General features: G+C 56.3%; 11 protein-coding genes and 1 non-coding gene across 12 annotated transcripts; 7 read left to right on the top strand and 5 right to left on the bottom strand.

The window, feature by feature from the left end:
- Window positions 1–946: 946 nt before the first annotated feature.
- On the bottom strand, window positions 947–10,385 carry NCLIV_048230 (Aminopeptidase N, related; the record flags this gene model as incomplete). The annotated part of the gene is made up of 13 exons (XM_003884374.1): window positions 947–1,299; window positions 2,733–2,923; window positions 3,424–3,626; window positions 3,968–4,330; window positions 4,918–5,263; window positions 5,663–5,854; window positions 6,315–6,393; window positions 6,546–6,618; window positions 6,817–7,056; window positions 7,378–7,560; window positions 7,932–8,120; window positions 9,095–9,248; window positions 10,231–10,385. 13 exons carry the CDS (start codon window positions 10,383–10,385, stop codon window positions 947–949), a joined length of 2,721 nt encoding a protein of 906 aa, XP_003884423.1.
- A 944-nt stretch (window positions 10,386–11,329) lies between these two features.
- NCLIV_048220 (conserved hypothetical protein) lies at window positions 11,330–13,054 on the top strand (the record flags this gene model as incomplete). The annotated part of the gene is made up of 2 exons (XM_003884373.1): window positions 11,330–12,451; window positions 13,001–13,054. The coding sequence occupies 2 exons, from the start codon at window positions 11,330–11,332 to the stop codon at window positions 13,052–13,054; spliced, it is 1,176 nt and encodes a 391-aa protein (XP_003884422.1).
- Window positions 13,055–16,782: 3,728 nt separating this feature from the next.
- Window positions 16,783–25,989, top strand: NCLIV_048210 (hypothetical protein; the record flags this gene model as incomplete). The annotated part of the gene is made up of 9 exons (XM_003884372.1): window positions 16,783–18,259; window positions 18,750–20,729; window positions 21,226–22,271; window positions 23,015–23,341; window positions 23,910–23,963; window positions 24,520–24,670; window positions 24,971–25,086; window positions 25,347–25,619; window positions 25,858–25,989. 9 exons carry the CDS (start codon window positions 16,783–16,785, stop codon window positions 25,987–25,989), a joined length of 5,556 nt encoding a protein of 1,851 aa, XP_003884421.1.
- Window positions 25,990–28,349: 2,360 nt separating this feature from the next.
- Window positions 28,350–34,236, bottom strand: NCLIV_048200 (hypothetical protein; the record flags this gene model as incomplete). The annotated part of the gene is made up of 11 exons (XM_003884371.1): window positions 28,350–28,431; window positions 28,780–28,934; window positions 29,341–29,439; window positions 29,802–29,884; window positions 30,210–30,520; window positions 31,017–31,455; window positions 31,556–31,673; window positions 32,251–32,467; window positions 33,286–33,323; window positions 33,841–33,950; window positions 34,227–34,236. The coding sequence occupies 11 exons, from the start codon at window positions 34,234–34,236 to the stop codon at window positions 28,350–28,352; spliced, it is 1,662 nt and encodes a 553-aa protein (XP_003884420.1).
- A 307-nt stretch (window positions 34,237–34,543) lies between these two features.
- NCLIV_t120002 lies at window positions 34,544–34,615 on the top strand. The gene has a single exon. It is a non-coding gene; the product is annotated as a tRNA-Pro (tRNA).
- A 3,816-nt stretch (window positions 34,616–38,431) lies between these two features.
- Window positions 38,432–49,674, top strand: NCLIV_048190 (conserved hypothetical protein; the record flags this gene model as incomplete). Its single annotated transcript, XM_003884370.1, has 11 exons — window positions 38,432–40,300; window positions 41,106–43,469; window positions 43,720–44,011; window positions 44,784–44,856; window positions 45,262–45,441; window positions 46,130–46,342; window positions 46,647–47,154; window positions 47,457–47,893; window positions 48,163–48,401; window positions 48,712–48,970; window positions 49,587–49,674. 11 exons carry the CDS (start codon window positions 38,432–38,434, stop codon window positions 49,672–49,674), a joined length of 6,522 nt encoding a protein of 2,173 aa, XP_003884419.1.
- A 1,695-nt stretch (window positions 49,675–51,369) lies between these two features.
- NCLIV_048180 (conserved hypothetical protein) lies at window positions 51,370–53,329 on the bottom strand (the record flags this gene model as incomplete). The annotated part of the gene is made up of 4 exons (XM_003884369.1): window positions 51,370–51,477; window positions 51,819–51,959; window positions 52,622–52,831; window positions 53,180–53,329. 4 exons carry the CDS (start codon window positions 53,327–53,329, stop codon window positions 51,370–51,372), a joined length of 609 nt encoding a protein of 202 aa, XP_003884418.1.
- A 2,742-nt stretch (window positions 53,330–56,071) lies between these two features.
- NCLIV_048170 (Articulin family protein, related) lies at window positions 56,072–59,223 on the top strand (the record flags this gene model as incomplete). Its single annotated transcript, XM_003884368.1, has 4 exons — window positions 56,072–57,109; window positions 57,379–57,528; window positions 58,240–58,454; window positions 58,929–59,223. The coding sequence occupies 4 exons, from the start codon at window positions 56,072–56,074 to the stop codon at window positions 59,221–59,223; spliced, it is 1,698 nt and encodes a 565-aa protein (XP_003884417.1).
- Window positions 59,224–62,141: 2,918 nt separating this feature from the next.
- Window positions 62,142–79,787, top strand: NCLIV_048160 (Proteophosphoglycan ppg4, related; the record flags this gene model as incomplete). Its single annotated transcript, XM_003884367.1, has 14 exons — window positions 62,142–62,784; window positions 63,226–70,203; window positions 70,727–70,833; window positions 71,287–71,503; window positions 72,131–72,303; window positions 72,692–72,940; window positions 73,272–73,341; window positions 73,523–73,590; window positions 73,708–73,900; window positions 74,678–74,886; window positions 75,128–75,278; window positions 75,752–75,803; window positions 76,105–79,121; window positions 79,363–79,787. 14 exons carry the CDS (start codon window positions 62,142–62,144, stop codon window positions 79,785–79,787), a joined length of 12,552 nt encoding a protein of 4,183 aa, XP_003884416.1.
- A 2,224-nt stretch (window positions 79,788–82,011) lies between these two features.
- Window positions 82,012–85,092, bottom strand: NCLIV_048150 (conserved hypothetical protein; the record flags this gene model as incomplete). The annotated part of the gene is made up of 4 exons (XM_003884366.1): window positions 82,012–82,127; window positions 82,503–82,743; window positions 83,324–83,738; window positions 84,158–85,092. The coding sequence occupies 4 exons, from the start codon at window positions 85,090–85,092 to the stop codon at window positions 82,012–82,014; spliced, it is 1,707 nt and encodes a 568-aa protein (XP_003884415.1).
- A 4,011-nt stretch (window positions 85,093–89,103) lies between these two features.
- NCLIV_048140 (putative splicing factor) lies at window positions 89,104–93,527 on the top strand (the record flags this gene model as incomplete). The annotated part of the gene is made up of 7 exons (XM_003884365.1): window positions 89,104–89,314; window positions 89,947–90,074; window positions 90,499–90,597; window positions 90,698–90,854; window positions 91,200–91,337; window positions 92,115–92,429; window positions 92,923–93,527. The coding sequence occupies 7 exons, from the start codon at window positions 89,104–89,106 to the stop codon at window positions 93,525–93,527; spliced, it is 1,653 nt and encodes a 550-aa protein (XP_003884414.1).
- Window positions 93,528–95,152: 1,625 nt separating this feature from the next.
- On the bottom strand, window positions 95,153–102,840 carry NCLIV_048130 (conserved hypothetical protein; the record flags this gene model as incomplete). The annotated part of the gene is made up of 11 exons (XM_003884364.1): window positions 95,153–95,273; window positions 95,472–95,641; window positions 95,907–95,996; window positions 96,774–96,882; window positions 97,055–97,124; window positions 97,907–98,059; window positions 98,620–98,812; window positions 99,474–99,742; window positions 100,440–100,536; window positions 101,019–101,356; window positions 101,949–102,840. 11 exons carry the CDS (start codon window positions 102,838–102,840, stop codon window positions 95,153–95,155), a joined length of 2,502 nt encoding a protein of 833 aa, XP_003884413.1.
- Window positions 102,841–105,011: the final 2,171 nt, after the last annotated feature.

Raw genomic sequence — 105,011 nt, 5'->3', positions numbered from 1 at the left:
ATACGGGCGGAGCTGCGCTGCCTTGTAGGCGACACTCGAAATCGTCCGCCTCTCTTTCCATCTGCTCTCGCCATCCGTTCACATAGACATATCCCTCTCACTGTGGCAGACCAGTGTGCCCTTCTATCGCCTCTACATACATCTCCGGGCGTTCTAGCTCTCCGCCACATCCGTCTTTGTGTCTCCCCCATCCATGTAGACTTCCCTTCCACCTATCCGTATCTGTGTCAATCCACCCTGTGTTTTTGATTTGAGAATGCGATTTCCTCTTACACGCAGCCACGACTCCCTCTCTCTCTCTCTCTCTATATATATATATATGTATACAGAGAGAGATTGGGAACGAGTGTTTCGTTGTTTCTCCAGTCATCACGTGGCTACATCTTGTGGGCGATATAAGCAACCGAGGCCTTTGCCTCTTCGGTTCCATGCTTGCACACTGTTAAGCAAACACGCCCTCGACAACGTGACGATACCCACTTCGTTTTCTCACTGCTCAGCAAAGTTTCAATAAAAGCACTCTCTGGTTCTCCAGGTGGCATCGGACGGGGTGCGCGAGTGCATGTGGTATATCTAGTGTACAGACACTCCCCAAATCGGGTTTGCGGTTCCCGCTACTCCCTCTTTCTCTGCTTGTCCACCGCGTGGTTAACTCCGCGTGCAGCGGAATGTCCAACGGCCCCACAAGTGCCAGGAGAGGAGACCAACTCTGGGAACGGCATCGCCTTTTCCTATGCAAAGTGTCCTGGGAAGATTGAGTGCTCTGACAGCGCCGCCAGCCCTCTACCTCTCGTGCGGGCGGGGGAACAGACACACTCTCTCTCCAAGCAGTGTGTCTCACTTTCGCTAGGCAGCCCCCTGGGGAAAGACAACTCCACCGGAAGGATTGCGGGAAACGGGGCTCGGGCGCCGCGAGGCACCCGCATCTCTCGTTTGTTTTTCGCGTTCACGCGTCGTCTTCGCCCGCGAGCGCTTTGTCGACGACTTCTTTCAGGCCCAGAGACAGTCCCGGCTTCTCGCGGAGCTTTTGCAGCACACCCTTCAGCATCTCCCTGCGGGGAGGAGTGAAGCGTTTCCAGTTCGAGAACGCCGGACCCGCAATCCGCGCGGAAACCAGCGAGTTGTGCTCGTCGATCATCAACAGAAAATCGGTGACCATCGCATACCCGGTTCCTGTCTTGCTGTGGAACTGAGGGCTCGTCGAGCTGAAGGCGCGGAAGAGGGAATACGCCGGTCCAGGGACGAACGGTTGGAAAGCCTCGTGGCGACTCAGAGCCGCGACGCGCTCCAACGTGGCTCCTGAATGTAACGGTACAAGCTGTAAACAAAGGACTCCTTAACTTAAACTGAGGAGTCAAGTAGGTACAAACCGTACAAGGATTAATTATGTCCATCTGTGCATCTAAGTTGATACTCGGTTATATATTTTAGACGCTAACTTGCGGTAGTATCCTCCAAGTAGCCAAGGTACCAAATATGGTATTGGAGAAAGGAGGTTTGTAATCACTGTAGCACCCCAGAAACTCATTTGTCCCCATCCATATATTACGCCTAGAACATAACCGATGTGGAATAACCTTAATGTAGTAGGATATTGAAATCCAACACTTTTAGCTGTCTTAAGCAGTCCAGTGGGGTGGTGGTACCGCTTGGATGTCTGGTTTAGTTTTATATCTACTTACTATAGCCACTGCCTTCCTTGGATATGTACTACCATGGGGACAAATGAGTTTCTGGGGTCCTGATTATCTTTGTTATATTAATACATGGTCTCCACATCCTTTAAAATTTTCGTTATATTCTTATCTTAGTTAATGGTCTGGGGCATCTAAGTTGATACTCGGTTATATATTTTAGACGCGAGCTATAAATACTCTGATTAAAGAATCCCAACGGAGGATATGGTAACTTCTTTGTACCAATCTATATTGGGGGTCCGGATCCAAGTTCTATTGTGTTAGCATGGTTCTCCCAGTACGATGGTACTGATCATACTAGCCTCGGTTATATATTTTAGACGCTAACTTCCCGGCTAAACATCCCTTTTTTTTGAAACACACTTCCCTTCTCGCACTGGTTAGGTACCTATATGGCTAGTCATATAAGTACACGAACAGTGGACCTATGGGCGCTCAGGGTCTAACCGTCGGGCCATCTCGATCCTCATATTCAAAGATAATTCATCGAATGAAACAATGTGCTCCAACGCTAGTCTAAGTCTGTCCCGATAAACTACAGTTCTGCTTAAACTGAGGAGTCAAGTAGGTACAAACCGTGTCGGGCGCCGACGACGTCGTTTGCAGGCTCATCCACTTCTCCGTCAACACAGCGTTGCCTGAAAAACATCCGAGGAAACGGTAAAAGTGAATGAAGGAAACAGAGAAGAATCGAGACGGGGGAGGGCAGGAACAGAGTCAGAAAGAGAGAAGGAAAGCCCGCCAGAGAGACGAGGCAGTACGGAACGAGGGTGGGAGAGCTCTGAGAAGAGGGAAGCGGAGAAAAAAGAACGAGAAAGAACCAGGAGGCGACCTGAACGACACGGGGCACGGTGTGACGGAACACAGAAACGACGTGGACTGATCCATGTATTAGGGCGAAGACGTCTAGAACCTGCTGATTTTCCACCCTCGAAACACATGCTATTCCATACAGAGATGTATCTCCATATAGACTCATATATATATATATATATATATATATATAGGGTTGTGCACATCTTCATGAGAACTGACCGGCGACTTCCTGGTAAAAGTGCTCGAAGGCTTCGTCTCTCTCTCTTCCTGGGATCTCGGTGAGCACGGTAAGAGCGGCAACTTTGTCGGACATGACCATCGCGCGGTGGTAGTGCCTGGAAGCGAGCAGCGCCGATTTCTCGTCCAGCGTGGCAGTCAAGAAGCGGAGAAGTTCGTTGCGGAGGGCGCGTCTGACCACCGGGGCAAAACACGAGACACCAAAAGTCGAAGCCACCCTCAAACTAAACGTCCACGCGTTGAATTCCCAAACATGGAAGGCACTCGCGAAAGAGAAAGGAATGCAGCCACCCCACAAATAAAAGCAGTGGCAGCGTCAGTCGACTGTTGGGGGCACTGTTTATCTCGAAGGGTTCTGCCTCGCCTCTCGAGACCATTCTGTTGTTTGCCTCTTCTGGAGCATCTGCTGCAGCCGCTGCGCCTCGCATCGCAGAACTTGAGTCGCCAACAGAGAGGAAAGACAGTGACATGCCTTAATAAAACAGATTATGATTACGAAGTGGAACAAAGAGAGCCTATGCTGTACCCCAACACTGATACTGTTAATACCACTGTAGAGGTAGAGCATATCATCCCTGCCCGGTGTCTCTCTCCACTCGATTGTCCCTGTGTAAAACTTTCTATCCAACGGTTCCAGTCGCAGCCTTCTCGCGTTTTCGTTTTCCCTTTTTACCTGCCCCAGTGAGGGATGTCGGCGCCAGACTCTTCAGTGCCTTCGGGGAGTGTGAGCTCTCGGTATAGGCGCAGCATCTCTTCACCCAGTTGCTCGGCCACGTCTCTCCTGACGGAAGTCACCGCGGCGTGGATAGTGTCGGGATCGATGCTGTCGACCGCCAGTTCCAGCTGGGCTTTCGACGGCAGAGTCAACAACACGGCCTGAAAACGCAGGCGCGCACCACCCCCTTATACGCCATCATTCGGTCAATACCCAAATCACACATACACATCGTATATATGCATACATATATGGATATATATGAATGTATGTATTTCTATGTATAAATATACATATATATACACATATACATATATATACACATATATATTTGTATGTAGCCATATGTCTTTGTGTATCTGTTTTCGGTGTAATGAAAGACTTCGCGCTGGCCACGATGGTCTTCCGTTTGAGACCGCCACCCGTAGATCTGCGTGTTCTGCTGAGTGTAACGCTTTCCTGGGAAACGTTCCAAAAGTCCGACAATGGGCTGTTCCTTCACCTTGATATCCTTCTTCATGCAGGACTCGGGAGCTGTCACAATTGTGCGCATTGTCTCCACGTAGTCGTCGGGAAGCGGTGAAAAGACGTCGTGTTCTGCCACATCTCCATTCTCGATTTCTTCCGCTCTCGCGTGGTACTCAGAAATGCGCGTGAGGAGCACCCCGCGCGAGAGCGTTTGAGACGCTTGCCACCGGTTGACCTTGTCCGAGTCGTGGGCCACCAAGAACGCCAGCTGCTCGACCGTCTGAGCGGGGTAAAGCAATTTGACTGGCGCCGAGAAGTCTCGCAGAACAGAGAGCACGCAGTCTTCCGTGACAGAATCCAGAACGAACGACTGCTCCTCTTCCGTCAGCTCCCGAATCTGAAAACAGCCCAGCCACATTCTCGGTATGCACCAGATCACATCGACACAGAGTTGGCTAAACAGAAAAGACACAAGAAACAGGCGCATGCACAAACACACACTACGGGGATTCGAGGTGCAACAGCTGGACAGAAATACACTCACGGGTCCAAGGACGCTAGCAACTCGTATGTGCCAGGGGAGGCGTGCGTGTGTTTTGCAGTTACAGCTCGAGAGACGCACTCCAAACTGCATGTGGATGCACCTTGCAGAATGTCTATATACCGAAAAGGGAAACAGGTGGAGAAAAAGAAGCGTGCCAAGCAACTGCATCAAAATATATATATATATACATTCACATACAGTGACAGGGAGAGTGAGACGTAGTTATGATATGCATCTCAGAATGTCGTCTCTTCTTTGGTGCGCAGGCTGCGCAGTTTCAAATGGGATGGCCCATCAGCTTTCTGTTCACCTTCCAAGGCACGCCCCGAAACGGTATTTATACCTGGATATGCGCACCGATAAAAATATGCATATCGCAATATATACGCATTACGCGCAAATCTTCATTCACATATAAACACACAAACTGGATAACGTACCTGAGTCGCGGGAGTGAGAACATCGCGTTTGCTGTCTTTGCCAATGCAACCGACAGCGACAGGAATATGCAGAGGGAGTTTTTCCTCCTGTCCCGGCGTCGGCGGTGTATATTGGCTGAGGGTCACATGCATCTTTTCCTGCGCGGCGTTGTACGAAGAATGGACGAGCGTGACCTGCGGCGTCCCTGCCTGGGTGTACCACCTTTCAAACTGGGTCAAATCTTTGTTGTTCGCGTCTGCCATGGCGGCGCGAAGGTCGTCGCATGTCACCGCCTGGCCGTCGTGCCGGGAAAAGTACAAATCCATGCCTTTGCGGAATCCTTCCGGTCCCAACAAAGTTCGGTACCTACGCAACACAAGACCACGAGGAATCCAAAGCATATCTCATCAAGTGTATATATGTATATTTTGGTTCATTAGTAATGTATGGAGATGAGGCACATGTGCATCATTCTGACCTATATGTGAACAAATAAATATACATATATATATATATATATATATAAACAAAAAGGGAGGTTAGAAATCGTGCATGTCAACAGGTCCATACGTTTGATGCTTCAGAGTGGGTGATTGCATTTAGTATATAGGCCTGCCCAAATGTCTTATGTACGACTTGCACGGGGTAGACAGCGGTTGAAACGATTGCGGTTCTATATAGCATGCGCGGAAGGGCTTCGTTCCTTCTGGATTCACTTAGATGCGATTAACCTCGGCACCTTTCAGGTAAACCGTTCGGGTGTACAGGTTCTCAATCGACTTGTATCGTTCGGGACGAATCGGATGAGCGAATGGGCCACTGTCTTCGCGGAACTGGATGCTAAGAATGTGGGAGACATCATCAATTCTCTTCATCGCACGAGAAGTCGTTTCCTCCGTGAAGCTGTTATTGCGGAACATCGTCAAGCCTTCTTTCAGAGTCAGCTGGAACCAGTCGCTGCATACCAGACGACACGCAAAGAAACACACAAGCTAGTGGCAAGCTCTTGCCACGAAGGGACGCGCAGGCAAGCGACCGAGAAACAGAGGAATCGAAGCCGCCAAACAGAGTAAAAAGACAGAGACGTTCCACTAAAGATTATCTGGTGAACTACCCGCAATTCACCAGCCTAACAAGAGGGACCGAGAGAGGGGCGTGTGCAGGCCGAAAAAAAGAGAAGGCGGCGTCGTACGGGGCGAGGAGACTACCAGAAAGACTGAAGGGATGAGCTATGTCATGGAGATCCACGGCGCGGACCCTGGGCGGGACGAGAACCGGAGACAGCAGAGGAGAGACTGGAAAGACGCACAACGAGAGAATCGACGGAAGGATGCGACTAAGTGATGAGAGAAAAGGACGAAGAGACAAATACACGACGAAGAAAGGAAACAAACAGAAAAGTGTGTCTCAGTCTCACCGGCAAGTGACGCGGTTTCCGGTCCAGTTGTGGAAGTACTCATGGGCGACGACATCGACGACCAGCCGGTAGTCAGCATCTGTTGATCCCCAGCACCCCACAGCGCGAAAAAGATGTATCATTCCCGTCCCTGTTGCATCGTTATTGATATCTCACTGGCATGCTGCTGACAGACATGCAGATGTTCTTCTTCTCGAACCGCGTGTCTCCGGTTCCACAGACTATGCTCACTCGGATACACAGGGAAGGCGTCAACGAGGTATGTTCTACATTTTTCAGAACCTTTAACAGACTGCGCTACAATCTGCAGGGGGATAACGCTGACAGCTTCGATACCACTACAGCCTCGTGCCTTGCCCCCGGTCCCAAACCCATGATCTTGAAGTGTACCAGAAGACATGTGATCTCTATAGTTTACCGCGACATTACACCGAGCATGCAATAGAATTTTTTCGCCTGGGGACTGCACAGTTTGTGTTCTCGGGTTTTCGCCCGCGCCTACCAGTCGTGAGCTTGGGATCGGCAAGCAGGAGGCTGCACTGAAGATGTTGAGCGACGTGTTTTCCATCGCTCCAGGGTTGAAGACTTCGACGCATAGCACCCGGAACTCCGTGTACTGGTACTCTCTGCCGTATGTCCGTTCGTCCCAGCGCATTGCCTTGAGCAGAGTGCGAAGTGCCCATTGGAGCTGGTGCTGCTGGTGGAGCTGTGCGTAGATCGACACCTTCACGCGGCGTCCAGACTGAAGAAAAGAATGCGTGGAGGCACGTATACTGCAGAGTCATTGAAATTAAAACACGGCGAGGGACGCGAAGACCTCACAGGCTTTTTCTGGACGACAAAGGGATAGACAGTCGTGTAGCAGTGGTCGTGGGAGACGCGCACGAGCAGAAATGCATTTAGACTAAACGACACGGATACAGACGCAAAAATTAAGCAGCACAACAGAAAGGGGATATCGAGACTGAGAGAAAAAGGGAGGAGATGCATAGGGAGCGAAGGGTTAAAAGTTGGCTCCGCTAGTTCTTCGAATGCTACTTTTGCTCTCTTGCTTTCTTCCTACCATGGTGATAAAGTCGTCACTGACGGACGCGAAATTGCCAGCAACGAGCGCAAAAATGTAGGACGGCTTCGGGTACGGGTATACGAACTCCGCGAAGTGACGGTTGCCCGGCGCAGGTCCAGAGAGAACTTTGTCGCCATTGCTCAGGAGAACCGGGAGGTCGGTGGGTGCTGACACGCGGACCTATGAGAAAGGAAAAGAAATCACGCAGTTAGTCAGTTTTTCTCGTGCAATGACCCCTGCACTCCGCATAATGAGTCGCGACTCGAACGGGCAAGGTCACACGCGATTCTCTCCGGCAAAGCACGCGCCTCCCATAGAAAGACCGTGGAATTGAGTCTGGGGAAAGAGCCAAAAAAACATGGCTTCAAGAAGGAGTAGTACATAGCCGGAGAATACAGAATATCCTATCCCCGTTACGCAACATACTCGCCCACAACCAGGTGCGAGGACGGGGTAGGCTAAGGAGGTGTAATGCTCCTCGAAAATTCTAAGTGGAATTCGCCCCTCTTTTTCTGACGAGTTCTTCGTGTTTCGTCTCCTCGCTTCCTCACCTTGTAGGTGGCCAGAACATCGGGTCGATCGATGGAGTAGGTGATTCTTCGGAATCCTGAGGGTTCGTTGAGGGTGACGAAGATGTCACCTGCCTTGTAGAGACCGAAGAGCGCCAGGTTGGCCTTGGGGTTTATGGACACCACAGTCCTGATGTAGAAGCCGTCTTCTGCTCTCGAGGGCAGAAGGTGCTTGGCAACCGTCAGTTTGCCAGAGTAATGCGGTACTGGAACTGGGTGTTCTCGGCCACATGCGCCTCCAGTTCGGTGAAGTGCATATGAGCTTGAGAACGCAGAGAGGGCGACGCGGGAGTCGCCCGAGTAGACAAAGCGATGCTCTTCAAGATCACACTCGCGTCTCCATCGAGAACCAGGTCCATGTGCTCTGTGCCGGAGCGACGGTACAGGGTCAGGAGGGAAGTGACCTGCGGGAAAAGAAAAAATTGATAGAAAACGCAAAGGAGAGGAAAGGAGACGGGGGATCAGTGAACACAACAGCAGAATAGAGCAGAGGAACACGGAGAGATGAGACGACGACGAGATAGCGGATGGGGATACGGAGCGAAAAAAGGAACACACGGCAGACAGACTCCAGCACAGGCCGAAGAAACGTCAGCAGGTGAGAAAGAAAACACACACGAACGGAAAGGAAGTGAGGCAGACGGTTGGCAGAAATGAAGGCTCAAGGGGACAGAGGAGACACAAGGGACGAAAACTGTAGAGGTGGAACGCGACACCCCAATATGTGATTTCCCAATAGGGAAACATTTTCCTAGTTCTTAAATAAAAAGTGTTTTACTTGAGGACCTGAATCACCCTAGTACTCGAAGAAAAAGAAAAGATCAGTCATTCCCTTAATAGTGGCGAACAAGTAGGGATAAACATGTTAGATGCTTAGATTAAATAATGCAAATTGGGTTTGAGTTAGTAGTCGGGAGATTCATAAGCAAGAACGCAAGGAGAGACCAAATTTCGAAAACTCTCGACACAGGTACACAGCGCCGCAGCCCCGTACAAGAAGACCCCCTCCCGCGCCCAAAGATCAGACTCTGCGTTCTGCTCAGGTTGATAGTCCGAGCTTCCGGTTCCACGAGCGGTGACCACCAGAGATTCACAGCATACGTGCACATGTGCACGGGGCAGACGGAAAACAGAGACACACTCACAGTCGTGTCTTCGTCGTCCAACTCGAAGTTCATTACGATGTCTTCAAGGTAGAGGTTCGGAGGCGCGTACGCCAGCCTCTCCACGGCCTTGCATTCTCCATCTGCCTCTCGCGCTCCTGCGACTTCCGCCTTTATAAAGCAGGCGAGCAGAACGCTGAGGCCAACCCAACCGAACAGCCCACTGGAAACGCCTCTTAAGAGACGCAGTGGTGACGGCGTGGCCTTGATGGTTGCGAACGACTGGACGGGACGCCGAGGGAAAAACGCTTCGGAACGAAGGGAAGAAAACGCGATCCCGCACACTGAGGAAACAAATACAACCCTGATAACGGCCGCTTTGGGGAATCATAAAACATAGCGGCGCGGCTGAACCTTGAAACGCCGAACGCGTCACGCCACGGGCCCCGCCATCCTGGGACTTGGGGCGACGAAACGGGAGCAGTTCCAGTGGCATCAGCCCCGGATGGTTCTGCATCTGGAAACACGGCTTCGTGTGGCTGAGAGAACAGTGCGGCTGAGAGAACACGCTTCGGACGAAGCGGTAAGAGGTGGAACGGCGTCAGAGATTACACAAATTGGGAATGGACTCAACTGCAAACAGATCCTAACTACTGAGCAGGCGTACTACTTCCGGAAGCAGAGAGTATCGCGTGCGGTGAGCCTGCCGCTCGGTTGGAACGTGTGGGAAAAAACACGCCCTGACGGCGCAAGTCAGGAAAGACACGGACAAAGCACAAAGGGTCGCAAGAGAGGCCAGTGTGAACCACCTCTTCGACAAAAACAAGCGTTCCTGCTTCCAAGTGTAACATGTGGCATCTCTTGGACGGCGACCGAAAACGCCCACCGATGTGCAACGGCGGTTGCAGGATCACGGCCGCTCGTGTCTCGGGCAACGGCCGAGGCGACGCCGTTGCATCCCGAAATGCCATATGCGGTCGCCAGAGTCGGCGGTGCCCGGCGTCACGGTGCTGTCCAAGTTCTTCGGAGAACACGAATCTGAGCAGTCGAAAGCACACATGGGGATGGTCCGCCTTGAGAACCAGACTGGAGCTTCTGCGGCAACCAGGTCGGACGAGACGATTGGCGGACATTCCGGGTCCGTCCCCATCCCGTGTCTCGCGCGGGCGACCGCCTACCAGGGAGAATTTTGCTCCTGTGACGCTGGCCAAGATCCTTGCAAAATCTTAGATGATGCTGGATTGGTTCTTCCATCTTCCAGCGAGTTGCGATTCGGGCACTCCACTACAACCGGGAAAACCTTGGAGAGAACGGGGCTGGTGGCAAACGGCATCGACGACGCACGTACCGCCGGCAGTAGTGTTGAGTGAAGTAGCTTGCCTTAAGGGGTTGTGCACGAGATTCGGTTTTGCCACGGAAGCTTTGCAGATTTCGCTGTGCAGAAGCCATGTAGCTTGTCTGTTCAACGTTTGCTCTGCCCGAAAAATGGGTTCTTCAATGGGACGACAGCATTCGGCGGGGTGTCTTCCGGTCAAGCACTGGTTGACTCGCATCAGGGATCACGAGCGCCACGGTCACTCCCCGCTTCAGATTGAGAAGCAGGAGAGACCGATTCCCCGTACGGACGCAGACTACTGTACAAGAGAACCGCTCAATTTCTTCTTGCGCATGGACCCTGATTTCTTTTACGCCGTCACATCCTGTCTCTTTCTCGACGAACTGCCCCGTCTCTGTGAGGTGTCGCGCCGCTTTCGGGCACTCGTGTGCGATGGCAACTGCGCAGAACGTTCACTAGGTCTAAGATTAAGTGACGGACTTCTTAGATACCTCTTTGAAGTGGACCGGGAAAGGCAATTTCTTCTTCGGAACTCACAGTCTGGGGAAATTGACGAGGCCTACCCAGAACTCGGTGGTCACACAGCTGCGCTGATACCGCACGGGCCACCCGATGGAGCGACTATTTCTGGCACACCAGGGCCACACACTGCCAACTCATCTTCTCGCAATTCACGCGCTGTTGTAAGAGGTAAGACCCGCCAATCAGAGCGTTCACTCGGAGACGGGCTTTCGGGAGGGGCTGCAGATTTAATTCCCGACGGCGGGGGGGCTCCAAGACAGACAAAGTCTGACGTTGTGCCGAATCCGCACAAAACTGCAGGGAGTGCCGGTGAAAGAAGCACTGGGGTGCAGTCTTCGTGGATTCAGGAGCGATGGAGTCCCGTTCCGGCCATCGCTTCTCCTGGACTGATTATTCCCCGGGAAGAACGCAAACCCATCATGGAGGGGCTTCTCCAGCAGATGCTTGCAACAACGCCTCACATGCGGGTGCTTGTTGTCAACTGCAAAGAAAGCATCCCTCTAACAGACTTGTTGGTTCAGACGCTAATGAGTCAGTTTCGGGCCATTGAGGTTTGCCACCTCGTCAACAGTGAGGGTGATGTCCATACTATACTTGCCGAGCTTATTCCTAAAGCAACACAGCTGAAGGAGCTGTATATTGGCAGTATGCTCGGGTGGACGGACCATGAAATGTCTCTGGTTCTTGCCTCCTTGTTTAGTAGTTCTCCAAGTCGATTGTCCTCTATTGCCATATCTAGTGGCGCGGCCCTTCTTCTGAAGGGAGCAGAGATCGCGAAAACGACACGGGAGGCCGGCACACTGCGAAGCTCCGATCGCACAGCGTTTTATTCGGTTCGACGTATTCATTTCGTTCCAGATGGTCTTTTCTTCCGAGGCCGGCTGTCGGTTATCGTCAGTGAGTTAAATAAGCTTTGCTCCTTCTTCCCAAACTGCGATTTGTCTCTCGATGGGATGATTGTGCTACAAATACCCACGCGTCGCCCTAGAGACGGTGACGTGGACGAGGCTGGCTCCAACGATGATGAACTCCTGTTTGATGCTCTGTTCAAACCTGGAAAAGTATTCAGGAGTTTGGGCGATGAGTCTTCGTCAATTTTCCACATTAGCAGGTTAGCCGCTTGCGACTTCATTGCAAATGGCGTATCCGAGGAGGCCTGCTTCCAATTTTCAGCGGCTCAAAGATTTATCGTGCAGCACTACGAAGGCCTCTTGAAGCTTCAGAATCCCGTGCTCCCTTCTCTGGGCGTTTTGGCTCCTCCGAACTGGTTGGCAAGCTACGCAGGGGCCGTGTTCCGCAATCGATTTCAAATACTTTTCGATCGCCTTGAAGCCTGTGTTTTTGTTCTTCCTGCCGATTACTCGGGAAGCCTGGAGGCGCTCTACGAAGAAAGTCTCGGCATTCTTCGTGAACGCCGCCACAAAATAAGGGGCGTCGAAATAAGGCGGACGCCGACGACTCTCCCAGAACGTGCCACGCCGGCTATGATGGACCTAATGATCTCGAACATGTTCCAGGACAGTCCCATGGCGTTACGTATTGTACGTATCACATGCCGTACACGACTTGAGGTTCATCGAAATTTTATCGCGGAAATTATGGGCCTGGTTAAACAAACGCCATCACTCGATGTGGTGGAGGTGTCTATTGGGCGGTCGAACTCTGAGGCAGAAACATTTCAATACCAGCGGGATTTCTGCACCGCGCGCCATGACCTGCGAGAGACGTTCTCAAAAGCAGGTTTCTATGATCGTGAAGTAACTACCGACCGGTGCGACGTGCTACTGTTTTTTCGGCAAACGAGAATACCAACAGGTGCACATAAGTGGAAGTTTCCGAGAAAGGGATACGGTCTCACGCGTTCTTCCCAGGTGAGAGGTTCTTCCCCACCAAGCGGTGAACTGATACATCCGGACAGGAAACGTCTACTGCACACCAGTGACTGCAAAAGAAATGTCAGTTCACCCTTTAGTGGACGCAGTTTAAAACCGGACGCTAAGTACAGTGAGTCTTCTGGAGGGCACGATTAAAACTCGTCACTGATTCGCGTTTTGAACTTGGCATATGCCAGGAATGATGCTTCTGTTCAGCACCCTTCGTTTTTGGCGAACTTTGACCTCTCCTTTTCCGTTCAAATGAACTGAGTGCTCTACCTCAGTGTGACGGTCATTTGCGACAGCAGTTTCGAGAATGGTACAGTCCACGTAGCTCGGCGTTTCCGCAGCGCTGCCTTGCCAATTTCGGATTCTCGCTCCACACAGTTGACTATCATTTCCTCTCCAACATCCGTAATGCGATATCAAACCCGGTCTGGTATCAGAAACTTATGTTCACGCACGCCCGTACGTTCAAAACTCCCTCGTCCGGGAAAACATGAAGGTATAAGGGATTGGTGTGTTGTGCGAGGGCACCGGGCCCAGGGCACCTCATTATCTTTCCTTTCTGAAGTTTAAACCGTCTCCGCTACCAAACTGTGGCTTCACGGCATATTGGTCCAGCTTCCACACTGGAGCAGCGTGGGGTAGGGAATGGGCCGACGCTGCTCCATCAAAAGTCATTGGGATTCCTGAACCCCTACGCTGTACAGGGCGGGACGCTCATCTCGTATGTAGGCAATAGAGACGTCTGTAGACTAAAGCGGAGACGTATGTGGGTAGAATTTACGCAGAGGTATCTCCGTGATGCACGTTGATGACCGGTCTATCACGAGCTTTGCTGCGCCCGTGGGTCCTCTTTCCGATAATGAGGACGGTATAGCCATCGACAGAAGCTATTAAACAACGTACGGGAGAGTGTTGCTGCGAAGAAAACGATTAACTGGTTCCAGTTTCATTTTTTGCTCAACTGCTGCGTTATTCCGAAGCATAGTCTCACAACGCCAGCGGGGGTTGGCTGCGGTCGCCGGCAGCCACTCCTACTTCTAGCTGAGCGGACCTTTTCCTCTGGTCGTGTAGTGTACAGGCGTAAGCAAGAACATGGTGCCACGGTATGACAGCTTCAAGCCGATACGTGTTTTTGTCTAAAAGCTCACAGCCTAGGAAACAGCCCTGGATGAGTATGCGAGGTGAAGTGGTCCACGGCGTCGTGCATGTGTGAACCTCATGTTCCCATCAACAATTTTTTGCTTCGTGTGTTGAGAGACTAGAAGTAACCACAGCGTTGTGTGGAAAGCCTTGACAGGAGCCCGGGCGGTAGGCAGGGCGGGATGTAAGACTTCGGGATGCAGTGGAGCTCGGGGGACCGAGAGCCGTCAGCAAACCACGGGAAAAGCGTCGTTTCTGCGTTATCGTTGGCTGCTGTGTTTACTCGTCTGCTGGTGCACGCCTTCATCCGCCTTCTGGGATTGCCCCCACCAAGTTCCTGTATGATCTTTTTCTCATTCAATCTTTTTCAGACACGACGTGCCTCTGCGCGGGACGGTCACGACATGCGATGGGACAGGGACACAGTAAAAAGCAAGTCCAGTATAATGGATTTGTGTAGCCACTTCCAGGCCCAGTGTGCGTTCCACTCTGGTATGATATCTGCTTTTGGAGCCGAAAAGCGTATGTGGCCGGAGAAGCACCGTTTGATGTGCACGGCTCCTGAAGGAGTTGCCTCCTCACCCTTTTACGAATGACTCGCCGGACAAACATCTCGTCTATACGGCCGAGACACGCAGAACGCGTTGCTATTCGCAGTAGCGAGAAGCCGAGGAAAACATGTTTCCTGCCCCGTTTTTCAGGCGTTTGTATATAATATTAGGCCGCCTTATCGGGGAGACAAGGGATGAGACGGACTTGACGATGCCTATGAAAATCACGAAAAAGAAGTGTCTACGCGCGCGAGAAAAACCGATCAGCGCATCGGGGCGAGAGAGGCGTGCCCGGGTTGTCACCCTAACTGTAGCTTATTTCCTCGGCCTTTGTGGCGTTTGGCGGCGGATTTCGTTGTGTTGCATGTCGTACTTTTCTGTAGATTGCTCTCTGAAGCAAAGTAAGCTCTCCTAGGTTGGCTTCATGGCCTCTTTTCGTGCTTTTCTGTCGCTCTTTCGCGACCGGCTTTTCGTCATGCAGCAGGGATCTCCGGGGGCGGGACTTCCTCCCGTCGTCATCCCTCCTCCCGCGTAGTGCATGTATTGCTGAAAAAACACGATGGAACTTCTGTGCCGTTCGCCTTCTTCAAGCTGTGAAAACCGTCGCAGCAGCCCCCTCTTTGCCGAGCGCTCTCTGTGATTTTCCCCTCTCCTCGACTTGTCTTGTCGCGCGCTGCGTACCCGGCCCGTGGAACGTGGTATATCGGCTCTCGGAGGACACCTTCTCCTCTCCCACTGGGCGGACATTTATTTCATCTTTTCTTCCCCTATTTCTTTTGCACATCACCCTACATCCTCGCTCGTTTCTCGAAACGCTACGTATCGTACCCCGAGTCTCGCCTTCCCTCTCGCTCTCATGTCATCTGCCGCGACGACGCCACGTGCTGCTCGGGACGTCTCCTTTTACTGGACTTAAAAGTAGAAAATTAGCCCAAAGTCTGTTTTTTCACAACACCCGTCCGGCCTTTCCTCTTCCGTTTCTTACTCGCCGCGCATGTCTGCCGAGGGTGCCGTGATGAAGACCCGCTTTTTTCCAACCCCAGTGCCGTCCTCACCATCGGAAAACGGGTTCCACTTGTGAGCTCAGGCAGCGGGGTTCTGTGAGCTCCCGTCTGCGCTTCCTTTTTGCACTTCATTGTCGCTTCCTCTTCGCGTCTTTTTTTCTCTGCACACAAGAGGATCCCGACGTTTGGAGCCGTTTTCCACAGCCGTTGACGCACAGTGCAGCGGGCCCGAGGCCACGCATTTCTGTTGCCCGTTTCGTCCTTGAGCTCCCCATCTCGTAGTTCTCTGCCTCCCAGAGTCTGCTGGAAAACAGAAGAAGAACCACCAAAGTGCGCATGTGAAGTACAGGCCAAGGAGTGTCTCTACACGCGCCGTTCCCAGGGAAGACGCTGGATTTCACAGACAAAACAGATGCGCCGCAGGGACGGGGGACCCTCCGGTGACTTTTGCTTGTACGTCAGCAGGTAAAAGGCTTCCAGGTTTCGTGCCGGACAGCCATATTCTTTCGAGACTACCTTTTCCTGTCGTGTTTTCGGGTCTTTTCCGCAGTACAAGACATTGCCGTTTCAGTCTGGTCGATTGCTTGTCCACGCTCGACCTCCGTCGCATCGCCTGTTCGCGCTGTCTCCTCCAGTTTTGCTCTTTCCCGTAGCAGCCTCCGCTCAAAGGTTTGCGGTCTTCCATCTCTTCTCTCCCACTGCCTCTCTCACCATCCCGTCTTCCCTTCACTCTCTTTTCTGCTTCCTCGGCGGCAATCCCCGCTTCTCCGTCACTGCATCCGCAACTGGTGCGCATGCACTTCCAGGCTTTTTCCACGCTGTCTTCCCTCGCCGTTCTCTCCCTTTCCTTTCCTGCGCTCTTGTTCTCCTTCCGCACCTCTCCTCTCTCCGAGGCTTCGCATCTCCACTTCCTCTCCGTTGTTTCATGTTCTCTTGATTCCTGTCACTGCGAACTGGATGCTTTTGCCGGCTCTCTTGACGTGGTTCCCACCACCTGTCTCTTCTTCGTCTCCCTTGAAAGATTCTCTCTGTCGTTCGATAGCTGCTGACGGGTTGTCGCCTCATACATCCGCGACCAAACGTCGAGCGTCTCGTCTTTTCAGACAAAGCTGGATGTTTTCCCTTCAGTTTGCAGCCTCGTTCGTCCTCGTGTCTCGCCATCTTTCTCTTCTCCAAAACGCGTCACTTCGGTCCCCCATGCCTCTGCGCCTGGCCCGCCTGTTCGCCTTGGTTTACGAGAATGCCTGAGAGCCTTCCGGTGTCTTGAGCGTGTGCGCCGTCGCGTGAGAGCAGCATGTCGTGGGACTCTCAGGCCTCGCTTTGTCATCCGGAGAAAGTCCCCTTTTTGGTTCCGTCTTCCAGAGAGCAGCGGTCTGTAGGTTGGGAAAGTGGCGTTCTCCAACCTTCTCTGTCTTTTTCGTCGAATCCTGCCGGCAACAGGAGCCTGTCGGGAGACTGCGCGTCTTCGCTCCCGGAAGCGTCTCAGCCAAGTCGGGCGAAGGCCCCCTGTCGCCTGCCAGCCTCGCCTGCACCCTACCCGCAAGACGCGTTCTCGCCGTCTTCCGTCTCTCTCGCGCCTTCTGAGTTCTCGCGAGAGGGAGAGGGTCGGCCTTTCGTCGAGTCGCACTTGCCTCTGTCTCCGCCCTCGCCCTCGCCACACGCCGTCTTCAGCCCGCTGCTACCCTTCTCGTCTTCTCTCGTCTCCTCGCTGACCTCTCCCGTGGACGCTCCGCCGCTGTACGAAGCGAGGGAAGACAGAGAACCGAGCAGGTGTACGTCCAGCCGAGAGCGCGGGGACGAGGCGGAGTGTCGGGCGAAGTCGCTGCTCCGAACATTCAGCGACGACCGAGGCGACGCAGCCTCCTCGTCCGCGTTTTTCCTGCCCCGAAGACGGCCCGAGGCCTCCCGCGACTCTGGGCATGGGATCGCGCACCGCGTAGAGAGGAACGGCGAGCATTTCCACTCTCTCTCGCCTGGCGTCTCGCCCTCGGGCGCCGAACGCGAGCCTGTTCGGTACGTGCACGCGTTATTTTCCGGGTGTCCTACGGCCGACGGCAGAGCACAAGACAAGGCCACAGAGGCCCGCGACCGCCTGCTCTCGGCGCTTCCGAGCTCTGGAGCGGCGTCTCCCTCTAGAGGCGAAGAAGTTGCAAAGGTCTCTCGCCGAGGCCATCCGAATCGACACCACCATAGGACAACAGACCACCTGAGTGCAGAGCTGCTCTACGACGCCCCACACGCGTACGCGATCTCTTCTTTTCCGTCCCTTGGCGCCGAGCGCCTCAGAGAACCCGCCAGGGGCCGCAAACGCCGAGACAGAGAGACCACGCTGGACTTCGCGGCTTCTCGAGAAGGCGGCGCGTGTTTGGACTTCTACTCGCCCGGGGGCTTCAGGGAAGAGGCAGACGCCACCCCGCGAGAGCGAGGCAGGAAGATCGCCGCTTCCGTCCCGCTTCGCGAGGCCCCCGGAAGCGCTCGAGAAGACAAAGTTTTGCCTGCAGGAACTGGGAGAGTGGTGGCTTCGAAGGAGACCAAGACAGGAAGAGGGCGCCGCAGACGGCGAGCGAGAGCCCGGCGACGCGCGGCGCGGCTTCGTCAGGCGTCTGGACACCTCACCCAGGAAGAGTGCCCGGAGGCGCAGCCGACAGACCGTTCGCCCGCTCCGGAAGAGCCAGGAGCAAAGGCTTCGCCGGGAGGAGACCCAGGCAGGAAAAAAAGAGTGAAAACTCGCGCAGAAGAGAACGGACAACCACGACCTGGCATCGAAGGAGGTAAGTACGGAGAGAGGGGAGGACGCGTCTCGGTGTTTTCTACCTGAGCAAGTTGAGTTTCGTGTTTTTTGCTCGCCTTCCCAGGAATGGAGGCACAGAGGGCGAAGTCTCTCCGTCGAGAGTTTGTGGGTGTATCTTTCTTGCGATTCTTGTGGCGGAGTGCACCTGGTTTGACCTGGTGCAAGTGCCCTTCGCGATGCGAAGGCGGCGATCGGAGCAGTTGCCTGGACATCGAGTTTGCATTCTTGGGTGTCCATACACAGTGTTGTGTGTATGTGGATCCTCGACGGACCTGTACATGTATACACACATGTGCACGCGTCGGGGCGCTGGTTTCATCTGTGTGACAACTCGACCTACACACACACGCAGGAGCAAGTCGAGGGACTCTGTGACGGTGTCTCGCCCGATCGAGCCGTCCCTGTTTCTTCTCTTTCTCATCTGTGCTGCCTTCTGTGCGCCTCTCCCCGTGTCTGGGCTGCCTCCACAGGTCCCGGCAGTTCGGCCGCCGCGCGCGGAGGGGCCCTCGAGAAGTCCCGGTTATCGTCAAAGCTCGCACAGGGTGGTCAGGCGAGCGATTGTGAAAGCGAGTCACGCGTCCTCTCTTCGTTTTATCCGGTGTATGCGCCTCCTGTTTCGTCTCCGCTGCCGTCGTACGTGTCCTCGTCTTCCGGTCTGTACTCTTCGTCACGCGGTGTCTCTTGGGCTCCACGGGCCCCCGAGGGTTTGGACCCTTCGCACGTGGAGCCGATCCCGCCTCGCTACTTTTCCTGTTCGTCTCGTCTGCCGTCTTCGGTGTACGGGGATCTCCCGTCCTCAGTTCTCTCCGCTGACCTGCCTTCTGTCCCGCCAGGTCCGTATTTCGCTTCCTTCTCTGCGGCCCCGCCTTCTCTGTCTCCTAGCTCCCTTCCTTTCCTCTGTCCCTCGGCGCACGCCCCGCCGCTTCCCTTCAGCGCCTTCGGAGTGCCGCCGGCCCACTGCTGCGGCGCGAGGTGTATCTCTTCTCCGCACTCTCTCTGTTCTGCCTCGTTGCCCAAGGGAGGCGTCGACGGCCCCGCTCTTCTCGGCTTCCCTCCCTGCTCGTTCTCGCACCCGTTCGGACCGGCTGTCTCCGCGACCGGGGCTGCGGCGAGTCAAGACCCCGCGGGCCTCCCCCCTGTCCACGGCCGCCTCCCGTCTGGGATTTTTGTGCGCCCAGAGGACCGCTTCCGCCTGTGGAGGTACTGTCTGTGGCAGCTGCAGCGGCAAGCAGCGAGACGACGCGAGAAGCGAAGCGGATCTGGCCGCAGACGCCGGGTGCGTTCGCGAGGGCGAAGCGACTCTTCGTGCTCCTCGCCTGGGTTGTTTTCCTCAAAGAAACGCCGCGCGCGAGAGAGAGGCCGCGACGGGGCGCGCGACCGGAAAAGGCACCGGGTGCGGGAGGCCTCGCGACACGAAACGGCGCCGGATGCTTCCCAGAGACACGGCTCCCCGCCTGTAAAGGAGCGTCGTCGCTCGGCGCCTAGTCGCAACAGCCAACAGACACCAAAAGAAAGGGTTGGAGCCGAGACAGAGCGGCACGGGTGCTTGCGGCGGAGTGCGTCGGTGTCTTCTCGGACGAGAAGCGCGGGAGACACAGGGGAGAGACAGGAGAGAGACCGTCTCCATCCCGGTGTCTTGACGCCGACTCCCGGCGCGCTAGGTGCGTTTTCGCCCTCTGCGCTCCCGGCAAGCGCCTGGGCGCCCTTGGGCCGTGTCTCCGAGGCCAGGTCAGGTGAGGAAGGCGAGATGGGGGACACGTCGTCTTCGCGTTCTCGGCGCTCTCACAGGCGGAGACACGACTGGGGCGGAGAAGGAAGAAGGGAGCGGACAGGAGGCAGCCGAAGAAGTCGGACGCGGTACAAGGTGCGAGAGCAAGGGCGGTCGGCGAGTTTTCGGCCGCTCTCCGTGTCGGGGGGGACGGAGGAGGGCAAGAGAAAAAGTGGAGAGGAACGGACCAAGAGAAAGGCTGAACATACACTCGGTTCAGGGGTTTCGTCGATGTACCGCGTCGGCGTGTCCGACCGCGAAGAACCGTCCAACTCTCTGCCGAGCTCGCAGCGAGACGGCCAGGGACTCTCTTCCGTGCGCTCCACCGCGTGCGAGCGGGGAAGCGGCGCCTGCGCGACTTCGGGGAAAAGCGCGGGTCCGCGAGAGGGGAGCTGGAACGGAACCGCGTCTGTGCACAGACACCACAAACGGCGAGACGGACGCGGAGAGAGCGAAGGCGGGGAAGGCGACGAGCGGAGGGGCCGAGCGGACGAGAAGCCAGAGAAAGAGGGAAACCGCGGGAATTTTGCGAAACGGAGCAAAGGGTCGTTCGCCTCTCAGAAGGATCTCGGAAGAGATCGGAAGCGTGGAGGCTCCCCGAAGAGGTTGCACAGAGACAGCGAAGCGCGCGACGAAAACGGAGACAGAGAGAACAGAATCCGGGCCCAACGCCTCGTGCGAGGTGAGAAACGCACACAGAGGAAAGAAGAGACAAGAGGACAAGAGGAAAAAAGGGAGAACACGAGACAAGAGAGACAGAGACAGGGACAGAGAGAACAAGAGAAAACAAGGAGATAGCAGAGGTCGAGGGGAGAAGGAGGGCCTCCGGCGCTTGAGCCGTCGGCCTGAGTGCCGCTTGGAGAGGAAAAAACGTGAAAGAAGCTCGCAGGGGCAGGACGAAGAAACGACGACGGTGGGGGGAGCCACCCTTCCATCTCGGTCTTTTTTTGAGAAACGCTGGGGTTTGTTGTCCCGGCAAGTCGCTTTTCGTGGTTGCTCCTCGTTGCTTTGTAACGGTTCAGGCCTGCCGGCTTTCTGATTCGTGTGCATCCTTTTCGTTTCGTCGCCTGTTCCGCCCGTCACACCGGCATCCCTTTGTGTTCTCCTTTTCACTCCTCTCACCTATCTGGCGTTTCGAGGTGTTCTCCCCCGCCGCTGTGTCTCTCTCCACGTTTCAGGGGACGGAGCGTCTTCACGATCCCAGGAGGCTGATGCCAGCGACGGCCGGCGGGCCGTCCGCGACTCGCGGAGGAAGACTCGGCGCGGGCGTTCTCTCCGTTCAGATTCGAGTTTCGCTCACGCTTCTCGGCAGGGCCAAGCAGCTTCGGGTCGATCTTCGTCTTCACGGCGCGCGTCGAGGGACCGCGCGAAGCGCCGAAAAGACGAACGACGCGGACGAAGCGACGGGGACTCGTACCATTCGCGGAAGCGGCGACGCGACGGGCGGTCGTCCCAGTCTGACCTGCGAGAGAGAAGCCCGAAGAGGGGCGAAGAGAGAGCGCGCGACGCGCGAGAGAGCCCGTTTCCCGGCGGCGCGAGAAGTCGCGGGGACCGCAGAGAGCGAGAGAAACACGATGAGAAGCGAGGCCACGAACGCAGGAAGATGTCGTGCTCGTCGAGGTCACCGCACAGGAGTCGCAGAGAGCGTTCGGCGTCTCACGGCGCGAGGCGAGAGAGACGTGAGAGGAAGGAGCGAGAGCGAAGGCGCGGCGAGAGCAGTTCCTCAGGGCGCAGTCGGAGGTACGAGAGAAGAAAGCGGCGGTACGGCGAGGACTCCTGCACGAGGTACGAGTCGTATTCTCAGCGTGCCTTCTTTCCGCCGTCGCCGTTCTTCTACCCGAGTCGGAGGCCCTCGCAGTTTCCCTCGCTGCTCATGAAGCATCATCGACCGCCCGTCGAGCGCTACAAAAAGCACTTTCGGTTCAGCGAGATCTCGTGGCGTGAGAAACGCCAGAAAGACCGAGAGAAGAAGCAAGACCGCGACGAGAGAGGCGAGCGAAAGCGGGCGGGAACGCGCCGCCGAGACGCCGCCGAGAGGAGGCGCGCCAAGAAGAAAGAAAAGAAGGAAGACGCCGGCTCCAAAGACGACATTGTCCACTTCGACTGGCGACCCGGAATGTGGCTCAGCGACCGATACCGCGTCCTCGACAAAATGGGCGAAGGAACTTTCGGCCGCGTCCTGCGGTGCGCCGACGTTCACACCCAGCGAGACGTCGCAATCAAGGTGAGGAGCAACTCGGCGCAAAAAAGAGACCAGAGAGAGGAGAGGAAGAGAATGCGAAAGAAAAGAGAGACAAAGAAAGAGGGAGAAGGGAGAGCCAAAGGAGACGCAGAGAGAGTCAAAGAGGGAGATGAAGAGAGACAAAGAGACGAAAAGGGAGATGAAGAGAGAGACAAAGAAGGAGATGCAGAGAGTCAAAGAGGGAGATGAAGAGAGACAAAGAGACGGAAAGGGAGAAGAAGAGAGAGACAAAGAAGGAGATGCAGAGAGTCAAAGAGGGAGATGAAGAGAGACAAAGAGACGGAAAGGGAGAAGAAGAGAGAGACAAAGAAGGAGATGCAGAGAGTCAAAGAGGGAGATGAAGAGAGACAAAGAGACGGAAAGGGAGAAGAAGAGAGAGACAAAGAAGGAGATGCAGAGAGTCAAAGAGGGAGAAGAAGGGAGAGACAAAGCGACGAAAAGGCAGAAGAAGGGAGAGAGAAAGAAGGAGGGAGAGAAGGAGAAAAAGAGGGAGAAGAAGCCGCGGTGTCTGGCGAGGCAGACGGGGCAGTCGAATCAACGCATGGCAAAGAGGCCGCCGTCGGGGAGAGAAGCGAGCGGAGCGAAGGAAACTGGGGAAAGCAAGACCGAGGCGGGTTAAGAGGAGAGCAGAACGAAGACGACTGAACTCCGCGTGTCTTGCTTTCCGGGAGGTTTTCGGGCGCTGTCACCGCCTTCTCTTTTTCTGCGCGTACACAACTGCGCAGGTCGTGCGAGATGTCTCTCGGTACACTTCGGCGGCAAAGATCGAGGTGGACATTCTTCGCGAGATCAACGAGCGAGACGCAGGCTCTGTTTCTTCCTTGTCCCCGGCGTACTCTTCTTCCCACTGCGTGCGCCTCCACGACGCTTTCCTGTACAAGAGCAGGCACATGTGCCTCGTCTTCGAGAAGCTCGGGAAGAGTCTGTATGACCTTCTCACCGACAACCACTACCAGGGATTCTACCTGGAAGATATTCGCATCGTGGCGAAACAGTGCCTCATCGCTCTGGCGTTCCTCCGAGTCTGTCGCCTCACCCACACAGACCTCAAGGTACTCGGCAGTCCCACAGCTGCTTGCTTTTTCTACACATCCTGTTTGCTGGGCATATACACATATATACGCCCTTATATACGCGGATACAGACCCTAAACGTATAAATGCATATATATACATATATTTATGTGTTTATATGCATGTAGTTATGAATGTATATATACGTACATAGGTATTTGTATGTATGTATGTATGTGCCTTGCTGACTCGTTGCACTCTCGGGTGCGTGCGCATCGCCTACCGGCAAGACTCTGTAGAGAGCAGTGGAGGCTCGGCTTTCTTCCTGCCGGTTTGCTGCGTTTCTGCGAGTCAGCGGTGGGGCATGTGGCGATTGCGTTCGCAGCGCATTTCTTAAGACAAGTTTGCCTTTTACCTTCGAGTGCATACATGCAAGCTCTCTCGTCTCTAGCTGCATACAGGGTGTGGAACGTGTGAGATGAGAGCACGCAGGTTTGGAGACGTGGGGACGGAAAATGGGGGAGTTGGTCCAGTTTTCTAGAAATGACGAGGGCGAGAGGTGCTGTGTACACCGGGGCGATGCGGATTTTTTTCGGTCTGTTTGCAGCCCGAAAACATCCTTCTGCTGGACGACGTCCTCATTCCAGTTCCTGCGCCGCGCGTAAGTTCGTCGAAAACAAAACCAAACAGACAGGTTGTGGAGGAAGGATGTCTGAGTGACGGAGCCAAAGGACAGGAACGAAAGAGACCACGAACGAGGCTTTCCTTAGTGCTTTTTCACCTGTTCCTTTTGTCATTTCCAGAAAGTGTCTCTAGCTTGTTCGCCTTCCACTTTGTTTAGTGCACCTAGCCTCAAGGGACAACTGCTCACTGACTTGCTGTATATACATGGTCGCCTCTTCATCCCTTCCTTTGTGTTTTTTCTCTCGCTGTCGTTGACACTTTCCTTAGTTTTTTCTCTCCTTCCATTTCCCATTGTGTGGATAGCCAGATTCGAATTTATCTGTGCGTGAATGTCCGCTCGCGTGTTTATATATGTATATATTTATAGGTATATATCTGTATTCTATTCATGTGCCGACACATGTATATCCTCCTTTCTACTCTCATGCCAAGATACACGTAGACGGAGATGCAGGCGTTTTCCTTTGCAGATAGACCGGGGCATCGCGGTGTACATACGCAGCTCGTTTTTCTTTGGGCCCGCGTGTTTTCAGCCGTCCAGCAGTTCCTCGTCGAAGGGCCGTTACCTGCGACCGGCGAAAGTCGGTGTGAAAGTCATCGACTTTGGAAGCGCAACTTTCGAGGACGACTACCACTCCTCGCTCATCAACACCAGACAGTACCGGGCTCCAGAAGTTATTCTGGGTACGGCAAATTTTTGAATCTTCGGCCTCTCAAGGACACCGATGCGCCCGTACAGGACGTGTCTTTGCATATGCCTGCTGGGCTTAGGCCCCCAGGCTACGCAAGGCGTGTAAAAGTTGACAGATCTCAGCTTTAAAACTCCACACGGAAAGATGTAATGCGTCTACGCGTGTGAATTCATATGTACGTGTGTATGTATGTATGTATGTATGTATGTATGTATGTATGTATGTATGTATGTATGTATGTATGTATGTATGTATGTATCAACTGATTTGTTTGTGTGGTGGTGTATTTTAGGTCTGGGCTGGGACATGTCGAGCGACGTGTGGTCCTTGGGGTGTATTTTGATGGAGCTCTACACGGGAAATCTTCTCTTCCGGACACATGAACATCTAGAGCATCTCGCGATGATGGTAAGGAAAAAGGCTCACAAGCGCGGAAAAAAGCAACTCACGGTGGGGGCTTGTCTCTGCTTCTCCCTGTGTCACTCCCGAGATCTCTGTCTCTACACCGCGGGGTGTGCGTCGGTGTCTCAGGGCCTTATCCATCTTGCGGCTGGTGCTCGGAGTGTCTGGTGTCTCTCGTTTTCTTTCGCCGCATTATTGCCGGTTCTCTCGCCGTCGAGAGGGCGAGTCTGTGTGGACAGTCTCCGCGGTTTCTTGTGTTTTTTTAGGAACGAATCATTGGGCCGATGCCGCCAAACATGCTGGAGGCTGCTGTATCGACAGACGGTCGCAGATACCTCTCTCCGTCTTCTCTCGCGTCCAACCCGTCTGAGACCTTGGCGTACCCGCCTTTCTTTGAGGCTGGGGAAGACCGCGACAGACGGGACAAAGACAGAAGAGACGAGAGAGAACAAACTACTTCGCGTCTGCGTCTCCACTGGCCCGAAGGCGCCTCCAGCACAAACAGCGAAGAACGCGTCAGGAATTGCGTTCCTCTCCATGTGAGACTCCGGAACTGCTTTACGTTTATGTCTCTTCCCTCTGTGCGTGAGCATGCGCATCTCGTCTCTCTCGCTCTTACGTCTTTTCAAGCAGTCTACACGTCCTGCATACTCTAATATATATATATATATATGTATATATATGTATCTGTATGTAAATATGTATATATGTATATGTGTATTTATACACCAAATACTTTTGTAAGGAGATTGTTTTTTGTTTCTTTTTTCTGGGCAGGCACTCGTGCTCCCGCATCACCGGGCCTTTGCGGATTTTGTGTCCTCCCTGCTGCAAATTGATCCGCAAGCGCGGCCGACTCCGGGAGACGCGCTCCTTCACCCTTTTTTCGCGGCGGATTTGACTGAGTAGGACGGAAAGAAGAATGTGGAGACGAAAAGGAAAGAGCCAGCGACATTTTCCGCTAGAGTTCCTGGGCTCTCTATCAGCATGCTGAGTGGAGGTACAGCGTGACTCGGCCACCCATGGGGAAGTGCAACGGTCGGCGCCCGTGTCCAAGTGATAGTTTTACAGAAAAAGAAGAGAGGCGTGCGTTTCGTGCCGCTGCGCGATGAAAACATGGACCCGATTCTGTGCATGCGTTGTGGGGGGAGACACGCGACGCAAACTCTGCCGAGCCGCGTAGGCTTGCCTTTGTTTCGAACCGCGAATGTCTGCGTGTGTGTGAAAAGGCAATGGGAAGAAGCAATGCGCAGAGAAAACATGTTCGTCGTGCGAAGCGGGCGAACGCAGTAGGCCTGCCCTTTGCCTCAGAAAAGAATGCGAGAGGCGAAAAACCGCAGAGGGGGCCTGCCCACCTTTCTCTCGCGGGTTCCTGTGCTTTTGGGGACGGAGAAATATGCGCACAGAGTATACCAAAGGAGAGAATGCAGTGTAGCCGTGTTCCCCGCCCACTGCTTTTTTGGCCTTCGCGTTTTCTCGGCCGTTTGTCCAGCACGGCAGGCACGCGCAAACGGAGCCCGGGAAAGAAAAACCTGCATTCAGGGCGGCGTGAAGGCAGAGCCAAAAAGCCGCTTGAAAGTTTAATCCAGCAAAGCATGATAGGCATTTTTGCACGGCAGAAGAACGCCCGGCGGGTAGGGAGCAAAGAAGCAGGGAAAACGGGCGGCGCAGCCCCGGGAAACTTTTTCCTTTCGCGAGCGCGCACGGGGCGTCTCGTCGCTCGCAGACTCGGCGAAGAACGGCTGACGAGACAGAGAAACGCCGAAAAAACCGAAAACGGCGAATGCTGCGAGAAAGAGAAGTGATGTGTGCCGGGGAGCGCGCGTATAGTGTTAGCGAGGGTGGGACGTGATGCCGCCAAAGAAGCCGAAAGCCTACTTGACTCCTCAGTTTAAGCAGAACTGTAGTTTATCGGGACGAACGTGAAAAGCTCCTTTGATTTCCGTGAACGGAGTTACATATTGGAGTGTCTTCGCTCCCACGGTCTGTAGTAAGTTACCATTGTGACGCGGAAGCACGGACACGGGACACGGGTTCAGAAGTCCAGAGAGCGCGTGAACGAATCGAGGAAACAAGACAAAAGTACGCGGTCGAGTTCTTGCTTGCTCTCACGTTCCAACCGATGGAGACACTGGTGAGATTATAGACAAGAAAAGAAACAGGCATCTCCAGGGGAATCTGACCAGAGCGAGAGCGTACTTCTTCCAGATGGATAACTCACAGGTTATTTAAAGGCGGGAGGGGCAAACTTCCTTTGCGTTTCGTTTCTCTTTCGTTTTTGTGAGGATCTCTCTCGGACGCGCGAGCGGGAGATCACTAGCGAGCGACAGCCGTCGCAAAAAAGTTCAACGTGTTTGGCAAGGGGCCGAGACTGGCCGAAGCCCGTAACGCAGAAAGCCCCAAATGCAAGGCCCACGAAAACGCCTCTTTGTTCTCTCGCGACGCCATCTCCCCTCTTCACAGAAAAACCGAGTGGATAAGCTACGGGTGTCGATAGAAACAGTGCCTGGTGGAAAAAATGGGAAACGAAGAAAGGAGAAACATTCGTCAGTTCGTTTCCGGATGGGCGGCAGGGCGGTGGGTCTTCTTTCTTCAGGAAAGTGAGAAAGCGTTTTACGTTTACGCACCTTGCGACGCCATTCGAGACACGTGCCTGCGACGTAGGTCTGGTCCGGTTCTCCACATGTGTCTACCCTCAGGGCGAACCTAGCAACGGAAACAGATGCAGGTTCTTGCCGCTAAAATCCGTGAAGACACTGCTTCTCAACCCCTTGCACGTCTCGTGTACTTCGTTCGTGCGCGGCGTGTCTCCCCAAGAGGGATTTGACGGTTTCGTCATTTTGCAGGTTTCCGTATGGAGCACGCCTCTCTTCGCTGCCGCTGCGTGTGCATTTTTGTCAGACTCGGAGTGAGTCGGGAAAAGTGGAGAGAAGTCCGTTACCAGAGAGAGCGAGAAAAGAATGCAGCCGCGGCGAGGGCGGGAGTGTTGTGCAAAAACCGCCTTCCGGGGATGCTTCGAGGAAATGGAGCGGCCGTCTCTTGTATATTTGGAACAGGGAGCGGTTCAGTCCCTTCGGTGTCTCGAATCGCCTTTCTCTCTGGAAAGACAACCGCAAGAGGCCAGCAGCGACGCAAAGCCACATGGCATGTTTCCCCTGCGTCTGGTTGCTTATTCTGGGACGAAGGAGACGGATTTGAAGAGTCGGCTGTGTCCATAAATCAGAGAGAACCGGAAACGGCAAATATGGAAAATACGGAAAGCGGACTTCCTATTTCTGGCGTCTGTGGAGCTTCCCCAGGACGAGGCCAAAGAACGCTCGCATGCCGTCATGAGGGAAGGCATAAACCATCCTGCGAAAAGAAAATCAAAGGCACACGCGAGTCCACATATCCTTTCACGTGGCGGATAAACGCGAAAGAACCAAATTCACTGGCATCTCATGACACACTCAGAGATACAAAGAGTTGCAAATCACAAAGACGCACATATCTGTTCCCTCTCCTTGTATTCATATATAAAGCGAGACACAGAAAAAAAAACAGACAGAAACGCGCCTATATGTGCGTGTACAAATAGATAGGAAGATACATAGATACAGGCGAAACGACAGTTAGAGGGAGGCCTGTATTTTGGTAAACGTGGTTCGACCTCGACTCGTTTCTGTTCCACGAAGAAAACAAATCCCGTCAGTGCCTTACCCTTTTAGCTTTGCTAGTGTTTCTTCCTCGTATTGGCAATACACCGATGATAAATCTAATCGGCGGTAGAGACCTTTCACCCAATCAACGTGTTCAGGCTTTCCATACACCTGAAGCAGCACTGCGAGATCCTCGCGGCGAGCTCGCCTCACTGCCTAAAACAGGAGACAAGTCAAACCGCTCGACATACGCAGATGTCGGAGATGGACAAGGACGACCTGTCTACAGTTGTCCACATACACATACGTATATATTTAGAGAGAAAGAGCGGGAGTTTGAAAGATACAGCTGCGTATGTATAAATATATGCACATATGCATGCTGTTACATTTGTAGAAATTTATATCCAACACAAAGACCTACGGGGCGCGTCTACACGCGCACGCGTTTGTCGTCCCCCGAGCGCCCGCCTGGACATCGGCAAGAGTGTTTTCGTGAATGAAAAAGCGTACACCTACACCTGCACACATGTGCACATAGATATCTACGCAGTCCATTCTCTATACACAGTTATATATATATATATATATATATATATCCTTTGGTGTTTACTTATCTCACCTGGACGAACAACCAGGAGCATTTTCTTTCTTGAATGTCACTCCCGACTTTGCCCGAGATTTTGGGATCACTAAAGCAGTCGAGGTAGTCATCTTGGACCTAAAACAGCAGCCCGCGAAGAGTGGATGCGTTTGTTCAGAACACGTACAGAGAAAGAGAGGACTTGTCAAGTGGCAAACTTCACGTTAAGTTCCGAATCGAACGCAAGAAGAAGGGACCAGTCTTTCCCCTGCTATCTTTGTCTTGCTTCCCGTAGCGACGCACACAAATAATATATACAAAAGCTTTCGCTTGCATGTGCATGTTCAGAAGGCGTGCAACGGTGAACTTGCGGTGCGGGCAGGGTGAAATGGCGAGGATCGGGAGAGAGAAAGAGAGAAAAAAAACGGGAAACAGACGCAGCGGCACAGAAGGTAAAAACTCATGAAAGACTTGCACAGAGAAGAGAAACAGAGCCGGACCTGAAAGTACTCTCCAATTGCAAAACAGATTTCCTTCGCATGGGCCATGAGCGCGGGGTCGGTCAAGCCGCCGTACGTCATTCCTGGAGGGGAAAGAGACACACAGCTTCTAAAAACTCCAGGTATGAATACAGCCAGGACGCGAATGCGAAACACCACTTTTAAACACCAAAAAGCGCAAGCAGTTTGGCCACATCTGCGAAATTACACCGCCCCGAGTTAGCCAGCAACGCATCTCTCGATCTCGAGGACACTGTCATCAGACAGGCGTCTTCTTCTCTCTCCATTTCTTCTCCGTTCGTTGTCGGAGACGCCGCAGGCGGTTCTTCTTCCAAATATCGCGCCGGAGGCTCTGTGAATCGGGAAAAGAGAAAGGCGATGATACAGCAGAAAGGACGTTCGTCTCACCCAGAGCAGTCGGCAAGTAGAAAGAGTAATGACTCGTTTTCAGTCGCGCCGCCGTTGCCTGTCGATCTGCGAGGCTCTGCGCGAGAACCTCCGCCGAGGGAGAGAGAGAAGAGCGAGACGCGCGAGAGGCGGAGCGCCGCTCACTGTTTTTGTCGCTCTGGAAATGGTCATTTTGAGAAGCCTCTGCGAGCGCTGCGAGCGCATCCTCAGAATCTAAGTGCTGACCAATGAGCGTGGTGAACGTGCTGCCCAGGAGGAGATCTTGGAACGACGCGTACGCCGGATGGTCCCCGAGGTACTCGCGAAGGATTCTGAGGAAGACAGACAGAGGGAAAAGGCGGGAGGAGGGCACGCCCAAATGATCTCGCCTCTCTCAGCTTCGTCATCGACAGAAGGCAAGGCGAAGCAGTTTTTCAGCCGCCAGAAGACAAGTGCGTGCCTAACCGCAGGCACACGTGTTCCACCAGTCAGCTCTGTGAAAGACGCGCCAAAGACGGGAAAAAAGACAAAAGCGCGACGACGAGAGACTCCCATTTACCACCGCATCGTTGTGAGGGGACACTGGGGCCACCTATCCCCGTCTCCCGCCTGTGTGTGAGCATCCTTTTCCCTCGCCGTGTCGCTCCGCGGAGCGAGAGAACCAAGAGCGAAAGAGAAATGACCAGATAGAAGTTCGACAGCCCGTGGCTGCGTCGACCTCGAGGCGGCTAATAGCCTTAGGTTCGCGGGTCTTTGAGTCTCTGCGAAACTGCGCCGAGCCTCTGGCCCTCGGTTCCGTTAAACGACAAGAGAGAAGAGACCACTCACCTGTACACCGCAGCTTCGAGAACGAGAGAGTCGTTCACTGCGTTGCTCACGCCAATGCCTTCACATTGGTACCAGCAAGGTTTGCCTCGGCGAGTGATAGAATGATCCATCACATCGTCCATCACCAAGAAACAGGACTGCAGGAGTTCGACGCACCAGCCGAGAGCGACGAGAGATCGAAAGGACGACGGCGGAAGAGCTGCTGACAGCGGAGGGAAAGTCGAATCCTCTGTGGGAGAGGAAGCGGGGGCAGAGGGAGAAGAAGAACAGGAAGAAGGGGGAGACGGGGAAGAACAAGAAGAAGGGGGAGAACAAGAAGGGGGAGAGCAGGAAGAAGGGGAAGAACACGACGAAGGCGAAGGAAAGGGAGGGATGAGAGGTGCGTGGGAGGCAGCGGCAGCAGCGTAGAGGACAAGGATGCCACGCGTTAATTTTCCACCTGCAAGAACGAAAGAGAAGGAGCAGATGCGATATTGAAAGGGACGCGAGAGACCCGGCCGCGCGTCTTTTTCCTTCCACGTTTTACTCGAAAGACTCACCGGTGCACGTGTAGTCCAGAAGCCGCGCGTAGTAGCTCAGAACTCGGGCAGAGAGGGAGGGAGGGAGACCGAGACCGGCGATGTGGCGCAAGACGGTCCTGCGAACTTCACCGAGTGCCTGCCAGGAACATCCACACAAGACACAGAGGAAGAGAGCAGAATGAAGCGGCGCGCAGAAGGCACAGCGGGGGGGAGAGGAGCGCGAGCGTTTTCCGCGCAGTTCTCACAGGAAAATGACCAAGCGACAAGAAGGAGGCCATGCATGCGGTGGCGGATCGGAGGGGAACGATCACGAGGAAAGGCAAATCGAGACTCAAGAGGGAAACACGGGGATCTGTCTACGCAGGTTTTGCTTAGAGGCTCGATCTCTCTTTGTTTCCCGCGGTCGACGCGGCGTACTGGAATGGAAGGCGCGCCACAAGGCCGGGCAAAAGGTGTCGCCTTGTTTCCTTGGCCTCGTCGCATAAAGAAAAGCGAGAGAGATCAGACATAACCCCCCAGCTACACCGAAAAGACCCCGCAGTTGCAAAGCGCCTGGATTTCTCCCTGTCGAGGTTTTTCCCTGCATTGTTCCCTTCTGGTCTTCTGTCTCGTCGCGGATTCTCTGTTTCGCCGCTTCTTTTGCCTCCTCTCTCGAGTCTTCGCTCTTTCTTCTCTCAGCCGCTTTTCTCTTCGAGCTCGGTCGTGGAGCCTACCTCTTTAAACCGCTCCTCGACTTGATGGGCAGAGGCTCGCCAGGCAGCCTCCAGAGCGGCTGCAGCGCCTGTCTCTGAGGGGCGGGTTCCGTCGGAGACAGCTGAGGCTCCATTTTCGGGGCGAGAAGGTGCGCCCGTTTCCTTTTCTCCGGAGGCGACAGTCGCCTCTCTCTTCGGCGGCAACGAAGAAAGCGATCGACGAAAAACCGAGGAAGGACTGCTCACGGAAGCAGAGTCGGGGGAGGTTGACGGGCACCCAGAGGGGGACCGGGAGGAAGTGGAACGACACGAAGAAAGATGGGAAGAAGTAGACAAGTGAGAAGAGAGAGAAAACGAGGACGGCCGGCGACCGCTATTTGGAAATCTGGAAGCCAGAGAAGGTGAGAGACCGCAGTGTCCCCGCAGACGGGCCGAGAGAGAGAGACACCGGGAGACAGGTGGGCGACATCGGAGGGAAGAAAAGAGAGGAGAATCAGAGAGAGAGAAAGCAGTGGTTTCCAAGGGAGGAAAGGAGGGAGAAGCGCATCGGAGGGAAGAAAAGAGAGGAGAATCAGACAGAGAGAAAGCAGTGGTTTCCAGGGGAGGAAAAGAGGGATAAGCGCGAAGGGACGAATGCTGAGAAAGAAGCGCGTGTCCTTGCCTAGCCCGGCAGGACAAGGCGGACACTGCTGCCATGGTCTCGAGCTACGCGTAGGCAGCCAGTTTTCGTTTTTGAGTTTCCCGCTTCTTTCTTCCGCTTGGAGAGAACGGCGAAAGGCGCGAGCAAACCGTGATAAGAAAAATGGTCAACTTTCTCCCGGTCTCAGTTGAAGGCAAGCGGCACGGAGGAAACGCGTGTGTGGCAACCGACTGACGAGACGGACTTTTCTGTACGTGTCTGGACAAAACGAGAAGCGGACACAGCAGCAAAAAAAGATGGCGTAGGTGTGCAGCACAAGACAACGGTTTTAAAAGTGGAAGACGAAAGAAATTGTCGTGCTCTGATTTTCGAACTCGCTGGTCGACTGCGGCCAACTGGGATAGATGCTCGGCGACCACGCACAGAGAAGACGGGGCTCCTTCGGAGCCTCTCTCTGCGAAAAATTGAGCAAGACAGGATCGAGGCAAGCAACAGGCAAGAATGCAATCGGAAGAGAAGGCAACGGAGACGAAACAGAAGAGCTCTCTGGCCACGCATGCAATTGACCACCCAGCACACCCTCCCCTATTCTGGCGGGTGAGGCTGCGAGAGAAGCGCCAGGCAAGAAGCTCTTCGAAGCCTGAGTTGGAAGACCAGCAGAAAACTTAAATCTTGGCAGACTGGCACGGCATGCGAAACATTCAGAAAGGATGTGCATACAGTTCATTGGGCTCGCTCTTCGGTCCAGGAATGGAACCTAGAAACGGTTTGGCAACCGGACTCATGCAAGCGCCCGTTTGAAGCACGTAGATGCCTGTTACACCAGCCAAGCAGAGGCAGACAGAAGAACCGTCTCTCCTCAGCGCTTTCCGCTGCTTCCCCTCCACCTTCCAAAGTCCCCTTTTTCTGTCTCTTTCTCGAGCTTTCTGGCTACTACGCACCGACACACCACTAACGTGTACGGGGTCTACCTGCGGAACACACTGAAACGCAATCTTCCAGAACTTGCCGCTTTTGTGGTGCTTTGTCACATTTAAGCCAATCAGGCAGAAGGGGCCATGTTGTGTTTCGTAGCGGGCACCTGTGAGTTGTTCCACGAAGCAGGTCAGGAACCGCACGGGTGCTGGGCCGAGTGTGTGAGCTGTCAGGGACGTGGAGGAGGCAATTTGCACGTCATGGCAAAATTCTTTGCGTTCTCACTTGCCCCCGAATCTAAAGGCTTAATCAGCGCTCAAGCAGCAACCAGAAACCGGAGGATGGGGTCTACACCATCTTTCGTAAGCTGACGCGAGTACTTCGGGGGCGTCTTTAGGTCGGAACTGGCTCGAGAAGCGGGGACGCCTGGCTAGCATCTCACCGCGAATCATCAGACAAAAAAGAGAGCGTTAAAGGCTTTCGAATGGGACAAGGTCATTCTGGTCCAGAATTCGGAGCCAACGCGGCATTCTAACCGAAGCTACAATTGGACAGGCAAACGCCTCATAACAATAGAGAGTCCATCCGCTGACCAGTCGGCAAATAATCAGGCAGCAAATTCCCAAATCAGACGGATACGGGAAACTTGCATGCTAAACGCGGGCAATGGTCTGGTTGATATGAAGATCTTTGACAAACTGCACGGCCTTTTACTGGCTCAAAATGACAATAATGCTTCCCCCTTTATCTTTCTAACCAGGCTGTTTAGTCTAGTGGTATGATTCTCGCTTTGGGTGCGAGAGGTCCCGGGTTCAATTCCCGGAACAGCCCTTTGCGTTGAAGCTGGCTGTTTTCCTTGTGTGGTATAATAAGTAGGAAACGAATTCTTGATCACAGTGATCAAGGATATGAAAACGCTTTTGTTTTTGGCAAATACTTCATTCGGCTACTTTGACTCCACACGGCTGGCGGTTTTTGCGGATGTCTTCTCGTCCCCCTCAGCCGGCTGCATTGCAGCCGCGCCAAGGGCCAAAGCAATAAGAGCCAAGCTGTCATGTTTGGCTCTTATTTCTCTCCCCATTAATTCCCCCTATGCAGCAACGGGATGCATGGGAACTGTAACCAGAGGCGCCAGTTTGGCGGTTGTCTTCGTCTGACGCAATTCTCGCGCAGACTATATTTGAAGGTGATGCGTGTGTGAACACAGAGATGTGCACCGCGACAACGGGGGGTGGACGCTGGTGCGAGTGAGGGAGGAAAACACGGCAAAGTTACGAAGCGGAGCCGCACTCTATTAAAGGGAGCTTTTTGTCCTTTTTGTAGGCGCTGAATATCGGAATGGAAATCGTACTTGTTAGAGCAAAGAAGTACGCACGCCTACCAGTTTGTTGATTCAGAGTCATCTGGTGATGTGCCCAGACTGCGGAACCTTCTCGTTACCAGCGTTGGTTTCTTCCAATAAAAGGTGGTCAGGAGGGAAGCATCATTCAAATGAGACACTGGAATCGGATGTGTCCGATCAGCAAAACCGAAGCACGCAAACGAAACACTCGGACCAAGGCAGGACGAGAACCTGTGCGGTTAACCACAACTATTGTCCTGGTTTTTTTGATGTTCTCAACACTTCGCACGAAAATGATTTGGTGGAGCTTCCGATGTGAAACAGAAGGGGGTCAGTTGAAGACAGCGCTCCCCTCCTGACTGGGAACCATCGACTACGATGACCTGGCTCTTGTCTGCATACCCGCCGCCCGAAAGTGCTGGGTCCGTTGTTCACCCTAGACAATAGTAAAGCTTTGCCGCGCTGGACTCTAGTTGTCAGATGATGACACCAAGAGATTCTGAAGCATCGGGCATCACTGGGCACTCAGCCACTGCTGCCCATGCCGGTGCAATTTGCGTGGAAGTTTCCAGGCGAGATGTAGGAACCTGTGCAGCTGACGAGGTTCTGGATTAGAGTCTCATTTCATGCACATCAGGTTTGTGGGTCAGGATCAAACGAACGTAATGGCAGTCATTAGAGCTTCATACCCTGGAGCCCAGACTCTTTTTCGTTTGAACACTACGGTGCTGCTGCTGCTACAGTTTCGCTCCACTTTACCATGCCAGAGTCAGCCAGCGACACAGGTTTCTTCCTGAGTGGATGAATCGTCTCATTTGCCGTCATAACTCATCCGCTGTTTGCTGGTTTGTTTCCCATTGTGTGGCAAACTCTTCAATGCCACGAGCTGTTCTTCAGCGAGGCTACTACTTAGCACCGGTTTTCATGACAACGGGCACAGACACACCATATATATATATATATATATATATATGCAAAGCCGCCTCACATGGCGCCTGCCCAGGATTAAACCTACAAATCGATTGACAAGCAAAATCAGCCTGCACGGTCTACACTCCGGTTCACTCAAGGGAGACGCTATCGCCAAAAAATTCACAACCTTGAACCAAGCATCCTCTGGAACTGACATTGCCAGGGTCCCAAGGTAGCATGGTCTGTGTTCAAGATACTCATTCACGCCTTCGCTTCACGATGCCCAGGGATATACTGTGCACTCACGCTGTTGTAGCCTCTGGTTCTATCCTCATTAACGGCAAGTGATGGATAGCAGCGTCGTCGTGCTGTCAGAACGATTGCGAATAAGACTTTTAAAACGATATGCCTGTCCAAAAGAAACTACACAGTCTTTAATCGAAGAAAAAATTCGGTCACCCCTGTCCTAAAGGTTGCAATCGCGCTAAGGTGGCCAGACCGAGGACGCTACGGCAGCCCTGAGTAAATTAGAAACTGGTGTCACGAATTTTACTCTAAAGGAAATATATTTTGAAGAACTTAATGCGAATTGCCGAAAAATCGACCCGAGCCCCTCGCATATTGGAAGTTCCGCAGATTCTTAGCTAGCAAAAGTGTAACCGGAGACCGTGTCGGGCCATACACTTGCTTCTGCGAACCCGTTCAAACAAACAATGGAGGGAGATTAACATTCTCTTGAAGACGAGATAAAATTCTTTCCGATAGACTTCTTGTGTCGCTATGCGAGGATTCCGAAGAGAACAAATGTTTTGCAAGGGAAGGAAAGACAGGAAAGCGGAAAGGCTTCGCGGACAGAGAGAGAAACGGGAAACGGCGCAATGGTTCGGTGAGGTTCCTCACTTTGATGATCTAGTCGTCAACAAACTCCCATTTAGTGGGTGCCTGGCGCTAACTTCACTTGAAGGCTACACCGCATTCGTCACAAGTGCATATATATATATATATATATATATATATATAAATGCATATGCATCTCTATCTCTATGTGTATGCTTAGGCACTGTGTGAGTGCACGTTTCTCACCTCGCAGCAACCTTTTTATCTTGTAGTAGCTTTCATGCCTACGCAAGCTATCAAGGTAAACACTCCGAGAGCATCAGGCAAGAGACGACCGGAGGAAAAAGACTGGAGGCAAGGAGAGACAGAGGCGTAAACGAGGAGAGAGGACGGAAACAGAGCAACAAGACAAGGGAAAACTTTAGAGCTGGAAAAGACGGGGGAAAGAGAGACGGCGACAGCCGTGGAGCGGGTGGACGGGAGGCCGCTGGACGGAGACTTGCAGAGGAAACACTGAGTAAAGGAGGTGGATAAAAAGGAACGGTGAAATCGCAAGCGCAGAGAAAACGTGCAAGGAGCAACCGAGTCCTGCTTTCTCTGGAAATGTGCAGTGGACGACTTGTCGATTCGGAGGTTCCGCTTCGTCGGTTACACCCCGTTGCACTCTCGCAAAGCGTGATCGTCGCAAACCGAGAGGCGCACACGCAAAAGGAGGCGTTTTGGACTCTTGCCCGCTTTTCAATTCTTTCTTGTGCAACGAGAAACCTGCGCAAGACCTCCGGATTCGCCCTCGTGCGTTGTCTTCATGGCGTGCATGCTGCGAAAGAAGCATGCGGAAGCCTACAGCCCAAACGGGGTTTTCTCCGTCCCTCTCTGCGATTCGCTTTTCTTTTTCCTGCCTCGCTCTCCAGAAATTTCCATTCACACTTCGGCCCTTTTGAGATGGCCTTTTCCCGCCTTTTTTGAGCGTTCGGCCCGACGGGAGCACAAGCTGCTCTCTGCTGGGGCATGCAGCGAATTGTTTTAACGCAGTTAAACGGTGAAAGACGCTGCAGCGGTACAAATCGAAACTCAGGAAGCAAATATCTTTTGTCGAGCCAGATGTTCAGTTCCTTTTGAATCAAACGCATGTGGCGGGTGTGAACGAGGATTCCGCCGTCTTTCCCGGTGGCTTCTCCCGGAGAGAAATCGCCGTGCGAGCGTCGAGTGTCGTGCATCTGCCGGCGAACCCTTTGCAAAGAGCCAGCGCGCAGGATGGCCGTGAACAAATATCCAGGAGAAAGAAGGGAAAGAAGTGAATGAGGGGGGACCGAGCAGCGGGACGAAGAACGCAGAGAAGAGACACGAAGAGGTACACCCTAGACAGAACCGGGCGACCTCGAGGCGACGAAATGTCAGACTGACGAGAAGTTAACGCGATTTGATCGCGTGAACATCCGGAGGATTCGACCGTTCCTCTTGACCCTGCTCTTTTTTTGAAACCCGATTCTCAATTCTCACCTCGTGAATTCTCCTGTCTGCGGCCTGGGCGATTCGGTACGCCGCTTTTCGCCGCCATGGAGGAAGTCACGAGCTGTCTCGAGTTCTACGACTTTGCTTCTCTCTCCCGCCTTCAGTGGAGAAAATCGGGCTTCCTTCCTCTTCTCCCCCTTCTTCTGGAGCTCAGGACTCACTACGAGTCGCCGCCTCCGCATCTCTCTGCTCTTTTAGATAAAATTGCGACTCCCGGCCAAACGGCGTTCGTCCAAGCGCTTTTACGTGTCTCTGTAAACGATGTTCTCACCTCGAAGACGAGAACGAACGCTCCACCTTCCGCCTCGGTTGCCTCTTCTCTTGCTTCCTCCTCTCCCTGGTCTTCAGCGTGTTCCTCTTTTGCGTCTTTACCATCCTCTTCGCGTCTGTCGAACAGGGGAAAAGGCGATGGTCAGAAATTGGCGTCTGGCGTGAGCGGAGGCGAGGAGGCTGGGTCGACTGCTCTTTCCGCGGCGGGTCCTCTGCGAAGCACAGAGGCGACGGCCGAAAAAAGTGGCGAGAAGACGGAAACGGGGCATCATGGCGTCGGCAGTTGTTTCCCTTCTCCGAAGCGAGAAAGGCCAGATCAAGCTGAACAGGAAGAAGGCACGCAGTCGGCGACGGCCGCGACGGGCTTTGCTGCGCGTCAGCTACCAGTCGGCGCCTCGTTGTCTCCCTCCGTTGCTGTCTCGCTATCCTCGCTCGACAGTTTGGAGGTCGTGGAGCCACATCAGAGTTATCCCTGGTTTGTTTCCCTCTTCTCTTCCTCTCCCTCGTCTCCCCCGTTTTCCTCGTCTTCCCCTCCTTCCTCTTCTTTGTCGGCTGCCTCGCCTTCCTGGGACTCGCCTCTAATGTTTCTGCATGCAAGAAATGTCCTGACGCTGTTCTGCGAGGACGTCTGTGCGGTTCTGTGCCACGGCCAGCGGCCCGCCGATTTGCCTAGGTCTTGGATTCCCTTTCTCCCTCTTCTTCTTCCGATCCTGCTGTTCCAGATCTCGCCTCAAATGCTCCAAGCGCTAGACGGAAGTGGAGCGAGGAGCCGTGCGCACCAACAGGCAGAAGGCTGCCACGTCACTCCCTCAGAGCCGCCGCATGCGCCCTCGTTTGCCGCTTCCTCTTCGTCTTCGGCTTCTGATCGGCGCTCGAGCGTGGCAGGGCGTAAGCGCGTGCGCGGGAGTGAGCAGACAGTGGACGCGTGCGGAGGCCAGAGAGAGCCGGAGCAGAAGAAGAAAAGAGAAGAGAGATTCGGCGACGAGACGACCGAGCATGTGGGAGAGAGTGGGACAGACCCTCTTCCGAAGCCACATCTCGCAGCGAAACCGCCCCACCTCAAGTCTCGCGCGGCTCTTTTGGAAGGAGTGTCGATCGCGAAGCACGTCAAGGGGAAGAGTCTGCGCCCCAGACACTTGCCGTCTTCCTCGACGTCGACAGGCGTTTCGTCCGGGCCGAATCTCACCGCTTTCTCGCGTTCCCTCTTCTTCCTGCCGCCTTCTTCTCCCTGTCTCTCGCGACTGCCTCTCCTGGCCTTTGCCCTCGAAGTCCTCGCCGAAAACTGGCACGCGAGCCCCGGCGACCCGGGATTCTCCTCAGCAGGCGCCTCGGAGACGCATGCAAATCCGAGAGTCCGTGGCGACAGACAACGAAAAGCGAGAGAGAGAGAGAGAGGCCGAGGCGAGTCCGAGCAAGGCGAAGCGCACGGCTTTTGGAAGCAGGCCAACAACTTCTTTGCCATCCAGCAGCTCGGCCTCCGCCCCGGAGATGCCCTCTTCGCTGGAGACGAGCGCGAACGCCCAGGAGACAGAGAACGCCCCGGAGAAAACGCCGAAGACAGACCCCACACAGAAGGAGACGCAGTCAGAGACACCATTCTCGCAGCGCTTCTGCACCCAGGACATCTCGAGCTCGGGCTGCAAGTAAGCAAGAAACAGACCCGCGTGTTCGCGCGTTCCACCGGAGTCGCTCGGTCTCTCGAAGAAAACGCACTTCTCAGAAAAAGGCACGCGAGCCCTTTCTGCCTAGAGAGAATTGTATATATATGGATATATATGTATATCTATATGTTTGTGTGTTTGACCATCTCTGCATGCATCTCCCCCGGAGATACTTTCTGTATACTGCCGGGTGTTGGAACGACGCTTCGATCGGAGAAGAACGCGAGAAAGATAACACGTGACACAGATCGCGACCAGCTGACTCGTATGCGGACTCGCACCCTTCTGTGCTTCTCTTCCGCCCAAAAAACATCTTGATATAAAGAGGCGTTCACATCTGTAGATGTGTTTGTAGATTGGTTGGCCACAAATACATATATATATATATATATATATATATATATATATGTATAAGCACATGCATATATATGCACATTGGTAGATATATGTTTAGGCAAAGTATATGTCTGTATATATGTGGTAGCAGTTAGGGGGTGTCGGCAGGCTCTCCGCGTTACAAACACATCAATGGAAGAAGGGATTGACGGCTCTCGGGTCTTCCTGTTTGGAGTGAGGCGAGACCGTGGCGAAGCGTTCAATTCGAAGCGGGGGGAGCGGAGCATTTCTCTCGAGACGTACGTTAAGGACTCGGCTGTTCGTTCCTCCTTCGTTTTTCTGTGCGTGGCGTCTGCCTCTTTGTCTTGTCGCATCTCTTCTCCCTACAGCCTCTGTGTTGCCGCTCTCTCACACGCGCTTGACCGCCCTCTGCCGTTTGCATCTCCCTCAGGTTGCAGAGCAGTTGATTGATGCGTTGCTCGCCGTGTTCAACGCCTCGAATCCGTTCTCCTGCGCGTCCGCGCTCTCGTCGGCTCAGCTGCCTGCGCTCTTCGTCTTCTCCTTCACGCAGAAAGTCTTCTCCGCCGTCCGACAAGCTGGGTCGGCGTTCGCGCGGCTCTTGTTCCTGAAGCTGTTTGATGCCTCGATTCCGCTGCCGCGCCCCGTTCTTCCGCTGTCTCTTTTGCGTCTCCTCGCGTTCTCGTCTGCGGAGCAGCTGCACGAAGCGGTGCATCTGCAGGCCTTTCCGCTGGAGTCTCTCCGGGCGGCTTCTTCGCTCTTCCCGGCGTCCGCCTTCGGCCGGTTTCTCCGGCGCTTGTCGGGGGCCGGAATCGTGAAGGCCGAGCTGCTGGTCGTCTTCTTCGTGCTCATGTACGACCACGAAGGCGAGCAGCATCTGCGGTTTCTGCGCGACTCGCGAGCGCGGATCGAGACGGAGAAGCGCCTGGAGCAGGAAGAACGAAAACGCGCAAGTGGCGTCGTCCTCGCTGCTGGAGCCGTCGCCAAAGAAGAAGGAAAAACCAAAAAGCCCGAAGACAGCGCCGCAAAGTTCTTGAAAACCCGAGGAAAAAACGCCTCCAAATCTCCGCCACCTTCCGGCGCCAGTCGCTCGCCCTCTCCCCGACAAAGCAGAAGAGGATCGTTCAGCCTCGCTTCTTCCTCTTCTGCCTCGTCTTCGTCCTCTTCAGCCTCGTCTTCGTCCTCTTCAGCCTCGTCTTCGTCCTCTTCAGCCTCGTCTTCGTCCTCTCCTGCCTCGTCTTCGTCCTCTCCTGCCTCGTCTTCGTCCTCTTCAGCCTCGTCTTCGTCCTCTTCAGCCTCGTCTTCTTCGTCCTCTCCTGCCTCGTTTCTGGGGAATGGAAGGTTTGATTTGTCTTCGGAGAGGGGAGTTGTGGCCTCGACGCTTCACCACTTTCTTCTGGAGGCTCTCGCGGCTTCTCCGGCCTCTTTGTCTCCGCCCTCCAATGCAGCTGCGTGTCTCCCCGCGGGTGTGCCTCTTCAGGACCACGCGCCCCAGCGGTGCGGTCGCGCGTGGTGTCTCTTGGCGGTTGCGGAAATAATCGGTCTGCTCCCCGTCGATGTTCTGTCGCTCCCCGTGCGTCGCGCCTATCGCTCGAGCCTTCCGTACGCAGTGCTCTGGGCTCTGAAACTCGCGAGTCTCTCTTCGCCGAACGACCTCTCGACCTGCCACATGTCTCCTTCTGGGCCTCAGCCGCCCGAGGCGGTCGCCCTCCTCTCGGCGTGCGAGTGCATCTTGCTGAGCACGCGGGCGTCGACCGCGGCCCCAGCGGCGCCGTTTTTGCCTCCGGAAGTCGCGGCGGATCTGCGCAAGCAGCTTGCTCTCCTCCTCTTCAGTCCCCTGACTCTGGAGACGCTGAGGCCTGCCGACCCGCTCCGCGTCAAGCGCTCGCTGATTCGTCTGCTGCCGGCGGCGATCTCCCACGCGCCCTGGCTGGCCTCTAGGGCCACCAGCCCCGTGCTGTTCGACTTCGTTCTCGGCGCCGTCTTGGAACTGCGAGGCGGCGACGAAGAAGAGGACGAAGACGGAGAAGGCGAGGAAGACGGAGAAGGCGAGGAAGACGGAGAAGGCGCGAAGCACACCACTGTGCAAGGTGAAGAAAGGGAACGAGAGGCCGGACGCAGGCGCAGATGGACTCGTGCACGAGACGCGTTCTATAGGGAGCTCACACTGCTCACCGGGAACGGGGGGCGAGACGGAGACGCGACAGAGAGTCTCCGAGAGAGTGTCCGGGAGCGGAAACGGCGCACAGGGCTTTTGTTTCGCCGCGTCGACGAGGAAGAGATCAAGGAGGAAGACAAACAGACGGCGCTGGCCTCGGAGCGCGATGAACCACACCAGAGAGACGTGCGGGCCGACGGGAGAGCAGGCGAAGGAACCCTAGAGCAGGCCGCAGAACAACCCTCGGACGGGGCCACTGGGACAGTCGTGACCGCGTGGGTACATGAAGAGACACGCAAAGAACAGGAGAAGGAAGAAGACGAGCGCTTCAGTGAACCGTCTTCCTCTCTCTGTCTGACCCTCTCTTTTCGCCTGTATCGCTTTTTGTTGCGGTTTGCTCGAAGCGCCGTGCAGGCGTCCCTCTGTCACTCGCCAGCCTCGACGCTTCACAGCCACGGAAAAGTCGAGGGCGGCGACTCTCACCTTCTTCCGTTCTCTGCGCTCCAGCGGTGGCTGCAGTGCGTCGAAATCCTGTCGCAGATGATGTCGACCGTTCCGTCTCCGGATCCGCAACATCCGTTCTTCTTGGGCGGCGACGGAGAAGAAGACAGGGACACCTTTTTTCTCGCTTCGCCTCTAGTAAGTCGACTGCCTTCAGGCCAGCTGCTCGACGAGAAAGGGCTCCTTCGGTTTCCCTACTCGGCACAGTTTGCTGCATGTACGTGAGACCCGATCTCCTTCTTATGCGCCACATTCGATACGAATGATCAAGGCATCTACATACTCACAGATGTACGTATGCGTGGGCAGTTTTACAGGTGCCCATCTTCCCCTCCTTTCGTCGCTTTTAGACTCTGTGCTCTCGTTTTTGTGTGTTTCGCTCGTCTAGGATCTGCCCGTTCTCCTTCGGTGTCTCCGCGCGCACGTCTTTCCGTCAGCCTCCGAGTTTCTGTGCTCGACCGCTTCGACTGACGGCTCAAGTGCCGGCGGAACGGGCCTCGGCCTGGGAGGAGCCCAGAAGGGTCTCCTTTTCTTTTCGGGCTCGGTCGGAAAAAGGGGACAGTACTTTGGGCGAGGCCAGCAGCTGGCCGGAGCGGCCGCAGAACAGACACGAACCAGCGCGGGCGTCGCGCTGATTCTGTACATGGTGGCGAGGCTTCATGTTCTCCCCTACTTCAAAGGTGCGGCAGAGCGAAAGAAGGCAGAGACAGGAACTGACGACGGACCAGGGAGAAGCAACGGAAATCCGTGGAAAAAGGAACGATGGAGAAGGGAACAGTGGAGATAGACAGGGCGGGAACAGAAACAGGGAGGAAAAAAGCCGCTCCATGGCCTGCACATCGGCTTCCGTGCCTGTCTTGCCATCACGCGTTCTCAACCCCTTTACACCTTTACGTGTTAATGCATGCAGATCTATCGTTCCGTGCACATGCGCATCTTCCTTTCGATGTACTCCGACGCCTATCTTTTTTCAAGCCTCTCTCCCTGTTTCACTCACTGCATCATACACATACACAAACACCCATCTGTGTCTACCTATTTCTATCTCTCTCTGCGTATTTCTCTGTATCTCTTGCTATCTGTCTACATCTCTATCCATCTACTGCTGTCTATCTACATCGCGGTCTGCAGAAACATCTCTGCCTGCGCCTCTTGGGTGTTACCGGTCGCTGTTGCCTCATCTGTTTTGTTTCGAGTTTGCAGATTGGAAGTAGTCCGAAAATGAATCCTTACGGGGGGATGACTCGAGGCAGCATTTGTGCTGTGAGCGGCGTGTAAACCTGCATGCGCGTGCATATTTGAGTCAACCTGTCTCTAGATTTCTGTATCGTCTCCGCGTCGGCTATGTGCCGCAGTTTTTTGCTGGCAGAGGCGGCGTCGACGGGAAGCCGGCAGAAGCCCGCGAGAAGTCTACCGCATTATGCGGCGTTTCCCTTGCGTCGGTGTTTGCAGCACGGGACGCCACGTACTTGGCGAAGCTTCACAGCCTTCCGTGGCGGGGCCTTCTCGAGTTCTGCGCGTCACAGTAAGGCTCTCTCGCTGCGGCGCGAGGAGAAACGCCAAGAAACGAAGCGAAAAGTGGAAAGTGAAACAAGGAGCGGAACGGAGACGAGGAAAGCGGACGAAAGAAGAGAAATCAAACAGCCGAGACCCCCCCCCCCCCCCAGGCACAGGGAGAAGCGAAGAGGAATCGCGTAGGCAACGGGGCCTGCCCCACACTGGCACAGATGGAGGCGCAGACGGAAAAGACCGAAATGCGAGGGCGAGAGACACTGCGGCGTCCACTCCGGGTCTTCTGCCTCGAGGCTGACGCTTTTGCGGTCTGTGTACCTCGGGGAGTAGACACGTTTTCTGTTGCTGATACCCCTCTCCCAGCCTTCCGTCTCTCTCCTGTCCGTTTCTTTGCACGACTGCCTGTGCTTTCTCCCAGGCCGCTCTTTGGACACTGGGCGCTCCGCTTCGTTCAAGACGCCGTCTCCGCCGCTTTGCCTGAAGTCTTCTCGCTCTTGCAGCCTCGCCCGGCGGACTGGCGGGAGCAGTTGGACCCTTCCTTTCTCTCTCCCTTCACACTCTCTCGAGTTTGTGCCGGAGACGATCTGCGATTGAAACAGTAAGGAGTTCACCTGGTTCTTTTTCCGCGAGAGTCTCAACCCTCTGCTCCGCAATAGCACTCCAGTCTGTATACGCAGATATCAAGATCTAATCCATTTGTCCAACCCGTACAAAAAGTACCCAGAAAAAGCCAGCCGCCCCTCCAGCAGCTAGGCTGCCCCAGTGGGCCTTTGTTTCAAGCTCTGACTCGCGGATCCGATGGCGGAACATCCACCAAGTGTATCGAAGCCGATTCTGCCGATCTTCCCTGCCGCGGCGCCAGCAATAGGAGAAGAAACGTTCTTCGCTTTCTCTGTAGAGTGCCCGGTCGTGGATGACTTGGGCGTTTTTGCCAGTCGAGAGACTCCGCTCGTTGCGACTCCGCCGCCAGTGGGAGCGAGGGGGGCTCTGCAGCCGCTTCGCGACGCTCTCCTTTTCTGAGTCCCACCATAGTTTAAAGAAAGGACGCACCAAGGCTGCGACTGCGAGGCGACGCTTCGCAGGAGGGTCTCTGTGCTCCATTTCCTGAAACTGTGTGCACGTGTAGCGCGCTTGTGCTCTTCCCGTTTCTCTTCGCTTTGGGAAACTTCTTCTCAGGCGAGTTTCTGTCGGGACACTACCGTCGTGGCGTCGTTTTGATTCCAGTTCGAGCCTTGTTGCTTCCGTTTCGAAAGGCGTGCTGCCTTCCGGTGTTCGTTCATGCTCAGACTCCTCGCCGAAGTTGCCATCAAACCCTTCACTGCAAATACTTGGACAGCTCTGCGCGCACGGGGCCGCCTCGCCGCCTCACTGGACATTCCTTCTCGGGTTTCTTCTGAGGCTCGTGACTTCGCAAGAGCCGGAGCAGAGCCAGGTCTCTCGACTTGCTCGACGCCTTCAGCGCTGGAGATCTTTGTCTTTGGCCGAGAGCATTTGCACAAGTGGGTGCTTTTGTGTAACTGCCTCAGTACTGCTTCTAGCCTGTCGGGTCTCTGTTTTTGTGCGTTGTTTAGGAACGCTACCCTTGTCCGACGTAGCGAGGCTTCTTGCCTCTCCGCATGGTCTCCACAATCCTGCGTGTTCGTTTCGTGTCTCGAAATCGAGTTTTTTCCTGCGTGACGCCGCAGCTCCGTCACTTGAGGACCGACGGAGACACATACATCAACGGGTTCTCACCTCCGCATGCCCATGCGTGTCTCGCGTTCCTCCCTCTCTGCTTTTTCTGCTCTATTTTCTCTCTGACAGACTCTGGAGTGACCTGGAGGCTCCGCGGCCCTCCGCGGGGGTTCCGCGGCTTCCGAGCGAAGAGGAGCTGTGCCTCCTCCTGGAGACGTGGCGGTTCTACGCCGCGTTGGAGCCCAGCGTCGCGTGCCTCGCTCTCGCCACAGAATTGATTGTCTCCTTTCTGCCTTCGGTCTCTGTGGCGAGTCCGCGCGCGCGTGAGTCCGTCGGAGACAAGGGCGACGAGAAGCCAGGAGCGGTGAAGCGAGACTGCGGCGCCCTGGGAATGCAAGGAAAATCGTTGCCTTTTTCCGAGGTGGCGGCGCAGTACTTCAACATTTGCCAGAATGTCTTGAATCTTCTTCTTCGCGTTCCAGCCACTGTTCTCTTTCGGCTCCTCGCCTTTAACATCCTCCCAGACGTGATATACTTCTTCCTTCTGAAAATGGAAAGCTACGTTTTTATGGGCGCTCCCGTTCTTCCAGGGTTCCCGCGTGTCCTCTTCGATCCGGAAGAAATCCTCGCGTCTCAGGTACGGCCATCCAGCAAGGCAGGAGGAGGGAATGCGGCACGCTCAGCCGCGAACCATCAGAGAAAAGAGGGAGTACCGTTTTCCCGTTTTGTTTCGGAAAAAAATGAGCTGTGGCCATCTCAAGGACAGCAGAGGGAAGCGCGCAGGTCGAGGAGCGACGCAGAGGCAACGGGGAGGAAAGGACATCTCCGAGAACGCACGCAAACTGTGACTGGGACTGCTTGGAATCTCACGTCTTTTCCCGAGTCGAATCGTCGATGGTTCTCCGCCCTGTTCTCTTTGCTCCCTTTTTCTTTTCTCAGGAAGCGGCAGTCTTCCAAGTCCTCCTCGAGGTCTGTCGCCTGGCCCTGCCTGCGGCTTCTTCGCCGCTCGCCCTGTCTGCTGCGATCGAGGATCGCCCGAAGACGGCGAAGGAAACGCAGGAACTCGCCTCGGTTCTCGCTTGGCTGACGCGAGAAGACCGAGAGAGAGACGGCTGGAACTGGGGCATATGGGAGATTGTGTGCCGCGTCTTTGACCGGCAGCTTACCCGGCGTCCACATGCACTCCAACTGCTGTTCTCGGAAGGCTTTCCTCTCGACGCTGTCAACCCCGTCTGTCGCTTTCTTCAGCATTCCCAGCAAATCCTGCCTCTCTGTGTGGCCGCTCTGAAGGAAACGATCTCGGCGATTTGGCACGTGTCGGAAGCGTGCAGCGAAGCGAAGCAGCAGGGCGCCGAGACACAAAAGATGGGCGTGAGGTGAGGCGAGGGAACGAAGTCGCGACGGGGAAGACACAAACGCATTTAAGGACGGTTTAGGCTGTGACGACACAGGACTCCGTTCCCCCTGCGGTTGCCACGGAAGGTTTTCGAACGTCTCGGACACCCGTGGAGCGCGGTTCGCCAGCTAGCCAGGCCAGAGGGGGGACCTTCCGGGCTTTGTCGTCTTTTCCCCACCAACGCGCGAGTCGTCCGTGGGGCTTTCAAGCGCGTTGGAGCGATCTGTCTGTCTCGTTGTCCTGGCGCAGCTACGAGCGCTTCGTGCGTCTGCCAGCGAAACCCACCTCAGTGTCTGTGCACCCGGCCCTGGCGCCCTTGACCGTCGTGGATCGATGTCTCTTCTACTTCAAATGCATAACTTGCGTGGCCTGCGACTTGAGAGACAATGAAGGCGTGAAGAGAGACGCTCTCGAAACGAACCCGGCATTCGCCGCAGAGAGTGCTAACGCGGTTCTCCTCGAAAGCATCAAGCGCCTCGGCGACCAAGGTGAGCCTCGAAGCAGTGCAGGCCGTCCTCAGCGCGTGTTTCTGCGAGCATCGTTTTTTGCGCACAGCGCCGGGGCGACGACATGAAAGGGACAGGGGACAGAAGAGCGTTGGAAGCGGGTCTGTCACTCGATCCTTTTTGGTCTCCCGTCGTCTCCCTCTCTGGACTCGATCCCCTGCCGAAAGATGCATGCGGTCTTTGCACACTCTCTGGTTGCCTGTGCGCTGAACCATGCGGCTCATCGCCCCCCTGCCGCGTTGTCTTTCTTCCCATTGCTCGTCCTGTCCTTCGTGTGGTGTGTCTTCCTCAGCCTCTGAAGATCTTTGTGAGTTGGTTCAGCGCGCGGTTCCGATCGTCTTTCCGCTCTACTATCTGTTCCCGAAGTTAGCGGTCCTCGTCAGCGCCTTCCTCTCGAGACGCCGACTGCTAACAGGTGAAGCGACGGTCGCGCTTCCGGCTCGAAGCCAGGCTGCGTGGGAGAAGGCGGACGGTGTTGGAGGCAACGGAGAGGTCGGCGGCTCTGGACGAAACCCGTTAACGGATCGTGCAGTTTGCGAAGCTGTCCTTGAGTAAGGCCGAGGAGAACAGTCTGACCCGTCGAGTGGTGGAACACTTTTTGTCACTCTGCTGGCGTCGATGCACTGAATGCTGAAAGGGAGAAGACACAACGCAGACCAACAGAAAATAGAGCGATGGGTGGCCGGATGCTTGAGCCAGGAATCGGGCGAGAAGGAGAGGGGAACAAGACAGAACACCGATTTCAGGTTCACGCCGCCTCTGTTAGAGTTCTGGAGGTACACGCTTCGTGGCGGAAACAACGGTTTGGCTTGACCGGCGGGCCAGTACGAGGCTGGAGCGTGTGTCTTGAGGGCGGAGAAGGAATTGTGCAGAGAGTTGAGGGGGAAACACAGATGAAGCTTGAGGAGGGAGGCGACGGAGCGTCCTGCGTTGCCGGATGTTTCGATGCCGAGCTGCCACAGGATTTCAAAGTGTGAGTAGATGCGTCTGCGTGGCGGTGGTTCAGGACGTCGAAAACCGCAGGGACACCTGAATTAAGCCGGGTTTGACACCCCACTTGCGTCCTGTCTCTTGTGTCGTCAGCCGCTCTGAAGCGTGCACGCGGCTTCGCGGTCTGTGTTCAGAGTGTCTGGTTGCGTCGTGGCGTCTTTTGTCTTTGCTTTCCAGACAGCTGGAGACAGACCTGCACCGAATCCTCCAGTGCGACACGCAAAAGGGCGCGCCGCCTGGCCAAGGAGAAGAGGAAAGCTCGTGAGGTGCGGACGGACAAAGCGACGGAGGAGGACGGGCGCGTCGACAGAGCCCGAGGGACCAGGCAGAAAGTGGGGGCAGCCAAGACGGTCAAGAAAGAGGCGCATTTGGAAGCGAGAGACAGCGGAAGAAGGAGCAACGAAGAGCCAGAAGATGGAGGAAACAGCCTCCCTCTCCAAACAGGTAGAGATTCAGTACTGTGTGAAGATTGATCTGGATGAACTGGAGAAAATGGAGGCTCGATGCGTCTGTACACAGGCCGAATGCCGGTTTTGGATAAAGGCGCGGGGGTTTCGCCCGTCGAAAGGAGATAGTTCGGTACTTGTTAAGCAGTTGTGAGAACGGAGTGGTGGCGGTGACGCTTGTGTCTAGAAGGGAAGAAGTCCTTTTTTGTGACACGAAGGCGTTTCTCCAAAGTCACTCGGTCCGTGTTCTTAGCAGATGAGAGTCAAACAGTATCATCGTCACCGTGTGTGTCTCTCCCTTCTCTCGCGGGTGTCTCTTTCTGTTTCGCGCTGTCTCGCCACGTGTCCGATTCGGCTCACACCCGAATCCAATCCATCCGGCGTTGCAAATGAAGTGGAGCGCGGTCAACGAGCCGCGAGAAACCTGGTCGTAGGCATATTAAACGTAGTTCCAGCTAGAGTTGGGAAACTAGTGAGATGCAAGGCTTTGGGAAGGCACCTCCTGAACGAAACAAAACATCTGTTTTTCGAAGCGTACCCAAGAGAGCAGTGCCTTCATCGCGAGTAGCTGGCGATATGGTTTGTCACTCAAAAAAACGGATCTGGACAACGAACACTCACGACAAATGTCCGTGAGCACAAAGACACAGCATCAGCCGGGCGGCGAGAGATGACCCGACTAAGGTCGTCTCAGCACCACGTAAAAAATCCGTTTGTGTATTCCCTTCTGTTGGGTCGGCCGGAGGGTTGTGAGAATCGCCTGCAGTGTTCCACCAATGTGATGATGGCCCTTGGAAACGTTCCGGCAGTCTGGCCAAAGCCTGCGAGATGGGGAGTTTTAGAAGGGGAAGATTCTTAGTCGAGAAGCCGTCGCACGGTCTCCACTGTCGCTGCCCATTTGGGGTTGAAACGGACCTCGACGGGTGGACTCAGAGCCGCCCCAGACAGGAGGGAAAACCCACGCAGTGACACAGGCTCTCAGCGGAGACAAAATGGAATCTCGGCCGCAGAAAACCGCGGCATGCGGAGGACGGGCACTGAGACGACGGCCGAAAACGCACCCGAGCAGAGAAAGGTGCCCGGTGGAAGACACGGGATGGAGACTGTAAGCTGCGTAGGGGAAGAGCTCGGCGCAGCGGCCGCCGATAAGAAAGGGAGAGGAAGGCAGGAGGTCGGCGCAAGGACCAAACGGGAGTCGGACGAAAACGCGAAGAGTGAAAAAAAGGAGGAGGTCAAGGTAGGGCAACAGAGTGCGCAGAGGAACGCGTCACAGAAGGACGCCGGCGAACCAAAGACGAAAAAACGACAAAATTCAAATTGCGAGCCGTGCCGGAGTTTCGAGAAATGCATCGCCCCGGGGTTTTCCCTTGTGGCAGAGACAGGAGCCGAAAGTGTGAAGTTTCCGAACGGAAACGGACAACAGAGGAAAGAGGATGGGGCGAGTTTGGCTCTGTCTTTCCTTTGACAAGTGTAAAACAACATTGGCGTTTGCCACACGAAGCACCGGCGCGTAGCTACATCGGTGTCTGAGAAAAGGGCGTTAGAGACGTCGCAGTCGAAAGGTGAGTTTGGTAACGCTCGTCGTACTGACAGGGTTGCGAAGGAACGCGCGTTTGACTGCCCTGAAAAAAGGCACGGAAACAGGCACAATCGCGTTGTTTTTTGTGACTCGATGGGTACGCACGCACAGGGTTGCAAGGAACTATGCCTCGGTAGATGCATTTAGCTATGAACGTGTACGTGTATGCATACCGCAGCTACCGCTGTATGTGCGTGTGTCTCCGGGTACGTTTGCAGTGCATCTGACTATCGAGCCTCGGGTCAGAGTCGGTACTTAAAGGCGCTTTGCGCTGCTAGATAAAACAGGCAAGCTATTGACGTAGATGTGCATGCGCGATGCGGGATTTCAGCGCAGTGTCGCCACGAAGGTCAACAGGTAGAAGCCAAAGACTGCGGGCCTTACGTCCTCGTCCACGTAGACGACGGTCTCCTGCCGCACTGTCTTCAGAACGGGGATGATGCGCTCGACGACGAGCACCTTCGGGACCTCAACGATCTTCTCTCTGTGGTTGTATCGCGGCACGTCTACATATCTGTCGACGTACTGCGAAGGGGCCGCAGGGGGAAGTGAGGGAAAGACACTCAAAGACAACTTGGTGAATGGCGGGGTGCAGAGAGTTACCGGAACAACGGACCAAACGAAACGAATAGTCCCCCTGCTACCAAAAAAAAGAAAGCCTGTATGAATCACGACCCTGCGGCCTTGACACCCAACGTGGGGAAAACGGGGGGCGACAGAGAATCGAGGGAGCGGACCGAGAGAGGAAGGCTACGGGGAGGCAAAGCAGAGACAGTTCGCAGAAACCCGCTGCGACGGTACAGAAAAGAAGAGGGATTTTTTTACGTATAAAACACTCTGTAGAAATAAAGATTGGCGCAGGACCATAAGCTAGCACCTGCGAGCCGTGTGCCAGGAGATGCGCAGATAGATGAGACCAGCAGCAAAACCCAGAGGCAGGCAGAAACACGAGCATTGATACACGATGTTCTAGGAGCTGAAGCGGCGGAAGATAAGGCAAAATAGATTTGAACCGAGACTGCAGGAGACGACCAGGAAAACCGAGAATTAATGGCCGTCTCTGTGCTTTCAGACACAGGCGGTCGATACAGCAATATCCACAGCGAAAAGGACAGAAGGCCCGACAGAGATATTCAATGAGAAAAGAACGAAAGAGGCGGTAAAAGGGTGGAAGACAAGGGACTCACCTTAATTTGTGGGACCTCGACGACCTTGTCCAGGTACACAGGTTTCTTGACATACTTGAATCTTTCCTGTTTGACTGGTTTTACAACATGGACGACTTTCTCTTCAATGATTGGGTGAGGTACTTCGACGACCTTCTCTACGTAGTGCACCTCGGGGACCTCAATAAACCGGTTCTCGACGCGCTCCTTGATCACCTCCACAACACGTTCCTGATTTTTGCAGCCAGGTAGAAAAACCAGAAAGGAGGGACAGTGTGTCTCACACAGCATCATCTGACATGTCGGTAGGTCCATCATCGCGTAGCTGTACGCATGTCCTCATCCAAGGCTAGTATTAGGAGTCAGGCGCATGTGCACGTATACTAATATGTAGCTATACATATCTGCCTTTTAGACCTTGGCCTGCGTCTGACGCCGAAGCTCCAGTCCAGCTCTCTCGTGAGTTGCTCCTCTTCGTGTGTCCGTGTGCACCAATGGAATCACAGCGTTCACAGCTGCCGAAGATAGATCGCGACGAGACGCGATGTCCCGGAAGAAAACGTCATGCCCGCGGCTTACTTCGAGGACAGGGTCAAGAAGCGTTGCGCCCTCGGGCGGAGGGCCGGCACAGATAAACGAGTTTGGAGGAAGGGAAGGAGCACGCTGCGACGACATAGGCGGGAGGCCAGATACACTGACGCCTCCCGTATACGGTCGACTGGCATACATTCTGAGAGGAAACTTGCACGCTGTTCCTTTGAAAAGGAAAGGGGTGTTAGCGCGAGGCGGCAACTGCTAAGGGGCCGAGGCGCGCAGCCCGGCATGCGAGAATGACACACGGGGAGAAAAAACGGTGAAGTTTTCGCCGCCTCCTGCAGAGAACCACAGCGCACCGAGCCGAACTGTCCAGAACCTGGCTGAAAACCAGTTACCGCAACGCGTGTGACGTTTCACCCCGGAGGACGACAGAGCGAGAAGAGGCAAGCGACACCGGCAAAAGGAGACGGCTTAAATCTCTGTAAACTCGGCGCGTTGCCCACAGGATCGCAACGAGTCTCATAAAGTCTGGGCCACAGAGATCATCCCAGTGCCGCACGCACGAGGAAGGACAGAAGGATGAGGCGACACGACGCAGGTTTCGACGGACAGGACACGAGTGAGAAGCGCGTTTTCCTCGTTGGGTGGAGAAGTCTGACACAGCCAGGATGGCCACAAGCGGTTTGTGTGGTGCGTGAGTGGTCGACCGCGCCGACCTTTCAAGAGTAAGGCTCAGCACAGCTGCGTTCACCGAGGCGCGAGACGCAAAAGGAAAGGGAATGGGTTTTCGCAGAGACGGAAGTGTGGTCACCCTTTTGTTCCTATTCGCCACACAGGCACGAGCAGAAATACGCCGTTTAACGGGGCGAAGCACGCACACACACCACCTCGCGCATTGCCGGTCGACACTCAGCCCTTTATACGGCTGCCTCCTACAGCGGGGCGGAGGCTCCCTCGATAATAACACTCTTTTAAGCATGGAGAAAAAGACAAGGTCGCAAGAACTGGCGCCGGATCCGCTTCAGCCCGATCCCTTTGACTTTGTGAAGGCGCTGCGGCCGATGAAAAGCCCAGTTCCGCTTTTCTTCGGAGCCAGCGCGTCTTGTGCAGGCAGGCAACGCAGGAGGCGCGCTCCTGCAGGAGATGCCATTGCGCCTTTCCGTGATTTTTTCCTTCGTAAATCAACGTTGCTTTGTTCACTGACCTGAATGGAGCCGAGGAAGCGAGCAAGGCCGCGAGACAGAAAATTGAGAGCGGTGCGCTCCCGTTTGGACGGCGCGTGGACAAGGCACCCGAGAAGGTCACGGGAACAGCGTTTTCTGCGGAGGAGAACTCGACGGAAAGGGATGCATGAAGGCGCCCAGGAATTCGCAGGAAAGTCGTGGGTGAGGCAGAATCTTCCGGAACTCGAGAGTCAGAGAATCGACAGCCGTGCATCTGACTCGAGATTGAAAGCTGTCGATTGCTCGGACCGGCGCAAGAGTTACGCGCGGCTCTCACCAGGCACAGCGGTCCTTTTGGTGAACAGGGGACTCTCAGCTTTTCCGGCTTATTCCTTCCAGCGTGGCCATGTCTTCCGCCCTGTCAGCAGCAAACGTTTCTCAGAAGGAGGCGCGAGGCGCTTGGTCAAAATCCTCCTTCTCCGGCGACACACGAGAGCCGCCTGCCGCACTCAACCACTCAAAACACAGCTGCTCGTTTGCCAGGAGTCAGCTAGGCTTGCCAGCCTCCGAAAAGCGGACCTCGCGCAGCGCCTCGCGCCTTGGGCAAGAGCCCTCTCGTGTCGCGCGCAGAATCGAGGAAGAAAAGGAAGACAGAGAAGCACGCGCTCGTCGCCGTTCCTTCGTTTGCACAGCCTTTGCGGAGTGACGCTTCTTGCACTTTCTTCTTCGATCCAAGTCTGTGTGCGCGAGGCGCGACAAATTAAGACTGCCCAACACTTCGCTGCAGGTAGCGAGAGTCCTCCCCCGGTCTGCCGTAAAAATAACACCAGCAAATGTGCTCTGGCTGACGCACGCAGCGGCTCTCCAGTTCGAGACAAGAGGCGTTTTCCCCTCGAAAGATGGAAACTGTCCTTGCTCCGGACGTCGTGAGTCCTTGTCCACTTCAGCGCGGATGCCCTCGCTTTTGCGGAGTTCGCATTCGGTCTTCCGGCGAGTTCTTTTACAGTCCGTGAAAAGAGCGCCTCCGTTGATCTGCCGGATGGCCCCTCGCAGTTGAAGATTGCTCAACGCCGCTTTTTTTCGCCTCTGCTCGGGGTTTCCTCGCTCGTGAAGAAATCTCGCGACTTGCCCGTGTTCCTTTTCAAATGTGTAAAACTCATTTCGCCCTCTTGAGAGTGCGGACACTCGGTTTCTGGTCGGCATTCCTCTGACTGGACTCGGCCGGTTGTCTTCTTGACTCATTTTCTGCGGCTTTCGCCTGCTTCACAAGTGAACGCCGCCGGACTGCGGACACACTCGAAACCGAGGTCTTCCTCCCCGGGGGAAAAAGGCACATTCTGCCCGCGGATCCTCTGTGCGGCTAGAGAAACACAAGGGAGGAAAAAGCGCTTTCCGACACCCTGGGCGTCACTATCGAAGGCACGCGAGGGCGTTCCTTGTTGACTCCTCGCCTCGCATGCTTCCTTCACCCGATTGGTCTTCTATATACTCGGTCAGCGACCTGTACGTCGTTTTCGCGAGATTTTGGTCGTCTGTCTGTGTCTTCGCGCTGCGGGCTACCGGGATGTGTGGCTTTACGGACAGCCTGCCGCACACTCCCTCAATCGCTGAGACCGTCCGCCATCCGCCGCAGGCGCTCTTGCCCGTTCCTTTATCGGCAACTTTTTTATGGTGCATCGGGTATCTCTGTCTGTGGCTTGGATCAAAACCTTGCATGCAGGCGTCGAGAAAACGGTTCCGTGTTTTTCACTGCTGATTTCCGGGTTAAAGCATGGTTCCGTCCCCGTACGTCCCGGAGTCCCTCCTACCGTCACAGCCAGGCTCTGCTTCCCCCTGGAGCGCTGCCCGAGTCCCCGACAATTCACCTCCTTTGGGAGCGTCTCCGTCGTCACGCTTTGGCCCAGGATCGTTTCCGCACGCTGCGTCGCCGCAGCCCGTGCAGCGCTCCTTATTTATATACAGCCGCCACCAGCGGGGCCTGCACACTCGCGACGCTGCTTCTTCAGATTCGATAGACGTGCCTCCTTCCACCGCTGGGACTCCGAGGCCTTTCCGCTACCGGTGCCAATCCGATACCGTCGCGTTGGACTCCAGAACGCAGTCCGAACTGAGCGACTCAGAGACCGCGTCCAGCAAGGCTGCTCGTTTCCGCGCTTCAGACGCTTGCGCTACGCTTCGACGCACGCCTGTCGCCTTCTCCAGTCCCGCATCCTGCGGCGCCGACCCGTCGGGAAGACGGCGCCTCCCGGCGCGTCCCCATTTGCCGTCTCTGGCGTCCGTCAGTTTCCACGAGCATTCAGAGCCGTTCCCGTCTCCGTCCTGTTCTTCAGGGGAACTTGACCTGACGCAAGTGTTCCCTGAGGACACCTTGTCTCCGCTCAGTGTGTCCGAGACGTCTCTCGCGCCTCAGCCTCAGGCTCGTCCGTCAACTGCTGCTGCGTCGGCCACGTTCTCGCCCGCGACGTTGTCTCAAATTCTCGAAGCGGCCGCGTCGTTCCAAGCGCCAAGCCAGCCCCCCGCCACGCCACGTGCCACAGGGCTGTCGAAAGTGCGTCTTCCTTCCGGCCAAATCTCGACAACGATGAACGGCGCGACCCCGCCTCTCGGTGTCCCTGCGCCTGGAGTGTGTGGAGGCCCAGAAGGGCCTCTTATTCACCATGGGATAGCAGGATCCGGAATCGTCGTCGCCCCGCCGACCCCCCGAGGCGGGCCAAGCCCAATGGCCCCGACCCAAGGCGGCCATTTAGTGTCTCCACCGTCGAGGACCGGTCCGCCATTGGAGACCTCGTCCACACGCGACCGACAATGGGTAGGGTAGAGCAAGAACCCACCGCCGTGAGGCGAAGCAAGAAGGCCTGGGGAAGCGGTCATTGGTTCTGGCTAGATGAAAAAGGTTTGGCGTACCCCGCTCACTTCAGCAAGGAAGCTCGGCTTCAAGAACCCCAAGGGATGCGGCCTTGCTCGAATCTTCAATCTTCTCCAGTGGTCTGCTGACTGGCCTTTCACGGGTAGGCACCCCTCGTTTCACCACTCGAAGACTGGTCTGTTCACGTGCTTATTTGCCTGTGTGTTTCCCAGGTAGCTGTCACCGCCTACAGGCCTGTGGATGTCGTGACCAAGACAGTCGAGGTGCCGATCACGCGAACAGTTGACGTCCTCGTTCCTCGACCCGTGATCCAGGAGAAGATTGTGGAGGTTCCCAAATTCGTCCCCCACTACGTAGAGAAGGTACGTTCGCTCCGACAAGCTCTGTGGCAGCTGCTGCGAGGGCCTCCGGGGATCCATTTGCAACCCACTTGCAACGTGCAGGTGGGCCAGCATCGGCACTGAACAAACAATCGGCACTGTCCACGAGACGCCGCTGTAAGCCAGGTGTCGCCCTCGCTGTGCACGTCGAGGCAAACAGGCTTTCGGATGCCTGACGACGACGTGTGAGAAAGCCACACCAGCGGCGCAAAGGGAGAAGCAACAGGAAGCCGACAGATTCTCTGGTGTTGCCTGTTTCGGACACGAACTCGAGGAACTGCTATGCATGAGGAACACCCAGCAGTGCTGTGGCCAGATACATGCGCCAAAGCGCATGCATCCTGCAGACCGAGTCTGCAAGCTGCTCATCGAAGGGAGAAGCCTTTCGTGGGTCGACGCACCCGTCAGAAAAAGGGACGATCCAACGACGGGGAGAGCCAGGGACGCTCAGAGCGAGAAGGGAAAAACCTGGCGTCCGGAGGCGACTGGGCGAAGCAGACCATGCGGACGCGCGCACCGCTCTCAAAGGAAGGGGACGGTGTGTGAGTTTTTGTTGGCGGTGCGTCTGTACACGGGGCAGTCGCGTGTGGCTGCGCTGGCAGCTCGAGGAAACATAAGTGCCATCGTCTAGACAGCTGCACGATACGGAGAGCATCGAAGCGTTTGCTGCGGCCCCTGCGTCTGTCCCTGCAGATTCTAGAGGTCCCGGAGATCGAGTGGGTGGACCGAGTGATTGAGGTTCCCGAGTACTTTTACAAAACGAAATATGTTCCTAAAGTGGAAATCCGGGAGAACATTATTGAGCGTCCTCTTTACCAAGACAAATGGGTCGAGAAGATCGTTGAAGTTCCTAGGGTCGAGGAAATTGTTCGGTATCGTGACATTGTCGAGGCTGAAGAAGTTATCAAGTAAGACAGGAGAACGAGACACAGTGGCGCATTTTGCGTGGCAACGCTGCGCATGCGCTCGTCAAGTCAAGCGTGTGTCCTAGAAATGGCTCTGCGTCCTAGAAATGGCTCTGCGTCCTAGAAATGGCTCTCTGCTTTAGACGCACCCCGGTTCGTGGATCCTGCCTGGGACAGCAAAGGAGGGGAGCGCCCTTGAGAGACTTGCGCAAGCGCACTTGGAGAGAAAAGTCAGGCTGATCGACACGACATTTCCACTGGTGGTCGAGACGGTGCAGACACGAACGAAACCGTCGACTTTAGCTCTCCCTTTTTGTGGCTTCTGCCCCCTCCGCGCTCAACCTGTCTCTTGTCACCCCCGTTCGGCACTCTCACCGTTTTTCTTGGCGCCTTCATCTGCATGCTCCTGCCGTTTCGCTGTTACTTACGGCCGAGTTCCCTGCCTGTGTGGATTTGTTTTTCTCTTTTCAACTCAAGGTACATTCCCAAAGGCCATTCTGAAGAGGAATGGCGGGGCGCCCCCATCTTCAGTGTCCCTCCAGAGCACGCGCCCCCTTTGCCCCCAAAGTGGGTATCTCCAGGCCTAACTCCCGGCTGCATTCCCGGGTGCGCCACACCGGGATATCTTGTCACTCCTGATGGGCCAGTTAAAGGACGGACCAAGCTGGTGGAACAGGGGTCTCCCTCTGCCTTCCCACCACCTCCGATGAACGCCCGATGCCCCGCTGTCCCGTTCTGGACAGTTGATTCTGGTCGGGCTGGGAAGGGATAGAAGCGGTTGGCGAGTCCAGCGCGTCATCGAGACGACTCAACGATTTAGGACAATGCAGACGTTTTGCAGCTCAGAATGAGATCCACTTGAGTCGCGCCTTTCACGAATACAGTCGAACCCCTTGTGGGGATAATGGGACAGCCTTCAGGGGGGACGGCGCATGCCCTCTAGCTCTCCAGAGACCCGGGCGTCCTGGCTGACTGAGACCTAAAACGGGTCGACGAGTTGCTGAAACGACTTCTATAGGAACAGTCTCACGTATACAGTCCTGCAGTGGTAATTCGCTCTACCATGGTTATGCCAACTTTAATCCCTCCGGGGCTTACGGTTTGTCACCAATGCACGTTGTTCGGTGTCGCTGTGGCGCAACCTGAGTTGTCAAGAATGCCTTTGCGTTCGCGTGGAGATCTCTAATCTGGAAACCTGATTCACGAATCGTAGCTCCTCCAGTAGGCAAGCGGCCTGCCGACCAACGTGCTGTTTCTGGGAATTCGTGTGGAACTGTCTAGATGCACAGACACAATATCTTGATGGCTGAGTGCCCACACGCCACGCTTCCTGGAAATGGTGTCTGATGAAATCGAACTTCTACGGGGAAACCCGCACGCGGCGCGCGCAGATCTTCGTTTGATTCCAACACCCGGATGCAGATGCATCAGGGAGATCTCGGGCTTTTGGACGCACGGGGGAGGCCCGCATGTATCTTCGCTATACGCCTCTGTGTCTGCACTGCGTTAGCGCCGAGATCACGACCGGCGTTCGCAGAAACCTATTTTCAGCCGGTGCATCGGAGGACGAAACTGCTTGCACATACGTGCGTCTGGATGGGGCTGGGGGGAGGTTTGGACAGAGGGAACAATTGCGAAGGATGACAGAGAGTAGTTGGACAGTTGTGTAGCCGCGCAAGTGACTATGGCACCGGTACAGCGCGCACGTGACTATAGCAGCGGTACAGCGCTCACGTGACTCATCGTCCAGAAGCTCCTCTGCTGTTTTGGACGCCCAGCCGCGATGGTCAACAAGATAGGGAACAAAGTTCATGGATCTTCCGGTGTCATCGCGACTGATAGCAAAGCAGCAGATTCCTTCTGGGGCCGATGTCTCACACACAGGGGTACAGGGGGGGGCGGACACGCTTTATCCGGTGGCGTTCAGCACTTTTCTTATCTCCTATGTACGTCTGTGGTCTTGCCGAGGCAATAATGCACGAGTGCGGTACCCAAGTGAACCTGGAACTGGAGGGATTTCTCTGTCTGACGACCGCGTGCTGCTCCGCAAGATCCCCTACTGTGTGACGGCTTTGACACGCTGCAGAAAGGGCGCTCTTAGAGCGGACTCAACCGGAAATTGCCTTGGTCCACACATGTGTCCAGTTCCCCTGTTTCCACGCACGATCGAGGTTATCCGCAGCACCACCACGCTCACTTTTGTTTACAGACGCCTGCCAGAACTTGAAGTGATCGTTTTTGTGAGGACTCCGGTGTGAAACGGGGGGCAACTTTTGAAGATTCCGCACGGGATCCAGCGAGGTCTCCCCGGCGACCGAGGAACTGGATTCTCGTTTTCCGTCTCTCAGTCTGCAGCGTGGATGTCTTGAGCAGTTTAATGGGGGAATGGAGATTCGCTTTTGTTTGTTTGACGAATTTTTCTGGTCTGAAGGCTCTTACGCACTGGCCGCGTTGCCTCGCTTTTTTCGCTGAGAGTTTGTTTCTGGGCTTCCGTGCGCTAGTTCAGCTGTGGCGCAACCCCAGGCGCGATTGTCTCGATGCGCCGCACATTTGCATACGCGGTCCATGGCCTCATCCTCCCTGGAGTTCTTCGTAGAGTGACAAGACACTCGGTTTAATTTGTTTTTGACACACAAAGCTTCCTGGTCGTCTGCATCCTTGTCTGTAGGGGAAAGTCGCCGTCGGTCGGCGGTCAAATTCGCCACTGCCGCTGCGGGACTTTCGCCCGTCTAGCGGCTACATAGTCATTTGCCAAGCACTAGGGAGGCATTAAGTTTTTTCGTCGCGATCTTTTTTGAATTGTCACCGCGTCTTTTTCCCTCTTGCTACTCAGGATCTCGCAAAGCAACTGAGGAGCGTCATTGACGCACGTGGCGCCGCTCAAGGTTGCGGAGAGTCGGGGCTTGCCGCTTCGTCCCAGTGCATCGGCTGGTGGTGTCGCTTTTCAGCTTTCACTCGCTCCTGTATATTCATTCACCTGCCTCGTATACACCTCGCCTGCCCGCACATGCAGACCGCGCCCCTCTGCTCCCTCGCAGCTTGGGTGGCAAGTTTTCCAGGAGACTTGTTTTCCGCGTTCGTTCTGGCCGTCGTTGGCCGCTTTTCTCGTGTCTCCTGTATTTCCTCTGGCTTCATCCAAACGAGGCTTCTTGCCTCCGTCCCGTTCCAGCGCTTCCCAGCCTGTCCGCTGCCCTTCGGCAGCCTGCAGCGCAGCCCTCGCCTGGACACCTCGCTGCTTATCAACTCAGCTGTCCACGCTAGCCAGGGCGCGACATGTGCTTCTCGGTTGTCTCTCTCTCTCTCGGCCTTGAGCCCGCTGTTGGCCTTGTTCTTCGTTCACCTGCACTACGCGCAGGGCGTCTTCCTCCACGCGTACCGACATTTGCACATGATTCTCTCGTATTCCAAGTAACTGTATTTCGACAACGGTTCAGTACCCGCTGGCCAGGCAGAAGAAACCACCCGCACACAGCGCCAGCCTCTTGGCATGTTCGTCCCTTCTTGTGAATTCGTCCCTACTTGTGAACCGTTGTTACAGAACGGTGCGTCTCGCAGACGTTCTCTTTTCCGTTGACCGCCTGAACGCCCGTCAAAACTGCTTGGCTCGTTGCCATGACTCGTATCCATTGGCTCCTGTGCACGCCTCGAAAATTGGCCCTCCTCTCACGCTCGTCACCTTCTGAATAAAGAATGTTCTTCATGTCTGCGTTCGGCGACGACGCTGATCCGAGTGAATCGGATGAGGCGGGTAGCACGTCCGAAGATCAGCCGACTCAAGAAGCCGCGGCCTCTGGGGAAGCGGCGGAGGGATCTCTCTGGGGATTTTTCGGGGGAAACAGCGCGAAGAGCGATGCCGCGAACGCCCAGAAGGAAGAAGCCCACGCGCCTGCCGCGACGGCTGGCGGATGGTTCAGCTGGGGAGGCGGAGGGGCGGAGGAGCCCGCCGCTAACGAGAGCAAAGAGGACAGTGCTTCCAGCGACGCCAAAGACTCCTCTGAGGCGGTGACCTCGGAGACAGCTCAAACCCGTGCCGCTGAACCCGAAACGTTGACTGTGGATGCAAGTGACGGAGAGGGTGCAAAGAAGAAGAAGGAAAAGAAAGCATCTGGGAAGAAGAAGAAAGATAAAGCAGGCAAGGATCTGGAGGAAGAGGCCGAGTTGCGGGCCAGGAAATCGAGGGAGTTTGCGAAAGACCAGGAAGAAAAGGACGGACCCTCTGAAAAGGAAGCGTCTCCGGAGTCCGGTCCTTCTTCAACGGAAAGCCCAGGACAGGAGGAAGGCGTCGCGAGAGAGAACCAACAGGAAAAAGTGCAGGATCCAACGCCTCCACCAGGTGAGTCGGCCACCCCATTTTCGTTTGCTCCATGGCGGTTTGACCGCGCGCGCCTGCCGTGTGTGTATCCCTGAGCCTTCGATGGTACATCTCAAGGGTAGCACGTCCCTTTCTGCGATGCAGGAGACCCGCACAGTGGGGGGGGGGGGGGGGTTTAAACTCCCTCACCATTGAGAGCAGGTGAAGGATCTTGGCAGCGCGCGGCGTGTTGCCTTTTTGTCCTCGTTGCCTGGGTGCGAGAGTCTGGCCTCGTTCAGGAGGCGAGTCTCATGGGCGTGTGCGAATTTTTGCAGGGGTCAACCGCCGACTTTGGCGGCTGCGCATCGCTCTGTTTTTCTGGTGGACTTGCACACGCAGGCGTGTGGGCCTCGCGGGGGAACGTTTCCTCGCTGTCTCTTGAGACTGGCTTTCTGTGTGGCGGCGCTTTTCATGTGTGTACAGAAGAGGCGCAACAGGCGGAGGCGTCCAGTGGGGGAGGTTTCTGGAGTTTCTTTGGTCCCGCCCAAACCGAAGAGCCTCCGCCCTCGGAAGAACCGCCGAAGACTGATGCCGCGACAGACGAAGGCCCATCTCCGCCTGAAAACTCGGGCGGCTTCGGCTGGGGATTCTTCAGCACACCCCGCGCTGACGACCCTCCGTTGCCTGCTTCCGAGCAGAGTGAATCGCCGGGCGAAGCGTCCAGCGACTTGGGCCATGCCGGTGCGAAGCTTCCAGACGCCAAGAACCCTTCGGACGCGCCTGAAGGACCGCCCTCCGCACCCGAGGAACGCGCAGGCTTCGGATGGGAGTTCTTCTCCCCAGCGGCAGCGGAGGTTTCGTCTGACAGTGCTGGGACACCAGCGTCGTCGCCGCGGACGCCGCCTAACGAACCCGCGCCGGCGTCAGGGGGGTGGGGGTTCTTTGGATTTGGAGGCGGCGAGGTGACTGAAGCGCCGAAGGACGAAGAAGCTCAGGAGGGCCATGGACAGCAAGGGACTGGAGAAGGCGCCCCGCACAGTCAGGCCCTGAGAGCGGCGTCAGACGATTCGAGCCACGATCAGGACGAAGTTCCGGAAAAAAAAGAGTCTAAACAGAAGGACAAAGAACGGGACTCGCAAGCGGCAGATGGGACGGATCGGCAAGAAGCGAAGCCGTCCATAGGCAACTCAGGTACTGACGGAGAAGAATCCAAGACGGCGCAAGCGAGAGAGGAGGCAGGCGGAGGGGAATCAAAGAAGGATGCGCCTCCAGCAACCGATACGGACGCGGAGACAAAGGAACGCGACACTGCTCAAGAGGAGAAGCCGAACACCCTCAGCTCGTCTGTGCCAAAGTCAAAACCGAAACCCCCGCGTAGCGCCAAGGCAAAACCGCCTCCCCTTCAGCTTCCCGGTGCACTCCAAACCTCTGATCTGCCGGCTGGGCAAGGTTCTCCCCGGTCAGGAGGGCCCCACGAAAAAGAGCAGGCGTCGCCCACGTCTTCGCCTGCTGCGCCTGAGCGCACAGAAAAGGATACGACCGCAAGCGAGCCTCCTCACCCCGCGAACGCTCTGCAAAACCTTGAGTCGCCACGCAGTAAGGACGCCTTGCCCAGTTCGTCGCGTTCAACCCAAGGCGTGCCCCAGGGCAAACCTGGGGAATCTGGCGATGACGAATCCAGTCAGCTGGAAGGGACAGCGGGAGGAAGTGATAAGCGGGAGGGCCTGAAGTTGGACGGCGAGGTTCAGGCAACGGATTCCCAGGCGGAGATAGACGGAAAGGCCGCACCCCCAGCCCTGAGCAAAACGGCCCTAAAAAAGAAGCCGCCGCCTCCCAAAGGTCCATCTGCTCATCCTCCCAGTGAGACACGCGCGCTCTCCACGCAGCCAGCCGAGCCTGCCAAAGCCAGCACTAAAGAAAAAGAAACCGCGCAGTCAGACAAACCAACCCAGGAGAAGTTGGCCACAAAGGGCGAGGATGAGAAGGCACCGTCGACTCCGAAGGACCAGGACAAGAAGGCGGAGAAGCTCGACGAGGAGCCAGCGAAAGAGGAGAAGGTGGCGAAGGCTCAAGAAGAGACAGCGAAAGAGGAGAAGAGGGAGAGTTCGGACGAGGCGACAGGGGAGAAGAAGGAGGGGTCGGAAGAGGCGAAGGAGGAGAAGAAGGAGACCCTGCCGGGTGAGGCGGAGGGGAAGGCGGGAGGAGCGACGCTGGAGACAGTTGCTGCGAAGAAGAAGGCGCCGCCTCGGAAGAGCCTGCCAGGTCCGCCTGGGGGTAAGAAGGGAGTGCCGGGAGTGAAGCCAGACGAGGGTGGAGCAGGCGGCGCCTCAGGGGCCAAAGCGGGGGCGCCGTCAAAGGGCGAGGATGAGAAGGCGCCATTGACTCCGAAGGACGAGGACAAGAAGGCGGAGAAGCCTGAGGAGGAGACAGCGAAAGAGGAGAAGGCGGAGAAGGCTCAAGAAGAGACAGCGAAAGAGGAGAAGAGGGAGAGTTCGGACGAGGCGACAGGGGAGAAGAAGGAGGGGTCGGAAGAGGCGAAGGAGGAGAAGAAGGAGACCCTGCCGGGTGAGGCGGAGGGGAAGGCGGGAGGAGCGACGCTGGAGACAGTTGCTGCGAAGAAGAAGGCGCCGCCTCGGAAGAGCCTGCCAGGTCCGCCTGGGGGTAAGAAGGGAGTGCCGGGAGTGAAGCCAGACGAGGGTGGAGCAGGCGGCGCCTCAGGGGCCAAAGCGGGGGCGCCGTCAAAGGGCGAGGATGAGAAGGCGCCATTGACTCCGAAGGACGAGGACAAGAAGGCGGAGAAGCCTGAGGAGGAGACAGCGAAAGAGGAGAAGGCGGAGAAGGCTCAAGAAGAGACAGCGAAAGAGGAGAAGAGGGAGAGTTCGGACGAGGCGACAGGGGAGAAGAAGGAGGGGTCGGAAGAGGCGAAGGAGGAGAAGAAGGAGACCCTGCCGGGTGAGGTGGAGGGGAAGGCGGGAGGAGCGACGCTGGAGACAGTTGCTGCGAAGAAGAAGGCGCCGCCTCGGAAGAGCCTGCCAGGTCCGCCTGGGGGTAAGAAGGGAGTGCCGGGAGTGAAGCCAGACGAGGGTGGAGCAGGCGGCGCCTCAGGGGCCAAAGCGGGGGCGCCGTCAAAGGGCGAGGATGAGAAGGCGCCATTGACTCCGAAGGACGAGGACAAGAAGGCGGAGAAGCCTGAGGAGGAGACAGCGAAAGAGGAGAAGGCGGAGAAGGCTCAAGAAGAGACAGCGAAAGAGGAGAAGAGGGAGAGTTCGGACGAGGCGACAGGGGAGAAGAAGGAGGGGTCGGAAGAGGCGAAGGAGGAGAAGAAGGAGACCCTGCCGGGTGAGGCGGAGGGGAAGGCGGGAGGAGCGACGCTGGAGACAGTTGCTGCGAAGAAGAAGGCGCCGCCTCGGAAGAGCCTGCCAGGTCCGCCTGGGGGTAAGAAGGGAGTGCCGGGAGTGAAGCCAGACGAGGGTGGAGCAGGCGGCGCCTCAGGGGCCAAAGCGGGGGCGCCGTCAAAGGGCGAGGATGAGAAGGCGCCATTGACGCCGATGGACGAGGACAAGAAGGCGGAGAAGCCTGAGGAGGAGACAGCGAAAGAGGAGAAGGCGGAGAAGGCTCAAGAAGAGACAGCGAAAGAGGAGAAGAGGGAGAGTTCGGACGAGGCGACAGGGGAGAAGAAGGAGGGGTCGGAAGAGGCGAAGGAGGAGAAGAAGGAGACCCTGCCGGGTGAGGCGGAGGGGAAGGCGGGAGGAGCGACGCTGGAGACAGTTGCTGCGAAGAAGAAGGCGCCGCCTCGGAAGAGCCTGCCAGGTCCGCCTGGGGGTAAGAAGGGAGTGCCGGGAGTGAAGCCAGACGAGGGTGGAGCAGGCGGCGCCTCAGGGGCCAAAGCGGGGGCGCCGTCAAAGGGCGAGGATGAGAAGGCGCCATTGACTCCGAAGGACGAGGACAAGAAGGCGGAGAAGCCTGAGGAGGAGACAGCGAAAGAGGAGAAGGTGGAGAAGGCTCAAGAAGAGACAGCGAAAGAGGAGAAGAGGGAGAGTTCGGACGAGGCGACAGGGGAGAAGAAGGAGGGGTTGGAAGAGGCGAAGGAGGAGAAGAAGGAGGGGCTGGAAGAGGCAAAAGAGGAGAAGAAGGAGATCCTGCCGGGTGAGCCTCCAATGAAGGCGGGTGTGCCTGGGACGACCGAGGCAGCCATCCCGGAGGAGGCGAGAGAAGGTGAAGATGGCAAGACAGAGACGCCGACAGCAGGGGGCGAGACGGAGGCGAAGGCAGGGGGTCCGACGCTGGCCCTGCCTGCACCGAAGGCGAAGCTGCAGCCACTGAAGGCCTTGCCGGGACAGGGCTTACCGAAGAAGGGCCCTCCTCCAATGAAGGCGGGTGTGCCTGGGACGACCGAGGCAGCCATCCCGGAGGAGGCGAGAGAAGGTGAAGATGGCAAGACAGAGACGCCGACAGAAGGGGGCGAGACGGAGGCGAAGGCAGGGGGTCCGAAGCTGGCCCTGCCTGCACCGAAGGCGAAGCTGCAGCCACTGAAGGCCTTGCCGGGACAGGGCTTACCCAAGAAGGGCCCTCCTCCAATGAAGGCGGGTGTGCCTGGGACGACCGAGGCAGCCATCCCGGAGGAGGCGAGAGAAGGTGAAGATGGCAAGACAGAGACGCCGACAGAAGGGGGCGAGACGGAGGCGAAGGCAGGGGGTCCGAAGCTGGCCCTGCCTGCACCGAAGGCGAAGCTGCAGCCACTGAAGGCCTTGCCGGGACAGGGCTTACCGAAGAAGGGCCCTCCTCCAATGAAGGCGGGTGTGCCTGGGACGACCGAGGCAGCCATCCCGGAGGAGGCGAGAGAAGGTGAAGATGGCAAGACAGAGACGCCGACAGAAGGGGGCGAGACGGAGGCGAAGGCAGGGGGTCCGAAGCTGGCCCTGCCTGCACCGAAGGCGAAGCTGCAGCCACTGAAAGCCTTGCCGGGACAGGGCTTACCGAAGAAGGGCCCTCCTCCAATGAAGGCGGGTGTGCCTGGGACGACCGAGGCAGCCATCCCGGAGGAGGCGAGAGAAGGTGAAGATGGCAAGACAGAGACGCCGACAGAAGGGGGCGAGACGGAGGCGAAGGCAGGGGGTCCGAAGCTGGCCCTGCCTGCACCGAAGGCGAAGCTGCAGCCACTGAAAGCCTTGCCGGGACAGGGCTTACCGAAGAAGGGCCCTCCTCCAATGAAGGCGGGTGTGCCTGGGACGACCGAGGCAGCCATCCCGGAGGAGGCGAGAGAAGGTGAAGATGGCAAGACAGAGACGCCGACAGAAGGGGGCGAGACGGAGGCGAAGGCAGGGGGTCCGAAGCTGGCCCTGCCTGCACCGAAGGCGAAGCTGCAGCCACTGAAAGCCTTGCCGGGACAGGGCTTACCGAAGAAGGGCCCTCCTCCAATGAAGGCGGGTGTGCCTGGGACGACCGAGGCAGCCATCCCGGAGGAGGCGAGAGAAGGTGAAGATGGCAAGACAGAGACGCCGACAGAAGGGGGCGAGACGGAGGCGAAGCCAGGGCGTCCGAAGCTGGCACAGCGTCCTCTGAAAGTGCACCTTGAAGCTCCAAAGGACGCGCCACGTCCCGTTTTAGCTAGGAAACGAGTCTTTGCGGTGAAGGCAGGTGGGCAGCCGGGGGCCGGTGTGGACATGCCGCCGAGCCAAGTCTCGAATCACACAGAGCGCGAGGACGACAGGACAGAGACGCCGACAGAAGGGGGCGAGACGGAGGCGAAGGCAGGAGGTCCGAAGCTGGCACAGCGTCCTCTGAAAGTGCACCTTGAGGCTCCAAAGGACGCGCCACGTCCCGTTTTAGCTAGGAAACGAGTCTTTGCGGTGAAGGCAGGTGGGCAGCCGGGGGCCGGTGTGGACATGCCGCCGAGCCAAGTCTCGAATCACACAGAGCGCGAGGACGACAGGACAGAGACGCCGACAGAAGGGGGCGAGACGGAGGCGAAGGCAGGGGGTCCGAAGCTGGCCCTGCCTGCACCGAAGGCGAAGCTGCAGCCACTGAAGGCCTTGCCGGGACAGGGCTTACCGAAGAAGGGCCCTCCTCCAATGAAGGCGGGTGTGCCTGGGACGACCGAGGTAGATACGCGTAGACTCGCTGTGGTCGCTGGCGCTGCTGTAGCTCGTAGCAGCGCTGGGAAGGAATCACTGGGTTTGCCGCCTAGTGGCTCCGATCGAACAGTCTCCGGATCGCCCAAAGGCGCCCAACTGTCGATGGCCGCAGTAAGGCCCCAGGCCACGGAGCAGGAAGGACATGTCTCACGGGCGCTCGTGCCGTTGAGTTCTGCACGCGTAGGGGCTTTCGTGCGTCAAACGAAACTCGCCGTTGAGGAACAGGGGAGCCCAGCGCCGGCACCAGTTGCATGTGGGCGGCTGTCTCCCTTAGCTGCAACATCCGGAAGGCTGCAGCCGACGTCGAGTCGTGCTCCGCAAACGAAGGGAGCGACTCTTGTCGCGAACGCGTCTGTCAACGTCATTGCGAACTTCCGAGAACAGGCAACCCTGTCTCTACAAACAGTCCAGGCTCCCCAGGAGTCACGTCCTCCGAGTCCAGCAGGCAGCCCGTCCCGGCTCTGGTCGCCGTCATCGCAACACATTTCATCCGAACGGCCCAGACAAGTCCCAGCGACGCCCAGAGGTAGAGGTGCGAACCTGTTTTCCGACAGGCTCTTCGAAAGCCCGCAGACACCTGCAGAGTTGGGCACAGACCCTAGTGGCGATGGCCAGGAAGTTCGGTCGTATGAGGTCACACCAAGCCTGCTGCCAAAGTTCAGTAAAATCGATGGGGCTGAGTTGGTGGGACTCCCCACATCCCACGGAGGCTTGTTGCCGGCCCGAGCTCGGCTCGCGGCCCTACAGCTTACTCCGCGTGCTGGCGAGCCAGGAGAGCCGTTGAAGGCCCACGCGGTCGAGGGTCGGGCTCCATTCCAAGCCGGTGTTGACAAGCAAAGTGGGGCACAGTCGCCGATGGGAAAGGGTCTGACGGAGACCAACCACCTCGCACTCGAGAGCGTCTACATCCCAGGGTGTCCTGCGTCTCTCGCGGACGCGTTCAGTGCCGCGCTGTTCCCTCGACTGGACCTAAACTCGGTTCCCTCCGGAACGTGTCTATACGATTTGGGTCCCCGAGCAGTGTTGGCGTGCACGGGGCCGGTCTATTCGCTGGACGATATTGTTTTGCCCGATTCTCAAAGGCAGGTCGAGGATGTGGAGGCGCAGCTTCAAATCGCATCGCGCGTCCACGGCGCATTCGGAGTCTACGACGCGCCTGATGGAGTCTACCCGTGGGGGGATTCTGGGTCGAGCACATCTGGGCATAATAGCACGAGCGTCACGAAGCTGCCAAAGGTGCTCTTTGGAACTGCCGTCACCGTGTGGAACGAAATGCTGGTCTACCAGCAGCCGCAGCTCGTTCTCCTCGTAGGGACTGACATCAAAGGTGCGTCAAAGGGGTGATGTACTCCCTGTTTTCTTTTCCACAATAGTTATCTTAACTCTGATCGATTTCCGGTCGGTTGGTACAGACTACCACAATCGAACACAACCGATTCAGACTCGTCTACACGCAGAAGGGCAGAAGAGTAGACAGTGTGCAGTGTGTATGACGCGTGCCGTGGAAATCTGCTCTGCGCAACTGTGAAGGTCGGGTTGCGGAGCCCACCTTACGCCGGGGTAGTTCCACTGTGTCTGAGCTGAGAGAGATTCGTCCCTCATTCCGTTGAACACAAAAAAAGTCTCCCGCAGCGCGGAGATGCCTGCAAGGCCGCCCGGCGACGCCTCGAGGTAGTGGACGTTTCACGGGGCGATGGGCAGGGTAGGGGAACCTTGAAAGCGGGTGTACCACAAACTTTGAGCAGACGCCAGTCGCTTCCAATACAGCTTTCTCGTCGAGCACGTGTCGCAATAGCGAGTCCGGAACGTGCCTGCTGTTGTATGCCACTGCGGTGTGGCTCTTTTCCCAGCGTGGGACACTGCCGTTCCTAGGCTCATTCTGGACCTTGTCTCCCTCGGCAATCTCTCTCTCGGCCTTGACAACGCCATCGCGCAGTACGTGCACAATGCTTGCCGGGTAAGAAGGAAAGGAGTGGGGACGTCGTTTTCCTCGTAGCAGCCCGTGATCTCGTGGTGGGGAAGTAAAGTACACCTGCGCTAGACTCCTCAATCGCTTATGAAATGCGATCAAATCGAAAAGAAACGTCGAGTGCTGATGCTCTCACAAGTCGTCCGCGGCTTGCGCGCTGCTCTGCCCTTCCCAGCCAGTCGAACCTTGGTGAAGATATGCCGCACATAAGAACCCGCTTCCGATGAAGGCCGTGTAGCAGCTGAGGCGTTTGACCTTATACAGAAATGCTCTGCTCTGAGTACGTGCATAAGCATGTGTTATACTTTGTTTTTCACCTTGAGAAAAGGCGTCGTGTTTGAGCGTCGTTATCGGCGTGTCCCCTCGTCCATCTACGGCGCTCTAGTGTTGCCATTCTAGAACCGTCGCCGCCAATTTCTGCTTGACGGTTCCCCTTCTCAGCTGCTCCGGCTAGTCGGGTCAGTGAGGTCTGCGGAGGACGGCACCTTTTCCGGGGAAGCGAAACTGCCGAGCACCTCCCTGCATCGGTGGGACGTCCATTTCACACCTGAAGGGCATTTCGCAGGTGTCCACATCTCCGGCTGGCTGCTTGATCTGCCGGGGCTCTGTGGAAGCGGTCACGGCTTTCGCGAGGACATTCTTCTCAGATTCACTGTCGGTAAGTCAGGAGCTGCCGGAGACAGGGTGTGGAATCACCAGCTGAGACGCGGATCACCAGGGAGGCTTCCACGAGGTCAAAGCGTCCAGTTCGTGATTCTAATTTCGTCAAGTCGAGGCTCAGCTACGACGCGGCCCGAACTCGCATGTCGTCGCACGAGAGCCTTTGTCTAGAACAACTTGTGTAACACAGTTATCGGTCCGAGTATTGCAGTCCTGTGCCTGCAGCACTTCCCGAACCTACGCTGGGGCACGGATATGGCTGCGCAGATGAAAAACGCAGACTCCGCTTCCTTGATACTCCTTTTAGCGTCGCTTGTATCCACTGGGGCGCGCTCGTCCGCCACACGTTGCAGACTGCCAGGCAACGTTTTTCCTACGAAGCCTGTTTGTCCACACGGGCTGTGTCGCTCGTTGCGTCCTCGCCTCACAGCAGTTCCTTCACTTGGCATCTTCAACGGGGAAAAGCGTGATCCTTAGCGGTGCCGGAGGAAGGTTAAGTTGAGGACAACTCGCGTCCGCTGGGCGATGGCATCTCCACAAAGTGGACACGTTGCGTTTTTGCAATCATACACAAATCGTCCATGCGAACGACGCCACTTCGCGCCTTCCATGTGTGTTCTCCCAGGCGTTCTCGACAAGGAAGATTTCTTCCTAGGGCCCAATTTCCCCTCTGGCTGTCTCCGAGCTCTGTTGGGCGAAGACACAGCCTCCTTGTCCCTAACTGAAGACGAAAGGGAACGTCTCGCCACGGACTGCGCAGATCTCCTGGTGCAGGTGCTCATGCTTGACGAGTCTCAGGTATGCACACTCACCGTTTACTCTGAGGTACCATTTCGAGCTCTGGGAACGTGGCAACTGTTTTGGAAACTGCTTTTTGCTTTCGTTGGTGATGTAGCCGTTCTTTGTCAGCTTTCCATTCCTGGTTTTGCGTGACAGTCTGTCGGAGTGTTCTGGTGGGAAGAGGAAGGTGACTCACCGTGTGCAGGACACAGTATTTCCCGCTTTCCGTAGGTAGGTGGACTTGCAACGCTCGCGTGGCGGGGCCCCATCAGCGGGAAAGTGACGTTTGCCACTCGAAAAGGCAGGGATAGCTTTGGGCAATCCAGCTGTCGTATGAAGTCCACGCGATCACTGCGAATCCGTCCGCCCGACGCTGTCAGTCTCGCGACCTCTCTCTTCCTCCTAGGGCGTTTGTCTCATCAAGATCTTCTTGGCGGTCAGTATCCTGGCGAGAGAGAACTCGTGCGTATCGTCCGAGTCCATCTCTGCGGTTGCACATCTCCTTGGAATCTCGGCTTCCGACCTGGGTGCTCATCTTCGCACCGCGGTGGAAGGTCCCCACGTGGAAGCAGCGAATCTGGGCTCGGTGATCGCGAGGACATTGTACCGGCAAGTTTTTCAGTTTATCGTTGCACGGATCAACGCGGTTTTGCAGGTGAGGAAAGGTCGTCGTTGCAACTCAAAAAAAGGGAAGTGTGCGTCTACGCCAGCGTATAGCACGGTGAAGGCGCGGGGTGGAGGCCCGTCGGCAGGCGCCGTTGTTTGCTATTAATCCTGAGCCTTTCTCGCCTTCCTGGGGCTCTATGCCATCTGAGCCCTGGGGAAGCCTGCGGAATTCAGGCGCGTTACTGGTCCAGACTTTCTCTGCGGGTCAGTGGCTGGAGGAGTTGTCGGGTGTCTCCTCGAATCCAGGTGTGTGAACGGTCCCTGTCGAAAACGACCTGGGCAGAATGCTTGCTGGTCCTCTCTTTTCATTTGCTTTTCAGAACCTATTTCGGCTGGGAAATCAGACCTTTGATACGTATGTTAGAAACCCGTTCTCCGTGTCTATCCTCGGTAAGCAAACGGTACGACACCTGGCGAGTTGCGGGCTCCGTCTCCCGTGGTGTCTGCTGGCCACTTGTGGCCCACAATGTCTTGTCTCGCTCCTTTCCCAGAGCAGCGCGCAGATGTTTCAACGCGCACAAAGTCGCCCCGTTTGAAAACCCTGTTCCGAATTTGTCTCTGACGCTCGCAGACCCCCCCACTGAACTGGACGCTCTGCCGACTGTATCGGTTGGCAAGCTCGGATGCTACGCAGCTCAGGTGAGTCATCCGCGTCCGGCCAAATGGTGCAAATGCGTCCTTGCATCGCACATGCACCATGGTCACTCAATATTCAGTGAAAACATGGATTTGCCTCATTTTCCGTGATGTACTCAGGCAGTAGGATTCAGCTTCGCGTTCCGCGGCCTGCGCCGCCTGCAAAAGCTGCTTCACCTCGGAGAATTTTCACTTCCCAGCTACCTGGACGAGATCGGGAATTTTACGCCGACGGACGCTTTCTCGGAGTCCTTCCTCCTCCCAGACTCGGGGCTTCTACCTTTCCTCGTAACTGGACCAAAATCAGAACAAGGTGAGGAAGTTCTCTGTTGTAGGACATGCCGATTTGCGCGTCCCGGACGTCTTCGCCGCGCGTGCCGCTCTTTCGACGATCAGGTCGCGAGGGAAAAAAAGACGTTCTATTGGCATGGGATTGCGCCTGCATTAACAGCAGGGCGCTGCCGAATGATGGCAACCTACGGGCAGGTTTTCTCGGTGATAGAGCATTCTGAAGCTTTGTTGTTTTTTTTCGCGCGTCGTTGTGAGTGCAAGTGAGAATCCCTCAGCACATTTAAACGCAGGAATACGTAGTGTGCCTGAGAACGCATGCCCCACACTTCGTAGGGAAAGCCCGTGTGCGTCCGGTCATCAACTCCTGCTTTTACAACCTCCACCCACACTATATACTCGCCGTCACAGGAGGACTCGACAGCGACATGAAAGCATTTCGTGCCTCTTTAGAATCCGTGTTGTATACCAAATATTGTTGGCGCAGTTGATGACAAGCATGTCTAACAAGCGAGCATCCCTAGTGTGCGGCCGCAGAAACGGTCTGGGAAACGGTGGCGTAGGAGTCTCTGAGCGTTGCGTGAGGAGTTGAGTTTCCTATCTTGGCGCGTGAGATCCTGCTCCGGAACCGTCTCGTGGGCTGATTGTTGCCTTTGCGTCTGCTTGTTCGTCTTCTGCGCACTGCATGTGCATCGACGCTGTTGGGACACGGAGGCTTAGTTTCCCGCGCCAGTCACACGCACATTGGTTTTCTTGAACGGTATATCCATCTTGCTGGGCTTTTCGTTTTCTGGGGATGCAGACATTTTGAGATGGCTTGAGGACCACACGGGTTCTCCCCGGAACGAAGACCTGAACTTTTTCTCGCGAACCTTCAAGCTGGCTTCTGAGTCCCACCTCGAAGTCGCGCTTCCCCGCGAGAAAGTCCAACTGGACGTGTCAGAAGCCGCCTCTTTCTCCCAACCATTGGATCCTCTCGTCGTGAGCGTTTGTAACTTCATTATACACCAGGTAGGGCGCGCCATGATCAAAGTGCCTGGTGGGCACACACGCCAGCATGTGCACGTCAGCAACGACAAGCACGCATGCACAATTGTCGACAAAGTGTCGCTGTGGCGTTCTGGACCGAATGTGAACCGCTTCCCTTTGAATCGTTGCCTAGAGAGTGGAGAAACGCATGCCCCACGGAGTAGTCACCACGCGTAGCTCAGCGCCTCTGGATAGCAGTGGACTGTTTGTGATGCATTTACAGTCAGAGCCGACCCGCCGTCTACGGTTGCCGGGTATTACGCGTAGCTCGGGGCTTCAACGCAGTGAAGGTCACCTACTCTACGCGTCGCTGCAAGAAGCGTGGAATCCTTTGCTGGAGTCACGGCCTGTTGTGCTCCAGCGTGGAGCGACTGGTAAGCTGTCTGACGCTTGCGCAGACCGACCCTAGGGTCGCCCAAAGTTTCTGCTCCCTCTCTCTCATTCGCCCTTGTCCAAGAACACGGCTCCGCTCACATCGTGTGGTACAGCCGGCAACGACGTTCTGCGCTTGCCGCCCGGGCGGCTGCATTTCTTGCAAACGAAGCTTGGCACTGTCGAGGCACAATGTTCTTTTCTGACACGAGAATGCACATCGGTGGGATATCTTCCGAACTGGTACAGCGATGAACATAGCAGTCGTCGGTGTGGTTCTGACGTCCGAGGATCCACGTATCTTTCTCGACAAATCCCGACAGGAGGCTTTGCGTGTATCACCGTGACAGTGATGCTGATCAGTTGCCTTTCCAAGCGATGACGCCTCACCGGACCTCATCTCAGAAAACCCAAGCAGGCGCTCTGGAGCAGCGTCATTCTCTCGGGATTTGGAGTGCCTTTCTTTATTTCCCAGACGGATGGTCGGCACTTTCTCACAGCCTGGAGGCGATAAAACAGTGGGAACAGTAAGTTCAATGCGAGGGTCATCTAGGTTGATGGTTGAGGTCACGTAGTCTGTACGCATATCTGCAAATGTCAGCGACAAAGTGTTCACCACATCAGGATCAAGAGCATCGTTGTTTCGCTCTTGCTCCCTGTGCGCGCCGTCTTCGGTGTAGGTATTCTCACCGCTTGCTGCGAGAACCCGCGGCTTGTAAAACGCGGAGGCATAGGCAGGTGCCGACCGCGACCATTTGAGCAGGCGCGTCCCTGGCAACTCGGCTGCAGGTTTTCTTTTTCTCTTGTCTGTGATTTCCTGTCCAACAGACACGGGTTCCCCCTTTTCGTCGTGATTGCAGAACTGCCAAAGTACTGTCCGAACCTGTTCCCCCCAGACTGTGTACACAACTTGGACCGTCTGATGCTCTACTTGTCCTCGTATATCAACACCGAAGGCGTCCTTCTCGGCAACTCTCTGCTCGCGCTGCGCAGTCAGGAATACGAGCGTCTCCAGCAACTGCAGGAGGAGGCGGCCGAAGTCGTCGCCAGGCGTCGCGCCTGGCTGGCCGACGTTATGGAACTGGACTCGGAGATCAGAGATATCGTGAATGGCCAGGAGGACTCGCAGCACGGGTCGCCTTCCACAAATAGGTTTGGGCCATCCTCGTCTGAGTTGGGGGCCTCTTGCTTCCCGTTATCGCAATGGGCCGCGCTTCAGGAAGCCGCGAAGGAGAGTATGGATATTCTCGAGCTAGACGACGACTCTGTGTCGATGCGTGGGCTCTCGACCCCGGGGAGTCCGCGATACGAGGACAGATCTCCAGCGATGTCGGCTCGAGTCGAGCAGGGGATTTGTCGGTCGCGTCCCGGATCTCTTGGCAGCGAGCACTGTGAACGAGGCGCGGGAAAGGCTGCGACGCGTGCCCCGTCAGCAGCGCTCCCTCACACCTCCCTCAAGGTGCTTTCCCAGGTCAGGAGAGCCCATCAGGCAGAGTCCCGTGCGGTCGGCGGGCGTCCCGCGCCGGCGAGCTCGCCCCAGTCGCCAGCCACGCCTTTCGTCGTGGACAGGAGCCCAAGCACAGCTCGTTCCGGTCCGATCGGAGACCCTCTGTGCCTCCTGCGTGGACCGACCAGCCTTCCCGCAGCCTCTGCAGGGCACTCGCCGACGCCAAAGTCCGCAGTGGTTTCCAGGGTGAACTCTCCGCAAGCTGGTGGAGTTCCCCAACAGGTTAAGGCGTCCCCGCGTGGCTACGGCGAGGCAAGTGCAGAGAGGGGTGCGCGAAACGGTGTCCAAAATGAAGCGTTGAGTGTCTTGGTGCAGGGGAGTCGCGGTTCTGGTGCACAGCTCCTCCCGAGGTCACCTGCCTCGGAGGCCAAGCGGCCACCTTCGGCTCTGTCCGTCGTCCGGGAACGGCCCGAGCCTGCCGGCAGACCCCTAAAGGTGCCAGAGGAGCCGGCTGTTCACAATGTGCATCTGAACGAAAGCAAGAGGTTGGCGGCCGAGAGGGAAAGGCTCGTCCGCGAGAACGAGCGGCTTCAGTTGGAGAACCAACGGCTGCAAACGGAGAACTTACGACTGGAGAATGAGCGCCTCCACGAGGAAAACGCCAAGCTCAGTCGGCAGCAGGGTCGACTCAAAACACGCCTGGTAGTGGGGGACGGAGGCGCCACGATCGGCTCTGCCGCCAGCTCGAGACAGGCACTGCGGGTCGCCCCAACACCCGGCGGTTCTCCAGCTCTTGACAGCAAATCGCTCATCTCTCATGCCAGCGATGCTGGCGAGAACCCCAAAGCCACTGCATGCGTGGTGCATCTATCGAAGCAGCCCGCCTATAGTCCTCACAAGATAGTGGAGCCGCAAGACGATTCGAAGGCTCCTCAGAGTGGGAAGCCTGAGGACGCGACGGCAGAAAGCACTCCTGCTGAGGAGTCGTCGGGTACCCCTGCGGAGGAACCAGTGACTCCAACTCCGAAGGCTCCTCAGAGTGGGTTGCCTGACGACGCGACGGCAGAAAGCACTCCTGCTGAGGAGTCGTCGGGTACCCCTGCGGAGCGACTGGGGCCAAATCCAGAGGCTCCATTGAGTGAGGAACCGGATGGCGCCACGACGCAAAGCACACCTTCCAGGCACTCGTTAGCTAGTCCTCTGGAATCAGCTGCCCCGAATCAGGCCCAGGCTCCCAAGACTCTCCCTGTGTCTCCAAAGAAAGCGGCAATGCCCGTCCTCTCAGAGAGTCCCACGGCAAAGGGTCCGCCCGCTCCGAGCACTCTGCCGTTGGCGAAACGCATGACGCCACCAGCAAAAGCCGAATCAGTAGTTGTGAGACATTCTCTGTCACCGCCTCCAGAAACGCAGCAGGTCGATCTGGAGGAGCAAGTTGACGAACCACTCTCAGCGAACGATTCGTTTGAGCATGCGTCCTCGCCGGCAGCTGGTGCGGCGTCATTTCCTCACCAGGGAGGGAGCGTCAAAGCGGCGGATCCTGCTGCCGACCTTTACACCCTTCAAGATGAAGTCGACGACGAGAGAGAAACTGTTTCGTTTGAAGATGACACGGATTTGCTCGGCAAGGGGATGCGTGCCGTGTGGGTGCAGGCGGCTTTCTCAGGCGTGTGGAAGGGCGTGGTGTACTGGCCGAAACACTTAGAGAAGTTGGCGGAGGCATCCGAAGACAAAGGGGCAACGCGGTTGAACCGAGCCGGAAAGAAGTGCGTCGAACTCACCGCTGCTGCCTTCTTCGATTCTTTCGTCGATACTGCGAAGGTCACGGCTGAGCGGGATCGTCAACTCGTTGTCTCGGCGGGTCCCGTCGGGGACTTCCCGCAACCAAGGGGGACGGTACGCATAACGCGGGGGCGAATTCGAGGCAGAGAGGCCGGGCACGTGCGGGATTTGGTTCCCGCGGACGGTCCAGAGCGTCGTGGTTCTGCCTCGTCACCCACGGGATACTCCCGAGTCGAACGGCGGGACCGCGGCTCGGAGTGCCAGGGAGACCGGCTTCCGCTGCAGCTGCTGCAAGACGAGCTTTTGTTTGACTGCTCGAGTCAAGTCGGAACGGGGGCAGATTTCTTGGCTTCGAATGCATCTGACCTGGAGGGGACGTGGAACGGGAAAGTTGTTTGGAAACCACCTGCAACGGAGTACGGCAATGCTGCCAAGGAACTCTCAACCATCATTCTCGTGGACCTAACGCAGCCGGACGGGGGTGTCCACGACCCTCGAGGGCCATTAAAGGTTTTCCGCTCAGACCATGACGGCGCCCCAAGGCCTATAGCGGTTCCACAAAGGTGCGAGTCCATTGCGGAGAAACTGAAAACCATTTTCGACACTATGGATGTCTCAGGTAGGAATCCTCGCCGTGTGCGTCTTGCCGTCTAGCGGTGAATCTGTGACGCGTTGATCTTCTGCCAGGTACCTTCTGTGGACGGCATCACGTGTGTGTTCCGAATGTGCGGTGACCGGGGTGACGAACCGACGTTTGCGGAGCTCGGTGTCTCTGTCTGTTTACGCTTCCCTCGGATGGGAGCTTGCAGGCGAGCAGGTTTGGCCGGAACCTTCTGCGTTTCGTGGCGCTGGTTTCTCAGTTGCTGTGGCGTCTGGCTTCGTCGCCATCGTGTTTCTCAATCACGAGACGGCGCCCTCTGTGTGCTCTGCAGGTGTCCCCATCGGCGCTGGGAACGTGTACTTCATTCCGCCGAACCAATCTGGAATGCTGGCGATCACGACACACTCACACCACCGAGACACCGGGCTGTGCATTCAGGAGCCTGACGATCAGATCACTACCTTTGCTGACTATGGAGAGCGCCGGCGAAAAGTATGTGGATCTTCAACAACTTGTTTCGTTGCGCAAAAAACGCAGAGCCTGTCGAGTGGTCTTCCACTAGGAAGCAGCGGACCGGGGCTGCATGCGCAGGGTCTGAGTCTCATGAGCATCAAGGTCGTCGAGCGCGTTTTGCCCGAAAGTCACCCCCTTGTGTCTTGCAAGCAACAACCAGAACTGTGTTAAAGAGCACCTGCCTCCTTGCGGCCGCAGTTCGGGCGGGCATCGTCCAGATCATGTCTGTGGCCTTCTCGAGGCATCTGAAGTGGAACCCGAGAGAGCTCTCTAAAGCGGCGCTGGGTGGGGTTTCGGCTCGCGTTCTCTACACAGTCAAAGCTACGGTAACTGGGACGGCCAGGAGTACGCCAGTCGGTCGCTTGGCATATCCAAGCAGGGAGCCTTCGCCGTTGTGTTCTTTCTAGCTGGGCCGCCGTCGCCCGGAGGCCAGCTATCGGCTGCCTGTATGTTCGGTTGGATACGTCACAGGCGAGCACATTCCGGCAACACGGTGTAATTGCGTGTACCTATGTGTGCGCAGGAACAGCACGACGCAGTGATGCGTCGGTTGGAAGAAACAGAGCAGGCGTGCACGTTCAGGCCCAAACTGATTAGCAGTGGCAGCTGGAGGGCAGCCAGGAAGACTGTACCTGAGCCTTCCCACCCCCGTCCGTCTGGCCTTCGGGCCTCACGAGCGTCTTCGTCACGCACGAGAATCGTCGCCAGTCGCCCTGATGGGGCCAAAGAATAGGAACGCATGCGCAACGCCGAGACTGTGTAGGTTGAAGCGGAGGAAGGCGGAAGTCGGAGCATCCCGGACGGTGTGGCAGGGACAAAAGCTGACGGGACTCACGGCCCCGTGGGCAGCTGGCCAGCAACCAGCCAGGACGCACATGGGACGCTTTTCCCGTTGACAGAGGGAGGCCGGCGTTGCATTGCCTCGCCCGCAGACGGACGGACGAAGAGGAATTGCGCGGCCGTTTTCGGGTGAAGAAGGATGGGTGATGGGTCCAGATTAGGATTTCAGCAGGAATGTGTGTTTCCTGACACAGCACCGCGTGGTTTCTCCGTAGATGCTTAACGGAGCACAGTCGAGTGTCGAAAGAAACAGCCGGTGGAGCGTTCCTCGTTCATTTTTCTCGCTGTCCTATGTGAGACGTTTGCGGGATCTGTATGTATATAAACCCGGTCTTTTCTTTTTTGGCGCAAGACTTGGTGTTGAATCCGCGGAGTGGTGTGAGGCGCAGCCGCTCACGTATACAACAGAGACCACACCTCGACGTTTCCTCCCGCCGAACCGACATTCCTGAGGACGAACTGTACCAGGGACTATAGTCTATTGAACGGAGCGTGTCTCGAGTACGAATTTGCGCTTATGCTCGTCATAAATGCACGAAACGTGCCTTCAGCCCGTATATATCTCGGTATCCAATCGATGTCCAGGCATTCGTTTCGCTCCTTTTTCTGCGCGCGGCATGCAGAAGCGGTCGAGTTGCCCAGGCCCATCAGCGACAGCGGGAGGGCTGAATCGTTTCTGTTTTTGGCGTCTGACCCCGAACCGTGGAAAGCGTGCATCGTCCGCCTGTCCTCGCGGGCCTCGTCGTATAACCCTGCGTGAAACGAGGGGACGGAGGCACCCAACAAGCCGAGGGTGCTGACTGGCTCTTGGCACTGAGAAGGAACTCGCCACGCGAGCTTCCCGTTGCGTTAAACTCCACCGTCGCTGAGCTTGCACAGCGGAGAACGGCAACGTACGCACCAGTGGTTTAACCGGTGACACGGTCATATATCCAACGACTCCAGTTCACACACCCTCAAGGCGCTCCCGGGGCGCCTGTGGCGGCACGCATGCCTAAAGCAGAAAACACTGGAGAGCCCAACCACCGCGGCAGAGTCGGGATGCGCGGCCGAGAGCCCCGTGAGGTGAAACTGTGGAACGCGCCTTCATCCTGACCTCTGTACGATGACCGTCAGCCTGTGCAGTTGCGTCGCTACCGAGCACGTGAGCCGTGTATACGAGCACTGACTCTTTCGGATCCCCTCGAGTTCCTTTGAACCCGCCTCCACCAACATTCCCCAAAACAAGCGACTGCGCCAGGCGCCCACAACAATCCGAGAAGGAAAACAAGTGGGGATCAAACCGCACCTCGTCTGCACTTCTGAGACGAATACGGTTTCAACACCGCATCTTCCCATCCTCAGTGCCAGTGCTGTCCAGGTGAATCTCCTGATGGAAACTGTGCTTCGTTTTCCTTTGCATGCGGGTTCCCCGGTGTTTCGTCACCCGGCACCTACAAAAATGTGGGCTTGCTTCCGAGAGGCTCCTCAGCAGTACATGCGGTTTCGGAGAGAGTGACGAAGGAAAACTCGCAGCCCGGCCAGGTCTTGCCGTCACGCCCAGACGAGACTCCAGTCAAGATGCAGTCAGGAAACTGAAGAGTTCAATGCCGATGCTCGTGGCAACAAGGTAACCGACAGTGCCCCAGACGACTGCTGGCATAATCAGGTCGGGACGCCGCAGCATCGTACCTGCAAGAGAAAAGCCGCAACGGGGATTTCGCCTCATCCTTGTCCCTCTGCGCCGGGGGAGTTTACGAGGGCCTTATCGGAACGGGAAGCATCAATACTTGCGCATGCAGCTTCGTATCTCTCAGGCTTGTTTCGAAATCTCAGACGCTCAGTGCGCCTCCCACACACCCGTACGGCGACGGCTCTGTCAGGTGCCGGATCACTTCGAGGCAAAAGGCAGGGACCGTCCAGTAAATCTTCCAATGCTGTCTGCCTTGCACATGGAAAAAATACTCGGAGAACAAAGAAGAAGGGCCGTGCGTGCGCATGCGCCCAAGACCGCGTCTCCTAGGCCCAAACACGTTCGGCGACTCTGGGATGAATTTCCAAAAGTACCTGCTAGCGTCGCGGCGGTGCCGGGGCCGCCGATGTTGGCTTCACTGGCGACAAGGCAGTCGTCCAAAGGGATCGCGAACAAAGGGTTCTTCAGGCGCGCGAAAGAGTTGAACAGTTGACAGAGAATCAAATGGACAAACAAATGGCCGACGAGGCTGGCGAGCGTGAAGCCGAAGATTGCCGGTCCAATCGTGGCGACATCCGCGAGGCGTGTGCCCGAGCCAATAGCCGCGAAGAACAGCTGAAACGCACCGCCAGGCAGAGTGTCGCGCAGACCCGCTTCCAGCCCTGTGACATTTGGGAAGCAGGACGGATCCCCGGTTGGGGTCTCCGTCGGCTGCGACGCTTGCAGATCTCACTCAGAGAGAATCGCGAGTGAGAGAGAGACTCCAACGAACCCAGCGTAATGGCGGACAAGAATCTCCATATGGTGAGCTCGATATGGAGACACTCCGAATCCGGGGGCGAGAGGCCAATCCACACAGATGAGAGCTTCCAGAAACGAACAAGCTCTCGCAAACGCTCCCTTTCCCTCTGGTGCTGCGTTCGCATTCTACCAACGTCGCGAGACTGGACGCGCACATCTACTCACTAAGCGCCTGTGCGTCGTCACTCGTGTGCACTGTCGTCTCGCATACGAATTGGCAGCTGCTCGAGCGAACGAAGGATGATCCGAGAAAACAAGAGTCAGAACAACGAATCGATGCCGCACCTGCCACCACAGGTCTCCAGAACAGCCAGCAGAACTGCCCCTTTTAACCGCTAAGGTGTTTTTCACACGGCAGATCCATGTCCTCAACGGTCCAGTCCCAGACACGCACCGCTTGCGCTGCATTGGCGAAGTCTCCAGACACGCGTGTAGCTTCTTCGGCGAGTTCGAAGAAATTTCGTCGTTCCTCGAGGCCCTTGCGCGGAGCCTCGCCGCTCGGCGTTGCTGCGGCTCCTCTGTGTTGGCCCGTGCGAAGGCCTCTTTTGCCAAAGTGGGCGCATGCAAAGGCGACAAGCGAGACGGCCAAGGTATCGGCGCCTTGCTGAGACACCGGCGTTACGATGGATAGAAGGTGTTCCAGACCGTTTGTGAGGCCGACAACGGCTGCCGCATATGCCGCGCAGAAGGCAAGGCCAGCGACGCGAAGGGGGGCCGAAGGATGGGCTGAAGCGCGTGACGGAGACGCAGGCGCCGAAGGACCAGCTGCGAGGACGCCCTCGGCTGCAGCGCCTCTCGGCCGGCGGCCTCTGTGCAGCGGTTCAGGGAGACAGTCAGGGAATACCTGGTGAAGGTAAGGGAAGTGGCGCGCCAGTAAGGCGAGGAAGGCAGTGTAGAGGCCGGATAAAAACAGGTCGGCGGCCCCGAGGCCTCCTACACACAATGTAGCACAGACAGCCACGAACCTTTCCCAGGTGCACACGAAGGCGCCAATGGAGGCGAGCCGCCGAAAGAGACTTGCGCGTCCTTTTCTGGGGGCTGAAGCGTAGGCACACCAAAAGCTCAAAGCACAGGAGCCATGTGGCGGCTACCGAAGTGCGGTGCATGCAGTGCTCCCGGAGAGTCAACTGGTCGCGAGACACTTTCCAAACCGCGAACTCTCTTGTCGAATCTGCAAGTGCAAGGCACTGTGCTTCGCGTCTTGCGGTGTTGTCACTTTCTCCCTGACCGCAGCGGCTCATCAAGCGAGGGCGCAGGCTCGAGGGAGGCGGAAAAAGACTTGCCTAAGATGTGCCCAGGGACTGCCAGAGTCTTGGCGACGGCGTAAAAATTTATGCTTCCTCCAATGTAGGTCGCCGCAATGCAGGCTGCGCACATCGCAGCGATGTGTTGAGTCAGGTGAAACACGCCCGAGCACCAGGAATACGAGATGACGACAAGGACGAGACGGAAAGCGCCAGCGACACTAAGGATTGTCGCGGCCGCGCCAAGCGCAAAGGCGACGCCCACCGTCTGAAACCGCCGTGCAGCCCCCGCAGCGGTCACAGCCTGGTCACCGTTCCCGTTTCCAGGAGAAAGCGCAGGCGACGGAGAGACGGAGGGTGCCGGAGAATCCGACGCCGAAGAAGGCGGTAACGAAGAAGATCGCACCCGCACGCAGAGATTGCCGGAGGTCGATGCGGCTGTCTCACGGTTTCGGTGGACGGACTCTTGGCGCGAAGGCCAGCAGGCCGGCGGGTCCTCCAGAGTACCCGTTCCCGCCGGAGTCCGCGCTGCGTTGTCGAGGACGACGCTGGTGATGAGGAGAACAAGGATGAGCGGGACGAGAATGTGCCAAGCCGCGTCGTAAACTGGCGAGTGCGTGGGGAGGAGCCAAGGAAACGCATTGCTGATAGAGGCAGCAAGCAAGAAAGCGATCAAAGAGCTGGACAAGGTGGCGCCGAAGCGGGTTTGCCGCGCCAGAAATTCCGCGAGACAAGTTACAGCCGCAAGGACACAGACAACATGGAGGTTGGACGGTTCTGGCCAGGGTTCGGGAGGAGTCGGGAGGCCTGTCAACCGAAGAAAGTAGCAAGACACATCGTCCCGGTTTTCTCCTTGCAGTGGGGCTCGGGCCGAGACAGGAGACACCCGCAACTGCGGAGAGTCGTCCATGCCATCCATGGGAAAACCAGCGCAACTAACCTAGGAGATCCCACGGCTATGACGCGCCGAAACTGCGAACGTTTCGGCCTGACGCAAAAAAATATATGGAAAGATGAACGCGTAGAGACAACGGGGGGGCCAGAGACAGACCAACAGGAAAGTCGGCTACGCTGCCGTTAGCGCGCCTGCATGCGTGTCTTGCTGTTTCCTGGTGTCGGGCAGCCTGTTTGTGTGGCGCACAAAAATAGTCGAGCGGCTCGAGAATTTCCTTGAACTGCTTCTTGTGGTTAGACTGAAGATGTCACGTGTAAAACCGGCGAGACTCTCCGGGGAACCAGCTAACAGGGAACCCACTGTGAATTGAGTCGGACGTTAAAATCTTGTCTCTCCATGGGACGACGCCACAGCGCCCTCGGCGATGCCCCGGTCTGCGTGGTGAAGTTGCTTCGAAAAACAGGGGGTACCGGCAACACCAGGAGAGGGAATAAGAAGGAAGTATCACCGGTCGTCATCGTGGGTCTCTTCATCAAATCGTTTCGGAGAAGCGCATGAGCCGTCCAGATTCTCCTGCTGGACGGCAATACCTCGGCCATTCACATCCTCAAAGAGACTTTCCAGAAGAGCATGCCGGGACGAAGACGACCCGTCGCGATTGCTTGTCGTTCGTGAACGAACCAGCGTTTGCGGCAACTCATGCATGCCTCCTGCAGGACTGGTTAAAGACAGAGTACATCTGTTCGGTGGAAGGCTGCGGCTGAGGAACAACAACGCCCGCAGTGCCTTCCTCAGCGACTGTTCTGTTCTCACGATGTTTGTACCTACCCCAAGTATTGACTCAGTGCGCGGCACCGTTAAGCCTTGTCCGGAACTTTCCCTGAGAGTATGCCATTCCACAGATGTCGAAGAAACCCGAAATGGCCTGTAGCTTTCCTCCTTCCACCAACTTAGCTTCGTGTTCCTGGCCCGTCCGAGCCTGTCTCGGTTATTAGAACGGGCCCATGAAACGCGGGTATGCGTTTTCGTATCAGTTTCCCGTCAACTCGAGCGGGTCGTTTCGACGTCCATTGACTAAACTTTGGGATCTGGAACACCAGCACCGATCTTGACAATCACAGCAATGAGTCACAAACATAAAAGGCTGATACGTTGCGATGTTTTTAAGGAGCCAAAGAAAGCCGTAGATGAAGTGTTAGAGGGTTCTTCGACATAGCCGGGAAGATCGGTGGAACCTGCAAGAGAATGCCTCTTATTGACACGCCGCTGAGCACAGGACCGTTTACACATATACTTCCTCTTTTATACATGTTTGACACCGGCAGAAGAAGGTGTGCACTCCCAAGAACAACGATCATCTGAGGTATTCTCTGGCATCCGAGAAATCGTACAAGTGCGATGTCCAGTTCGTGAAGCAAAATGCAGAAGACGTACCGACACTTCAGTCATCCCCAGCGTCCTGGTGCTCTAAAAAAAAGACGAGGGGGCAGCTGGTGTCATGCGTGTGCGGCGTGCTCGGGTTCACATTAACCTATCTGACTTGAGTACATGATCCAAACGACAACACGCCTAGAATGAAAGGGGGATGAACATCATTTTCAAGTATGAACCATTTCTGTCCCCTGTATTTGTGGGCTGTGGGCCGTATGTTGTGATTCTTGGGATGGCGGACTTTGAAGCGCCATCAAAACATGACCGACAGAGGCACTGTTTCGAGTGTACCTCGGTACCGTAGCCGCACATCTCGTGTGCGGTCGTCAGACAGCTTTAGCGTCGCGTGGCTCCTGCTGGCATTTGCGGCTGTCCCTGACGAGCTCCCCCGGTAGGGAACGAGTATCCTAAAGGAATGCTTTTGGTCAGGCCGTCAGAGCTCGGCGAACGATGCGACAACCCTTTCACCATGCCACCGAACGTCGGACAAGGACCATCCCCTATGCGAAGCTTCTCTTGTGGCGCAAGTGCGTTTCTAGGTAGCTGTGCGCCTGGTGGTGAAAACACTGTGTGAGAGAACACCGCGTTAAATGTTCGAGGAGCTCCAGTGCAATACGAACCGGCAGGCGACTGGGCGAATCCGTTGGTGTCTCTGCAAACAGTGGTTGGCCTCTAGATGGTTTTGGGAATGGTGTCCGGCAGTTGAAGCAATGCTGAGACTCTTCCAGGATCTCAGTTCGGAAGGGGAAGTAGCAGGAAGCAAGGGGGCTGCCGTACTCCACACATGCCTGACCACTGACGAAATTACAGTGAAAGACGACCAACGGCGGCTTCCGTCGCCGAGACGCCATCACAGTCACTCATTACGCGATTTGTACCGCACATGCATGCGCACCTGATTCGCTAGGCCAGGAACCGTACGGTACTCAGATCTGCATTGTGGTCAGAATAACGAATGCCATCGGGCGTCGACTTCTTGCATTTCACATGACACATGGGCAAGGCTCTCGAACTCCCAGGCACACAGCAGTCCATACATGGGCAGTCCGCTACATTCGAGCGTGGCTCCATCTGGGGAGAGAAAAGAACTCTCCGACTGGCCTTCCTGATGCTTGATCGCGCAGCCTTTTAGATGTAGCTTCTTGGCGCGTTCTGGCTAGCGTGTCCCGTACTTGCTGTCATGTTTTGCGATCACACCCTTCGTACGCCGTACGGATTTACAGCTGTGGAACACAAAGTTGGTTAGTAGTTACTGCTCAACAACGTGACAGCATACAGACTGGATCGCTTCAACCTGCCGCACCCGTCCAGGGTAGATCATGCAACCTCCAGTGGCCAGGGGCGTTCCCAGGCGTGACACGTCACACATGACAGCCTCCCGCGGCTAGGCAGAAACGTTCCCAATGCGGCCTAAGTGAGCGATGCAGACTCCATCTGCCGCCAGCCTCAGCATCGACTGCCACCGCTTTGACCCTAAAACACGCAAACGCGTGTGTGTAGTAACACTGGAGAAGACACTAAATATTGCTTCCAGCGCGAGAGGGCTTCTCTGACGTGCGTCTTTCTCAGGAGAGAGGGTGAGGCCCCGAACGGACCCCGGCAGCACTTTTCCACTTTTTCCTGCAGAGAACGGCGTTTTTTGAGATTCTGTTTCCTCAGTACCTCTCCACGTTGGTTGACGAGGCCTGCTCTGTGCAGCCCGTCCCTCTGTGCCTTTTTCCCGCGCATGCAGTGGGAAGGCCGTTTGCTGACTTCGAAGCTCTCCGAGACTCCCTGCCCCCAAAGCAAGACGCAAACGCGTGCCGCGCCGCCGAAGGCATTTACTGGAAACTGCTAGAGTAGAAGGGTAAAGCGCAACACGCGCGGAACCACCAACAAAAAGACGGGGACTCCCTTCGTTTTTTGAAAGAATACGGGATGTTGTCACCTTATTTTAGCAGGTTGCTGGGATCCTGACGTGCGCATGCACTCCTTCCACGGCATCGGGACCCGTCATAAGTGTCCAGCCTGCCGACGTTTTTCTCTCTTCTCCACTGTTCTTTCCTGCATCTTTCCATGCATCAACCGCATGCATATTTGCTCGTCCGTGCTGGAGAAGAACCCGATTCGCGGGACGAACCGAGCACATTGGCCAGACCAGCGCACTTCGCGAGAGCCCGTCTCGCAACCGGCGACGTTAGATGGGGCAGCTTGTGACGGCGTGCCCTGATGTTCTTTATCCCTCACGGTTTCCTGGTTCCAGTCAGTAGCTCACTTGCGCCTGCGTCAAGCAAAGGCCCCTTCTGGCGGACGGACACAGGCACAGGCGTTCACTGGGATTCTCCCGGGCCGTTGTACCCGCACTAAATCCCGCTCAAGACCAGCCCGACAGAGTTGGTTTCGTCCGTCTCTCCCCTCTCCAAGTCTCCCTCTTCGCGGGGACGCAGTGGCTGCAAGCTTCTCCTTACCCGTTCGTAACCCTTGGATGCGTGAGCCGACGTAAATCCCGGGAGGACAGTGCTGCATTTCGGACGTTTGGCGAAGTCTAAACACGTGCGCCACCGCATTTTTGAGGGCCTTAAAACACAGGCCGGGGAAAACAGGATCTGAAGTTTAGCCTTGACAATGCTGGCTGTAGGAGGGGGCGGGCACCGCTCCTTTGCCGGCGGAGGAGCAGACATCACTCAGGTCTACGAGAGAAACCAAGATGCGACGTTGTACATTGGCAACCTCGACTCCCAAGTCGACGACGACCTCCTTTGGGAACTTTTCGTCCAGTGCGGCCCCGTTCGTACGGTGTCGGTTCCCCGAGATAAGCTGACGGGAAATCACCAAGGTAAGAGCGAAGATGGCCGCGTGCCAGCGAACTCGGAGCGAATAACAGTAGATGCTCCCATCCCATCCACGCGCTCCCCGTCGCCAGAGAAAAAAAAATCCCACAGTCGCCCCTTTTCTATGCAAGCAATTCTCGTTCTTTGCGCCTTACATGGCGATGAGACCCCGGCCAGGTTCCTCCTTCTGGCGTGACTGGTTTGGCTCCATGACGGAAGCCAGTGCCTTCGCTTCATTTCTTGCCGATCGACTTTCCTGTTCGTCTCTCGCGTACATCCCCCGAGGAACGCGCCTCGGCTTTCCAACACGAATCGATTGCCCTCGACACACACTGTCAGCAGCTGCCCGAGTGAGCGATCCCAGTAATACCCGCGGACTGCGTGATTCTTTGTCCCGGCCCACTGGCTGCGTGGGGGAGCCGTGCACACGGCCTCTTTTCCCGTCTGTTCCGTCTCTACATGGATGTTTCAACATGCGAGTATAGGAGGAAGGCCAATAGGAAGCTTCGCAGTAGGTTTTCATAGCGTGTGACGCGCAAGACAAGACACACAATGCTTGCGCTTGACGCCTGCGAGTATACACAAAACAACCGGACCGGGAATAAAACTTTAATGTGTGTCACTTTTTCCCTTGCAGGTTACGGTTTCGTAGAATTCACAAACGAGGTCGATGCCGATTACGCGCTGAAACTGATGAACATGGTTAAGCTGTATGGCAAGTCCCTCCGCCTTAACAAGTCTGCCCAAGACCGGAGAAACTTCGATGTCAGTCCATGAACGCACACACTTGCGACGACGGCTTCAGGGAGAACATCGGTTTTCCTCGTGGTTTCTCTTCGTTTTGAACCGCTGTATTTTTCTCAAACCGGTTATTCATGCACAGCTCCAGATGCCAGTTTACGGCCGGACAGAGACCCTGTCGTGGCTTCGTTGGGGGAGGAACGACTTGCGGCCTGGGGTGAATGCCCGAGAGGACAAGGGGGAGAGCGTCAGGTTCCGAAAGACTGAGGCAGACGCGGGGCTTTCTTGCTCGCCTAAACCGATATACGAACTAGAAGAGCGTTCGTTTTTGTAGGGTCACCGGAACTTGAATGTACAGCTGGAATCGCTGCTTTGTGTTCTAAGTGTGAATCTGCCCGGAAGCCTCTAGACGACGGTTCCTCGCTTGCATGCTTTCGTGTTCTTCCAGGTTGGCGCGAACATCTTCCTGGGAAACCTTGACCCGGACGTGGACGAGAAGACGATCTACGACACTTTCTCCACTTTCGGCAACATCCTTACCGCGAAGGTAGGACCGAGTTGCCGGACACATCTGCGTGCCCCGTTCCGCGCTTTGACGGTAAATGAATCGCGCGCGTGTGTTCGTTTCGTTTCCCGCCGTTTTGCAGATTATGAGAGACCCGGAGACCGGCATCTCCCGAGGCTTCGGTTTTGTCTCCTTCGACACCTTCGAGGCGTCCGACGCAGCATTGGCAGCCATGAACGGCCAGTTCATCTGCAACCGTCCTATCCATGTCTCTTACGCGTACAAAAAAGATACACGCGGTAAGGTGAAACACGGGGCGTTCCCCACTGCCTCAGTCTCTTCCGGTGCGCGGTTGTCCGTCTACCGACATGCCCACGTGTGTTTTGTTCTCAGCTGCCTCAGAGAAGGCTTCAGACAGATGTGTGGATTTGTGGAGACTTGAAAATGAGAATGCGTTTTCATGTTCCGCGTGTCCATGCGTGGTTTCCCAACACGTTGCGGACCCCGACAGAGTGCACATGGGTAGTGTGTCTGTCCGCATAGGCAACGAAGAAGACGCCTTTTCGACAGCTGTTGCGTTCGAATTGACTGCCGAGTTCCCCTCATTCGCGCTTCCACACCGCACCGCGTTTTCCCCTCTTCAGGCGAACGCCACGGCTCGGCAGCTGAGCGCCTGCTGGCGGCGAATCGGCCGCAAATCATCAACCCCAATGCCCCTGCGACAGGCGGGGTGAAGCCTCCGATGAGTCTTGCGATGCAGGCCGGTGCCCAGGGTCAACCAGGTAGGCGCGCGTTTGCGAGGGAAGACGGGAAACAGCTCTTCGGTGGTCAGCCTAGGCTGGACTCTTTGATCAGCTGAGGTGTTCATCTCTCCCATTCCCCAGACGAGACGCGAGGGACCGCGCAAGTCGTCTTCGTGTCAGCACAGCACAGGCATGCGTCGTCTGCCGTGTGTTCGACACGTGGGACTTCCACGCGGTGCATGCATAACTCAAATCGAATAAACAGAGACATTATAGTACCTAGGATACTGAGTATGACTCCAGTTATACTTCAGAAGCATCTTGTGCATTTGCTAGCGTTCAACACACGTCTCACACCTTCCAGTTGCCTTTCGTCTTGGCGCCGCGTGCCTCGGTTTCGGGGGCAGCGGCCGTGGCTTCGGGGTGGAGCCCCAGCCTGAATTTTGTGGCAGAGAAACCGAGTGCAGCGCAGGATGTTCATAACACGCGGGTGTTTTCACAGATTGGGATGCGTTCGAGATACCTCCACACAGATTTTGTGGTAACGGAAACTTCCTCTGCGATTGACATTCAGCCCGCAATACGGAAGCCTCCAAGAGATGAGAATGTGGTTTCAGCGACGTTAGCGCGCGGGTCGTTTTTTCGGAGTAGCCCTGGCGTCTAAACCCCCGTGGGTCTGGGGAACCAAGGATTTCGTTGCCCTCTTTCATTGGACGGGGAGTATAGCCGTGGACAAAGAGAACCCTCGCCGTTGCGATGTCTCTGGGGATTGATGTGTGTTCCCCGTTTTCTCGTTCTGTGGATCCTTTTTCACAGGTGGCCCCATGGCTGGAGGAGGCGGTCTCCCGACGATTCCACCGCCGCCTATGCTCGGAGGCATGCCGCCTCGAGGGCTCCCCGGCGGCTCTCAAGGCTTCCCGCAGCCCTTCGGCCCTCACGGCGGATCGGGCCCCGGCGGCGTTCCGGGCGCTGGAGGGGCTCCTGGAGGGACACCAGGAGGCATGCCGGGAGGTTCTGGGGGCCGAATGGGCGACTTGCCTCCTCTTCCTCTCCCTCCGAACATGGCTGGGGGGATGCCGAATCTGCCTATGGGCCTTCCTCCGCCGCCGCTGCTCTTCATGCCAAGGCCCGGTAAGGCACCAAAGAGAGCGGGATTCGGAGCGAATGTTATCTTTGTGTTCCAAGGAGATAACGGCGTGTGGACAGGTTATCTACGAGAACTGAAGTGCTCTTTTTCCCGCTCGGGCATCCTTCCTCTTTCTAGAAAAACAACCTGTAGCCGAGTGTGCAGTCAGGGCTGAGGTGCTGTAGGTGTAGAAACAGGCAGAACGTGGAGCTTTCTTCGGTTCTGCAGCCGCCTTGTTGCAGTTCCTCACACCGCGTTTTCGGTCCTTCGCTGGAAAGCTGTGCCGAGACGCTCTCTGCGTGCACCCTATCGATGTTTATCGGCGGCGCTCGGAATTCTCCGTTGCAGCCGGGTTTCCGGCCATGTGACGCTGGACATTGCAACTCGCACTGCGTGACAATGCTTGTGCGTTCGTACAGCCCCCCGGCACTTGACCTTGTGACAAATTGCCCCGAGTTATCAATTCCCTTTCCTCGACCCGATGCTGTCTGTGCTTAGGTATGCCGCCGTTCCCGCCTTTGCCAAACATGCCGCCGGTGGGCCCGGGTTCGGGAATGGGTCCGCCGGGGTCGTCCCCGCAAGGCCCGCCAGGTCCGGGGGGGCCTTCTCCTGGCGGCCAAGGCATGCCTCCGCGCAACGCAGGCATGCCGTCTGTCACGCCCTTGCGCCCGCCTCTTGGGGGCGCTATGGGTCCGCCGGGGCCTGAGTCTCCTTCAGGGCCGGGCTCCTTTTCGGGGGCTCCAGGCGGAGCAGGCGGCCCGGGAGCACAGCGGCCTTCGCCCGGCGGCGGGCTGCCGCCGCCGGGTGTCTCGCCAGTGCGTCCCGACCTTCTCCCTCCGCCGCCGCCTCTCATTCTCTCCGCTGGAGGCCCAGGGAGCGGGGCACATGCAGGCCGCGGGCCTGGAGTCTTTAGTCCCTCCCCGAATATGCGGCCACCCATGGGGCCTCACGGCGGCACGCTCTTGGGCTCGGCTCCCGCCTCCTCCCCGACCATGGGACCGCCAATGGCAGGCCTGATGGGCCGAGGACCGCCGGCGCCCGGCGGGCCCCCGCTGATCCCGCAAGGCGCACAGCAACCTCATCGCCCCCCTATGATGGGATAGAGAAAACTCGAGGCCACAGTGCGGGACGGAAGGCTGACTGGGCAAGGAATTGATGCATCTTGACAACGTGGCAGAGGAAACGACGCCGGATGGAAGCACGAGGACGAGACGAGAGAGGAGAGAGGAAGAACAAACGAGTGGCGGAGAGGGAAGAAAGACTGAAGCCACAGCGCAGAGGTCCACGCTGGGGCGGCAGCACTGCTGGCTTTCTCGCTTTGCAGGAAAGGTGCGCCCAGTCTATCCCAGAGGTTCCTCACTCTGTCTACCCCAGGCACACATAATCGTTTGCATTTGGTGGCCGACAGAGCGGCCGGAAGCACATACCGCTTGTTCTGAATTTGTCATTTTCGCAGTTGTAGACACGTACGCGCACGAGTAAGTGTGCCTTCCTATGCACTCGTGGACCCGTGTTTTTGTGTATGTACACCGAGGGAGGTAGCCAGGGGCGAACGAACACTCGTAGGGCATTTCCGGACTGATAAGAGGACTCATTTTCAGCCTGTCGAGACTGCGCGATCAAGGATGTACGAGCTTTTGACAGCGAGCGAACTGCGTGTTGACACTCTTTCCAGAGAACGAACACCAGTACCGGCTGCCCGATAGAAGGGGGCCTCAGGAAGCGAGCTTGAAAAGCGCGCGCCTCAGAAACCAGATAACCGCCGCTTCCAGAGTCGGGTGTGGGCGTTGAAAATAACGTAGGCGGCATGCGGGAGCTCTTCCTCTCGCAAAGAAAACCCTTTTTCTTGCTCAAACAAAAGGGCGCACTGCCCTTGCAGGAGATCGTTTCGAGAGCCTCGCCGCACCTTCCCTTCAGGCAGAAACGTGTCATGCATGCAAAAGCAGCTCACTCTTTTTGAGAGCTCTCTGGCAAAAGTTCAGACCCACACATTGCGGAGCGGCACGGGTCGGCGCATCAGACGCGTTTTGTGGACCGCTTTCTGGCGGTGTTCCCCCCCAGCCACAGAAGCCCGAAACGTCACACTTGCGTAGACACTGCTCTCGTGGCGAGCCGCTGGGAAATGTTGCATTCTATTCTTCTGTCTCAAGGTTGCCTCTGAAGCGTGCAGTCTCCCTCGCAAATCGCGTCTAGTCTCAAAACCGTAGACTGCGACTTAAATAAACGTACACGACATCCTGCGCAGGCGTCGGCTGCTCACGGAACTGCCGAAAGGTCTTGAGAGAAAAAGAGAGAACGAAATGGTGTCGGTCCCAGGTCGGTATAATCGACAAACATCTCCGTCAAGAACGGATATCACATCGACCGAAAGGAAATAGGTACGAGGTCAGACGCCGCAACGACGTGGCTGTCACCGTGTCTCCAGCAAATACATATTCGTGTGTTTGCAGACCTCTCTCGCTGTTTACACTTCCTTATATATATATATATATATATATATATATGGGTACAGTGTAGAAGAACGTGCAGGGGCCTGTATTGGCGCTCCTCGAAAGAAACAGACAACGTGGAGCCGCAAAGCCTCAAAAACAGACAGGCTATGGCCCGCTCTGGCGTGACGAGACTGATTGTTCGTGCTCCGGTGCCGGCCGACAGGCGAACAAGGCGAGGAGAGGACCCTGATGAAGCGGGAGAATGTCGGGCTAGAAGCAGAGAAATGCGCCTTCGTTCAGAGGTCGCGAAGAATCATCAGAGGCTCCGACATTGCCAATAAGTGGGCTTCTAGAAGATCTTCTGCCGCTTCGCGCTTCCTCAGCTGTAGCACCTCTTCGGGCGAGAGAGATTGCGCTCTGAAGCAAAACAGCAAATCAGCAAAGGAAGCGCATAACAGTGTTCGCACGACTTAGGCGCCTCTGTCTCTCGGCTTCTCTTGCGCACTCTCGGTCTCTCCGTCTACCCTTCGCATGTCTCCAAGTTTTTCACGTCGCACTGACAGACAAGACACCTTCGTCGCGGCGGGCCTCCTCCACCCTATGCGCTCTCCGTACTTTGTTTGCAACTGAAGAAGCCGCGCAGCCTCTGCGCGTTTCCGTTCAAGCAGGTTTAAAGCCGTGTGGTAGAAATTTTGGAGAACCTGTAAGACTGCTGCGTCGTTGCTGGTTGTCACGACGAGGGCATGTTTGTTGCTCAACTGTGTTGCACTCGCACTTAGCCGATCCTGAACAAAGCAACGAGGAAACGCGAAAAGGTGGACTCGACGGCTAAACGTGCGTCGCAGACGAGGTCGAAGCTACCGCAGGAAACCGATTCCACCCTCGAAGGGAGCGCCGCGTCGCAGTCTGCCGGTACACCCCGGCAATTGTCAGTCACGTATCTCGTTCAGTGTGTGTTTTGTGCATCAATCGGCATCTAGGCGCGGGAATTTCCATGCGCGCGTCCTTCCGATTTGAAAGCGATCGCACATCTGCTTTGAACCGACTTACACTTTCATGGAAGCGAGCAAAACCTTCTTTGGCCAGAAGATAAAAGATTTTCCGAGCCCCCTGAGGCGGCAACAGAGCCATGTCCGCCACCTGACAGGGGAACAAGACGCATATAGCTCACCGACGCATTGTCGCTTTTTCACGAAAAGCCACAGAACAAACAGAGTCTCGAGGCGCCCGCACCGAAGCAAAAGTTGGATGTTTCCTGGCTAGCTGTAGTTCTTAGAGTGAAACAAGATGTTGCGGGTCCACGAACCCTACGCGGATCTGAGCATGCAAATGCAGGGTAAGCGCAGCTACAACCGTTGCAGGTGCATATGCAAAGGAGCATTCAGATCGGGGTATCCCTCGACTCACCCGCGGATTCCTTCACGCCTCTGCTGGCATCGAACCCCCCAGAAACCTATGACTATCCCAAGTGTACCATCACAGGACTGACTGGAAAATAGAGTTCTACGTCCTGGCGGCAGGGCGACGTTTGCACGGACTAGAACCGGAAACGCCCGCCCGATTCTCTTCAGCGACCGACATCTATGTAGATATGAACTGAAGATGCATAGCTGCATAATACATGCACATCTTCAACCGAAGGGGCCGAATGCTTTACTAGGGCAGACGCGAACGCAAAACTATGGCTGTTGGGATGTAAACATGTGTTCAGAGAAACGAGCGGCGCCGTGGCTGCGAAGACGCGAAGAGCGTCGCGACGCTTCAGCGCCACGGCGTGTCGTGGTCGCGGGCCTCGTGATTAGCCTTCTCTGCTTCAGCGTCAGAGCGAGGAGATTTCCTGGGACTCATCGCCACGGGCGGCTGCTGAAACCTCGCGTCTCTCTGTTACCAATGTCCACGGATTGCCAGGACTCTCACCGTTTGATCGTCCCAGAATTGCGAAGATCTCTCGACCATGAAGGAGTGCTTGCACGCCATGAGGCTCCACACTCGCCCGGCCTTCTCGCCACACCGAGCCACGATCGCGCTGCATGCACGAAACGAGAAGGACAAGGCGCGCCTCCCACCCGCGTCAAGAGGCGTATTTGCCGTAAACGGCTGCACACAAGAGACTGGAACGTCGTTCGACAACAGGCAGCGTCGCTCTGTTTCTGGCGCGTTTGTCGCCGCGAGAAGCCAACCCGGCGCCAAAACCTTACTCGTACAAAAGCCGGCGACGAAGAACCGCTCGCAGCTCCTCCCAATTCAGCTTGTACATCGACTGGCCGTCTGAGGTGGAGGCAGAGAGGCGGACACGGCAGGGGAGACAGGAGGGTGAAGAGAGCGGCAAGGGCAAGACACGGGAAACTTTGGAAACAACAGAAGGGAACGAGGTGTACCACGGGCCAGCAGAAGGCACGGGACACTTAGGAACGCGCTGCCAAAAAAACAACGCGGTTCCAACTGCACGCCAAAACTACTTTCGCGTTGGAAGAAAAAACGAAAGCGTCACCTGGAGCCGCGAGGATAAAGAAGCAAAACGCGTGGTCTCGCTCGCCAGTTCGACGCCGAAATGACGACGGCCCACGCCCCCTGTGGAACCCAAGGGCTTGCCCTGGAGACACGCCTGGGTGTACAGACGCCTTTGGGGTGCACACACAAGAAATAGCTGTAGGGCGGAAGAGACCAGCCGCTCGATCAACCCTTTATCTATGTGGGCCAACGTATGAAGTTGTAGGCGTTGCCTGTGCTCTTCCCTGTCTCGTAGTTTCCCTCGCACTGTGTACGTATGTTTCCCTCGCACTGTGTACGTATGTGGATGCACACACATAAATTACGGCTACAGCCGGTTTTTCTTGTCGGACGTTGCCGTAATGCATGCGAGTTTTCCGTGGGAGGGGTGCGCGGATGGCTGGGAGCAGTGAAAAACCGCTTTCGCAACTTGAGAAGCTGGAAGATTTTACCAAAACGCTTTCGACTTGCGTCGATTTGTCAAGTGTTCCTGGCTTTCTTCTGGGCACGCGCAAGTAGCGGGGAATCCGAGCTGCGCTCGAGATTTGCGAGTTCCGTACCGTGAAGCGTCGCCTGAAGGAAACGGTCCGGGTGCTTGGCGAGAGCCTCGAGAAGGCGAATGAGCTGTGCCTTTTGCATCGCCTCTTTTTTCACGCCGACCTTCTCCAAGTTGGCCTTAACGGCCTGCTCGACAGCGTCGAACTTGATCCACTCTGAAGCGAACGCAAAAAGATGCACCGAGACGGACATCACGCCGAAAGCCGAAACTCCAGAATCCACCGCTTGCATCCGGAACCCTCGACAAAGACGGGAGCAGTCGTCTCAACCGTTAGTGTAGTACACGCGTGGAACCAATCCGGCGGTAAAATAAAAGACAGCACCTAGGCGACTTCACGACAACCGCGGAAGCATCTGACCTGCTTCACCTCGGTCGCTCTGAACAGGATCGAATTCAGATCTCCCCGTGAATTCCAGTGCCATGGAGAAGGCGGGCGCTACGCAGCAGGCGTCAGAGACGGTAAGCCAGCGAGGGTGTCGAGACACCGAGACAGAGGCCATCAGGCGAAAGAGGCGAACTGGATCATCCCCGAAAAACAGAAGAAAAGACAGTCATGCCCGGTACTGAAGACGCTGACGTTCTTCCAGACGACCAGGCCACCAAATGTCTACCCGCTGCGCACAACAAGACTTGTAACGAGGCGGACGCCCGAGGGAAACGTGCGAGAGTCGACTGAAGCGTGTCCATCCTTGAAAAGCAGAGAAGGCAGCGTACTGCAGAGAAAGCTGAGGCGGGCTTTTCCTTGCTGAGTTGCTTCTTGCTCAGCCTGGAGCGTCTGCGTCTGGTATCTCCTCCCGGAGCCCTGATGGCCGTGAAGAAGCTCCACACCGCCGTCGAGCAGAGCCCGGACCGTCGCGCGCGCGAGTCGGTTGTCTCCGACGCGCGCCAGAATGAAGCTCTCGGCGACCTGCGCAGGAACGCGGAACAGGCGACACACAGAGCTCAACTCAACCACTGGACGCGCATGCAGCTGCTTTGTTTCGCAGCTCCAGGCTTCGCTTTGTTGGCCGAGTCTGACCCGGCCACACCGGTCGCGCCGACGCCTCCTGAAGCTCGCCATCGGCACCGTGTCCCTACCGCGATGGACTGCCGCAAAACACAAAAGAACCCCCGCGTCTACGAACAGCACGCGCCCGTATGTGAATGGGCTTTCCCCTTTCAATGCAGCAGAAACCGTGGACACGAGAAACCAAGCAGCTTGATGCTTGGCATCTACATCCAGGGTCAGAATCCTAGATTCCACTTTACGCGGAGGAGATCTTGCAGCAGCGCAGGACTCCCCCCCCCCCCCCCCCCCTTCGCTTCGCGTCCCCCAGGCAGGGCACATATTTCTCGCGAATGGCCGAGTGGATTGCGTCTCCTAGTCCTCATCGGACTCGCTTCCCCCCGGCGCCGCAGTTCCAGAGCGAAGCCGTGCAGGCAGACTGTACCCCGTGTACTGTTTCGGCTTCAGGTCGCGTCCAAAGTGACTTCCGGTCACTTGAGCGTTCTCGCAAGCATCCAACATGCCAGAAGTTGGCCCGAAACGGTGTTCGCGTCTCTCTGTGTCGTGTTTCTCTTCGGCTCACCTGTTTGCACAGTTCGAGAGTGAGGAGCTGGGTGTTGACGCGGAAGGGAACCCTTTGTTCTTCCAGTCGCTCTATCAGTTGCCTCTCCACTTGCTTCTGCTGTTTCGTGTACACGCGCTGCTGCTCGTGAAGTGCAGAGCTGCCATTGGACCCTGGAGCGTCCGCGAGGGCGGCAAACGGAGACAGATCGCTGTCGCCCAACGCGGTAGCACCCAGCTCAAGAGAGGCCGCACCGTGCGAGCGGGACCCGGACGCGGGCTGACCTTGGGCTGCCGTACCGCCAGAGAGAGAGAGAGACAGAAAGGAGGGTAGGCAGGAACTGGGGACACAACGAGAGAAATGCACACGCAGAGAGGAACCGAGACGCCCCGAGGGAAGCAGAGAGAGAGAGAGAGAGAGGAGACGACGGAGCCCCCCGACAGCAGACGAAAGGATATGAAGCAAGTAGGCGGGGAATACCAACAAAGGGAGCTCGTGTGAAAGCCTCCGGGAGCAGGACCGCGAAGACGCAGTCTGGCCCTTTGTCATCACGGGCTAGGGCCGGTATCCCTCTTCCGCGGAGCTTCGTACACAGCAGTATACGCGCAAGTTCGGGAAGCGTCGATACGGTGAACCCGGCGCACATGCTCGCTTTTTTTCGCATTTGCCAAAAAGCCAAGCCTGGCGCCGCACAACATTGCGGAGGCCCATGACACGGAGGAAAACGCCGGGCACCTTGGCGACACGAACACACGACCCACAGAGCAACAGCTGGTTTTCCTCAACAGCCAGCCCTCGCAGACTACGCCTCCCCCGATGTTTCTCCTTTGTCAAGTGACAACACATCGCTACATCATTCTCTCTATATATATGTCACCACATCTCTGCGTCAGTGTCTCGAAACAGGCATCGCCCCATCTCGGTTTACAGGTTCGCATACACGCATTTTCCCGTCACGTGCACTTCATGACGTTGATAATGACCTACCACCAAGAAGGTTGAGAAGGTAGGCGGGAACGCCCAGAGCATTCACTTGTTCGCTGCCCATGCCGTCCTCTCCATCGTTTGCACTTCCGAAGCCAGCCTGCGAGTGACGGGAGAAGCAGACGCCGCACACAAGACACGGCGTCGGCGAAGGCGAGCGCTGCTTCGTCTTCAGCTCGAAACCCTAAACGCTTGGGGCCGCTTGCTTGTTCGAGCCCACGCTGTCTCTCTGGAACAGGGCGGCTCCGCCCCACTCGTGGGCACCTCGAAGCGGCGAGAGAAAGGGGAACGACACACTCTGTGGTGATCCTCTCCCGAACGGCAGGCTGAGCGGGAGTCGCGCCGTCACTGTGTCTCTGCGCGACACAATCTCGCTTCCTCCCGAGGGGACAATCAGCGTTTGCTGGAAAGAATATACCACGAGTTGGACTCCTGAGTCGGATGTTTTGAATGCCTTTGTTACCCTCCAAGCGAGGAGCCTCCCGTTTCACGTTCTGTCTGCGTCTCCGCACCAAACGTTCGCCCCGCCAGCCCGAGAACCGATTTCCACAAAGGTTCGTTATTCTGCCCGAGAAAACCTACCGGCGCCCGGCCATCCTGACTGGTCTTTTGCTGCTTGCTCGCGCGGCCGCTCGTCGCCGCCCTGCCGCGCTTCCGCCCCGCGCCCTTGGCACTCGCCGCCTCCTCGTCACCGGGCGACAGGGGCAACGGCGGCTCGGCCTGAATGAGAATCGAGGAGGAAATCAGCTGCAGGAAAGCGCGGCGCAGCGCGGTGTCTGTCAAAGGGCGAGGTGCGCCGCCTTCGCAGCCACCCGAGGAGACGCTGACTGCCTCGCCCTTCCCTCGGGCGTCCCCGCCGCCTTCCTGGTCCCCAGACGCGCCAGCCCCGCCAGAGGCCGCAGAAATGTCGAAGTGGGTGTCTGAGGAGAAACAGAGGCGCGGCCGAGAGACATCGCATGCACACGCGTGGCAGAAATCGCGGCGCGGACACACAGAAGCGATTGTTCTCTGCGCAGTCGGCTCTACGCAGACGCCCAGGAACGCGCGGAGAAACGCGCCTTCTAGGCGTCCACGCGCGAGGAGAGAACGGGTGTCGCGTATTCGCAGGCTTCCTTTGAGGACACAACGAGGCCGTTTCTCGGAAGCTCTCAAGTGAAGGCGCGCCTCGGCGCCAGGAGAGTTTCCGGTCGGTTTAACCATGCGAGGCTTCTTGGCCCACACCACAAAGAAACGACGCAGGCGACGAACTCACAGGCACTCAACGTGAAGAGAAACCCACGAAAGGGGGCTAGTCAAAAACAAAGAGACAGCCGCAAACGCTACCCACCACATACACCTGAAGCGAGCATGCACGGACACTTACACTTCCGTATAAATAGACGATGCATGGGATGTAGATGGCAGCACGAGTCAGCAGATGCGAGGACACATTTCAGAATAGCCAAAGCAGCCGCTCTGTCTCTGTGAGCTGCCACGGCGGCCTCGCTCCGGGTTTTTGCTTCGAAGACTCACAGGGATCTTCCAACGCGCTGCGGACGGCCTCCTGCATGCACTGCCTCCCCGCACGCATCACCTGGAGGAGAATGACTCTGCAGGCGAATCCCCAGGTTTGCTGGACGTGGACGGCAAAACGGGTGTAGCGAAGTCGCACGAGGACTTCGTCGAGAAGGAGAGAGTAGCGAATCGTCCCATGCGGCTGCTGGGCTGGCTGCGCGACGGAGGCCTCCCCCGGTCTCCCTGCGCCCTGGTCCCCGTTCCGAAGGTCGCCGAGCTCATGGAGATGCCCAGTCTGCGCGCCAAGGCCTGTCTCCGCGCCGGCACCCGCGGGGTCTGGAGTCTCCGACTCCGGCGCCATGGGCTCCAGGCCCTCGTCGGGCGCGAAGAGACAGGGCGACTCGGAACCTGGCTCGCCCCTCTGCTCGGCGTCCGCTTTCGAGGCTCTGGCGGAGTCGCGGGTCGCCTTCGCGGCCGGCTGCTTCTGAACGGCAGACGCAGAGGCGGAAAGGAGACTGCCTCGTCTCCCGCTTTTTGCTCCCGTGTCCCCAGGAGACCCCGACGGCTGCGCGGCTCTGAGGGCGACTCCGAGGTGGCCGTCTATGGGTGTGACAGCCAGGAGGTTGTGCTGGAGAAGCACGAGGAGGGCGTTGCGGATGAGAGGGTAAACGTCCTGTCCCGCTTGACTCGAATTCGCCCGGCCGGCGCCCGCAGCCGAGGCTGCGTTGCGCGCCGCGAACGACAGATGTACCGACGCGCCCGAGGAAGAGAGAGAGGCGAGAAACAAGTCGCGCAGTTCCACAATGGTCAGCGATCCGTGAATCAGAAGCAGCCGCGCACACGCCGAGACGATCGGACCAAAAGCGTCCTCCAAGAGAAGGCACGCAAACTGAACCTCGTAGCGAAACATTGCGCCGACCAAAAAAGGCCAAGCTTGGGAGACAGAAAAAAAAAGAATCGAGAGAAGAAAAAAAGGCAGATACCTACGGGGAACGATACGGAGAGCGATACGGAGAGCTAAGGAGATAGATAACGCTACAGCGAAAGACAGAGACAACGCTAAGGAGAGAGACCGCGAGCAGCTTCAAAACAAGGATGCGAGAGAAGAGCGCAGGAGACCTGAGGTCCTCGCCAGGAAAGGGACGAGCCTCCGTCGTTGTGTCGCTGCTTTTTTCTTCTTCATCTTCTCGCGACTGCCCACCGAGAACCAGCAAAAAAGGTTGCTTATTCCACGAAACGCCGCGCGATCAAAGACGACAATGCGCAGAGACAGAGAGAACAAGGGGAGACAGAGCAGAGAATGGATGACGAGAGCAGAGAATGGATGACGAGAGCAGAGAATGGATGACGAGAGCAGAGAATGGATGACGAGAGCAGAGAATGGATGACGAGAGCAGAAACGCTGGAGAGTATTGGAGCAGGCGGCCTTGAGGAGCGGATCGTCGGCAGAAGGAATGAGGAGAAATGGCGAGGGAGACACCAGACACCGGAGCTGTGCTCAAGGCTGTGAATCCGTGTGGAACAGGGGAATGAGGGAGGAACCGGACCCGCCGAAGGGCTGAAAACACGACAAGACGCGAGAAACAGCGAACGGAACTGGCACCGCCGCAGGAAGCCAGGCGGGCGGAGCAGGAGAGAGACAACCGAACGGAGACAGGAGAGGAGAGAAAGGGAAGAGAGGGCCAGGCCTTTTCCAGACGACGGAGAAATGAGTGAGGAGAGCTCGCCTGCGGGAGCAGACTTGGAAAAAAGAGACTCAGACGCGAAAGCCGAGAAGAATGCGAAGAAGAAACCGAAGCGAACACTCGACAGGAAAGGAGACTCGATGTGAACGGTGTGGAGAGCAGGAATCTGAGAAGCGCTGAGAAAACGCGTAAACTTGAGGGGAACATGAGTGAGAGAAGTCGAGAGAATTCGCAACGGAGACGGAAAGGAGCAGAACAGCGATTAGAGCAAAAGAGAGATCCCTGTTTCTTCTAATCCCACAGCAAACGACGCGGTGAAGATACAGACGACGCGGGAGAGAGACTGACAGAATCGACTTGGGAGAACGCTGGTCTCGTCATTTTTTTTCACATGCATGTGCCCGCCGTGAACTTTGTCGCGTAGCGGGAGCGAAGGCTAGCGATCACGCGACTCTCGCCTTCCTATCCTTTCCACTCCACCTCTTTCTCTTTTCTGTGGGAGGCGTTTAGACGGGCGAGGAAGAAGAGCCAAGAAATCCTGTGTTTCCGTTCCGCAGGCCGACGACGGCCCATCAGAGGTCACCTCGCCGCTGCTGACAAAAATGGGATTTGTAGAAAACAGGGTGTATTTGTCTAGACTGCGCTTCTCCCTCAGATCCCCTGGTTGGTTCTCTTCGACAACATTCCTCGTCTTTCGTGTTTTTTGCTTTGTCCGCTGCTCAACCGCCGCAGCTTCCGGCTCTCCATCCCCGTCAGTCGTGGGACTGAGCCTCCCGACAATCGACCTCTTGACGGATGCTCTCGTCTCATCTCGTAATTGTCGATCCTCACCTTCTCTATGACTTATGTTTTCCTACTCTGCTCCGTCCTAGAAGTTTTTCTCCTCTGCAGAGGGGACTTTCGTTTCCGTCACCGGTTCGCCTGTGTTTCGCTTCCTCTGTGGCTTCCCGCTGTCGTTCTCTCTTGTTCTTGCTTTTCCCCCCTTCTGTCTCTGCCGTATTTCTGCTCCTGTTTCGCTTCGGCTTCTTCAGCCCCCTTCGTCTCTCATCAGTTCGCCGTCTCCCAGTCTTTCCTTGCCTCCCTGCCAGCCCGCAGGCACGCTAGAAGGTGTCTGTTTCTCTCTTTCTCCCTTTCTCTCTTCCTCTCTTTGTCCCTTTCTCTCTTCCTCTCTTTCTCCCTTTCCCTTTCACTCTTTCTCTTTAACCCTTTTTTTCTCTTTCTCTCCCGCCACACGTTTGCAAGGGGAGAGGCGGACTTCTCCGAAAGTCTTGCGTAGACGCGCCATCCTGCGGGACTTGTGCGTGTTCTAACCAGGGAGATAACGGGGAAGTCCCCTCTTTTCGTTTTTGTCTCTGCGTTACTTCATCTCTTTCGCCGTTGCTCTTCCAATCTCTCT

The sequence above is a fragment of the Neospora caninum genome, chromosome X (assembly GCF_000208865.1).
Source record: "Neospora caninum Liverpool complete genome, chromosome X".
Taxonomy (NCBI): Eukaryota; Apicomplexa; class Conoidasida; order Eucoccidiorida; family Sarcocystidae; genus Neospora; species Neospora caninum.
The sequence above is the reverse complement of the archived record's forward strand: the minus strand, read 5'-3'. Positions and strand labels throughout refer to the sequence as shown.